The 138,271-nt window shown below is 53.1% G+C and overlaps 5 protein-coding genes and 1 pseudogene across 15 annotated transcripts; all 6 read left to right on the top strand.

The window, feature by feature from the left end:
• Positions 1-7,578: 7,578 nt before the first annotated feature.
• Positions 7,579-45,039, top strand: LOC311618095 (protein DDI1 homolog 2). Of its 4 annotated transcripts, none has more exons than XM_084875305.1 (9): positions 7,579-7,946; positions 17,212-17,341; positions 20,965-21,201; positions 23,062-23,188; positions 25,586-25,713; positions 29,505-29,633; positions 34,652-34,755; positions 36,536-36,728; positions 39,300-39,362. In XM_084875305.1, the coding sequence occupies exons 1-9, from the start codon at positions 7,809-7,811 to the stop codon at positions 39,314-39,316; spliced, it is 1,203 nt and encodes a 400-aa protein (XP_084731431.1). In that variant the 5' UTR covers positions 7,579-7,808; the 3' UTR covers positions 39,317-39,362. The 4 variants fall into 4 exon arrangements, with proteins under 4 accessions (XP_084731431.1, XP_084731428.1, XP_084731429.1 ...); XM_084875302.1 differs by lacking the exon at positions 39,300-39,362 and adding an exon at positions 41,961-45,039 and having other exon boundaries at positions 7,588-7,946; XM_084875303.1 differs by lacking the exons at positions 7,579-7,946; positions 17,212-17,341; positions 20,965-21,201; ... (2 more) ...; positions 29,505-29,633; positions 34,652-34,755 and adding an exon at positions 41,961-45,039 and having other exon boundaries at positions 36,652-36,728.
• Positions 13,653-14,295, top strand: LOC311618140 (ferritin light chain-like; annotated as a pseudogene). Its single transcript has one exon. The product of its transcript is annotated as a ferritin light chain-like (transcript).
• Positions 45,040-59,813: 14,774 nt separating the features above from the next.
• Positions 59,814-94,170, top strand: PLEKHM2 (pleckstrin homology and RUN domain containing M2). 6 transcript variants are annotated; one of them, XR_014794229.1, is made up of 21 exons: positions 59,814-60,072; positions 78,417-78,523; positions 78,868-78,977; positions 79,479-79,578; positions 80,129-80,216; positions 80,944-81,130; positions 82,401-82,460; positions 85,597-85,819; positions 86,166-86,348; positions 86,441-87,286; positions 87,738-87,807; positions 87,930-88,020; positions 88,375-88,439; positions 88,779-88,867; positions 89,364-89,496; positions 89,619-89,809; positions 90,203-90,268; positions 90,932-91,030; positions 92,033-92,212; positions 92,669-92,785; positions 93,183-94,170. XR_014794229.1 is itself a non-coding variant. In XM_084875298.1 (21 exons), the coding sequence occupies exons 2-21, from the start codon at positions 78,445-78,447 to the stop codon at positions 93,315-93,317; spliced, it is 3,186 nt and encodes a 1,061-aa protein (XP_084731424.1). In that variant the 5' UTR covers positions 59,816-60,072; positions 78,417-78,444; the 3' UTR covers positions 93,318-94,170. The 6 variants fall into 6 exon arrangements, 5 of the variants coding, with proteins under 5 accessions (XP_084731424.1, XP_084731423.1, XP_084731422.1 ...); XM_084875298.1 differs by having other exon boundaries at positions 59,816-60,072; positions 78,868-78,990; positions 90,871-91,030; XM_084875296.1 differs by having other exon boundaries at positions 59,817-60,072; positions 90,871-91,030.
• Positions 94,171-94,677: 507 nt separating this feature from the next.
• SLC25A34 (solute carrier family 25 member 34) lies at positions 94,678-100,214 on the top strand. The gene is made up of 5 exons (XM_084875372.1): positions 94,678-96,183; positions 97,295-97,360; positions 97,451-97,603; positions 97,903-98,037; positions 98,666-100,214. Exons 1-5 carry the CDS (start codon positions 95,764-95,766, stop codon positions 98,825-98,827), a joined length of 936 nt encoding a protein of 311 aa, XP_084731498.1. The 5' UTR covers positions 94,678-95,763; the 3' UTR covers positions 98,828-100,214.
• A 359-nt stretch (positions 100,215-100,573) lies between these two features.
• On the top strand, positions 100,574-105,742 carry TMEM82 (transmembrane protein 82). The gene is made up of 6 exons (XM_084875370.1): positions 100,574-101,088; positions 101,221-101,293; positions 101,497-101,671; positions 102,346-102,763; positions 104,739-104,926; positions 105,393-105,742. The coding sequence occupies exons 1-6, from the start codon at positions 100,998-101,000 to the stop codon at positions 105,480-105,482; spliced, it is 1,035 nt and encodes a 344-aa protein (XP_084731496.1). The 5' UTR covers positions 100,574-100,997; the 3' UTR covers positions 105,483-105,742.
• Positions 105,743-114,037: 8,295 nt separating this feature from the next.
• On the top strand, positions 114,038-137,999 carry FBLIM1 (filamin binding LIM protein 1). Of its 2 annotated transcripts, none has more exons than XM_084875362.1 (8): positions 114,038-114,120; positions 117,892-118,162; positions 125,083-125,264; positions 126,600-126,717; positions 128,241-128,410; positions 130,330-130,508; positions 132,412-132,529; positions 136,451-137,999. In XM_084875362.1, exons 2-8 carry the CDS (start codon positions 117,913-117,915, stop codon positions 136,562-136,564), a joined length of 1,131 nt encoding a protein of 376 aa, XP_084731488.1. In that variant the 5' UTR covers positions 114,038-114,120; positions 117,892-117,912; the 3' UTR covers positions 136,565-137,999. The 2 variants fall into 2 exon arrangements, with proteins under 2 accessions (XP_084731488.1, XP_084731489.1); XM_084875363.1 differs by lacking the exon at positions 114,038-114,120 and adding an exon at positions 114,315-114,420.
• Positions 138,000-138,271: the final 272 nt, after the last annotated feature.

Below are 138,271 nucleotides of genomic sequence, written 5' to 3'. Positions count from 1 at the left end.
GGTTGTTAAATTGTTGTCATTATACCTTGTTTCACTGACATCACAGTTTCCAAGAACCTATTGACAATGTTAAATGAGGACTTGCTGTACATGTGATCTCTTGCTCCAAATTTCTCAGTATGGCCTTAAACTTATAGCTATAATTACCTAAAATGTTTTGATAACCTAGTAGGTACAAGGTACATTGGAAATGAAAAGGAAGGGTTGACCCAGTGGGACTGAAAGGCTATCAGATGTTTGGAAAGATAAGCAGGAAAGGGAGGAGGCATTGCATTATACATATGCACCTGATCTTGGCCTAAGAAATAGGAAACCGAATGAAAAAGTGTTTGTGTTAAGGCGAAATGAGTAAAATGGAGCACTATCGGCTCTCAGTTGACAGGCCAGAAACAGTAAAGTGAGGTAGGCTTCTTTGAGCAACCCACAATGGATCATAAGCTAAAATATTAAAGACCAATCTATATATGCTTTTAAAAAAGTAACAGGTCACAAATATCACACAAGTACCTCAGTGTTTGTGGAAATTGGTTCTTAGTGTAGGAGTTTTTGTAATCAACAAGGGTTTACTGATTTGTTCTTTCTGGTGGAAAAGGATTAGGCAAGAACCTAGAGGTAGGCAAAAACTTTGCTGGTAGTGACCATTCAGTGATGAAAGTCAGGGTGTTGAAGTACAGCAAATGTACGAGCAGGGCATGTCTGCTCTAGTGAAGGGTAGGAAATAGATGTTTTCACTCAAAGTTTCTTCCAGTTTGGAGAATCTGCCACTGACTAAATGTATGAAGTTGGGCAAGTGTAAAACCCCCACATGTCAGTTTCCTTATCCATGAAATGAGAATAAAACAGTTCCCAGCCTGGCCAGCATGGCTCAGTGGTTGAGCATCAACCTATGAACCAGGAGGTCATGGTTCAATGCCCAGTCAGGGCACATGCCCCGATTGTAGCTTGGTCCCCAGTAGGGGGTGTGCAGGAGGCAGCCAATTAATGATTCTCTCTCATCATTGGTATTTCTCTCTCTCCCTCTCCCTTCCTCTCTGAAATAAATATATTTTTAAAAGTTCTCTCTTATATAAAGGAGTTTATTGGCTGTGCCTTTATTCATTGTACTGGTTATTGTTGCTTTGTAAAAAGCCACCCCAAGTACTCATTTTTGTGTGCTCACAGATCCTGTGGGTCAGGAATTCAAAAAGAGTACAGTGGAGACGGTTCTGTGATGTCTTGGGCATCAGCTCGGAAGACTCAAAGGCTAGAGATGCTCTGGGAAGGGAGGGCATGTATGGGGGGGGGGGGAAACAATGGTATATGTACAAAGATAATAATTTAATTAAAAATTAAAAAAAATAAATTAAAAGAAATAAAAACCTTAAAAAAAATGGCTAGAGATGACTCTAAAGCTGGGGTTGAAATCAACTGGAAGTATCTTCATTCATGTGCTTCATGGTTTTTCCTGATAATTGACTTTGACCACAGATGGTTTGCTGCCTGGTACATCTACACGTTTTCTCTCCATGTTGTCTCACTACCGGGGGTAGTTTGGGCTTCCTCACAGTATGGCTGTTGGATTCCAAGAGCAAGTGTTCCACATGAACCAGACAGCCAGGCTGCAGTGGCTCAGTGGTTGAGCATTGACCTATGAACCAGGAAGTCACGTTCGATTCCGGTTCAGGGCACATGCCCAGGTTGTGGGCTTAATCCCCAGTAGGAATCATGCAAGAGGCAGCCAATCAATGATTCTCATCAATGTTTCTATCCCTCCCTCCCTCTCTGAAGTCAATAATATATATACTAGAGGCCCGGTGCATGAAAATTCATGCACTCAGGGTGGTCCCTCAGCCCAGCCTATGCCCTCTCGCAGTCCAGGACCCCTGGGGGATATCCACCTGCCAGATTAGGCCCACTTCCCAGTGGATCAGGCCTACGCTGTCAGACATCACTCTGGCAGCCCGGGAGCCCTCGGGGGATGTCCAACTTCAGCTTAGGGGAGTGGGCCTCAGCCGCAGTGAGACATCTTGAGCGCTGCTGAGGAGGCAGGAGAGGCTTCCACCACCGCTGCTGTGCTAGCAGCTGTCAGCCTGGCTTGTGGCTGAGTGGAGCTCCCCCTGTGGGAGCACATTGACCACCAGGGGGCAGCTCCTGCATCGAGCATCTGCCCCTTGGTGGTCATGTATGTCATAGCAACCAGTCGTTCCGCCGTTAGGGTCAATTTGCATGTTACCCTTTTATTATATAGTAGATACACAGACACACACACACACACGCACGCACACACATATATACTAGCATAGATATATATAAAAAGAGGTAATATGCAAATTAGCCAGGATGCTGTAACAGTCATGACCAGCTCAGGAGGAGGCTGCGCACGCAGATGGGCCAGAAGGGACTGCGTGGGCAGTGAGGCAAGCCACCAATGACGCAGGCCCAGAGACAGGGGTCCTGCCCAAGTCGCTGAAGTGCAGCTGGAACAGGCCTGCCGCGGAGACAGAGATGGGGCTGGCCCAAGCTGCTGCAGTGTGGCTAGAGCAGGCCCGCAGCAGAGATGGGGGCCTGCCAGCAGTCGCGTGAGCTGCAGAGGAAACACCTTTTCTGACCGCTCATTGACTAAGCGCTCTGTACGCCACTCACAGTGTTCTTGGTAACTTGGGTAATAAGAATCCCAGAAGGTGACTAGGGTTTTTCCACCTCACTCCTGGAGGAAAAAACAAAGGTCCACTGCAGGAGGGGCTAAGAAATGTCATATCCTGCCCTAGCCGGTTTGGCTCAGTGGATAGAGTCTCAGCCTGTGGACTACAGGGTCCAGGTTTGATTCTGATCAAGGACATGTACCTAGGTTCAGGCTCCTCCCTGGCCGGGGTCCAGGTCAGGGCTCATGCAAGAGGCAACCAATCGAAGTGTCCCTCTCATATTGATGCTTCTCTCTCTTTCCCTCTCTCTTCCACACTCTCTAAAAATCAATGGGAACAGCCGAAGCCGGTTTGGCTCAGTGTTGGAGCGTCGGTCTGCAGACTGAAAGATTCCAGGTTCAATTCCGGTCAGGGGCATGTACATTGGTTTCGGGCACATCCCCGGTGGGGGGTGTGCAGGAGGCAGCTGGTCGATGTCTCTCTCTCATAGACATTTCTAGCTCTCCTATCTCTCTCCCTTCCTCTCTGTAAAAAAAATCAATAAAATATATTTTAAAAATCAATGGGAACATACCCTCAGGTGAGGATAAAAAAATAAAAAAAAAGAGCTGAAACCGGTTTGGCTCAGTGGATAGAGCATCGGTCTGCGGACTGAAAGGTCCTGGGTTTGATTCCGGTCAAGGGCATGTGCATTGGTTGCGGGCACATCCCCAGTGAGGGGTGTGCGAAAGGCAGCTGGTTGATGATTCTCTCTCATCACATTTCTAACTCTCTATCCCTCTCCCTTTCTCTCTGTAAAAAATCAATAAAATATAATTTTAAAAAAAGAAAAGAAAAATGTCATATTCTATGAAAGAGACATCTTAAAAGTGCCTAAGGAATGTTGTTTTTTCGTGGTGAAGGGACTGGAGTCCATGTTGATGAAAACATCTTGGTGGCTGCAGCAGCCGGCAGTGTCAGGAGCAGTGGGGTGATGAGGGTGGCACCTTCCCCTGATCGTTTGGTTGCTTCTCGCAGAGGGAGGCCAGACTGCCGCTTAGGACATCCTCTGAGGGCTCCCAGACTGTGAGAGGGGGCAGGTGGGCTGAGGGACACACCCCCTCCAGTGCACAAATTTCATGCACCAGGATATATATATATATATATCTATATCTATATATATATATCTCCAGGGAGAAGCTATATTGGCTTTTATGACCTATCCACAATGATACTTATGCCAGAATCTATCTGCCATGATTCAAATGGAGGGATATACACCCCATCTCTTAATGGGAGGAATGTCACAATATTGTGGAAAGATCATGTAAGATGAGAGATACTATCATGGCCATCTCTGGAAAATAAAACCTGTCACACCTGGACACCTGAGCACTACTAGAAAGAAAGAAAAAGTAACAAAAAGTAATTCATAATTCAAACTCCAACTGAATCCTTGATACTACCTGATAATCCTACATCATTTCTCTGCTGAACTTGCTTCAACTTGGCAATGGTTATTTCATACCTCTGTTATCTCATACCTCTGTTATTTCATACATAGTGCCTATTCATACATAATAGGCACTATGTAGGTCTCACCTAATACTCATTTCTCACCCCCTTTTCTCTCTCCCTGCCCTTTCCTAGCCTTTCTTGCATCTTTGTGACATAGTTCTGGTTAGTGAGAGGTAAACAGAAACCAACTGGGGCGCTTCTGGGAACGCTCTTGCCTTGAAAAAGAGCTGATGCATGGAGCGGAGGCAGCCAGCCATACTGTGACCCTCAGGGAAAGTCCCTCCCTCCCCACCCCCCCAACACACCTCCTCTATTCTCCACCGATGACCTTCTCTCCTCCTTTACAGAAAAAAAAAAAAAAAAAAATTCTTCGGCTGGTCATTCTCTTTCTTGTGTTAAGGAACATTCAAACCTGTAAAGAATTTTTGTGAGTGTATTTGAGCCAAACTGTTCATAATTGCCTGGAAGCATACATCTCAAGGTAAGTAGGTTACATGAACTCCTTCGGTGATCTATTGGGGAGAAAGCAAAGTGGGGAAACCTCTGGGATTGGATAAAAAGTAAAAGAATAGCCGAAACCAGTTTGGCTCAGTGGTAGAGCGTCGGTCTGCGGACTGAAAGGTCCCGGGTTCAATTCCGGTCAGGGGCATGTAAGTTGGTTGTGGGCACATCCCCAGTGGGGGGTGTGCAAGAGGCAGTGTAGAGGCTGAAAGAAATAATATAGAAAAATTCCCCTGCTAGCCCAGACTTCCCGTGAGAATGTGACCTTTAGAACTGCCCCAGGAAAAACAGGGTATGAGCCACACAGCACCAGACCACCAGACTCAGCCCCTAGAGGTAGTAAACTGGATGTAGTATCAACGTCCTGCGGCGGTTCCACCCTGTTCCTTGTGATAATGTCTATCCTCCCCTCAAGGAATTCCTGTCCCTCTTTCTAGAAGACCCCCTCCCCTGGTCCTTTGTTCTAACTTTGCGGTTTTTGCCTTTATAAGCCTGTAAGAAGTTCTGCTCGGGACTTGACTTGGCTGCTCCTGCGTGAGTAACAGGTCAAGTCCCAGCATGCTGGAAATTAAATCCTCTTGCTGTTTGCATCAAGTGCCGTCTCTTGCATTTGACTGGGTCGTCGCTGATCCTGGGTCAGGGCAGGGGTCTCCTTCGGGGGGTCCAACAGCAGCTGGTCAATGTTTCTCTCTCATCGACATTTCTAGCTCTCTGTCTCTCTCCCTTCCTCTCTGTAAAAATCAATAAAATATATATATATATTTTTAAAGTAAAAGAATAGACACATACTTCTTTTACATAGGTGGGCACAGGATAAATAATAGTCAACAAGATAACAATAACAATGGGGGAGTTTTTGTGCCCTGCACCCTGGCCCCCTGGTGCATTGCTTGTGCCCTTGAGGGGGTCTGGAAAAAAGGGACAAGTTACGCTGACATTCCACAGGTGTGTTATCTTAGATGCCAAAAGACAAGTAGGCTCAGTAAAGACCGAAGATACTGGGCTTAGACTTGACAACTCACTATAAACGTCTTTTTAATTAAAAGGTCTTAATTTCAGACCATCCTTTGTGGTTACTTTAGGTCTCTTAGTTTGCAAGGCCTCTACACAGGCCTTCCCTAAGTCAGGTTGTTAGCATGTGGTTCCTTGTCATCCACACTTGTCACCAAACCTACCTATTTACCTGCTTGCATGCCATCCCGTTTCCTCCTTCCCTCCCATTATAATAGAAGAGGGGTCTGTTAACGGAAAAAGAAAAACATTGAAACCTGTAAAGAATTTTTGTGAGTTTATTTGAGCCAAACATATGCCGGGAAGCAGAACCTCAAAGGATTGAGATAATGCTCAGAGGAATGGCAGGTTACATTTCTATATGCATTGTAATCAAAGGAGGGACATAGGTGGGTTACATTAAATTAATTGGTGATGGAGTAAGGAGGTGGGAGAAAGCAAAGAGATGGGAAACTCCTGGGATTGGATAAAAAGTAAAATGATGGACGTGTACTCAGGTGAGTGCAGGAACAATTAACATGATAATGAAGGAATTTGAGGCATCTGTCCTGGCGCCCACTACATTTGGTTGTGCCCCAGGGGCTCCAGAAAAAGGGAAGTTACAAGTCAGCCAGACATCTCATAGATATGTTATCTTAGAGGTATAAAGGCAGATAAGCTCAGTAAAGAAGATCCACGTGGATCTTTGTCTGGGAAAATACCGGCCCAGGAAATGACTACCCAACCATAACCTTTTTGTAGTTAAAATATTTAATTTTCATACCATCTTTGTGGTCACTTTAGGTCTCTGAGTTTGCAAGACTGCCACGCAGGCCTTCCCGAGCTGGTCAGGTTAGCATGTGGCTCTTTTCTTTCACAGGTCCCTACTCCATGGATGGGTGAGGAGGGAAAAAACAGGGAGATTCCAGGCTTGCATCCATTTTCTCTTTCTCTTTCTGTTTTGGTTTTCTGACTCATCTCATGTTCTGGGCCTCTATCACTCATCAGCTATGTGGCCTAAACAGGACATTGAAATAACAAATATTTTATCCAGTGGATTCTAAGCCCAACAAAGGCACCTCACTAGTTGTTGGGGCATGCCAGGGCTGGGGGAAAGAGACCGCCCAAGTAGAGGAAACTACAAGGCAGGGGAAGGAAGCCTTCCTCGGAGGCGCTGAATCACCATGTGGCCGGGAGAGCAGAGGGTAGAAAGGGCTCGGGAGGCAGGGCTGGAGGAGAAGATGGGCCAGAGGTAGCCACGTTCTATAGACCAGGCTAATGATTCTGGTTTTAACCCTAAACCATTGGGACAGGACGTGAATTAAGCCCTCTGGGCCTCAATCTTTACTTCGGAATATATGTCTTAGAACTATGCTCAGTTCTCAGTCTCCTATACTTGCTTCAGAGTTCCTTAAGGACTATATATATATATATATATATATATATATATATATATTTAAATATATATATATTATTGATTTTTTTCAGAGGTGGAAGAGAGAGGGATAGAAAGTTAGAAACATAGATGAGAAAGAATCATCGATCAGCTGCCTCTTGCACAGCCCCTCCTGGGGATGTCCCTACATGCCCTTGACTGGAAACGAACCTGGGACCTTTCAGTCCACAAGCCAATGCTCTAGCCACTGAGCCAAATAGGTTTCAGCTAAAAATATATATATTCTTGACGCATCTAATCAGGGAAATAAATGCCTGTTGGGTGAATAAATGATACTGTGGCGTCCTCCACAGACTTAAGTCATTAAATCAACCCACTGATACTCTTCCTCTTCCCTCTTCTCCCTCCTCCTCTCCCACAGCCCTTCCTATATTTTCCCGGCTTCCCGCCACCCTTCCCTTCCCGGTCCCGCCCCGCCCTTCCGCTGCGTCGCGAAGGTGGAGCGGGCCGGGCGTGCTTTACGGCAGCCGGTTTGCGGCGGAGCGCGGGGGCCGGCGCGCTTGGCGGCAGGCCGCGGGGGGAGGCGCGCAGGCCGGCAGGCGGCAGACGGAGTAGCAGGCGGTGGCGGCGCCTGTGCTCGCTCGTCGGGGCGGGAGGGAGGGATCGCCGAGCGTGTGTGAGGGAGGGAAGGAGCTCGCAGCCCGCGCCGCCGGCTCCCCGCAGCGCCAGCCAGGCCCCGCCGCCGCCCGCAGCCCCGCGCCGAGCCCGGGCCGCGCCGAGCCGAGCTGGATCAGGCCGGGGCCATGCTGCTCACCGTGTACTGTGTGCGGAGGGACCTCTCCGAGGTGACCTTTTCCCTCCAGGTCGACGCCGACTTCGAGCTGCACAACTTCCGCGCGCTGTGCGAGCTCGAGTCGGGCATCCCCGCGGCCGAGAGCCAGGTACGCCGGGCGGCGAGCGGGGCCTCCCCGGGGCGAGCCCTCCTCCCTCTCGGGGCCTCACGCCTTCCTCTGCTGCCGGGGAAGCCTTGGGGGCGGGGGAGCGGGATGGCCATTCCTCAGCTCGCCCCCGCAGCCGGAGGGAGCTGGGATCGGCGGCTGCCCCCACACACTCCTGGGGTGGGGTGGGATGGGATGGGGGTGGGGTGGGATGGGGTGGAGTGGGTGGAGTGGGGCGAGGTGAGGTGCTCGGGGAGGAAGTGGAGAACCTGACCTCCGACGCCCCTGCTGCAGCCCGAGGGGCGCGTGGACTGCCGTGCGGCCCGCCCTCCCTTCTGGCTCTTGGGGCCCATTCTCCCTCTAATGGCCCCGGTCTGGGGTGTCGTTGTGGATCTAGGTAGGAAGAAGCCCTGGGTTTGCACATGAGTTCATACATCCTGCTTCCCCAACCAGAAATACCAGTTTGGATCCGTGATAGATAGGTTCATCTGCATTGAGGAGAGGGTTCCTGCTTAAGTCAACGATATTTGCCCTTAAATATATACCGATGTGCACTCTTCAGCGAAGGGAAAAGTTTGGGACTGGCACTGCCTTGCCTTGAGGCCTTTAGAAATGCGTTTCCCTCTCCCCCTACCACATTGGTTTCCAGTTAAATTTCTTAAAAAACAAAAAACACAAAACAGTTAGTGCAGTTCAACCTGTTTGTGTGTCTGGTTTCTTCCCCGGGTGGCCAAAATCCCTCTTTCAGGTCACAACGGAGAGTTTGGGTCCGTTCGAAGCTCGGTGCTTTACGAGGATATTTGCTTTTAAAATGGCTTGTGTTTCTCTGTGATTTGCATGTCTCAATCTCCTACCCTGCTGGGTAGAAGTTCAGCTGCCCTTACATTTTAAATAAGCTAAAGCAATGTATTCCCAAAATGCTTTGGGGCTGCCACCGAACAGAATCGGGGACAGTAACACCGTGGCTTTCACGCTAACATTTAAATCTTGACTTGATAAGTGTAAATATTAAGGACATTGGAGAAGTTCTCCAAGGTTCCAGAAGGTAAATCTTGATTCCCTACTGCAGTTATGAAATAGTTACAAAATAAAACTATTGCCCAACTGCTGCTCTGTGGTATCATAAACACATGGGTTAATATTTTCTTGAGAAGTGAGTATGGTTTCTTTACACTGTGTGAATTTTAGAACTTTGGCAAAAAGCTGAAGATCAAAAAGAATTTATTTCGAGGCACAGTGTCACTCAAATAGGCATTCTGGCAAAAGCTACAAAGAAATTGGGATGAGGGATATTTTGTAACTTCTATAAGGACCCAGTTCCTGTCAATCAATCCCTCAAGTGCAGAATAGGAAAGGACAGTTTAAATAGGGAGGGAAATTTAACTCTTACATTTTTGGAGTTGGTTTTAAAGCCCCACTGTTCTCCTTCGGGCTGTTGTATTACCCTGGTTATAATCACCAGCTGGTAGGGGAAATAAAATTAAAGTTTAAATTGATTTTGTTGTCATTAGGGCTTGGGAGGAGACATATGTGACAAAGTTTAAATATAGAGGGCGCAGGCTGAAAAACCATTTTATGGTTAAAACAGGCACCGTTCTCTGCCAGCTTAGAATGTTAGGAATACCTTGCCAATTGAACAACTAGTCTTAACTCCAAATTCTTTCAGATCACCATTTGGCATTTACTTCTATCCTAAGCCACATTAGCATATGGAGCCTGGGCTCCAACCAGTGTTAAGCCTGTATTACAGAGCTGTAAACAACTCCTGTTTTTCAAGTCTGTTCTGTCGGCCTTACTGTAACCTAACACAGTATCTATTTTAAGATGTCTGGTGGTCGGTTGTCTTTCAGTCGCTTGCCCATCAGGCAGGAACGGAATCCACCCTAGGCACTTGAGTCATTTCCTTTTCACCAAATCATAATAGTATGGCTTTTGCCCACAAATAGCACATCTTGGCTCCCTCGAAGTAACCCCACCTTTACCTCCCAGGATTCTCCGCTGGCACTCATCTTCCCTTCCTCCCTCTCCTTGTTCCGGTCTCCACCTCGTTCTTCTTATTTACCTTCTCCATTCTCACCCTTCACTTAAAAGGAATATATATATATATATATATTTATGTTCCTGGCTATTCTTTCCTGTCACTGTGTGTCCAGACCACTGATCTCCATACTTTTTTTTTTTTTTTATCATGTATCCCTCTTGAGTAAAATGTTTTGAAACGTAATCTTTGTGATGTTTGTAAAACATAAAATAAGTTCTATACCCAAACTAATGTTATAAGTGCATGTATATTGTATATGTGATAGCTGTAAACATCAATTACATATACATGAAGTAATATCTTCTGTGCCTGTTTATAATGTACAGAATAGAATTTAAAGAAGGATACAAATGAAATGAAAATTCTAATATTTTTCTGTTTTCTTTCTACATCCAAGTATTATTATATCTTGCATTGAGGGTCACTGGTTTATAACTCAGTCTTTCACAACAGTATCAGCTGTGCTTAAGCAAACACTCAGAAAAGGTGTTAATACTATCTAGTAGTTATAATGTGATGATAACAAATTTAGGATAGAAATCATCTCTACTTTACATGTGACTGAAGCTTAATGCAAGTGTGGGCTTGGAAGCCAGTCGTGGCTCTGCTTGATGCTTTGATGCAGACCTGGCTGGGCGAGCTTCAAACAGTTATCTGAACTCAGCTTCCCTTTAATGTCTGTATTTTTGAAACACTGTTGTAATTTACCCCTGTAGGTGGCATGTGGTAAAGAGGATGTGAAATGTGTAAGTACTCTCAAGTGAAAGACATTTAAATGCCAAATAATAGCAATAACTGTATGATCCTGGAAACTAAGCTCTGCACACAGCATGAGTTGTGGTTTGTAAAATACTATTTTAAACCAGTGGAAACTGAAATTTTCTATTGTAGCTGGTTTGGGTATGTTTATTTTTGCAGTTAATTTTCATGTATTTTCCCCCTTGATAAATACTATATGGTCATTATAGAAAATTTGTAACAAAGAACACAATTAGTAATTACCTCTTAACTTTTAAGATAACTGCAGTTTACTTTTTTTTTTTTTTTAATATATTTTATTGATTTTTCACAGAGAGGAAGAGAGAGGGACAGAGTTAGAAACATCGATGAGAGAGAATCATCGATCAGCTGCCTCTTGCACACCCACCACTGGGGATGTGCCCGCAACCAAGGTACATGCCCTTGCCCGGAATCGAACCCGGGACCTTTCAGTCCGCAGGCCCGCTCTATCCACTGAGCCAAACCGGTCCCGGCTGCAGTTTACTTTTTAATGTATTTTTAAAAATAATATTTCCTTCCCTTTATATATTAAAAGTGTCTTTTTTAAACATGGCCTAAACTGTATAAACAATAGCTTCAGCCAACACTACATTGTCAGCATTTTCCCATATAGTATAAACTAGAGGACTGGTGCACGAAATTCGTGCACTGGGAGGGGGTGGGGGAGTCCCCAGGCTGGCCTGTGCCCTCCCACAGTGTGGGAGCCCCGCAATAGATCTCCCCAAAAGAGGTAGGCCCCGCCCACCCATCCAGGGCTCCTGGATGGATTGCCCCAAAGGGGTAGGTCGGAGCTGGGGGGGGGGAGGGGTGAGGCGTGTCTTTGGCCTCACCGCATGGAGGCAGAGCTGCCAGGACCCCTGGCCTTGCCGCGGCTAGACACAGCCCCGCCCACCCGTGTGCACACACAGCCTCCTGGTGATGAATTGTGACGGCATGAGGGTGTGATGACCATTCGTGTATTAGCTCTTTATTATTATTATATAGGATTCTTCAAACTCATCCCTGTAATGGCTAACTGATATGTCATCATATTGATGTACTACAATTTAATAGTTTCTCTATGTCTGCATATTGGAATTGGGAGAAATTGGAAGCAGTCATGGGTAACATTTCCATGGATATCTATATACTTAAGGCTTTCTCTTCATTTCTGATTATTTTCTCAGGATAAATTCTTGGAATTGTCAGGGCTTTTGAAAGGCTTTGGTAACCATCGCCAAGTTACCTTCCAGAGGCGTTGTAAGAGTCAAGCCACTCCTTGGAATAGTGTGTATAGATCACTCGGTATATAGTGGGTTTTCAGTTCATGGTAGGTACTATTATGAAGCCATTCAGATGCGATTCCAAGGGTTTTGTGGCCAGTTTGTGGTCCTTAATGCTAGAAATAGTGTTATGATTTCTGTTCAGAGATCATAAAACATTTTACATCATCTTTAAAGGTCTTGGAGTCGTATGAATTAGCTTATTGTTAAATATTGGTTAAGATTAGAATCCAATCTCGGGTACCTCCTGGAGTGAGCACCAGCAGTGTGCCTCTTCTGCAGATGAAAACCTGTAGCTGTAGGAATTGTATGCCCTCATAGCTGTCAAAACTTCCATTTTGAGCTTTGTACATTTTTTTTTTTTAACTATATTTTTATTGATTTCAGAGAGGAAGGAAGGAGAGAGAGAAATATCAGCTTAACAATAACCCACAACCTTCGGACCAACTGAGAGAGAAATATCAATGAAGAGAGAGAATCATTCATCGGCTGCGCCTCCCATGCCCCCTGCTGGGGATCAAGACTGCAACCTGGGCATGTGCCCTTGGCCAGAATCTAACCCAGAACCCTTCAGTCCACAAGCTGACTCTCTATCCATTGAGCCAAACCAGATAGGGCTAGTCTGGTATTTTTAGGGAGTTGGGCAGATAGCAATATCCCATTAGTGATTATCTGGGTCTTACCTGGTACATTTTTATTGTTAGATCAAGCTATCCTCCTTTAAAAAAGAAATTGTATGTCTTCTGAGGAAAGTCTATGCTAACTGAACGGTGGTGTGGTGTACAGTGTCTGAAATGGGTCCCCAAAGAGTGAGGACTTGGTAGTGTTCCTTGCCTGAGTTCAGGGCAGGGGATGCTTTGAACAGTGGACACTGCTTTGATCCTGCTGGTGAGCATAGGCCCTTAATGGTGGTAGATGGCTTAGTAGCTCCTGTTAAGGTCACCAGCTAATCTATATATATAAAAGCCTAAGTGACTGGCCGACCATTTGACTGTCAGACCGATAGCTTGACACACACTGACCACCAGGGGGAAGACGCTCAACGCAGGAGCTATCGAGCTGGTGATTTGGCAGCTGTGGTTCTCAGGTGACACACCTGGAACCAGAGAGAGGGAGCCTGATTCTGGGATGCGTCACCTGAGAACTGTCCTCTCACAATCCAGGACTTCTCGGGGGGTGTCAGAGAGTCAGTTTCAGCCCGATCCCCGCAGGCCAGGCCGAGGGACCCCACCAGTGCATGAGTCTATGCACCAGGCCTCTAGTTTACCAGAACACTTTGGACTTAGTGTGGGAAAGTTGTGTGTGGTTCTGAGAATTCCTGCGTGTGGACTTTAGAGTCAGACTGATGTGGTTCCACTCCCAGTTCTCCTTGATAGCTATGTAACCTCAGGTCACTCGTCTGTTTCCCTGTCCATAAAATGGGACAAATAGGCAGTGCCCTCGGCGGTCCTGGGCACTGAACCTCTTGCTTCAACAGGGTTTGGACGGACAGACCTAGGGACGCCCCTTCTTCCAGCCGCCAACCACTCTCTTGTGTCTTATCCAGTCACCACTTTCAGAAACACCTCCGGGACCAGCCAACACAACAGGGTTTTTTCTACCTTAACTCCTTATTGCTGAACAACTATGAGCTCCCAGATTCGTTAGAATTTTTCCACCAAAGTGGAGGCTGCGCTCAACACCCTGGCCAACCTGCATCTGCGGACCTCCTACACCTTCCTGTCTCTGGGCTACTGTTTCTACCAGGATGATGTGGCTCTCGAGGGTGTGGCCGATTCTTTCGCGAGTTGGCGGAGAAGAAGAGCGAGGGCACCGAGCATCTCTTAAAGTTGCAAAACAAGCATGGCGGCCGCATTCTCTTCCAGGACATGCTGAGGCCTTCCCAAGATGAGTGGGCAAAACTCAGGATGCCATGGAAGCCGCCCTGGCCTTGGAGAGGAACCTGAACCAGGCCTTGTGGAGCTGCAGGCCCTGGGTTCTACCCGTGCAGCCCCTCAGCTCTGTGACTTCCTGGAGAACCACTTCCGGGACGAGGAGGTGAAACTGATCAAGAAGATCGGTGACCACCGACTCACCTCCATAGGCTGGCTGGCCCCAGGCTGGGCTGGGCGACTGTGTCTTTGAAAGGCTCACCCTCAAGCACGACTAGGAGCCTTTGGAGCCTCTTCATCCCTCTGGTGTCTGGCCTTTGCCTGAGCCTCTCCCTGAAACTACTAGTCATTCTTTTAACCACCCTGGAGCCCACTCTCATTCATTGGACCAAATGAGAAAAAAAAAAGCTTTTTGCAGCAAAAAAAAAGGGGGGGGGGGTGAGGGGGAGGTGGCGGACAAATAATACCTGCTTCTTAGGATGATTATAAGATTCAAATGAGAGGATATGAGGATTATGTGGGCGACTAAGAACCTGGTACGACTCAGGCTCTTTGTGGAAGTTCTCGGTGGAAGCTGTCCATCTACTCTTTAATAAATAAGGCTTTCCATGTGTCACTTCCAGCCTGAAGAGAACTGTGGTCCTGTGGATGGGAGCATTCTGACTCCTGGTTTTGAGTCCTTGTAGATCACATGTGTCAAACACAAGGCCCGCGGGCCAAATCCAGCCTGCCAGGCCTTGCAATGTGGCCCGCACCGCGCTGTCATCACTGCACTCCGCTGTCAGTTTATGACATTGTCAGTTTATGACTATTCAGTAAACCATTCGGCCCGCGATTTAGGCTGGATTTTAGATTTTGGCCCCTTCTCTGATTGAGTTCGACACCCCTATTGTAGATAATTAAATGTTCTCTTATAAGTACAGTTAGAATATGTCGACTGTTGAACTTGTGAACCTGGAAAACTAAGAAGTAAGCCTTGGGCCCACTGGTGGCTTCACTGGTGGCTTCATAATGTTGGCGCCACCTCATGAGTGTCTGCCCGGCCTTACTCTTAGCACCCCCCTTCTGTCTGGCTGTGCACTTCATCCTGGGACACTGGTCACTTCAGGCTTATGGTGGTTTTTTCAAGCAATCCTACAAGTTACAGAATGTCTTGGGTTGTATTGCAAACAATCTGTGTTGATTTCAGTGTGCTTTTTATTGTGAGATACGCACTTAAATAAGGGCGTGTGACTAGGTTGATGGTGACAGTTGCAATCTGTTGTAACATGTTTTAAGTTAGCAGGTAAGGGGGACTAACGATACTTTTCTAGTTACCTATAAAACTTACAAAGTATGATTGGACTTACAAACACTGCAAATCCATTTTTTGCTCATCCCCAGAACTTTTTTATGTTGGAGGGAGCTACCTTCAGTTTCCTATTCTGTTCCTCATTTCAGTGTAAATTGTGAGAGCAAATAGGACAGATCACGTTTCTCCTGTGTAAATCCTGGGTGTTTCAGGTTCTGTGTCAGGCAGTCTTGGCTGTAAGAGTTGTGAGGACACGTGAGGAGACACTGTAAATGGGAGTGCAGCAGAGAGGCCCGGAAGAGACGGTTGTAATGATGATCCAGCCCCACTGCCTGCCAAACAGATGAGAAGTGAGGTGCCTGGACCAGCTGAGTGACGGCCCGGTCGGAGCCAGGACAGAACTGAAGGCTCTCTTTGCCTGTGGCCTGTGAAAAGGGAATTGTTAGGAAGAAAACCTTTCAAAGTCTGAATGTCCCTCTGGAGCAGTGATGCCGGGAGGTTTTATGTTCCTTCCCGGGAAACTTATAGCTTGCCCTCTGTGTTCCTGTTCTTCCCAGAGCACAGTGTCACCTGTTTTTATGCTCTTAAGCTTTCTCCAGTGTTTGCACATCATCAAAATAGATCTTCTTAATTTTATTTATTGGTTTTTAGATGGAGGGAGGAACATAGGGCGGTTGATTTGTTGTTCCGCTTATTTATGTATTCATTGGTTGATTCTTGTGTGTGCCCTGACTGGGAATTGAACCTGAAACCTTGATATATCTGGATGATGCTTTAACCAACTGTGCTACCTTGCCAAGTTCCATAAAAATATTTTTGTTAGTACATCCCTGTTCCTTTTTTCCACTCTGCTTAATTGTTCTTTCTGGAATGTCTTCTTTTATCGTCCACTCACAAACATGAGCGGTAAAACCTAGGGGATATTTTTTTTTAAAAGGAAGAAAGAATGCAGGAAGGTTGGTGTTTGGGACCCTTTTAGACTTGCTAGTGTGCAAGATCATTTTTAAAATGGACACATTGGGTCCTGGCTCAGTTGGTTGGAGCGTCTTGTAAACTGAAAGGTTGCGGGTTTGATCCCCAATCAGGGCATGTACGAGAGGCGACCAATTAATGTCTCTCTTTCCCTCCCTTCCTCTCTCTAAAATCAGTGAACATATGGTTGGGTGAGGATTAAAAAATAAATAAGTAATGGGTACATTGGGATGTAATGTTCAGTGTGGTAACTAAAGTTAATACTGTGTCATATATTTGAAAGTTACTAAGATTTTAAAAGTTCTCACAGGGAAGAAAATTTGTAGCTATGTGAGGTGATGGATGATGGTTAATTTATTGTGATCATTTCCCAAAATACACATATCAAGCCATGGTGTATATCTAAAAATAATGCCAGTTTTTAAGTCAGTTCTGTCTCACTAAAACTGGGGGAGGGGAGAAGCGCACTCATTATTTAATAGTATTTTAGTTTGCAAACCCAGAGTAAATCATTCCCGTTTCCCTCTCTGCTCAAAGTGAAACCTGAAGTTTGAATTTGGTTTCAAACTTCCTTAGACTCGTTCGTCCTTTAATTCACTGAATAGCTGGGCATTATTTATCTGACGGGTCCTGTTCTAGGCATTTGGGATTGGGCCAGCAAAGCAACGTCCTTGTCCTCGAGCAGTTTACATTGTAGTGGGGGCAGGAGGACAGTAAAGAAATATGTGCGTTAGGTGAAGGTGATTAAAAAAGAGGTAGTGTTTGATCAGAGACCTAAAAATGACAGGAAAGAACTTTCCTCGGGTGGAGAGAAGCAAGTGGAACGGCCTTGAGAGGAAGTCGTTACTTGAGAAACAGCAATCGAGGCGTGAGATCAGGTCAGAGGGAGCCAGGAGGTGGTGAGAAGGACTGGCTTTTATTCCGGGTGTGATGGGAGACCGGCGGAGGGCCGTGCGGGAAGTGACTATCTGATGAAGAGGAAACCTGGTCTGTCTGCTTTGCTCCTGGTACTTCTCAGTGCTTTGTACTGTGACATCTTTTCTGGTTGTAGATTGTCCATGCTGAAAGACCTCTCACAGACAACCACAGGTCTCTGGCTTCTTACGGCTTGAAAGATGGAGATGTCGTGATTTTACGACAGAAGGAGAATGTGGACCCTCGACCTTCAGCACAGTTTCCAAGTAAGACATCTCGGAATGGGTTAGCATCTCCTGACACAAGCATGACTAGATAGCATAGTGCGGTGGTGCAGAGTTTTGAATTAGCTTTTGATTCAGAATACTAGGGTGCAGATCCTGACTCTGCCCCCTTAACTCAACTCCTAGAATTGATGTGAGAATAATGCTTTAAAACCTTCAGCACACAGCAAGCCTCAATAAATGGTAGCTTCTGTTGTCACCGATGATAATTGTGTCCTGCAAGGACTTGAGAGGCTCCCCAGGCCTGATTGCTGACTGACATGCAACCTTGTGTCTGGGGTTCAGTAGCAGGTCTTTGCAGTCAGCCAGGTACTCACGTGATCTCCTAACTCGGATGTAAAGGAAGAGATTCCTCTTTACAATTTACTGTCATTAATAGATGAAACTCTGATTGATTGATTGATTGATTGATTGATTTAGAGGAAGAGGAGAGAATGGGGGAGAAACCTCTATCCGTTGTCTCCCAGATATCCCCTGACCGGGGATCAAACCCGCAACGTGGGTATGTGCCCTGACGGAATTAAACCCACCGCCTTTTGGTGCAGGAAAGATGTTCCAGCCACAATAGCCAGAGCTGAAACTTGGATTTTAAATTATGTCTTCCAAGTTACATAGCTAATAAGGAAGGCATAGGAATTATAACTTTGTGCTTTTCTATTATACTGAACTTTATGAACATTAAGCAGCTCAACCACTAGCTTCTGCTTCTTTCTCACCACCTTCGTTGGTCATGTAAAAAGAAGAAAGGGCCGAAACCGGTTTGGCTCAGTGGTAGAGCGTCGGTCTGCGGACTGAAAGGTCCCAGGTTCAATTCCGGTCAGGGGCATGTACATTGGTTGCGGGCACATCCCCGGTAGCGGGTGTGCAAGAGGCAGCTGGTCAATGTTTCTCTCTCATCGACGTTTCTAGCTCTCTATCTCTCTCCCTTCCTCTCTGTGAAAAAATCAATAAAAATATTAAAAAAAAAAAAAAAAGAAGAAGAAGAAGAAAGGACTCTTTATCTCAGGAGTCCCACCCAGAGTAGGTGCTTATAATTTTGAATCTGTGCGTTGGGTTTAAGAGGTTGCTGTGTCCCTGAAATAAAAGGCAGAATTGTGAGGGTGTGGGCGTTTGATGGGGACAGGGCTGGTAAGTTGCTTCAGGCACTCAAAGGGGTTTTTGATCTACCAAAGTTTATTACAAGGTTCTGATGTGGAACCACCCGATGGGCTGTATTAGTTTTTCTCCACTTCCTATAAGGTCCTGATAGGTTTCTTTAAACAGTGTTTGTTCTCTAGGTCACTTGGTTTTAAAATTGTTGGTAACAACTGATAGGCGTCGGGGTGATGCAGTCTGGAGCTTAGAGCACAGTGCTTCCATTCAGCCTGGAACTGGGCTAGAGGGGATCGCTGGCAGGGCTCCTCCCAGCCTGGGGTCACATTACTCCCTGGGGCTGCAGTTAAACTTCAGAAAGAGGAGTGGTTCCAAGATGCCAGTCAGAAAAAACCAAGTCTTCTTGGATTAAGCGGGTGAGATTGTTAGTTCTGGAAACATAGCTGTTTTTTTCTGGACTGCCCCATATGGACAAGAGAGCCACCAGGGGAGAGAGAGAGTGGGATCTGGTCTACAAGGTAAACAAGTTTTCAAATTTTTTCTAAAGTGAACAGATTCTCAAGATAATTATAACTGGGTTGGAGATAAAATTTCTCAACCCACAAAGAGGGCCCCCTATGTGTTTTGCTAATTGGTATAGTTTCCCTCAGAGATCATGCATTCCTTTCACCTTTTCATTGGTTGGAAGTTCACACACGTACACTGCTAACTGCCAGCTGAGTGACTAGTGGGACCCAGGCTAAGAGACAGAAACCTTATCCAGGGGTCCTCAAACTTTTTAAAGTGGGGGCCAGATCACGGTCCCTCAGAGAGCTGGAGGGCCGGACTATATGAACTACTAATTCCTACTGTAACACCTCGGCTGCGCTCACTGCCCAAAAAACCTGGTGGGCCGGATCAGACTCCTCTGCGGGCCTCAAGTGGCCCGTGGGCCGTAGTTTGAAGACCCCTGCCTTATGCCCAAGTTTAAGCATTCCCTCCTCCTCAAGGTCCAAAGGGCTTCAGGATAACCCAGGCTTGGGACAAGTGTGATTGGAGAAATGTGGATTAATTCAGTCCTGGCTCCTCATTCTGCTTCTCTTTTCTTCTTTTAAAAAGAAAACTTTTAAAGTAATAGTTTAAAGAGATCATTCACATACTACATCATTCTCTGATTTAGAGGATATAATTAGATGATTTTTAGTATATTGAGAGTTGTGCAACCATCACTACGATCAGTTATAGCACATTTCATCCCTTTTTTTTATATATATAATATATTTTGATTTTGTACAGAGAGGAAGAGAGAGGGATAGAGAGTTAGAAACATCGATGAGAGAGAATCATCGATCAGCTGCCTCTTACACACCCCCCACTGGGGGATATGCCCGCAACCAAGGTACATGCCCTTGACTGGAATCGAACCTGGGACCTTTCAGTCCGCAAGCTGACGCTCTATCCACTGAGCCAAACCGGTTTTGGCATGTAATTCTTCATCTTCCCTCAAGCCTCCTAGCCCTGGCAACCATTGGTCTACTAACTGTCTCTGTCTTTTCCTATTCTGGATATTTCATAGAAATAGATTCATACAGTATCCGGGTCCTTGGTGTAAGGCTCCCTTTTATTTTACTTTTAGTTTAGTAAGTCAGCTCAGCCTGGAGTGAGGGACCTGTCATGTCTGTTAGTGTACTCAGCACTGGGAACCTGAGCACATTATTTTTCTTCTGTTTTTCTCTCTTGTAAATGATTACACCTGCAAGGTCCCCGGGGCTATTGGAAGAGTTAGTGGTGATGCCCAGAGGGAAGTGTAAATTCACAGAACTATGTACAGCCCAGACTTGTAGAATTTAACATCGGTCATTTGTGCTGTGCACTTGATATATATAGTATTCCTTACCCAGACTGTCAGGGTCCTCAAAGCATATTGCAAAGCAGACCACGGTTTTTCTTAAGAACCTCATTGATTTTTGTAGTTACATTTGAGACCAGCTTTACTTTTTTTAAAAAGAAAAAGAAAAACATCTATTTTATGATATTTTATAAGCTAAAAATTTGAGGTTACTACCATAGTCTCCCCCTGCCACCTTCCTGGCATTTTTCCTACCTGTTCACTCTCAGGCTGCAGTCTTTATATTCAAAGCCAACATGAGAAACTCGAGCGAGGGAGAAGGCATTTGGCCCTGGCCGGTTTGGCTCAGTGGATAGAGCTTCGGCCTGTGGACTGAAGGGTCCCGGGTTTGATTCCGGCCAGGGGCACATGTCCGGGTTGTGGGCTCGATCCCCAGTTCGGGGTGTGCAGGAGGCAGCCAATCAATGATTCTCTCTTATCATTCATGTTTCTATCTCTCCCTCTTCCTTCCTCTCTGAAATCAATAAAGAAATATATTTCTTTTTTTTAAAAAAGGGAGGGGGCATTAGTATATCTGCAATCACCACTTACTACGTTACATACTATGTATGAGCACCTGTTCTGTTTCCTTCAGAGGCTTGTTTTCACGGACCATTTAAAGTAAACCATTACTTTTCCTCAACAGACATACCCCGAATAGACTTCCGTAGTATCTCTGTGCCCGGCACCTCGAGCTCCCGGCAGCGGCAGCCACCCGGGGTCCAGCAGTCCCGCTCGTCTCCCGGAGAACTGGCTGGATCTCCGCAGGGCTTGGACAATCCGGCCTTGCTCCGAGACATGTTGCTGTCCAACCCCCACGAGCTGTCCTTGCTGAAGGAACGCAACCCGCCGCTGGCAGACGCCCTGCTCAGTGGCGATCTTGGTAAGTTCATCTGAAAGGCTGTCAGGCTGACCTGAGGTGGAGTAGTGGATCATAGCAGGCGGGAGAATTGGAAGCCACTAGTGTGTTCAGCCCAGTGTGGCACATGAGTTATGCACACCCCCTCTGGTTGCCAGGGCTAGGAGGCTTGAGGAAAGATGAAGAATTACATGCTGAAACCGGTTTGGCTCAGTGGATAGAGAGTCAGCTTGCAGACTGAAAGGTCCCAGGTTCGATTCCAGTCAAGGGCATGTACCTTGGTTGCGGGCATATTCCCCAGTGGGGGGTGTGCAAGAGGCAGGGGGTGTGCATATCAGTTGGTCTGTGAGAGGTAAGTTAGCACTAATGTCGAAGGCTGAGTTAATGACAGTAGTGACAAAATTTTAGGGCTGCACAGAGTCCTGAAATCCAGCTAAACCAGCCCCTTCCATTTACTCTTTTTTTTTTTTCCTAATTATTTCGGCAGTACATAATCCAGGTACTGATACTTAAGCTGTTTAGTTAGACCTTCAATAAAGAGAGCACCGATGAGCCTATGGTGCTTGTTAGCTACAGGAAGCAGGTCTGAGGCCTTCAGCCTGTGTGACTGACTGAACCCCCTTACTCGCATCCACCCCAAGTTTAATGAAGGGCTGTTACCAGCAGTCTGTTCGGAGCTGTACTGGAGCCATTCTTTCCCTTCACAGAACATTTATTTTTAGTCTCTTTATGAGTCAGGCTTTCTCTGTAAATTTCTCCCATTTTACAAAAACTGTACTGATTAAATTTTAAAACATAACAGATACTTAATAACTCATATCTTAACCATTCTGTAAATTGAGGTAATATTTACCTACAGAGAAATTTGCAGATTTTACGTATACAGTTTGCGTTTTGGTTGACTCCTGCATCCACCACACCAATCGAGAACTAGAACATTTCTTTCAAGAAAGTTTCATTATGTTCTCTTTCAGTCAGTTTCCTCCTCTTATAGACTACCAAATATGATAATCATTTTAAATTAATTTTGCCTAGATTTGATCCTCATGTAAATGGAATCATGCAGTATGTTCTCTCGTGTCAGACTTCTTTCATTCAACTTAATGATTATAGATTCATCTATATTGTATTAGTTCGTCTGACCAGTATCTTGGTTCCTTTAATTTCTTATGCAGCATATTTAATTGTCAAAGACCATGATGATGGCACATTTAAATGCACCCGCATTTAAGAAATAGCAAAATAAAGGTGATTTTTGTAATGTATCTTATAGTAAGCAATCTTTCCTCTTTACTATATTCCTGTCTATTACCCATCAGGTAATGTAGATAGGCTAACGGTAGTTTGCATTTAATTTGTCGGCTTTAAGGCAATTATAAAGGAAATGAGTCTAGAAGAGGAAATGGGGTGGTAGCACTCTATTTTATTTCTAGCCAAAAGAATAACAAGGGCAGAAGGGAAGGGACAAGCGGGGTCCTTTACAGCATTTTCCAGATTTAAACCGAGAAGTTGTTATGTCTGAGTATAGTTAATGTGATGGATAACTTCTTACAAGACTAAATGATTTTCCCAAATATTTATTTACACTGAATTTAGGTGAAGAAATAGTCTAGCCTTGGAGAATATAAAGTAAATGTAGTGATTGCTTATTTATTTTTAGGCATCTTGTGGAATTCTGCACCTGAAACCTGTACAGTTTTGTTAACCAGTATCATCCCAATGCATTCATTGAAAAGGGGAAGAAAGGAGTAAGAAACAAAAAATAATTTTTTAGGCATCTTTTCTGCATCTCCTACAGTTATATTTTGAGAAGTTGTCTGATGTGGAAAAGTACTAGTAAGGAATGAAATCCGGTGGTACTTAAAGATTTTCCTCCTTTTGTAGAGAAATTCACTAGGGTGCTGGTGGAACAGCAGCAGGACCGAGCCCGGAGAGAGCAAGAAAGGATTCGTCTCTTTTCTGCTGATCCTTTTGATCTCGAAGCTCAGGCCAAAATAGAAGAAGATATAAGGTAATGATGCTGTCACCTACCCAGCAGGCATTAGCGAATGGAGACTCCCAAACTGCAGGCTGTCTGATATTGACGGGGCACCTGCTTTGACGTAGATTCCTTATTTCGCACCTAAGCTAGTAACTTCAGTCCTTGCCTCCATCCCCACTCTCATTTTCCTCACATTTTGATTCAGCATTACAAAGGTACCCCATACAAATGACTTTTCTCCTCTAAAATTTTAGTAAAGACTCCCTGGCTAGCCCAGTGTGTCATCAAAGCAGCTGCAGTAGATGACCCCAGGATTCAGTGATGTGGTTCCCACCTGAGGCTGCATTAAAATCTTGTTGGAATCTTTTAAAAATGCAGATGCTTGGGCTCCACTCCTAAAACAGGTACAATAATGCTAACGCCAGTCTTGGTTCTGTGACTAGCCACAAGCCAGATGATGTTCAAACTAACAGCTGCTACCCCCTCAGCACCACCACCCATGTCTCAGTTTTTGTGGCTTGTTGTAATGGTTTTAGTATAAATATGAAGACCCTAACTTTTACCAGTGCTACTTTTAGGGGTTTTGTCATCATCTTTGGTTATTTACATGAAGCCTAAGTGGTCATTATATTATACTGACAACTAGGAAGTTAAATAATGCTTTTCTTCTTTCTTATTTCTCTGACTGCATTTGAAATCAAAGAAATGTAAATTGTACACTAGAATCACGTGAAAGCCCTAAGAACATTTATTTATGTTCTTATTAAGTGTTCCCATTAATTATATCAGGAATTGTATCAGAATTCATGAACATCTTTGAAAAACGTCTCACTCGTTAAATCTACTCAGAGAAATAGGAAGATATTTGTGCGCTCAGAACGAGATTGCATTACAATTATAAGGGGACCTTATATAATTCTCGAGAATATGTTCAACCCAGGAAGCAGGAGGTGTGGGAGGGAGTGTGGTGAGGCATCGGAGCTAAACCATGGCGCTGAGCTGTTGGAAGAGCAGAAGTGAAATGAGGCCTATCCATGTGGCTCGTGTTTCTCCCCCGGGCGGGGTACAGGAAATGGGGGCGCACACATTCTTTCCCAGGAGAAAGCCTGGCGCCTGTAAAGTCTACATACAGAGCCCAGCATACCGAAGGAACTGGCATTGTTTTTGGAGTCACTGCAGTGTCAGGAGTGCATAGTGCACAGCGAATTTTAGGCTATTGCTAACTTTAATAATACGGCACACAAGAAAGCTGTAATTATTGAATGCCTGTTAAAGTTTATGTTTCGCCATTGATTGTACAGGGAATGTGTTCTCGAAGGTATAACAGCTTGCATGTTTGCCTAAGTTAAAGGAATGTGCCTTTGCTTTTACAAGAAGTTTAATATTCCAACAGAGAATGGCCGATAAAACCAGCAGTTCAGTTGAGCTAGAGTGTTTCTACAGATAGTTTAGAGCAGGGGTCAGCAGACTCTTCCCATTAAGGGCCAAATAGTAAATAGTTTAGGCTTTGCAGGCCACACTATCTCTATGGCTGGTGCTCAGTTCTGCCTGGGCGGTCAGATACAGCAGAGATAATGCCTGGTTTACAGTGTAACTTGTCCAAACCTTGGGCCTTGTTTTGTTACTGTCTCAGCCTTCAAGTAAGTGGCCTAGCTCCTGCCCTAGTTTCCATTAACGTTGGTCCTATTTGGTTATTTTTTTAAAAAGGAGATTGGGAATGGAGGAGATATGAGATGCTAGAGTAAGCTGGAACTCCCTTTTATGTGCTTTTCTCATGTAAGAATTAGAATGTTCAATTTTAGAGGAAATTATTTGATGACCAGGTGAACAATGATTTATATGTGTATATATTAGTAATTTCCTAAGTGATAGGTAGAGGGATCTTTTTTGAGTTTTTTGTTTTGTTTTTTTAACATCCTGTAATAGGAATGAACTATCCTCATTTTTGCAGATTAGAAAACCCAGTCTTAGTGATTAAGGAGCAGATGCAACAACAAGCAGTTAATACATAGGTATTGTATTTGCAAACAATTGTTAATGCCCTGGACCTAGGAAATGTACCCAGACACCCAGTAAGTCCTCAGTTAAAATTAGAGCACTCATGAAATTTTAACGTTCTAGAGGATAAAAAAGGTTGTGACCCTTACTCTCCAGAAGTTTCTTTTCCTGTTTCTGAGCCTGTAAAGGGAACAAACATAGTCATTTTACATGAGGGTAATTTGTATGCCTTTAATTTTCTGCTAACTGTGTATCTCACTGCCTCCTACTAAATCACAGACTGTAAAGGACCAATTTCCATTTCAGTGACTCAGCTGCTATAGCTGGGGCAAAAGATATGCACAGATCTGTTTTAATATCGTGACTTTGAAACAGATCTTTCTTCATGGAAGAAATGCTCTTAGTGTCCCTGGTTTTGGTTTGTTACAGGCAACAGAACATTGAGGAAAACATGACCATAGCTATGGAGGAGGCTCCGGAGAGTTTTGGCCAAGTAGTGATGCTTTATATTAACTGCAAAGTGAATGGACATCCTGTGAAAGCCTTTGTTGACTCAGGTGACGTCTCCGTCCTTCGTATCTTTGTCTCCAGCAAACGTTCTGACCTGACACCGGGAGAAGGAGAGACCCCGGGGTCCTTAAAGATGGCGTTCGTCCTCTGGACTGCTCACCAGCAAGCCTGGGGGCTGTTTCACTTCCCATCTCTTCTTGTTTGTGATAGGCTTATTTTTTAAATTATTTCTTCACCAGTTTTATATTTTCGGTGTCTCCTTTATCTTCCTGCTCCCCTTAGTTGGCATCCTGAATTCTAGGATACCTCTAAGGAATTGGGGAATCATTTGAATAAGTTTAGAATAAGAATCTAATAAAGAAGGAGCTGTGTAGTCCTAGCCAGTTTTGCTCACTGGATAGAGCGTGGGCCTGCGGACTGAAGGGTCCCAGGTTCGATTCCAGCCAAGGGCACATGCCCAGGTTGCAGGCTCGATCCCCAGTAGGGGGCGTGCAAGAGGCAGCTGATCAGTGTTTCTCTCATTGATATTTCTGTCTCTTCTCCCTTCCTCTCTGAAATCAATAAAGAAATATATGTTTTTAAAAAAGAAAGAGCTGTATAGTGTAGGTCAAACCCGTATTTCTGCCTCCTCTATGTGCCATCACTTGGCCAGGAGCAATGAGGAGTGTGAGATGCAGGGCGTGGTTCTTGCCCTGAAAGAAGAAAGAACGGCCAGGTAGGGGGGCAGGGAGTTTTGCACTGGAAGATTCAGAATATTCCTGTACTAACTGTCACCTTATCTCTTAGCTTTTTGAGTGACCACACACAGGCAGTATCATGTGGGGGTGACAGCGGCCTTGTGGGAATGACTTCCTAGAGTACTAAAAGCTCCTGCCCAAGTTAACTTTTCCTCCATTTGTTTTTTGTTGTTGTTGTAGTTTTTTGTAATATATATTTTTATTGATTTTAGAGAGGAAGGGAGAAAAGAGAGAGAGAGAAACATCAGTGATGAGAGAGAACCACCAATTGACTGCCTCCTGCCTGCCCCACACTGGAGATTGAGCCCGCAACCCGGGCATCTGCCCTGACTGGGAATTGAACCGTGGCCCCTTGGTTCACAGGTCAGTGCTCTACCACTGAGCCACACCAGCCGGGCACTTTTCCTCCCATTTGTTCATCCACAAGTACTTGAGCACATGCTAGGTTTCAACTATTGGAAATAGTTTATACTGAGATGCGTACAGTCCTGGGAGAAGTTAACTGCTGATTATTTAAGTTTTTAAAACTGTTGAATGCTGTATACAGGACCTTGTGCTGAGTGCTTGGGGGGGAGGTGGTAAGACTTACTAACTGGTGCTTCATGGGCTCCTGTTAGCAAGAGAGACAAATAACTATAGGAGTCCCTAATCTGACACTAGTATTTATTGAGCCCTTTCTGTATGGTAAGCACCATGCTAATTCATGCTAAGTTACCTAAGGTGCTTAATATGTATCAGTTGATTCACTTTCACTTAATTCTCAGCATGCCCCCCATGAACTGTGTTCTACTGTTACCCCTATTTTCTAGGGGAGGAAACTTAGACACAGAGAGGGGAAGTCATTCTCCCAGGTGTCCAGAGTTCACGAACTGCAGATCTTGGATTCAGCCCCTGGTCTGCTTGGTGCCAGAACTCAGGCACTGTGCAAAAATCCGGTGCATGTTGGATGAATATAGAAACTCCATTCTCACTGACCGGGATACTTCGCCTCAGGTGTGGTTCGAAAGAGGCCATTTAACCTGAGCTGTCTCCGTGGGCAGAGGAGTGGACTTGGAGCTGAGGCTTGAAAAGAGGCAGGAGCCAGTAAAAGGGACCCTTCCCGTCCTGGGGTTGCTTCCTGTACATCAGTAACTAGTTCTTGTGGAGTAAAATGGGGAGGGAGGAATATAAAAGAAAATCGCCTTCCAAAACTCTTTTTTTTTTTTCTTCATTATTTCTGGGCTTTCTTGACTATAGCCTTCAAATGCCAAGACCTTCCAGTGCCTGTGTAGTGTGAGAAGCCTTGATGAGCAACATGAACCGGAAGTGTTGGGATTGAGTTTGAGGAGACATCGTGGGGGAAGCAGTCAGTTGGTGGGGAGGTGGGCCTTGGACCGGGCCTAAAGCATCAGCACAATTAGAAAGTGAACGCAGGGGAGGGCACTCTCCCGGAGGGGCAGAGGGAACACACCCGAGCATTTGGAATACAAGTCTGGCGTCTGAGTCTGTTTGGGCTGCCATAACAGAATGCCATAAACTGGGTGGCTTATATCCAACACATTTATTTCCCAGTTCGGGAGGCTGGGAAGTCCAAGATCGAGGCTCTGGAAGGTTGGTGTCTGATTCCTAGTCCATAGAGGGCAGTCTTCTCCCGAGGTCCTCACGTGGTGGGAGCGGTGAGGGAGCTCTCTGGGCTCTCACAGGGGCGTGAATCCTACTCAAGAGAGCTCCGCTCCAGTGATCTAACCCCCTCCCTAAGGCCCTGCCGCTCTGCATCATTGCATCGGGGACTAGGTTTCAACATGAAGCGTTCCGTCTCTGCAGCTGGAAAAGGTTTGGCCTGGATGAGGGGGGTTCTGAGCCTGGATGTGGTTTGAAGTTGGTCTTATAAGGAATAGGAGCCAATGAGGATCTTCGAGCAGATGAATTAAGTGATCTGAAGAAGGTGATAAATAGCAAGACAGAGGCAGTGGGACAGATCTGGAGAATTCTGTGCCACTGAGAATTCTTTAATGTTATACATCCACAGAGAGGTTTGGAAAGCAGAGAGACGGCCCACTGGCAAGGGGGTGGAGTGTGAGCTAGCTCACTGCTGTGGTTGGAAGAAGATGCATCAGAAATAGCAGCAAGTGCACAGAACTTGTTAACAGGGTTGGACCAGAGTTTGAAAGTGGGGAAAGGCTAAAAGGAGTCAAAAGTGAACAATCCCACGTTTTTTTATTGCAAGAAAACGATTCAGTTGGCAGGAAGAGAAATCCAACGAGAATTATTTGGGGAGAAACAGTTTTATACCTGTTGGCTTTGAAATAGAAATGTCCGACACAGGAGTGGGAACTAGGGTCTGTGGGAGAAATGAGCACTGTGGGTAAAGATAAGAGTGTCTTCCCCAGGCCAGCTCCAGCTGGGCCGAGTACATGTCACTGCAGGAGAAAAGTCTCACTGCCCGCTTCCTGGGCGGGAAGAGGGTCTGACTGCTGGAGCAGACAATAGGGAGTTCACGTCCAGTCTTTTGAGAGACTGCATGGTGTACTTTTTAACTGGTAAATTAGAGTCCCAAAATCGGGAGTGACAAATACTGGGCGAGATGTCTAGAAGCTTTGTGGAACGCATCTGAATGTCAAGTAGGACTTGGTGAGCATTTCTGTGTGTATTCATTTTGACTCTTTGGAAATCCTTTTCACGTAGTTTTGCTTCCTGTTGGTAAAGTTTTTAAGTATCATTTAATAATTACATTTAAACAAAATATTCTTCCTCTCAATGGCAAGTTTCTACACTGTTTCAGATTCCACTGTGGAACTGAAACTTGAACTGAGCCCGGCAGGAAACCGCTAGGTAGGAACAATGTTGCACAGATAAGAGCCTTGGGGTAGCCCTGAAGGGCTGGTTCAGTTGCCCATCGGGCACATGTCCCTGTTGCAGGCTTGATCCCCAGAATGGGGAATGCTGAAGGCAGACATTGATGTTTCTCTTTTCCTCTCTCTAAAAAATCAACTAAAGAAATAGTTAAATAAGAGAAAAGGCCTGGGGTATACTTGCTTTGCCCTGTTCTTAGTGCTGCATTTTTAATCTTAACACAAATGTGGGTTTTGTCTTTATTATCTGATCTTTCCCTCCACCTCCAGGTGCCCAGATGACTATTATGAGTCAAGCTTGTGCGGAAAGGTGTAACATAATGAGGCTGGTGGATCGTCGGTGGGCGGGGATCGCCAAAGGAGTGGGCACCCAGAAGATCATTGGAAGGGTGCATCTAGGTGAGTGAAAGGCACTGGGAGGCTTGGCAGAGCAGTGGACTTAAACATTTTTCTCTTGGACAGGACATCTGATCCAGCGAGCCTCACAGAAATTTAAACTCTGTATTGCAGTTATATACATACGTGCATATTAGCAGGTGGCAAAAAGAACATCAGGCCCTATGTACTTCTCTCTTTTCTACTCAATTGAAAATAATTGCTTTATCTTTTCTTGGAATTAATAATTCTCTCTATATCTCTTTTTTTTCTTTTCTTTTTCTTTTTTGGTCATTTGTTTTTTGGTGTGTCATTCATCCCAAACGCTTCCCTGGTTGTGTAAATGCCCTTGCTGCAGTCCATCCCATTGATGAAACTTCTTCAGAACCTGGGGTACTTCATGCTGCTGTTTTGGAATTACCCTTGGCTGAGTCCCCAGGATTCCTTTTTCCGTGGGCTAATGTTGGGCTGCATGAATCCCATGTCGTCCCTCTTTTCATTTTGCTCCTCACTTTCTAAGAGCACATCTCCCAGTAACTTCCTGAGAAAAAGTGCATGGTAATAAATCGAGTCCTTGAAAATGAGAACATGTCTTTTCCCCCTACATTTCACCAGTCCCGCTAAGTTGGAAACCATTTTCTTTCACAATTTTTTATAGTATCGCTGTGGAAAAGCTGGCTGGTGTTCTGATCCTTGATCCTTTATGTGAAAGATTTCCTTTTCTGAAGGTTGTAGAATCTTATTTGACCTCCGTGTTTTGAGATTTCACAATGATGTACTTGGGTTTGGCCCTCTCCATTCATTGTGCTGAGTGCCTTTCAGTGTGAGAATGACTTCCCCCTCCAGGGTGTCTAATTCAGGGAGGACGGTCTCTGTCCTGGGCTTGTTCTGCAGTTTTCTGTTTCCTTTCCTTGTGCCCTGGGGGGCTTAGGTGAGATTTCCTCAGCTTTGCCCTCCAGCCTTTCTGTTAAGTTTTGTTTTTTTGTGGGGTTTTTGTTGTTGTTGTTTGTCTCTCATGTTAGATAGTTTTCTCAGATGTCTGGTGATCCTTGTCACCTGATCATATTGAAGAGTGGAACACCAAAAGGCTACTGGGAAGATTACGCGGGTGGGCAGCCATGGCGGTTGTGGGTCATCTAGAAGCTGAGTCTCAGTGAGCTTTCACTTAATCCCCTGGGTCTTCATTGGGTTCTTGTGTGGTGTCCCTGTCGTCCTCATGCCCATCTATTATGAGAGCCTCTGTTTCACCCTCATGAGAAAAACCCCGCAGGTCTGCTGTTGAGGTAGAGGGAGGTACTTAGCCACCTGGCTGAGCAGATGCAGGAGAGGACCCCAAGATCTAACAGTGCCTGCGTAGACCTTCAGCGAGTCTCTGCTCTGGACCTGCCTTCACCCCTGTTTTCAGAGGTGCTTGTTTCCACCAGCTCGTCAGCCTCTGGGGAGGTCTGGGGTGTTAATTGGGTTGCTTCTTAGTTTTCCTTCCTGTCATCTGCTTTCTAGTTCCAAAATTGTGTTTCACTTCTCTCTGTCATTATTTTTGACCTAGGTAATTTTATGCTGGCAGAGTATTTCAAAAATATAGAAATGTGAAAAGAAGCCAAAATATCTTAAATCCTTTTAGGTGAGAATCAGCCATTAATAGCACTTGGACATGCCTCTTTTTTATCATGTTTCCATGTGTTTTTTTCTTGTAAAGAATAATCATAGGATACGGCAAATAGAATTTTATCCTCTGCTTTTTTGTATATTTTATTGATTTTTTTTTTTTTTTTTTTTTTTTTTTTTTTAACAGGGAGGGAGAGGGATAGTTAGAAACATCAGAGAGAGAGAAACATTGATCAGCTGCCTCCTGCACACTCCCTCCTGGGTATGTGCCCACAACCAAGGTACATGCCCTTGACCGGAATCAAACCTGGGACCCTTCATTTCGCAGGCTGATGCTCTATCCACTGATCCAGACCGGTTAGAGCTATCCTCTGCTTTAAGAAAAATTAACAGTTGTACCATTTCTCAAATGTTACTATAAATTTCGTAAGTATCATTAAGTAAATGAGTAACAGTCATAGGTTTAGTGGTAAATTTTTGGGATATATTTTTATCCAATATTTTGTCATTGTAACATGGCATTGGATTTTTGTGTAGTACACTGGTGTTTTTCCTTAGTCAAGGTTCCTGACAGTACTGCATCAAAGGTTATCAATACTTTAAGACCCTTGTTAACTGGTACCAATCTGGTTTCCCCAGCCCTGAATGAATATTCACCTCAACTTTGCACAGGGGCAATATCATAGCCAATGAGGTTTATCCGAGGTGTGGTTATTGCTAATTGAATGAATAAGTGAATGTTCATCCAGTGTTCTTGTACAATCAAGTATTGTTAGTTTTAACTCCTTTAATTTGCAGATAAAGTGGTTTCTTATTATGTTACTTCTCTTTCATTGCAAGTCAAGTTTCTATTTTCTTTTTAAATATATGTCTATTTATTAGTCTTATCTCATTAATTTGTATAGGATTATTTAAATACCTTATACTTTCCTACACACAGAACATAAATAGAGGAGGAATATCACAAATTGGTTGCATCAGAGCCTGACGTCTCAGGTTTTTCATGATTTTAAGTGAGAGGATAAGAGATAATGTAATAATAAGGCCCCTGTGTCCTTCCTTGTGGGTGGACAAGTTGTACTGTTTCTTCATGTCTGATTGGCATGAAGAACTTAACAATAAAGAGAGATTTACTAACAAAAGCTTTGTTAATATATCTAAATCCCAGGAGGGTGTGTGTGTGTGTGTGTGTATGTGTGTGTGTGTGTGTGAGTGAGTGAGAGAGAGAGAGAGAGAGAGAGAGAGAGAGAGAGAGAGAGGGAGGATGTGCTAATTTTAGATTTTATATGGGCTTTTTATATCACACCCAAAAGTTAACTCGAAGTTGATTAAAGACTTCGATGTCCCGACCAGAGTGGCTCAGCTGGTTTAATTCCTGGTTAGGGCACATCCCTGGTTTCAGGTTAGATCCCCGGCCAGAGGGTCAGGGCACACACGGAAGGCAACCAATTGATGGTGTTTCTCTTTCCCTTCTCTCTCAGCATATCCGTGAGGAGTAAAAACAAAAGACCTACACTGTTTCAGATTCCACTGGAACTGAAAGTTGAACTAAGCATGGGAGGAAACTGCTAGATAAGAGCAATATTGCTCAGATAAAAGCTGTGGGTAGCCCTGGCCCCTGTAAGTCAGAGTCAAAGCTTTTGGAAGAAGGGGGGCATGGCTTGGGGGGGTCAGTTGTGGGAAAGGGAAACATATGTAAGACTTTAGACAATAAAAAAATCAATTAAAAAAAGCTTTTAGAAGAAAATGTAGGAGGATATCTTGCATAGGGAAGAGCTTCTTTCAAAGATAGGAAGAAAATTATTTGATAAATTCAGCCACATTAAGATTAAGAATCTTTAATCAAAAGACATAAAAAAGTGAACAAACACAAAGTAGGAAAGGATTTTAGTAATGCATATAATTAATAAAGAATGCATCTTCAGAATATACACATATTCTGTGTGTTTGTATATCCTCCAACTCCATAAGGAAGACAGTATTAAAAATCACATACATACTTTCAGAGGAAACCGATATGGTTAATAAGTGCTATATATGAAAAGTGGCTTACCCTCCTTTTAACCAGGGAAATTCAAAACTACTGCCACATTTAGCAAAATTTTCAGTCTAATCATACTGAATGTTGGTGAGAATGTGGAGCAATGAGAATTTTCATGCACTGCCGGAAACATTCTTAGAAATAATTCAGCATCACCATGCAAAGTTGAGCCTAGTAGAACCCTGTGATTCCACTTCTTAAACTGGACTTTAGAAGAACGTGTGGCACAGCAGAAAAGTACAAAAGTGTGCAAGTGGGCAGAAACAAAGCACCCCAGAAAGGCCCGTGGGAGTGGAGTGGGCACCTCAGTTCTGGAGTGTGAGACATTGCAGTACTCCAAGAAGTGATGTAAAACAAAAGACTTAGTCATGGGCACCTATGGGATCAAGTATCTAAAATTATTTTTTGAGTAAAAGAGCAGGTCATAGTTTAAAAACACAAAACTTTTAACAGTATGGCCGAAACCGGTTTGGTTCAGTGACTAGGTCGGCCTGCAGACTGGAAGGTCCCAGGTTCGATTCCGGTCAAGGGCATGTACGTTGGTTACGGGTACATCCCCAGTAGGGGGTGTGCAAGAGGCAGCTGATCGATGATTCTCACTCATCAATATTTCTAACTTTCTATCCCTCTCTCTTCCTCTCTGTAAAAAATCAATAAAATATATATATTTTAAAAAAACTTAACAGTATGTTGCTTAGAAATCATACAAAGCTGGTAAGAACTATAAGAAACGCTGGGAGTGATTAACACAAAGCCCAGGGTAGGTGGGAGGGTGGGAGGAAGCGAAGAATAAGCTGTGTCAGTAGGACATACGGAGACTTCGTAGTTTTCTATTTCTTACCTTGGGGGGGAGGTTTGTGGGTGTTAGTTTTATCAAGCGTTATGCTGTGCATATGTTTCATGCACTCCTATTTATAAGATACACTTACGAATAGCAAAGTACGCTTTTTAATGTTACATATTAAGTAAAGGAGAGATTGATGAGAGAGTCGAGGCAAACACAGGCCTTGGTGTTGTCTCTGGTTCGGCAAATAGGAACTTGATAATCACAGGCAGCAATAAACAGTTTACTCTTTGGAGGCTAATTTAAAGGGTTTAGAGTGTGCAGATTTATTTCCCTCTAGAAAACCTTTTGTAAGTGTATAGGAAGTGAGTGGTTTATTGGAGGGATTGGTCCCTTTTTTTAATCCTCTTTGCCATCTGGTGCCTTCATTGGCTTTTAAACTGCTTATTAGTCTTACAGGATTTTCTTTTTATACTCCCCCTCTTTGCATGCTTTGCCTTGGTTTTGGCTGGTTGGGAGATGCCAGGCACAGAATGAAAGTTACATTTCCAAAGTCTGAGTCGGGCTTCTGAATAAAAATCGGTAACATGGTCTTTCCTTCACGGGCTTTAGCTCAGGTGCAGATCGAGGGCGATTTCCTGCCGTGCTCCTTCTCCATCCTTGAGGAGCAGCCCATGGACATGCTTCTGGGACTGGACATGCTGAAGCGGCACCAGGTACTCAGAGCTCCGCCTGCTTCTGCATTGGCCTTTGTATGTTCCGTGGTTATTCCTGCTTCACTCCCTGGGGCCGTGTGCACTGGAAAACTCAGAAGCATGGCTCTTAGAAGCTGAAAACGTCTTTAATTGATGATAGTGTCATACAGGTTTGAAATGATGTGTAAGGAGGAATAGAGTCTTTTGTGAAATCTCTGAATCTAAAAAACGTTGCAAACCAGTAGTTCTATTGCTAGCTTTACCCAGTGGCCAGATAAGTTTCTGTTGAACAAATACAAAAAATGTTTTAAATAAATGTTGAAGGCACACTTTCAAATTAAATGCCCATTGTATTTTGAAGTTATTTATTACTTGTTCTTACAAGTTAATGTCTTTCTAAAGCATGATACTTTGTAAAACACTGTGTAATATGAAATGAGAATTCTCGTGATCCGTCCCCAGTGTGTTAAATCTTCCCATCTGTTTTGATATTAACATGGGCTTTCGTTCCCTTGTGTAATGTGTAGTTTCTGATTAGAGCCCAAGTAATTTTTGGATGGGTTTGTAGGGAAGTGTGAGTACCGCACGGTGATGGTTGTATGCCAGTGCGAGTTTAGCAAGTTCCTTAGTATCTGGTCGAACGATCCTTGGGAAGAAGAGCTTCGGGATTAAGGGAGAAGCTGTAGCTATTGGGAATGGAAATGTTTAGTACAGAGAGGGATTTGTCACTGTATTCATTCGCGGTGATATTTATATTTCTACTCCAAAGCCTAATCGTGTGTGTAAAGATAAATAGCTTTCAGTGAAAAAGCAATTAGTGTCCACTGGGTAGTAAAATTTTTCACAACAAGATTTTATATCTAGCCAGTATTTTTGTCACTATTTAAAATTCTTTTAATACTGAATTCAGTGTGCAGACTTTTAAGTAGAAGGAATGAGTGAATGCATGTATAAATAAAACCTATTTTATTGTCGCTGTTTTTTCTTATTTTTTTTAGTTATGGTATAGACCCGTGGTCGGCATACTATGGCTCGTGAGCCACATGCAGCTCTTTGGCCCCGTGAGTGTGGTTCTTCCACAAAATACCACGGCCTGGGCAAGTCTATTTTGAAGAAGTGGCGTTAGAAGAAGTTTAAGTTTTAAAAATTTGGCTCTCAAAAGAAATTTCAATCGTTGTCCTGTTGATACTTGGCTCTGTTGATGAATGAGTTTGCCGACCACTGGCATAGACCATGATATCTCCAATTACAGATATAAAGCATATATGTAATTGCCCTGTGTTAGTTAATTATAAAAATACACAAAGAATGGAATAAATTAGAGTTTTATATAGATTGCCTTTCTTTTAGATCACTTTTGAGACCATTAGTGCACAGTTTAAATATAAGCTGTATATGTAAAAAAAAAAAAAAAAGTAAAACTATAAACAATACGTCTCCGTTTTATTTTAAAAAGTCACATGTTTGTAAAAGTAAAAGGTGGGGCCATTGGTTATGCCTGGTATTTTCCCAAATTTGCACAATGAACATGTCTTACATTTAAATTGAGAAGTGAATATATTGTGTTAGACAAATAAGTGTCAACTGTATTCTGTAGAGATTATTCTGCTATAAACTTCATTAAACAAATCTAAATTAACTGTCACCTAGGTTAAAGCTTAAATGCTTTTAGGCAAAGTTGTTTGGAACCATCTCTCTCTGTCCATGTTGCTCTTTGTGAATGAGTTTTAAATTCAGGATCATGATTTTCCTGCATGGTGTTTTATCTGCTATCATCTGTCTTTGGTTTCTTCCTCCGAAGTGTTCCATTGACCTCAAGAAAAACGTCCTCGTGATCGGCACCACAGGCTCCCAGACCACCTTCCTCCCCGAGGCAGAGCTACCCGAGTGTGCCCGGCTGGCCTACGGGGCCGGGCGGGAGGAGGCGCTGCGGCCGGAGGAGATCGCAGACCGAGAGTTAGCAGAAGCCCTTCAGAAGTCCGTACAGGATGCAGGTATTGCAGTGCCGGGCTCGCTCTTGAATGCGTAACCTCTCACTGGCAGTTGAGCTTTAGAGGGTAGGGACCTTTCCAGGTCGTGACCGGTCTCATCGTCCTGCCAGGTGTGTTTCTGTCCTCTTACCACCTTCTGTCTCTCAGCTCAGCAGACAAAACGTGGCGTTTCCAGGGCCAAGAACAGCCGTCCACGGCTCTGTGGAAGCAGAGTGGGAGCTGGTGGCTTGGGCACGTTTTGGTAGGCTTCCTGAACAACCTTGTATTTTTTTCCTAAAGAAAACTGTAACAGTAAGCAGGCACTTCCTTTTGCATCCAATGGTATCTCCCTGAAGATTTCCTTTCCTTTTTGTAGGCCCGTTTTCGTAGGCATTATCTCTGTGACTAAGCAGCCAAACCTTTTTTTATCGACTAAACGTGCTGCCACCAAAGGAACCAACAATGAGAAGCATCATTGAGCGTCAGTCAGCATATAGGATTATGCCGTCAGTGAGTTCACAGTAGTGAGCCAGTTGGAACAGGATGTGAGCTATTGAAATGAAGTCACCTAATATGTGTGTTTTTTCTAAGTCTGAATTGTTGTAGTCCATTTCAACCTAAAGTCCAAGCCAAGTTTCTGGGTAAAATGGAGGGGCATGGTTTTGCTGAAACCCATGAATAATTGACTGGGGTGCATTTTCTAGAAGCTGAAGAGAATTAACTTTTAACTTTGGGTTATTTTAAAGTCTTGAGTTATAATTATTCATCAGTGACTAGTATAACGTGTTGCATTTTTCAATATGGTGAAGTATATTGGATCTACAAGTTCAAGGACTAGCTTTCTTCTAAAGACAAAAAAGTTAAGAGCTTTAAAAATAAGCAGGCAGATTTGTCTGTCACTGGAGAACACCCAGTGGGTCAGCCTTGAACCTCCCTCCAATGGACATGGGTAGCAGATGGAGACTTCCGAGCTGGCCTTGTTCACAGTCTACCTTATGGTTCAGATTTACATACAGACTACAGTTTTAAATGTGACTTAAGTATTTTGTAGGAAAGGGAGGATTTTGAGCAACCATACAGAGAAAAAATTGTTTTGTTTTTTTTATCCTCACCCAAGGAAATGTTTTTATTGATTTGAGAGAGAGAGAGAGAAATCAATGTGAAAGTAAAACATTGATCAGTTGCATTCCCTGTGCACCCCTGCCCGGGATTGAACCCGAGACCTGAGTATGGCCCTGACCCAGAATCAACCCATACAACCTTTGGTGTACAGGATGACACTAACCAACTAGGCCACTGGGCCATCCAGCCAGGGCAAATTCAATTTTAATCTTACCTGCAAGGCAAAATTGAAAGAGATTGACATACCTACTTAGAATGTTTCACATTTTCTTAGTTAACTTGTCAGCTTAGTCATAATACTCTGTATTAATAAACCAGAAGAGCCGAAACCGGTTTGGCTCAGTGGATAGAGCGTTGGCCTGCGGACTAAAAGGTCCTGGGTTCGATTCCTGTCAAGGGCATGTACATTGGTTGCGGGCACATCCCCAGTAGGGGGTATGCAAGAGGCAGCTGATAGATGATTCTCTCATCGATGTTTCTAACTCTATCCCTTTCTCTTTCTCTCTGTAAAAAATCAATAAAATATATATTTTTTAAAATAAACGAATATATTATCATTTTGTGAAATCTCTGTCTTTGTCCCCATGGTTTTGGTGCTTTTATTTAAGAAACACTAGCTGATGGTAGCAGTGCTATCTAAACTAATAACAGTTACCTTCTTTGGGTAATTACCTTTTATTGAAAAGCTTAGGAGATTAAAATAGAAACCACAGATGTTTTCAGATAGTGAAGATGTATCCACTTTAAATGATTAAATGGAAATGGCTCTTTACCCATGATCTTTTGTGGCTGATGCGTATTGGCTTGTGCTGTGTGTAATGTTGAAGTAATGAGGTAATTCTACAACATGAGGTTCTATTTGTTTGAGACATTGACTTCCTAGTATCATCAAAGTTAAAACTCTGGACATAAAAGGTGAAAATATTTTTGCTAAAAACTGCTTCCTTGGCGGCTTCTCATTATCAAAATATTTATCTTTTCTCTGAAAAAATAATTCAGGGTAAGAGCTGTATCTGATCTGTTTTCTACAAACTGGTTAAAAGATAAAGAAGTTAAGTCAAGCTAGATAATCATGTTTGGTTTGTATTTCTTCTAAAAATAAGTCTCAACTGAGAAAGGAATTTGGAAAGTGACGTCATGTGTGTTCACTTACCCTGTACTCCATAGAGGATGTCCATGTCACGTAATTCAGTGCATGGGCCTACCTCTCTCACCTGTCTGACGTGTTTGCCCATGAATTTTCTGTGTGTAAATTAATTCTTTCCAAGTTCTAGTAAAAATCTGTTGAAGTGGACGCATTACTTTATGTATTGTGGGAGAATTCTTCTGATGTCCAAACTACGGAAACATTCCCCAGCTTTGACTGCCAGTTCCTGAGGTTAAAGATGGCCGAGGAATGGAGACTATAACCCGCATGCTGTGTGGTTTGCATTGTTAACCCGAGTTTGCTTGTCTGTTTCCTAATTCAAACAGAGCGTCAGAAGCCATGATGCATGTAGTGTGTGTGTACTGCAGCTGGAGTGGGCCCCAGACCAGGTATTTATAGACCCTGCCTAAGCTTTCCATCAGTTGTCTGTGGTCTCTATCTGCAGCAGTTTTGGAATTTCGCGTCCGTCATTCACCATCTCACCTTGTTGAATCTGGTTACAACCAGCCTGTATGTGTTTGTATGTTAGCATACATACACATCTAAACATAATTTCTTATTTAAAATTTTATCAATTATTAGAACAGTCCATGGGGGAAATCCCAGAAAAGCCGTGTCCATCTGACTGACCATTGTGACTGTCAAATCAAGAATGTCAGCCTCCCAGCCTTTTGTTGGATAGCTAGTCTGTTAGGGATTTCGTGAAAAACTGGCAGTTCTTTTTGCACATGGCTGCACACAGCTGCCTGGAGCTGTGGAGCGGTAGAAATTTTCATTCTGTTGAAGAAGAGATGGAAACAGGCCAGATGACTTGTGCAGGGTTACAGTCAGTAATAAAGGTGGGACTGGCGTTTTACACTCCCAGCAATAAGAGCTGAGACCCTGCTTTTGCCTCTCCCTGGCCGGACCGATTTCCCCGCCCTCCCTCTATTTCCCTGCAGTGTGTACGTGGCCGTTGTCAGCCTGAGCACATTGGCGGATATATCAAGAGGAGGAAAATCGGTCTTTTAAACTATCAACCTCGGACTTGATAGGGATTCGCAGGCTGGTTGTAATGAGATACATGGGACTTAATTTCTTCTTTTTCTTGAAAGGCTGGGTTAAAAGCAGGCATGGTGTAATTACTCTTAATATCCATTGTCCTCATCATCTTCTCCTATCTGATGGTTCTGACCCATCCTCCCCTGCATTTAGGACTTAGGCCAATGGAACTGACCCTCTCAGCTACAGGCGGACTGTATGCTGCTTTCATAGTGAGTACAAAATACACTCAGGCTCTGTTCACCTTGACCTCACCCGGTTGTTAAAATTGTTATCAGTTGCCCGAAGACCATTGTCATTCTGCCCCAGCCATGCTGTTGGCATGGATATTTCACTACAATGCGTCTTTCCTGTTCACAGTAACTCAACATTGAATCTTTTCAGAGTCAGCCTTAGAGATCGACAAGTAAAACTAATAACTGGTTTCAGACTCTAAGGGATATGGCTTGCACTGAGATAAATGCTGTTTTCCTGTTTGCCCCTAAACTATAAGAAAGACTGTTTCATTAGAAGCCTGTCACTCCCTGGCATAGTGCTTCATCGTCTCGTGCTGTTAACCAGTGTTGTGTCAGAATGATCTAGAGCCATTTGAACTGGAACCGCATTGCTTCATGACTTCTTAAGTCAAGATCAAGCCCCCACTTTGGACACTAACGATGAGCATGAAGCAACTGAGTTGCATCTGCCCTAATAGATTGTGTTGTGCAGTCATTTTGTTACCAGCCTTTGACTTTTGAAGATTGTGTGGTAACTGCATAGAAGACAGTTTTTAACTGATCAGTGGCAAAAAGAGAGCTGGAACCTATGTTTCATGACAGCATGTTCACACTGAGGTAATGTTGAACCCTGCCGCCTTGTGAGACTTGGTCAGAGCTACAATGGGTCTATCGTCATTGCCTATTGAAAACTCTCCCTCCAACTACCTCCACCCCTACTCCCTTGCCCTTAACATACTTAAATGTTCTTACTTAGTTCTACTATGTTCCTGTGATAAAAGTAACTGATAATCTTTTTATTTGGTAAGATAATTGGGACTTACATCTGTTTGGTCTCTAGCTTTACTTTTGTTCTCCCAATTAATGCTCACATAGTTTTATTATTTTGGGGAAGTTTGGATAAAAATAAATAAAATGTTTACCTTTCTGTCTTCTGGAGGTCCCCAAGCATTACATTCTTCTTTCTCTCTATAATTCCTGCTCTGACCCAGATGATATGCCTGGTTTAGACTTCTCATTTACAATCTCACTGAAAGTAGTTGGCATGAGAATTATTCTACTCGGAGAGCTTCAGAATTTGTAATGTGCTTAAGAATTACTGGAGGAGCTCATTGGAAATGCAAGTTCCTATGGTTTACTCCCAAGAAAGTGTCCCAGAGTCTGCGTGCTTAACAAACACCCCAGTGATTTTAGGACAAGTGGTGGAGAACGCACTGGGGAAAGAACTCACTAAGAGTAAAGGTACTGAAATGGCCTTCAGTCTTGAGCACAAACCAGCCATCATGTGTATGTTTATTAATGATACTTGAAATACTGGTTGCAGTATGCATCTCTTATTAGGAACATTCCTGCTCTTATTTTCATGCTGTGATGTTAAATTGTCTACCACAGTGGGAATGGTTCTTGTGCAAGTTTGTGAATATCCAGGGGTCTTCAAACTACGGCCCGCGAGCCACATGCAGCCCCCAGGGGAGTCTGATCCTGCCCGCCAGGTTTTTTGGGCAGTGAGCGCAGCCAAGGTGTTACAGTAGGAATTAGTAGTTCATATAGTCCGGCCCTCCAGCTCTCTGAGGGACCGTGATCTGGCCCCCACTTTAAAAAGTTTGAGGACCCCTGAAGCAAACCCAAGTTTAAGGACCTGTCCTATCGTGTTTAGATTTGTGTCCTCTGGTAATTTAGTGGCCTTCATAACCTGCTGATCTCTTTTCCTTTCCCTTTTGTTCCGTATAGAGAAAAGTGGTGAAGAAACTACCTCACTGGGAATGTCATCGTTACCAACTTCAGATGGATTTAACCATCCAACCCGTCCTTCAGGACAGAGTCCTGAGATTGGTAATCCCGCGGGTCTCGCTCACTCTGTCTCTGCTTCAGTCTGCCCCATCAAGCCCAGTGACCCAGACAGCATCGCACCGAACGCTGTGAAGGCCTCGAAGGCTACCACTGAATTCCAGATACCCTCTGAAAAAAAAGAGCATCTTCCTCTACAGGATCTCTCTGGTCCTGCTTCTCCAGCGGACTGGAGTCCGGCTATGCCCTGGCAGAATTCACCCGAGGAAGCCACTGCCGCAGATGATCTGGAGCCATCTCCTGCCGAAAGAAGCACCCAGAGCCTCAACTCCCCTCTCCACCCAACACAGGAAGAGTCTGTCACAGCGACTAGGATGCAAGAACCGCAGAGGTTTCTAGGTGAAAAGGGTTGGCATCCAGAATGTCAGACTCTGAGTCCGGTGAATGGCCTTCCGCAGCAGGAAGAACCAGGGGATGGACAGCATGAGGTTGTACAACAGAATGTGCCACGTGACCGAGAACATCTTTGTAACAAGGGGGACCTTGAACTTCTTGGAGAAAGGCAACAGAATCAACCAAAAAGTGTGGATATGGAAGCTGCGATGAAAGGAGACAGGCTGCGGCAGGATGTGGACCTCCCAGCTGTACAGAACAGTCTACCCTCGGGGTGCTCTGACTGCTCCAATTCAGAGACACTTATGGAAGTAGATGTAGTTGAACAGCCCCCACTCCCTGTGCTTAGTTCAGCAGGCGATCAGAATGCCATTGTCAAGAGCGTCAGTGCATCTGATCTCACCTTCGATAATCCCTTGATGGAAATGGAAACATCAAAATGCAACCCTTCGTCTGAAATCTTGAGTAGTTCCATTTCCGCTCAGAATTTACCGCGCCCAGAAAGCAATGTGGAAATGTCCGGAACAAATGAAGGCTGCGGGGATTGCTCCCCCGCCGCAGGTCTCTGTGGCAGTTGTCAGCCCTCTGTGGAGTCGGCAGAGGAATCTTGCTCCTCCATCACAGCAGCCTTGAAGGAACTTCAAGGACTTCTGGTCACTAGTAGCAAACCAGCTTCAGAAATCACATCTGAAGAAGTTATCTGTCAATCAGAAACAGTGACCGAGGGCCAAACAAGTCTGGGGGTCCTTTCTGAAGGATGGATCCAGAGTGAACAGTGTTCACAGGTCTCCTTTCATCAGGCCACATCTGTTTCCGTAAAGACAGAGAAATTAGTAGACACTTCAGCTGGCACCGGAATGGAAGATGTAGAAGATGCTAACTTCAGGGGTCCAGCTGATGGCCTAGCGGCTGACTCGGAAGGTGCCCCCCAGTCTGCAGAATCAGTAAATGAGAGCAGTTCTGTCATTCTAGCCTCAGCTAAAACGTCTAATCAATTACACTGCACCTTAGGTGTAGAAATTTCACCAAAACTTCTAGCAGGTGAGGAGGAGACACTCAAGCAGACTTCGGAGCAAACGAAGTCCTTGTCATCGGAGTTCATGTTGGTTAAAGATTTGGGTCCGGACACACAGAACCCGGTGACAGGTGGGCCTGAGACCAGAGAAGATGTCTGTCCTGAAGCTGAATTGGAGCCGCCTACCAGCTATCCGTCATCGGGTCCCTCCATCTTCCCACCGTTACTTTTCCCTGCGGCGGACATTGACCGGATTCTCCATGCCGGTTTTACCTTGCAGGAAGCTCTCGGGGCTTTGCAACAAGTTGGTGGAAACGCAGACCTTGCACTTCTTATTTTGCTAGCAAAGAACATTGTAGTTCCTACGTAACCATGGAAAAAGTGGGCTAGACCATACTCCATTCCCTTGGGGGGGAAAAAAAAAAGCTATTATACACACATACACACACTCACCACATATACAGCATATGTACTAGTAGTAACCTGCAAGCAGAATGTTGAGCCAGATTTTTTTTTTTTAAGATTTTCTTTTTCAGCCAAAGTAATTTATGATCTCTTGTCTGATGAATTTGTCTATTTGTTAAAATTTGGGCCTTTTTAAGTGTAATGTCAGTCTATGTATACAAAAGCGTTTTATTCTCATTAAGATGATGTATTCTGGAATAAAATCGATGGCTTTGTGTTTAGCATACCATTGTAGAATGAGAGTGAGTCTTTGAGAAGCAGAAGCCCTGAGAAATCCCACCACCCGTGCAGCTGAGAGCAGCTCGAGTCCACAGGCAAGGTGTGGCTTGTTGGTCCCGTTGTCCACTTACAGACTTTTGATCACATAGTTTGGGCATTCGGAATTCTATCCGTGCTCCGTGTATTATGACTCATCAGCTATAAAAGGGAAATGGAAGAATAATTGAATAATATTGCCTGGCGTGGTTTGTGGTTGGATTTGACATTGTAAAGGGATGAATCAGGAGGGTTTAAAATCTGAGTTACTTTGTACATCATAGGCTGCTGCATGGATCGCCACCTTGGATGGGGTATTGTAGGGGAATGGACAGAGTGGAACATGGTGCTACTCAGATTAAAAAAAAAAAAAAAAAAAAAAACAATCTGGAATTCCACTTGCATTGTCTTGGTGATGTTTCAAGAACTGTGAGTGAAAAATAGTGACCTGAACAGTGGGATTTACTAGCAATTGGGTTTGCTAGCACCTCACTGATCACACTTGAGCCCTCAATGACAAACTATGGTCTCGAGCTCAGCTAATGGGCTGATGGTCAGCAGTGTATTTCCTTTCTAAGTTCACCTTCTACTAGGAAGTTCTAAAGCTCAGTCTGAGCTGGGATCTGAGGGAACTAGTGAAGTGTGAACCATGCCGCTGGTTGGTCGTGGTGCTTGGAATGTTCTGTTGGGCGAGTGTGCTTCGTGGCGATAGAAATAAATAGTAATGGCAGTTTGTGACTCAAGTGGCCTCTTACTAGATGGTTGGTAGTGTATTCCATCCCCTTCTTTTCTCAGGAGTTTCTTTTATCAAACAAGATTCATCACATTGTGTTTTACCATGTCAGGTTCGAGTGGGGCGTAGTGTTTGTGGCCTTTTACTAGAAGAGGACTAGCCCTTGGAAGTCCCTGTCCTGTGGGCCCCCCTGTGCAGTAATCCTACTGGGTGGACACCTGCTCTCTTCTGTACCCAGAAGGAATCGGAAATCCTGTTTTATCGGAAAGAATTTTGAGCATGATAATTCCCAGTTCCAGGTTACAGTTTGCCATGTGTTTGAAACAGAACCTTTGAAATGGTGATTTGTGAACTTAGTGTTAAGTGATTTTGTCTAAAGTCTGACTCTCTTTAAAAGCTTGTTCTTTCCATCAAAATTCAATCAAAATGGAGGCTCATATCTCAGGAGTTTTTGAAATTTTAATTTGTGGCTACTTCAGGCATTTCTCTTATACCCTATTCCATCTTCTCTTGGCACGCTCTACCACTGAGCCAAACCGGTTTCAGCTAGGCTGTGCTGTGTTTTAGAAGACTTTAGTGATGGGACATCACCTAGATCCGTCACGATCCTCTGAAGCCAGAGTTGTGACAAGTTGTAGTTAACCAACCGTTTTTCAAGAGGGCGCGCAAAACAACAGGCAAGCCAGATTGTCTTCAAAATGTCCTTCAGACAGTCACGTGCCACAGACCCTTTCGCCCGCCCTACACCAAAGATGTGAGATGCTCTGGGAAACTGCTTGTAGGGTTTCTGCCAGCCACCTCCGAGAGCTGTGACCAATGGAGTGGTCAGCGCTGTGATTGGGGCAGATCGGTGGCAGTGCAAAGGGTTCCTTATATTTGCTTTGTGGGTGGTGATTGGGAATGTATTCAGAGTTTATAAATCTTTAGGGCCACAGAGTGGTGGGTGGGGTGGAGGAACTTCGAAATGACCAGAAGCCTGTGTGAGTGAAGATGGGCCTCATGTTCTGTGAGCAGGTGGCAGGCACCGCCCAGAGGCGTGGCCACTGTCTTCACTGTGTGGAGACGGGAATCAGTCCCAAAGGTGGAATATGGGAACTCAGTCCGGAAAAAGTTTCCTTGCAATAGCATTTAAGTGTGTGTGTTTATTATTAGGCCTGTAGGTGTCCATGTATTCTTGTTAGGAATACTTTGAGGGAACTTAACCCAAATATCCTTGTCCTTTTCCATCATTTATTTTCCAATGTACAGTTGCCTTTTATTTCTAAGATCTTATTTCCTGTCCATCGTGTGTTTTGTTTTGTTTTTAGGGAAGTTAAGTGGTTGATATTGTGAGGGTTCTGAGTCATTTGTGAGTTCAGAAGTTCTAGAGTGCGACACTAGTGAACCATCACTGGCAGTTTTTATTCTTTATCTAAAAATCAAATAAAACTGGAACTCCTCTGGTTGCCAGCAGAACTGGTGAGGGCCAGCCCGCCCTGTAATGGACTCTTTATCGGTGGCTCCTTCATTACCAGTCGTGGACAGTGGTCTGGTTCATGGTCACCTCCAGGGCTGGTCTGTTTATTCACCAGAGAGGAGGCGATTATTATGTATATAACTTCCGCATTTCTCCTTAAGCTGATTCCTGTGTGTAAGAATGTGTTTGGTGCTGAAACCGGTTTGGCTCAGTGGATAGAGCATCAGCCTGTGGACTGAAAGGTCCCGAGTTCGATTCCGGTCAAGGGCATGTATACCTTGGTTGCGGGCGCATCCCCAGTAGGGGGTGTGCAAGAGGCAGCTGATCGATGATTCTCTCTCATTGATGTTTCTAACTCTCTATCCCTCTCCCTCTCTGTAAAAAAAATCAATAAAATATTTTTAAAAATTAAAAAAAAAAAAAGATTGTGTTTGGTAACCAGATACCTATATTGACATTATAGATTCTGCCCATTGAAGGTGATAGTAATTATTTCCACTTGTCCCTGGTTAGGCCCCAGGCCAGTAGCCTTCATCCCAGAGTTTGGGCTTTAGCCATAAACGTAAAGATTACCAATTGCTTGAGAAGGGAACTGGATAGATGGTGAGTGTGTGTTAAGGCTATTTTGCCTTGCAGCCTATCCCACGTGTTTGTCCTCCAGCAAGAGGGTCGCATGAAAATGGAAAGATACATGAGGCTTCATGTCACTGGTTTCATTATAACCATTTCAAGTGGAATCTTGATTAGCACTTCTGTCTCTAGTAAAAACCATAAAAATGTTGGTTTACCCGCCAGCTCTTGTGTGTGCTTGACAAATATCCTATGGTTAACTTGACATAAATTAAAAAGCAAACAGTTTTCATATCTACAGATACAGTCTTCACCTATGGCTTTTACCCCCCCCCCCCCCCCCTGTATATAAAAAACAGCCTTGCAACTAAGTGGCAGGAATTGCAGTATTTTCTGATTTCTTTGTCTTACCTGTTTGACACATGCCCTGAGGGTAAACAGGATACTTGAACTGTCAAATATTCTAAAGTTGTTATGGCTGGTAACATCGGAAGAGAAGCTGAGCACAAATTCCAAAAAAATGTTTCTCCTTTGAATAAGGTGACTTAGTGTACTCTGTGGCTTTACTAGGAAAAACATTTCCCATTCCCATTCTAGAAGATGGCTGTTCCCTTTCGTGTTAGGAGTTCCAAAAAGTAAGGTGACCAGATCTTTCCAATCTTTCCAAAAATCGAGACTGTCCCGCCAAAAGCGGGACACCTTACCATAAAGTAAAAAGAGCTTTTCCTCTGAAAGAATTTCAATGCCAGTTCCTCTTAACAAAATAGGCCGAAAACATGTCCTTGAGGACGGGAAAGGTAAAACGAGTCCCGGTCCTCGGGGGGCCTCAGGAGGTGTCACTAGGCGTTCATTGCATAAACTGAAGAACCTCAGGTGAGCCTTTGATGTGCTTGATCCTCTCTTGAGCCTTAGTTTCTCCAAATGGCAGAGGCATCTCATTTTGGTGGGGACTGACAAGTATGGGGGCTCTATTGAGGGGCCTCCTGAAGATAAGGGCACACATGGGGTGGCCTGAGGCTCACCGTTCGTGTTCATTCAGAATCATCCTGCACCAGGTCATTTGGTGGAACTAACTGGAGAGAGAAGGTCTTCAGAAATCAGTTCATGCTGGAGCCAGGGGTGGGGGGAGTACAAGTAAATGGAAGATGTCCCTTGCATGCAGGGTAGAGAGATGATGGAGTGTGCTGTAGCATCCACCCCAGTCCCCCGAGCGTGGCTGCTCAGAACACGGACCATCGGGGCCAGCAGGATTAGAGGGCCCTGCAGGGCCTGCTGCTCTAAAGGAGCTGAGGGCAATGTGTGAACATGGGGGCCTAGGGCAGGACATGTAGCAGGCAAGGGTGTGGGGCCGGTGATAGGCAGAGTTTATAAGAGGATTCAAGGCTCTAGCAAACCTTTCTACAGGACAGCTCCATCAAAAGGACACTCTCAAACCCGTTTAAATGTCACCGCATGTGATCCTGCAGCATCCAGGGAGGATTTCTGGACTTTTTACTGCTAGTGATTCGGGTTTGCAGCGAGTTATGCGTTGGTGATCGGTAACCTAAACCCTCTGGGGGCTCCAAGGTGAGAGGCTGTAGCTGATACGTTTTAGGACACAATCTCAGAATTAAATCTGCAGAGAATGGTTCAAGGGTGTAGGAGTTAGAAAATATTTTTTGCCTAAAACTAAGCAAACTATGGAAGACCTGGAATGGAGGCATGTGAAATATAAACTTAGGGTAATGCTTATAGAAATATATCCCTTTAAATATGTACTATATGGTTTCATTAGCTGACTTGAGGAGGGGGCATCATGGGATTTTTTTTTCCTGGGAAATTCACGTCTAATGGGAAATATGCTGTTTACCAGGAGTTTGTTTTACACACAACCTTGAATGAATGTGTCTGTGGCTTAAAGTCAGGCAGGCCCTTACTGGTTTCCTGCTGGAGGCAGTCAGATTGGTTTATTTCTAAATTCCTCTGGTCTGAGATTACCTGATGCTGACCAGACTTCTCTATCCTTCCCCGAAGGCTCCCAGCTGATTTAATGCCACCATCTGTGACCTTGCCCTCTGAGTGATTGTATTTCCATTCTTTCTTCTTTTTATCATTCTTTTGAGATAGTTCTGGTGATAAACTCAGGGCAATTCAGCATACAAATTGCATTTGCCTTTTTCACTGCACCTCTGATGGAAGTTAATTTGCTCATTTTAATTCTAAATCTCATCTTCATGGCAAGTTGGGCCAGTGGCCTTTGCACTCCAGTTTTGTTTACCAGTTTCGTAGCCACATTTGGCAAATCTGAGCAAATAGAAATGGCTCTTTTCCCCCTTATTCGTTCTCGCTATTGCTCATGCTTTCCTGACTTTTCTTTACACTTGGAGACGACTGCATCTTACAGGAACTGGGCTGGTTGGCAAAATAGGCTTGCCAATAGCTCAGTCCCTCCCATAATGCTTTGGTTTTGAGAGTTGGGAAACTCTGAGGACTTAAGGGAACCAAACTCAGGAATCCCACAGTTGGCTGCGTTGTGCCATAGGGGCTGGGCATAGGACCAGTCTGTAGCTGAGCGAAGTAGATGCGTCTGGGTTTGAGTTGTGTCACGTAATGAAATGTAAGTCAGCCCTAAATAATCCAAACACTTTTTTCTTTTCTTTTTTTAATAGGAACTTTCTGAAGAAAAGTGGTGTGTAAAACATTTGATATTTAAGACAATAAAGTTTTTATCATAAAACTCTGGTTTGATCAATTCCTTTTCCATTGAGATGGTTACTTAATTTGAACCCCTGTCTTCTTATCTCCCTGTCCCTTTAAATAACTTCTACCCAGGCTCTGTGACTTGTCACGTGCCTGAAACCCAGAAGAAAGGGCATCTCCAGGCCATTAAAGTAACGTGCAGACAACCGCTGCAGGAGGGGCTGTTGTGTTCACAAGGTGTGCGCTGTGGCTCCACGTGGGTGGTTGATGCAAAGTAATAGAAACACGCGATGGGGTACTGTGGTTCGGGGCTGTCTCCAGAGCCGGGCTGCTTGGGTTTGAATTTCGGCTTTGCTACTTACTAGCTGTGTATCTGGGTAAGTAACCTAACCTTTCTGTGCCTCGGTTTCCTCTTCTGTAAAATAGGGACAATTGGAGGTCACAGGGATGAAACAATATGTATAAAGTCCTTAGAAAATTACTGGCACATTGTAAAGTGCTCATTAGGTATTAACTAGTATCCATTGCATCACGCGAGATTTGAGGATGCTAAAGGAAATTTCCGGAAGTCGGGCAACTCCAGGAGCCATGTGTGGGGAGGGAGGGCTCAATCACTAAGGGCCCTAGGCAACCAGGGTTCTGCCCTTTTCAGCTGTGTGGCTTCCAAGATGACTTTATACGCCCGGATGTAGCTGACCTACCAGGAAAAGAATGAGTTCACAGGCTGGAACTTGGTCGCATGGCCATGCCACATTGTACAGACTGGCCTTAGTTCTTCATCCACTATCTTCCTAAAACAGGCTGTGAGGGCTGATTGACTTGTGTGCTCGAGAAGATGAGTACAGTGTGGTCAGCCAGCAGTCCACCTTCACCTCAGCATGGACCACACAGCCTTTCTCCCAAGTGGAGTGTCCCATACCCCATCCCAGCATGCCACTGACCTCCGTCTAGAACAGAGGTTCCCAAACTTGTTTGTGCCGTAGACCCCTTGCCATGTTTTTCGGTTTTGGGTAGACCCCCTACTTACCTGATATTGATTTTTTTGTAAATTTCTAACTAGTGAAGTTTAGTGTTAAAATTTAATAAAAAATAATGTACCTACTTTTCTCCGGCATTCTCAAACAAAATAACACTGATTCACTATAATTTGTATGATAAACTACCAGTTTATATTTTCTTAAATATTTTCTCAGCACTTCCCTATTCAAGATTCAGGAAACGAATGAACGTATTTTTCTCACATTCATATTTATAGAGTGACGAATTGAACAAGTCGGTGCAAGTTCACGAAGCTTTGAGACAAAAATTGGCAAGAATGTTTACTGCGTGTATGCTTGTAACAAGATGATACTGGTATATCATTATGTGCAGGTTTTATCCTACAACTTACACAATTTTATAAACATATATAATAAATTTTTTACTTCATAGGTACTTTTATAAATAATTTATATGTTTTTATATTATAAGATAATATGATGTAAGTAAATAGGTACTATCAGTGTATGTTGAGATCCACTATCGTGGACCCCCATTTTCATTTCATGGACCCCCAAATTTTTTTTTCGCTGACGTAGACCCCTTGCAGGTTGTCATAGACCCCTGGGGGTCGATATAGACCACTTTGGGAATCACTGGTCTAGAATCTTCTGCGATGCCCTGTTCTCTTCCTTGAGGTCTCACTTGTGGCTTTTTAAGGTCTGACAAACAGCTGGAGATACCTTAACTGCCCCTACCCATATATAAGTGTTGGCATTGGGACAGACAGCTGCAGTAGAGATTCATAAAAGTGCTCAGTTATCAGCTTATACTGCATCCCTGCTCAGAGCTGGTGTGGGAATGGGACTAAGCTAGTATATCAATCCTTATCTGTGGCTTTTGTCCTTTAAAAACTTAGAGCTGGAGTGGGTTGGTTCCTCTTCTGCCTCAGGAATCTGAAGTGCCCCAAGCCCCAAATCCTCCACCCCCAACTGCTCCTCTCACCGTCCTCCCCGGAGAAGTGGCAGCTTCATCCTTCCGGTTGCTCACTCTTGACTACCTGCGCACCCTTCATCCAATCACCCTAAGTCTGTTGGCTCCACTTCAAAGTCTGTTCAAAATCTGATCCTTTCTAGAGCCCTGGTCCCAGGCAGACACCTCTCAGCGGGTTACTGCAGGAGGTCCCCCTGCTCTGCCCTTGTCTGCCTGTATTCCCTTAGGGCAGCTGCCAGCATGAGCTGGGACCTTCCAGAGAGTCCCTCTCAGAGTGAAAGCCACAGTCCTCCGTGCCTTTACCTCCTGCTTCCCTCCCTGTGCCTGAGCTTGACCTCACCATGACCTCACCGGCTCTCTCGGCCTCAGGACCTCTGTATTTGTCCCTTGTCTGGAATGCTCTTTACTCAGGCACCTCTTGCTTCCTTCAGGTCTTAACTCAAATGTCACCTCAGTAACGTCTTCTCTGGCTACTTTTTCTATAATTGTAGCCACCCACTCCTCTTTCTATGTCACTCCCCTTACTTTCCTCAGCAGTGACCCCACTACCCAACACCCTCTGCATGTCATTTCTGTACCTAGTTTATTGTCTCCCTCCCCCATTAAAACAAGGTCTGTGAGGGTAGGGATTTACATCTGTCCTTTCCACTGCTATATATATATCCCCAGTGCCTGATTTGTTTTGAATGAACAAATCCATGAACACCATTACACTGCCTCAGTTTCTCAGCTCAAAGGCCCTAAGGGTTGTACCATAAGTACAAAGGGGTTGTACAGTTCAGTTTGCAGGTTTTAGGGATTCCAGACTAGGATGACTGTTGAGTTTGAGTAATACAGGTGTGGTTTTTTTTTTTTTTTTTAATGTTTTTTTATTGATTTTAGAGAAGGGAGAGGAAGAGAGAAACAACAATGATGAGAAATATTGATCCAGCCCACAACCTGGACACATGCCCTGACCAGGAATTGAACCAGTGACCTCTTGGTTCCTGGGTCAATGCTCAATTGCTGAGCCACACCCCATTGGGCTAATGGATGATTTTTGTTTTGTTTTTAATATATTTTATTGATTTTTTACAGAGAGGAAGAGAGAGAAACATTGATGAGAGAGAAGCACCGATCAGCTGCCTCCTGCACACCTCCTACTGGGGATGTGCCCAAAATCAAGGTACATGCCCCTGACCGGAATCGAACCTGGGACCTTCCAGTCCGCAGACCAATGCTCTATCCACTGAGCCAAACTGGTTTCAGCTAATGTAGGTTTTAAAAGACATGACATTCTGAGGTAAGTTTGCAGGCATCTATGTGAAGTAGTACTTTATATTACATCCAAATATAAGACTAATTTGAAATATTAACAAACTCCACTTCTCTGCTAATGATTGTACAGACTGACTAGTTCTTCATCCACTCTCTTCCTAAAACAGAAAGGCCCAAATCAGGTACAAGGAGAAGCAGCCTTCTATTGGTTCCTGTTTTTTTATGGTCTTTTAATTCTGTAGATGGCTAAAAAAAATAAATAAATAAATAAATAAAAGTCTGCATCCCTTTGAGTTAAATAATTCATCAGAAGATATTAATTCAATAAACATTGAATCGTGTGCCAGATTGCAGGAACTGAGCAAAGATGCATATTCCCATGGACCTTACATGACAACGGTCTCTTTGAAGAATGATGACAAAAAAAATGCCAAGTAATAAATTCTATGATGAAAATTGAGTAGATTGGTTCGATGGAAGGAGCTAGGGACTACTTAATGTTGAGTAATCAATGAGAAGGTCTTCTGGGAAACTAACCTTTAACATTTGATTGCCAAGTGAGGATGTGGGATATTTACGTTAGGCTAGGCTGAGGGGAACAAAGAGACCTAACATTTCCAAAATTTATAACCACAAAAGTTTTGATCTTGCCTATGACAGTCCAAGACAAGTGTTCCTGATTGAGGGGCAGCTCTCCTCCACACAGTGATTCAGGGAACCAGGCTCTTCACATCCTATAAGTCCAACATCCTCTTTGCTTCATCCTACCTGGTAGGTAGAAGAAGAAACAGCATGGAGAAGCCCATTCTAGAAGTGGATCACTATTTCTGTTCATGCTGTGCTGGGGAGAACTTGATGGTAGAGTCTTGCTTACTGCTAAGGAGGCTGGGAATGTAGTCTAACACTACCTGACTACAGTACCATTGCTGTGGAGAGAGCAGATTTGGGTGAACAGCAAGAGGCCTCTTCAAAGGCCCTCAGATGTGTACACACTGGCATGTTTGAGAAACAAGGTTGGTGTGGACACCTATAGAAATTAGGACATGAGTCAGGGAGGGAGGGAGGCATCAGCTATGGCCTCAGAGGCCAGAGAGAAGCTTATGGATATCAGTCCAGATGCTATGACGAGAAGCTGTTGGAGGCTTTTAAGCCAGGAGGTTGGGTGATAGCCCAATGTTCACCAACCCCATCTTGCTGACTGGACAGTAATGAGGAAGGGACTGATGTTCATCCTATCTAATAAAAGAGTAATATGCAAATTGACTATCATTCCAACACACAAGATGGCTGTCCCCATGTGGACACAAGATGGCCAGAGGAGGGAATTTGGGGGGGCCCCAGGCCTGCAGAGGAGAGCAGTTGGGGGGGGACCAGGCCTGCAGGGGAGGGCAGTTAGGGGTGACCAGGCCTGCAGGGGAGGGCAGTTAGGGGCAAACAGTTAGGCATCAGACTGGCAGGGAATGGTTAAAGGGTGGCCAGGCTGGCAGGCAGAAGCAGTTAGGAGCAATCAGGAAGGCAGGCAGGCGAGCAGTTGGGAGTCAGCAGTCCTAGATTGTGAGAGGGATATACGACGACTACCTGAATCAGGCCTGAACGGGCAGTTGTACTTCCCTCGAGGGGTCCCAGATTGGAGAGGGTGCAGGCTGGGCTGAGAGACACGCCCCCATGCATAAATTTCATTCACTGAGCATCTAGTTTTTAAATAAAATCACCTGCCCTAGCTGGTTTGGCTCAGTGGACAGAGCGTCGGCCTGTGGACTCAAGGGTCCCAGGTTGATTCTGGTCCCAGGCATGTACCATGGTTGCAGGCACACATCCAGTGGGGAACGTGCAGGAGTCAGCTGATTGATGTTTCTCTCATTGATGTATCTGGCTCTCTATCCCTCTCCCTTCCTCCCTGTAAAAAAAGCAAAATATATTTTTAAATAAATAAAATAAAACCACCTAAAGTCCGGCAAACAAGGCTCAGTGGTTGAGCATCAACCTATGAACTAGGAGGTCAGGGTTCAATTCCAGGTCAGGGCATATGCTCAGATTGTGAGCTCAATCCCTAGTGTGGACGTGCAGGAAGCAGCTGATCAGTGATTCTCTCTCATCAATGATATTTCTATCTCTCCTCCCTTCCCCTTTCCCTTCCTCTCTGAAACCAATAAAAATATATTCTTTAAAAATAAAATCACCTAGCCGAGACCTGTTTGGCTCAGTGTATAGAGTGTCGGTCTGTGGACTGAAAGGTCCCGGGTTCGATTCCGGTCAATTGCATGTACATTGGTTGCAGGCACATCCACGGTGGGGGATGTGTAGGAGGCAGCTGGTCAATGTTTCTCTCTCATCGATGTTTCTAGCTCTCTATCCCTCTTCCTTCCTCTCTGTGGAAAATCAATAAAATATATATTTTTAAAAATAAATAAAATCACCTAGATTAAAGCTGTCTTGTTTGGGTTTACTCAGTCATAGAGCTGTAGATTGCACTTGCAGAACCACTGCTGTTAACGTACAACCAGCCCCTCCTACCTCCCTCTCTCAGGTGGTATCAGCTTCACAAGCCTGTTGGACAGGAAATATAGGGTGTCCCCAAAAAATGTATACCAACATTTGAATAATTATAGAGATGGTGTTTATTAAAATACATTTCAGCGCTAGTTGGTTTGGCTCAGTGGCTAGAACATCAGCCTGCGGACTGAAAGGTCCTGGGTTCGATTCTGGCCAAGGGCACATGCCTGGATTGCAGACTCTATCCCCAGTAGGAGCATGCAAGAGGCAGCCAATCAATGACTCTCTGTCATTTATGTTTCTAATCTCCCTCTCCCTTCCTCTCTGAAATCAAAAAAATATTTAAAAAAAAAATACATTTCATTGCCAAAACCGGTTTGGCTCAGTGGATAGAGCATCAGCCTACAGACTGAAGGGTCCCAGGTTCGATTTTGGTCAAGGGCATGTACCTTGGTTGTGGGCACATCCCCAGTAGGGAGTGTACAAGAGGCAGCTGATTAATGATTCTCATCGATGTTTCTAACTCTATCCCTCTCCCTTACTCTCTGTAAAAAATCAATAAAATATATATATTTAGCCAAAACCGGTTTGGCTCAGAGGTAGAGCGTCGGTCTGTGGACTTAAAGGTCCCGGGTTCGATTCCGGTCAAGGACATGTACGTTGGTTGTGGGCACATCCCCGGTGGGGTGTGTGCAGGAGGCGGCTGGTCGATGTTTCTCTCTCATCAATGTTTCTGGCTCTCTATCTCTCTCCCTTCCTCTCTGTAAAAAATCAATAAAATATATTAAAAAAAAAAAAAAAAATATATATATATATATATATATATATATATATATATATATATATATATTTAAAAAAAAAAAAAAAGAAAGAAAGAAAAAGAAAAGAGAGGAATTAGTCCCTTAAACCATCCTGCACTTTTTTTTATAGTCCTGTCCAATGACCTTTAAGGATGTGATAGGATGAAGGAGCCAGATAATTTTCTGTTTCCTCTGAGGCGTAACAAATCGTTGGAAAGAAGAGTAAAGGAGACCTGTGGGCCAGGGCTATGGTCTCTAGGATCTTGCCTTTCTTCCCAACCTCTTCCTTCAGCTGATGGAGTTTAGCAGTAGGAGGCTTAGGTGAGGACAAAACGAAATGGAGGAGGAAGAGGAAGAGGAGAAGAGGAACAACAACAACAGAAATCATTTTCCCTGTGTCACCCGCTGATTTGGAAACGAAGGCGGTGATTTGCTCGAGGCCCTCGCATGAGTCAGTCGGAGCTTCTGATTCCGATGCCTCAGAGTCTCGTGCCCTTCACATGTGATCAGCAAAGGGTTGTGCAATAAATGACTGGGCTTCAATTTTGAGTGCAAATGACTCCCAATAACAGGATTGACAGGCGTCCAGTTGTGGGTGTTTGTTTGTTTCTGAATCGCCTTGCTTTTGACGATTCCACGTTTAAGTTCTCGGCATGGGACATTTATCTGCAGATGAACACCCACACGGGGGCCCTCCCCTTTCCTGCAAAAGGTCTTGTGAGATCCAGACTTCCTTCTCCCACCCACTCTCATACCCATGCAAACCTTGGGGATGGATAGGCCTGGAGACTGTTGTAAACAGTTGATTGTGGCCAGACCCAGAGGAAAGCCATCACCTTCTCACACAGGATGCAGCCAAGCGAAGGTGTCAAGTGTCCGAGCACCTGACAGGAAGGTGGCGCCCCAAGGGGGCTTGCTTCCTAACAGTGGGATTACAGAGCTAGTTGGCACCACTCTGGGTTAATGGCTTCTCAGGAGCTGGGGCTGCATGCCACAGGTTGGGGCCTGTAGGCGCCCTAACACGGGCGGAGCAGGAAGGCGTGCACCCAAGCTATGAGACTGGTCATTCAAGCCGGCTTGCCTCTTCCTCTTCTTCCTCCTCCCCACAAACACTTCAGACGCCTGGCTTTTTCTTTCCTCCTCCTAAGTAACGTGGCCTCTGCTCTCCGCCTCTGTCCACCTGTTCAGGAGCTGCAGCCTCAGTCCCCCTGTCATTCTGCCCCTGCCCAACTCCACGGAGGCTATTTTTCTAAAGTCAGTACTAACGAGAAAATGCCCTGGGTTCAGGGATCTTACTTCTTCCCCTAAAGGGTTAGACCAAAGGGTTGCCTCCTAGAATAATAGGAAGAAGTAAAAGGGGATCTTTAGCTCAGAAAAGGATACCAATGGCTGCTGGGCTGTTTCAGGCAAATTACCCCACCCGTCCACGTCATCCGTACAGGAATGCGGTGAGGATCCGTGAGACAAACGTAAGGCACTTGGTTCAGCGTGTGGGACACATCAGCATCCAACACATCCTCAGCGTCATCATGGTTCCCGTGAGCAGCTCTCACACAGAAGGCAGCAGGCCCAGTTTCCTGAGTAGTTAGCTGTTCTCTCCCTTTTCCTGACACACACTTGTCCCCTATTCAGTCACATCAAAACAAAGCAACTGCCACCATCTTGGGTGTCCCCTGAGAAACGGAGGGATGGGGAGGGGTCTTTGGTGTGTATGGGGTGAGGCCCAGCTAGGACAGGGATGGGAATGCCGGAGGGAGGAGGGTGTTTGGAGGTGGGGAGGGCCACCAAGGTCCCGGGGCTGTGTAAGGGCAGAGAAATCACTGGGTCTGGCCCTGCCAAGGGAACTGCAGGCAGAACTCGAAATTCAGTAAATCTAGGAGCTTTTTTTCATAGCAACATCAATTCCATATTAAGTGAATTATGTTACGTGAATGATGTTATAAATATCCAAATGGCCCTTGGCAGAAAAAAGGTTCCCCACCCATGACCAAAATAAGCTGTTTCACGTAGGTGCTAGGGTAACTAAGTGTGGGAGGCTGCAGGAGGGGTAACCTGAGCAGAGAAGAGGAAAAACGGGAGCTGGAGTGAGAAATGGGGTGTCTTAAGCATAAATGGGGGGATGATGGTTTTGCAATATTTACCTATCTTGAATCGTGTTGCATACCTGAAACCAATGTTATGTCAGCTATATTTAAATTTTTGGGAAGTGAAAAAATAAGTATATGTTGACATTTGAATAAAGAATAAAAAGGAGAGGCTAAAGAAATGTATTTATTTGGGTCCAAAGGAGTGAAGAGAGACAGATAGGAGAGTGTGTGAGGGGTAGGGAGGCGCCCTCAGGGTGTGTGACCGTGAAGCAGTGGGGTGGGACGGGTGAAAGGAGAAGGGCGCTGGGGCTGCAGATGGCGGAGAGGGTGTTTGGAGGTTCAGAGGGTCAGCAAGGACCTGAATGGCCTGAAAGTGTCGGACTGAGCGTCAGGGTAAGGAACTGAGCACTGGAGGGCCGGGTGGCCAGTGAGGGTCAGAGGGCTGGGGCTGGGGCAGGTCAAGATGGGGGTGCTGGGGTCTCTAGGCTCCTCAGTGCCTGGGGCCTAGACCTGTGCACTATGGGGGTCTGGAGATCCCAGCATGGCAGCCTCTCTGGGGCCCTGGAAAGTGGAGTCAGTGGTTAGAGCACAGGCCTGCACTCCCGCTCGGAAGGGTTCAATTCCCAGTCTAGGGCAGGCACCAGGGTTGCGAGTGGATCCCTACCCCCGTCCCCCAGTTGGGGGCACCTGCAGGGGGCAGCCATTGATGTGGCTTTCTCCCTGTGGGATTGATGTCTCCTTCCTTTTACTCTTCCTAAAAATCAGTGGGGAAAATATCCCTGGGTGAGGATTTAAAAAAATAAATAAATAAAAAATCAGTCGAAACCGGTTTGGCTCAGTGGATAGGGCGTTGGTCTGCAGACTGAAAGGTCCCAGGTTTGATTCCGGTCAAGGGCCTGTACCTTGGTTGTGGGCAAATCCCCAGTAGGGGGTGTGCAGGAGGCAGCTGATCAATGTTTCTCTCTCATCAATGTTTTTAACTCTCTATCCCTCTTCCTTCCTCTCTGTAAAAAAATCAATAAAATATATTTAAAAAAATAAGTGGAACAACAAATAGACGTTTCTCTCTAAAATCAATTAATAAATAAAAATGTTACAAAATAAATTAGAAGAGAAGGAAGGGGAGGGTGCTTGCGGGGGTGGCGGTCTGCGGGCTGAAGGAGGAGTCTTCAGCTGGGGGGGGGGGGGGGGGGGACGGATAATGTGAGGGTCTCCGGGGTCAAGGGGTCTGCACGCCGAAGGGAGCCTCGGGGTCCCCGGGGTCAGTGGAGTGAGCGGGGTGTCGGGGTCCCAGGATGTCGGGGTCAGTGGGGCCCCGGGGTCCCGGGATCCCGGGGTGTCGGGGTCAGTGGGGTCCCGGGGTCCCAGGGTCCCGGGGTCCCGGGGTGTCGGGTCAGTGGGGTCCCGGGGTCAGTGGGGTCCCGGGGTCAGTGGGGTCCCGGGGTGTCGGGGTCAGTGGGATCCCGGGGTCAGTGGGGTCCCGGGGTCAGTGGGGTCCCGGGATGTCGGGGTCCGTGGGGTCTAGGGGTCCCGGTCCGGCGCCGCTGGGAGCCCCGCAGCCCCGGCCCGGACGCCCCGCCCCCGGCGCCGCCCCGCTGACGTCAGTTCCGCCGCCGCCGCCCGCGGCCTCCTTCCCGGCGCGGAGCCCGGGCGGCGGAGCCGGGGCCGGAGCCGGGGCGGCTGAGCGAGGGGAGGCGAGGCCGGGCCGGGGGCGGGCGCCGGGCCCGCGCCGGCACCACGGAGCCCCCGCACGGCCGGCCGCGGCGGTTGGCGGCGCCGGGCCCGCGGCGGGGGAGGCGGCGGCGGGGCGGCGGCGGCGACATGGAGCCGCGGGAGGTGAAGGACCGGATCCTGGAGAACATCTCGCTGTCGGTGAAGAAGGTGAGCGCGGCCTTGGCCCCCGGGCCGCCCCCGCCGGGCCGCTCCGGCCCCCTGTTCCCCCGCCCGGGGTCTCCCCCCCCGCCGGCCGCGGGCCCAGCTGGCCGGCGCGGGGCTCACGTGAGGCGGCCTCGGCTGTTCTACCGGAGAGCGAGGTCCGCATCCCCGCCGCCCGGGACCCGCGTCCCGCATCCCGCATCCCGCGCCGCCGGCGTCGGGCCCGGGGGCTGGGTCTGCGGACGGTGCCGCCGGCCCGGGACGCCGTTTGCAGGGGCTGCTCGGAGCTTTGGGCCGGAGCACCGGGGTGCATGCTGTTCGGTGACTCCGGGGCGCTGTGAGGGGCGCCCCGCAGGCCAGACCGGTGCCCCACTTGCAGGTGGAAGAGAACATCGCCCATTGCGGTGTTCGCGGGGAAGTCCGCTTCTTTGGAAAAGGGCCCCGTTCTCGGAGGCAGAATGCACAGTCGCCTAAAACCAGACGAGAACTAACTGACAAGCACGTCAGGATGTCGTTGGGTTTTATTTCCCCCTCCCCCCGACTTGAATTCCTCGATCACCTGTCTCAGCAACTGGGGGTGGGGTGGGGTGACTTGTGGGGGAGGGCTGATCCCAATATTTTGTCACTTCAACAAACCAAAGGAAGAAAGTTACTTAAGTCAACCGTTATATTGAAATAACTTTTCCCCATTTAAATGCCTCAAAAGTAACATAGCCACGCCGTTTTGCCCTTCCTAAAGGTCCGTGTGGCTTCAAAAAGAAGATTCGAAAGGTTCTTACCAAAATACTCCTCTAAAGAGCACAACGAAAAGTTACATTGCAAGCACCCAGCAAAGTTCCATTTGTCTCATTCCCCCGGCTTCGCTAGTGCAATTGGGGTGTAGGTTTTGCTTACCCGGGGAATGCAGAATGAGCCAATACTCGGTTAAAAGACGGCAATCCGTTTTTCGTAATGGAAGGGAGAGATTGCTGACTCGGCTCCTCTGATCTGGGCTGGCGATGGCTTCAGGTAGGCCAGGCTGGTGTCTCTGGATTTCCAACAGACAAGCGGGGAAGCCTGGGGTATCGAGGCGGTGGACATGGGCCCTTTGTCATCGGCGTAAACGTGGGTTTGTGTGAAGGCAGAGACACGCTCTGCAAATCAGAGTAGATGATGGAGTCGTTCGAGTTCCTATCGTTGTGTGGGCTTGGACAGGCACCTTGTATTGAGCTGTAACGAACGCCACACGATGCAAGTTGCACACCGGAAACCCAAGGGAAGGCCTGGCTGACGGGCATCGTGGTGGAGGGCATGGGTTCTGGGATGTAGCCGCGTGGCTGATCCCCTGCCCTGCCCGTTAACAACCCTGTGATCTTGGGTAGGTTGTCAGCCTCTCCACCCCTCAGTGTGTTCACCTGTAAGGCGGGGATGAGATTAGGATTGCTTTGAGGAGTGAAGGAGAGTGTGTGTGTAGAGTGTTCGGCACCCGAAGCTTGACCCAGGCTCAATAAGTAAGTTGTCTTAGGCCAGTGGTCAGCAAACTCATTAGTCAACAGAGCCAAACATCAATAGTACAACGATTGAAATTTCTTTGGAGAGCCACATTTTTTTTTTTTTAAATATATTTTATTGATTTTGTACAGAGAGGAAGGGAGAGAGATAGAGAGTCAGGAACATCGAAGAGAGAGAGTCATCGACCAGCTGCCTCTTGCACACCCCCTACCGGGGATATGCCCGCAACCAAGGTACATGCCCTTGACCGGAATCGAACCGGGACCCTTCAGTCCCCAAGCCGACGCTCTATCCATTGAGCCAAACTGGTCTCGGCGAGAGCCACATTTTTTAAACTTAAACTTCTAATGCCACTTCTTCAACATAGACTCGCCCAGGCCGTGGTATTTTGTGGAAGAGTCACACTCACGGGGCCAAAGAGCCGCATGTGGCTTGAGAGCCACAGTTTGCCGACCACGGTAGTCTGTTTGGGCTGCTATAAAACAACACGCACTTATAGGTCACAGTGTCGTCGTCCCCCCCCTGCTGGGGGAGGGGGCGTGGTGACCCCCCTGGGTTTCTCTGGGAACCGCATGACCTAGCACCTCCCGGAGGCCCGGCTCCTAATCCCACCCCATTGGGGGTCAGGATTCAGCCTCTGAATCCGGGGGACACATGTCTGTAGCTAAGTGGTCATTACTTCTGTCTGTTTGTCATGGAGTCAGTAATTCCTTACTTTGATAAGATCTGGAGACGGCCAAGTGCCTCGCCACCTCAAGGTTGTTATAAACAGCCTCCGGACCTGTCGCCTGCGTCCTCTGTGTGCCTGGAGCTTGTCTCCGAGAACTGTGTTACAGTTCTTGCACCATGAGGTGCATTGGCTTCCTGAGGATCGTAGGATCGGTTGGTTCAGTTGCAGCAGGGGGCGGGGCGGGCTGGCGGTCCTGGGGCAGATGTGCCTGGAACTCCGGTGTCACTGAAACTTGTTCTCCAGCCCGTGAGAGCGGCTCCACCTCCCTCTCCCATCCACCACCGGCAAATTGGTCTACGGGTCCTTGTTGCATAAAGAAAACGGGGTGTGGCCCCGCTGGTGTGGCTCAGTCTGCAACATCTAGGAATTAGAAGGTCACAGTTCGATTCCTGGTTAGGGCACATGCCCAGGTTGCAGGCTCCATCCCCAGTGTGGGGCGTGCAGGAGGCAGCTGATCAATGATTCTCTTTCATCTTCCTCTTGAAATTCATAAAAATATATAGTTGTTAAAAAAATTTTAAAGAAAAAATGAGATGTGTATTTCTGCAAAAAAAATTTAAGGATCCACTGTGTAGTACTATGTTTGGAGAGGGTGGTTTTGGACTTTTTATTGAAGTGGAATACATACATCCTGTATACCTGGGTGCGTTCTCACAGCGTGAAAACATTCACATATGCAGCACCTAGATCAAGAAACATAACATAGCTGTCACCCAGAAGCCCCCCTCTCCGGTTCCGGGTTCCCCTCCCAGCCACTTCACCCCCAAGTGCGTGTAGCCCCTCTCCCCAAGCGCTGCTGTCGAGTTCAGCTGTTTCCCCCCCTCGGTGCTGTGAGGTGAGCAGGCCCGTAGCACCGGAGGTGAACAGCTTTACCCACCGGGATCCCAGGGAACCTGTGTTGCGGAGGCAGGATTCCCGGGGCGGGAGTGGATAGGGGGCTGGTTAGAGAGAGACCAGGTGAATGAAAATGGTCACCGTGAGGCACGTTCCACGTGTTCCCAAAAGGGAGGGTAGCAGGAACACCCCAGCGCAGAGAACAGAGCTGTGGTTGCTGATTTGTTCCTAGTTTAAGAGAAACGTCCAAATCAAAGACCTTTTGCACCTGCATGTGGTGCTAACTAAATAGCATCGCTCCAGGGGGAAAGGCAGTGGTTTCTAGCACAGTTTTTTTTGTTTTGTTTTGTTTTTTAATGATTTCTTACTGAGAGGAAGGGAGAGGGATAGAGAGCTAGAAACATCGATGAGAGAGAAACATCGATCAGCTGCCTCCTGCACACTCCCCACTGGGGCTGTGCCCGCAACCAAGGTACATGCCCTGGGACCTTTCAGTCCGCAGGCTGACACTCTACCCACTGAGCCACACCGGCTAGGGCCCCTCGCACTTTTGTTTGTTGTGTTGAGGACGCGCCTGCTGCTGCAGGTGCCGTGTGAGGAAAGGGGCTGTGAGAGGCCGCCTCTGTCCCGCCCCCCGATAGTTCGCGCATTGGTTGGAGGGAGAATTTTAAAAATCACTGGGGCAAGGAGAAGCCTCAGAGGAGGACTTAACTGAGTCTTGACAAATTGGTGGAATTGAGAGAAAGAGAAGAAGCTGGCGTTCAAGATAGAAGGAGCAGCCTAAGTATCCCCAGGGAAGTGGGGGTGTCTGGTGACGAGGAGACAGACCCGTGTCCGAGGGTGCGGCTCGCTGTGCTGGAAAGTGCTCTCCCTGGAAGCTCTACAGACAGTGGGTACAAACCAGGCGACAGAGGGCACAGGCCTGGAGCTGGGTGTCACTGACCATGCTGACCCTGGCCAGTGGACCTCAGTTGGCCCCAGCAGTCACCACTCACTCGTGGTGTCATAATGAGAATGAAATTGCTGGAGAGGGCACACCGATCGCATTCAGCAAAAGCCTAGCAAACAGGGCCTGAGTGAAACGCAGCTGCCATCCGCACCTGCGGGTGTCTGTGTGGACTCTGCATGCCCTCTCATGCAGTTTTCAGGAAAACCCTTTAAAAAAAAAAATGTGTTTAATGAGTTGAGAGAGAGAGGAAGGGAGGGGGGAGAGAGAGAAACATCAGTGTGAGAATGAAACATTGATCCGTTTCCTTCCCTCTGCACCCTGACTGGAGACCAGACCCACAACCCGGGCACATGCCCAGCCGGAAATTGAACTGGTGACCTTTCGGTGCCCAGGACAACGCTCAACCAACTGAGCCGCACCAGCTGGGCAGGCAGAGTCGTAACACTACACTTTTCCATTTTTTGCAAGCTCAGAGTTTGCCAAACTTCTTAAAAGCCCAGATGGTAAATACCATCAGCACATACGATTGTTGGTGCAACCACTCAGGTCTGCCCCTGGTAGGAAGAAAAGCAGCCTCAGACAGCCATTCATGTCTGCGTTCCAGCAAACCTTCGTTACGGCTCAGGGCAGCAGGCTTGTATGTGTACATGTGTGTTCACAGGGAAAAGGCCAGAGACTGGTGCGACACGTCCAGTGAATCAAACCTCTGTGGTGACTGTTGGAGCACCTTCTGTGAGGCTCGTGGGATGAATGTGGACATTGGTCAATCCCATCATACATCCATGTATTCAGTTTTCAAAAAGACATGCTGATCACTCCCGTATGTCCCCGCTGTCCTGGGCCCTAGGAGGGAGGGTGGTAGCGAGCGAGGCAGGTGAGATCCCTGGCCTCACGGAGTGGGTATTCCAGGAGGAGGAGAAATGAGTAGACAAACCTCTGCAAAGATGGGTCCAGCCTGGCCGGCGTGGCTCAGTGGTTGAGCATCAGCCTTTGAACCAGGAGGTCACGGTTCTATTCCCGTCAGGACACATGCCGGGTTTCAGGCTCTGTGTGGGCCATGTGGGAGGCAGCCAATCATTGATGTTTCTCTCTCTCCTCCCCCAACAAACCCCCGCTGCCCCCGCCACGCCCATCCTCTCTGAAATAATTTTTTTTTAAATGATAGTTTCAGACCATGACATGTCTTTAGCAGGAGAATGTGATCAGTAACTGGCCAGGGAGTTTGCTGTGGATGAGTTGTCAGCTAAGACCTGCCTGAGGAGGTGGCATTGCATCCAGCAAGGGGCACCGCCTAGGACCAGAGGAGGAGCAGCTGTTTTGAAAAGCACGCAAGGAGCTTGGAAGTGTATAAAAGGAAGAGTAAGCGGCCCCTGTCCTCCGTCTCCTCGGGGTAAATAGATGAATTTTGGTAAAGTCGCCACCCTTCCGGGCATGCTGCTGGGCTGTGCCGGCCTTCCCTCGCCCAGGGCACCCAGTGTCCGGCCCGCCTCAGTGACTGCCCCACCCGCCCAGAGCGGGGTTGTTTCTGACCAGGCCCCGCCTTCGTGGGGCAGGGGGTCTGGGTGAATGAGCAGCCTGTGAGTGCAGTGTGTGGGGGGGGGGGGGCTTTCCCCGTTCCCATCTTTCCACTCCAGACAGCTTCGGTCTGCCAGAAATTAACAATTAGTCAGGGCACTCATTCCTAGACAAGGCCTGGTAGTCAGATAAATGTGGGAATTATATTGACCATTTGGTTTCAGTCAATAGTTTTGTGCTCTCTGGTTTCATGGAAAAACTCTTAAGGTTTTAAGAATCTTGAAAAGTCACTGGGCAAAGCACTAAAGAAAACAATATCCACACACACGTTTTATAAACTGGAGGCCAAGGGCCGGCTTCTCCTCGCTTCCTCTCCCTGCCTGCGCCCTGGCTTTGGCAGCACTGCTTCTCCATGCCTGTCCTCTCGCTGCATAGAGCCTGTCTACTGAGGGGTGCGAGGGGCCAGAGACCTCCGACCGGCAGCGCAGGCGTGTGCACCTGGCCCCATGGTGACCCCGCCCAGGCCTGGCGCTAGATGCCAGGGAGGAGTGTGAACGGCCCTGCCCGTCCCATTTTAGGATGGTTCTCCTTTTACTAAACGCTTCTCTAACACTAGGTTTCTGTTTGAAGCCTTGTGACTGTGGTCCTCCCTCTTTCTTCCTTCCTTTCTTTTTTTTAGATATATTTTTATTGATTTCAAAGAGGAAGAGAGAGGGAAAGAGATAGAAACATCATTCATGAGAGAATCATTGATTGGCTGCCTTCTGCAGGCTCCCTCCTGGGGACCAAGCCCACAACCCAGGCATGTGTCCTTGATCAGAACTGAACCCAGGATCCTTCAGTCTGCAGGCCAGTTTTCTGTCCCCTGAGCCAAACCAGCCAGGGCTCTTTCTTTCTTTTTTTAATATATTGTATTTCTATTGATTTCAGAGAGGAAGGGAGAGGGAGAAAGAGATAGAAAGATCAACAGTGAGAGAGTTATTAATCAACTGCTTCCTGCACACTCCTACTGGGGATTGAGCCCACAACATGGTCATGTGCCTTTGATCAGAATCAAAGCTGGGACCCTTCAGTCTGCAGGCCGACGTTCTACCCACTGAGCCAAACAGGCCAGGGTGGTCCTCCCTCTTTCTCTGTTTCCTGGCTCTAGCGTGAGGCCCTTCCAGATGATTGGGGGCCTGGCAGAAACTCACCTGCTCTTAGGGGTGGACATAGACAGGTGGCCCCTGTCAGTCAGGGTGGGCTATAGCTGTCTCTATAGTCACAGTTACCACTCGGAGTTCCAGGTGGAGCAGTGGCGAGTCTCACAGACCCACACCCCCAAAAAGAAAACCAAACTCACCCAGGTGCAGCCCATCCTATATAATAAAAGCCTAATATGCTACGTGTCCAGTAAACTGGTTGGCCCTTCAACCAATCAAAGCATACTATGCTAATGATATGCTAAGGCTGCTCAACTGCTTGCTATGATGTGCACTGACCACCAGGGGGTAGATGCTCTGACCAGTAAGTTAGCTTGCTGCTGGGGTCTGGCTGATTGGGACTGAGCAAGACGGGCTGGACACGCCCTTGAGCCCTCCCACAATCCTTCCCCGGCTAGCCAACCTCTCCTATCGCTCCCTGGCCCTGATTGTGCACCGGTGTGGTGTCTCTGTCTGGCCTGTGCCCTCTCATAATCCGGGACCTCTCGAGGGATGTTGGAAAGCCAGTTTTGGCCCATCCTACAGGCCAGGCTGAGGGACCCCACGTGCACCAGGCTTCTAGTTATGAAAATAAATTCCCAGCAGAATTGGAAATCTGTTGCTGGTGGACAAAAATGTTAGGCCTGGAAACCAATGTTGAGTAAGGGGTGCGGTGGCAAAGTCTGTTTTTACGTGGACAGAAAGGAGCTGGTATGGGGAGTGAGCACTGTGGGAAGAAGGAGGCTGGCATTTCTAGTCACTGTGGGCTCCTGGGTGGGTCATTCTTCCCCCTCCAGTCTGTGGTGCCCCTCTCAGGCGTGCAGACTTCCCAACTTGGCAGTAGAACGGTGCCATTGCAGCTGGCGGTGCCTTTACGTTTGAGGGAGTCAGTGGGTCTCTGCCCCTCCCTTTGGATAAAAAGCTCTCCTGGTGGCCTTGCTGCTGCCAAAGCCAGTGTATCACTTGGGGCTCCAGGTGACACACCACTGGGCCCAGGGCTCTCGTCCTTGGTTTGGGTGGACTTTCCTTCCCAGCCCCATTCTCCTCCTCCTCCTCCTCCTGCTGCTGCTCACTGCTGGTGCGAGCGGCCTAGAACGTCCTAGAATGTCCTAGCACTGTGAGAGGAGAGCACGGACAGCTTCTGGGCGAGTCCATTTGGCTGGAGCTGAAAGGTCGGTCGTCCATCTGTCAGTTATAACCACCCGGGGTCCTGGGAGCCCCTCTCCCCCTGGCTCAGTGGCTGGCCAGGCCACACGGACGTTCTCCCCGTGTTATGTATTTGCCACTTATCTTTCCCCCCGTTGCTTTGAAGTGCTGACAACATTGTAGAAATACACAAGGAAGAAAGTGTCCATTTCCTATAATCTCCCTTTCTCCCTGGGTCATTGTGATTGGAACTGAGATTCTGAGAAACCCGGTAATGTTTGAGAACAAGGAAAAGACTATTGTAGAGTTGAAATCCACAGAAATCTCAAACCTTAATTTTTGTAAGGTGTCTACCTCCATTTACACTTTCATCCTCAGTTCTTTATTTTTGGTCTTAAACTACCATTGGAGGCATGAAGTGTCCAACACGCTGAGAGTAATAATGCCAGAGCACCCTTCACGTTAACTCCTGTTTATACACCTGCTGTTCATACCCATTTCTTCCATCGGGCTCCCGGCACGCTTCCCGATGAGTCATGGTCCCTGTTTAATACTGAGGGAGAGGAGCTTCGGAGCAGTAACCTGCCCAAGGTCATGGCCTTCGTGAGGGCAGAGCTGGGCTTGAACCATGTTTCTGGCTCTTGCCCTTTCGTGTCTCTGACCCTTTTCCATCTCCATGATGTTTGTCTTGAAATGATAACCACAGGCCCATCTTGTAGGTAGGCCTCCATATTCAGTGAACAGAAACTTTGTTGAGTGATTGTGCTGTGCTGAGCTCTCTTCTATTCCCAGGGATCAGCAGCGAACAGAACCCACCACGGCCGAAACTGGTTTGGCTCAGTGGATAGAGCGTCGGTCTGAGGACTGAAAGGTCCCAGGTTCGATTCCGGTCAAGGGCATGTACCTTGTTTGTGGGCACATATCCGGTAGGGGGTGTGCAGGAGGCAGCAGGTCGATGATTCTCTCATCGAGGTTTCTAGCTATCCCTCTCCCTTCCTCTCTGTGAAAAATCAATAAAATATTTAAAAAAACAAAAAACAAAACCTACCACATCCCTGCCTCCTTGGGGCTCACACTCTGGAAGGAGAGACTGACCTTGAACAGATCACAGTGTCTTCGGGCCTCCTCGTGTCCCGTAAGGACCGCCATGGCCTGGTAACCCCGGGGGTGTCGTGTGCTTCCTGACTCTGTTTACATTTTCAACCTCTGAAGCCTCGGGCTGCATCGCACAGGCCTCGATGGAATGGAGGCCGGGGTCCCTGTGTCCATGGAGTAGCTCTGACCGCACCCACCTAATCTTGTGACTTAGAGACTGGGTGGCCATTTTCCTGAGCAGCAGAGCGCTGTCTGGGAGGGGAAGCAGAGGGTCATGCAGTAGGTGCAGCGGGGAAGGGGGAAGTGAAAGATGAACACAGAACCAGCCAAGGCGCCAGGCCTCGAAAGGCTGATTAAAATGAGGCTTCCCTCCCCCAATGCTAAGAGTACACCAAACGTGGAGCACCCAGAAAGCACTCGGAAAGCCCACAGGGTTTCCGCCAGCCCCTGCTCCCACCCCAGCAGCAAAGCACGGAGTAGAACCGGAACAGAGCCGCGAGTGTGTGTTCTTTCAGGCCGGGGGTGGGTTGGCGCTGGCCCCGGTGTTTGCCCCTTGGCCCAGCCTCCTGCATCCCCTCCCCGCTCTGAAGGGAGTCCTGGCTCCTGCACAGGAGGTCAAGGCCCTTGCGGGGCTCAGAGGCAGAGCAACCCTAGAACCTGGGGCTGGACACGCCCCTTCCAGGAAGGAGAAGCACTCGTCTGCTTTTGGACTCCAAGTTCCGTCACATGACCCAGAGGTCTGTGCCCAGCCAGCCAGCCAGCCCCCTTCTGCTGTGATTGTCCCAACGCCCCGAAGGAGGCACAGAAAACCGAAATCCCAGCACCTGCTCTTCCCCTGCATGTCTTTCCACAGAGCTGCCAATAACAGCCTGCAGCTCCCGGGCCAAGGCTCATGCGCAGTGACCGGGGAGGTGGGGGAGAAAGTGGACACAGGGGTATGTATGAGTGGCGAAGGAATGGTTAGGAAGCATTGATTTCACCCGACTTTGGCCCATATGGTAAACAACAGCACATGCTTCGCGACGACTCCACGTGTGGGGGTGCCAGCCCGCCCAGGAAGTCACCCAGCCTGGGCAGGGGCATTGGCCGGAGGGCAGTGTTTTCTTGCCTGGGACCTCTGATTGGCTCTCCTGCAGGGGTGGTTTCTGAGTTCTCTGGTTCTAATCTGCTGTAATTGATTGTCCCTGGGCGTGAAGTATCTTCCAGGCCAACGTGGGGTGGGCTCTCAGGGAACTTTGTAAAATGAGGACAGTAAGTCAGGAGCACTGTGGTTGCCTGGGTGGGTGGGGCAGTGGGCACCCAGCGGCCAGAGCCTCTGACGCTCACGTGTTGTCCAGGAAGGAAGTGATCAGGACGCCCTGGCATTGCCCCTCGCCCCCAGCTCCCATTTCACAGAGTCCTGGGCACGGCCCACGGCCCCCTGCCCTGCCCTGCCCTCCGGACGGTGTGGGAGGGAGGAGCCCTCTGCAGGTGGTTCCCGCAGGTGCCCAGGGGGATGGAAGCAGAGAAGCTCCCACTGGCGTCTGCGCACACCTGGCCAAGGCTGCAGTGACACAGAAGGAAGGCCCAGGGGCCAAGCCAGGAGCTCTGAGAGGTCGCTTCACCGCCCTGGTCCCGATCTCCCGCCTGCAACATGCGGGTCTGGCCAAGCCGTCCTCAGCACTCGCCGAAGTCAGCGTTTCATTCCCTGACGGCCCAGCCCGTCTCGGGCTCACCCCTGCGGCCCAGGGCGTCCTCACTGAGTCCCCTCGGAAACCGCTTAGCAGCTCAGTGGTTTCTCCGGGCTCTTTTGCTCTTAGGTCCTGAAGTCCTTCAGCCCGGCCAGCACCGGCCTTGTCTTAGATCCCAGTGGAGAATCTTCACCGAAACGCTGTTGGCATTGGCCTTCCAGCCCTCGGGTCATGGGAAAGAGGCATTATTGAAGGAAGGGCGGGCTCGATCCCAGGTAGGGGCCGTGCAGGAGGCAGCTGATCAATAATTATCATCATCTATGTTTTTTTTTTAAATATATATTTTTATTGATTTCAGAGAGGGAGGGAGAGAGAGATAGAAACATCAATGATAAGAGAGAAGCATTGATCAGCTCCTCCTCGTGCCCCGACTGGGCATTGAGCCCACAACCACCAGTCATTTGCCCTGACTGGGAATTGAACCGCGACCTCCTGGTTCATAGGTTGATGCTCAACCACTGAGCCATGCCAGCCAGTCCATTTATGTTTCTATATCTACCCCCTTCCTCTCTGAAATCAATTAAGTGTGTATGTGTGTGGGTATGTGTAATGTGTGTGTGTGTGTGTAATATATGTATGTGTATATATTTTTTTTATTTTTTAAAGAGCTGATTTCTGCCCAAGTGGCAGCCCACCCTTCCTTCATTTGGGGTCTTTTCTGCTCTTGGATTTCCACCACCTAGACTTGGCTTGCTGCGGCTGTTCTAGACTTCCTGTTGTTTAAATGCACCCGATGGCATGGAGCCACCAGGGAGGCTGCTGCTCCTGGCGATGCCTCCCCGGCAGCATCGAGGGGTCCGAGCCCCCTGAGGACTGAGCCGGATGGGGGAGGCCCACCCAGCGCTGCCCCGCGCAGTGGTCAGCAGGTCCGCACAGGCGCCTTTGCAGCCCTCGTCTCTCCAGCCACGCAGACTCTCCTGTTCTTGGGGACGGAGCTGAACCTGTTCTGTGAGTGAGGAGGACACCCCAAGCGCAGCCGCCGAGTAGGCAGCAGTTAGGTTCCAGGTCTCCCGTCTGGAATCTCACTGGGCAGCCCCACAGCCTCTGTGTCTTACCTGAGAGGAGAGGGGAAGTAGGGCCCCTGAAGTGCCTTATTTTCATGTGGCCACTTCCACTCTCTCGCCGCTGCCTTGGAGTGATCTGTTAGGGACGGGTTCTGGAAGGATTTCTCAGTACCAGCCGAGGCCCAGAAATAGGTTTGTGCTTGTGTCTGTAAGAAAGAGACCGGAGGACCTCGAGGGCCGGGCGGTGGCAGCTCAGAGCAGAGTGGGACTCGCCCTGATTTACATGCTCTGAGTCAGGCTGTCCTGGCTGGCTGGAGCTGCCACCCACATTTCCCCGCAGCCACGGGGTCTGGCACAGTCCTGCCGGCCAGTCCTCCCAGCATGCCGGGCAGGGAGCACCGTCCTCCTGGCTCTGAGGGTCAGGTGGGCTGGGCCAGCTCCCCGCTTGGTGCCCAGCGCACCCAGAGCATCAGGGGCGGGAGAGAGGAGTGCTGGGCCGGCCCAGGGTGTGGTCTGAGAACAGGCCTGGGCTGGGGGAACCACAGCTCCTTTTTTGTTATCACTTTGCATCTTAATCCTTCTTCTCATCCTCGGCTGACCTTGCTTATTTTATTTATTTTTTAAAATACATTTCTATTGATTTCAGAGAGGAAGGGAGAGGAGGAAGAGAGGGAGATAGAACCATCAATGATGAGAGATAATCATTGATCGGCTGCCTCCTGCACGCCCCCTTCTGGGGATCTAGTCCACAACCCGTGCATGTGCCCTTGACCAGAATGGAACCTGGGACCCTTCAGTTCGCAGACGGACGCTCTATCCACTGAGGCAAGTCGGCTAAGGCAGACGCTCTATCCACGGAGGCAGACGGACGCTCTATCCACTGAGGCAAGCCGTGCTTATTTTTAGATTCTCCTCCGCTGAGAGCCTTTTCATGCTCCCACCTCCAAGCGCACCAGCCCCGTCTGGGCTCGCATGGGGGCCGTCCTGTTCCCGCCCAAGGCTTGACTTTTTTCCTCCACCCCCATTTTCTTGCCATCTTTTTGGCAAAACCGCTCAGAGGGTCGTCTCCTCTTCTTCCCTCCTCCCTTCTTCATCTCTGCCCCCTCCCCTAACCCAATAGGCAGTGCTTGATAATTTACGGAGGTCCCACTGGCAGCTCCTCTCCTCTCTGGGACCCTCTTGTGTCTGCTAAACCCTTCCCTTCGCTGTTTCGAAGCAGAGGCACCAGAACACCTTCAGTCAGCACTGCTCAGAGTGCATCCTCCCCACACCCAGCCCCGCAATCACACCTTGAACACTTGAATACTACTCTTTCCTCGATGCCATCCAATATCTACTAAGTTTTCAACTTCCAATTGCCTCATGGATCTCCCTTTAAAAATACCTCCTGTGCCAAAACTGGTTTGGCTCAGTGGATAGTGTCGGCCTGCGGACTGAAAGGTCCCGGGTTCGATTCCGGTCAAGGGCATGTACCTTGGTTGCTGGCACATCCTCAGTAGGGGGTGTGCAGGAGGCAGCTGATCAATGATTCTCTCTCATTGATGTTTCTAACTCTCTATCCCTCTCTCTTTCTTTCTGTAAAAAAATCAATAAAATATATTTTAAAAATAAATAAATAAATAAAAATAAAAATACCTCCTGTGCTGGAAGCAGGATCCGAGTAAGCTCCGCCCCTTCCTGACAGCCCCTCAAGCTTTCCTCTCTACCCTTAGCTCACGTGCTTCGCCAGGGTTCCCAGGCCCTCCTCCTGTCACCTCCCTTTGTGACCTCCCTTTCCGTGGGAATGTGACCCCGATGGGCTGATGTCCCCCCTTTGGGACCATTCTTCCCCTGTAAAGGCCAGGGAGTCCACACGCTAGTTCTTCAGGCCACACAGGACCTGCTGCATCTGCTCCACTCGCTGGCACGGCTCGAAAGCAGCTGAAGAAAATATACAACCACTGGGCGTGCCTGTTTTCTAATAAAACTTTATTTACAAACATCGGTGGACCCCCTGGCCACAGTTTGCCGACCCCTGCTCTGAAATTCTTCGGGCGGGAAGGAAACACTCCAAACTACTTGGCAGTCTGAGCAGCGGATGAACTTCTTCCTGGAAGCGAGGGAGCTCCTCCCGGCCATGGCGGCTTGCATTAGCCAGACCGCACACACCCGCCTGGGAAGGGGCCCGCGGGGGCCAGAGGAGGGAGTGGGTAATGGGAAAGCTGTCTTTAAAAATGTATGTGTATTTTTAGTTTGCTTTGAGGGCAAGGGAGAGGGAGAGAGAGATAGAAACATCAATGATGAGAGAGAATCATTGATCAGCGGCCTCCTGCACACCCTACACTGGGGATCGAGCCCAAAACCTGGGCGTGTGCCCTGACTATGAACCTTGACCTCCTGGTTCATAGGTCGATGCCCAACCGCTGAGCCACGCCAATAGGGCCAAGTTGCCTTCTTAAAGAGGCCACGCTGGCTTTTCTCCTTGTTCCGTCTTCCAAGAAGCAGAGCTGCAGGACAGTGGGCTCATCCACCTGGGACTGAGAGAGGGGGCTGCTCTCCCTCTACCGCACACAGAGCAGACCATAACGCTTTATATTTATTATTCATTTAGGGGGTCTTTGGCCTGGCATAGCTGGAAACAGTTTAAAATCAGGCTCTGCCACCTACTCGCTCTGTGACCTGCTTTGTGGGGTGCTGTGATGATTACAGTAAATAGTCTTCGTAAAGTGAGTCATCATGGCTGCTACGTTTATGAAGTGTTTGCAAGGTGCCATGCACTTCGCTGTGCTATAAGGAGTGTCTGAACCCTCACAGCTCTCTAGGGAAGGGTCCTGTCACTAAGCCCATCATGGTACAGAGGAGGGAACCGAGTTCGGAGAGGTTAGCTCACTTGCCCAAGGTCACACAGTGGTGAGTAGCAGAGCCACATTCAAATCCAAGGTGTCTCACCCCGGAATCCATGCTCCTACCATCTGCCTCCTGCCTGGTGCATCTAAAAAGCACTCAGGAGGCAGTGGCGGTAATTCTAGCCGGTCTCGGCTCTGCCAGGAGGCGGTGTGGTAACCGCAGAGTAATTTGGAATAGAGCTGGTCATTGTACTTCCAGGCGGAGCCGTGTTCGTTCTCCTCATTCCATTCCTCCTGTTGCTCAGGAGCCCTCATTCATTCCATCCTGCTCTCCTCCCACGCCTGGCTCTCTCACAGCCTGCTGGTCTGACTGGTGCAGTGAGTGGCCACCTGCTGAATGCCTCTGAATGCCTCCTGCTTCGCTGACCAGCTCCCCAAGCAGCGCTCGGGCTGCTGACGCTGATCCGTAGATGTCCCCCTTCTTCGTCCTGCTCCTCTAGGACTCTGCTGAGCTGCAGCGGTGATTCAGACCCTCCTCGTCCCCTGGGATCGTGGGAAATCCTTATCCGCCTGCGGGGAGAGGGTGGAAGGACAGGCCTTGGGGCCGCCTGCTCGTGAGGAGAGCAGATGAGTCCTGAGAGCAGAGGCGCCATCCTGTCTTCTCACCTGAGCTTATGTTTGGCCAAGTGCTGTCTTAAGAGTGTGACGGAGACTGGGGGTTCACTCTTCCTCACGATCTTGGCTCCTGTCTGTTGAGCACTGGCTGATGCCGGGACCTGCGCTGAGCCTTTTCCACACTTTGTACCGTTCGCTCCCCCACACAGCTGTGCAGTGCTCTCTGCCGCGATGGACGTCTGTGTCCGCTCCGTCCAGCGGAGCACCCGCCAGCCACACGTGGTCTCAGAGCATGTGAAACGTGGATAGTGCAACTGGAGAACTGAGCTTTCTTTTTCTTTAATTTTAATTAATTTAAAAGTTACATGTAACTAGTGTGGAGAGATTCTTTTAACCCGTTTTACAGGAGAGTGGGGAGAGGGTTAACCCATTTTAAAATGAGGGTTAGAGCCCAGCCAGCCTGGCTCGATGGTTGAGCATTGACCTGTGAACCAGGAGGTCACAGTTCGATTCCCGGTCAGAGCACATGCCCGGGTTGTGGGCTCGATCTCCAGTGGGAGCAGGAAGGGGGCAGCCGATCAATGATTCTCTCTCTTCATTGAGTGGGTTTCTATCCCCCTCTCCCTCTCCCTTCCTCCCTGAAATCAATAAAAATATATTTTAAAACTAAATTAATTAATTAAATGAGGGGTAGAGAGTTCGGTAATTTGCTGCAGGTACTCGACTAGCGCAGAGCCGGCTGTGGGCCCAGGATTCCTGCCCAGAGCCCCGCTCCTCACCACCATGTCACACCCCCTTCTGTTAGACTTTTTGCAGAAATTGTTTTCTGGTTACAGACTGTTCCCTAATTCATAAGATTCTGGAAATAAATGTGCACGACCTATTAAAGGAAGCTGCCAGACTTACCGAAGGGTAGGGAGGGAACCTGCATAAGGGGGGAAATTTCACGTTCTTGGGTAGGAAGACTCGGTATTGCAAAAGAACCATTTCTCTCACAAACAACTTCTGGATTCAGTGTAATTCTACTCCATATTCAAAGGGAACTGTAATGAAATGTGATTCTAAAGAATGTGCCAGAATAGTGTAAACAGTTGAAAATGAGTAATTGGGGGAGGGGTGGGCTTGTTCTGTTCACGTCAAAATACTGAGTGACGTGGAAATAATTAAAAGCAGGAATTGCCATACAGGAGGAGACCATGGACCAGTTAAGCAAAACAGCCTAGAAAGCTGGCGTATTAAATCACAAATCAGTCCTAACCGGTTTGGCTCAGTGGATAGAGCATCGTCCTGTGGACTGAGAGGATCCCGGGTTCGATTCCTGTCAAGGGCATGTACCTTGGTTTTGGGCGCATCCCCAGTGGGGAGTGTGCAGGAGGCAGTTGATCAATGTTTCTCTCTCATCGATGTTTCTGGCTCTCTATCCCTCTCTCTTCCTCTCTGTAAAAAAAAGCCACAGCCACGGGTATTGGCGGTGTGGTTCTCGGTGGTCAGGTGCACAGGAGACTTGGGGCCGTTGCTGCCAGGGAGTTGTGTGGTTTTCACGGGCTCGCTGCTCTCTGTCCCTTCTGGAAACCTCTCCTCTCGGGCTCAGAGCAGACCGGGGACTGAGCCTCCCGGCCAGCAGGGCTGGGGTGCACTCAGGGCCACGGAGAAGAGTTTCTGGGGTGCGGCTGGCTGGCGGCCTCCCGCCAGGAGCGCGTGCCTGCTGGTGTGGGTGACGCGTCTCGCCTGCGCTGCCTCCCCTGCGGCTCAGAAACACTTGAGAGCTCGTTTGTCCGACGCCAAGAGCTTGAACCTGAGCTGAGCCAACGGGGTGGCGCTCTCCCCTCGTGTCCTTCCCGCCGTGGCAAGGGCAAAGGCAGACAGGATGGCTGAAGGGAAGGTGCAAGACGGCTCCCGGGCTTTACTTGAAAGGGCTCCTGCCTCCTAGCTGTGGCAGAGAACTCAGTCCAAATATCCGGGCTTTCACCGGCTGGTGTGGCTCAGTGGTTGAGCGTCAGCCTGTGAACCAAGAGGTTGATTCCTGGTCAGGGCACATGCCCAGGTTGCAGACTCAACCCCCAGTTAGGGGGCATGCAGAGGCATCTGATGAGTGATGTTTCTATCTCTCCCTCTCCCTTTCTCTCTCAAGATCAATAAAGACGTTGTTTTTAAACATACAAATTAAATAAATAAATCACCCCCACAAATATCTGGGCTTTCTTCCCCTTAACTAAGCGGGTGGAGCTGCCCTTACCTTGGCCCGCCGGGTGGCGTTAGCTCGGAGCTGCACTTCATCCCGCCCGCTGTCCACGTCTGTGGGTCCACCTGAGGACAGTGCCCTTCTGGGTTTAGGGCTTGCATGAGCCTGGCATGTTCCCGGGTCCATGTCCAGCCTTGTCAGGCTCCTCAGGCAGATCCTTGCCAGAAGCTGGCACGGAGACCGTGGCAGCCGGTGCCCCAGCCCATCAGCCTGAGTTTCTCCAGAGGAGCAGCTTGGAGCAAGGCCTCTGGGTGGCACAACCCAAGGGCACGGGGTTCCTTTAAGTGGATGGTAGCATCCTAGGTAGCAACCCTGGTGCTGTGCAGCTCAGTGACCCAGGCGTGGACCTGGTGCCACCTGAGACCTCCGCAAGGACATGACAACCTCGCCTGCTGTCATTGTGCAAAGCCCCTGTAGTGCCTGTGGGGCCTGAGCTGCAGGGACACAGCCTTGGTCTCCGGGCCCCGCAGGCAGGATGGCAGCAGTGCAGACAGATTGAGGCGGGCCCCTCTCTCCGTCACCATGGAGAGCCATTCGACTGGTTTTCTCAGCAGCCGGGCCGGTCCCGAACCTCTGGGCCCTCTGTGCCATCTCCGGTCTAAGGCGGTTGTACCAGCAGCCGGGCCGGTCCCGGACCTCTGGGCCCTCTGTGCCATCTCCAGTCTAAGGGCCCCTCTGTGCCGTCTCCGGTCTAAGGCGGTTGTACCAGCAGTCAGGCCGGTCCCGGACCTCTGGGTCCTCTGTGCCATCTCCAGTCTAAGGGCCCCTCTGTGCCGTCTCCGGTCTAAGGCGGTTGTACCAGCAGTCAGGCCGGTCCCGGACCTCTGGGCCCTCTGTGCCATCTCCAGTCTAAGGGCCCCTCTGTGCCATCTCCGGTCTAAGGCGGTTGTACCAGCAGCCGGGCCAGTCCCGGACCTCTGGGCCCTCTGTGCCATCTCCGGTCTAAGGGCCCCTCTGTGCCGTCTCCGGTCTAAGACGGTTGTCCCCCTTCAGTTGCAGAGCTACTTCGCTGCGTGTGAGGATGAGACGCCTGCCATCCGGAACCACGACAAGGTGCTGCAGCGCCTGTGTGAGCACCTGGACCACGCCCTGCTGTACGGGTGAGCCGGGCCCTTCTGGGAGGCGGTGGGCACCACGGGGCACGGCCTCCGAGACAAGTCCCCGGCCTCGTCCGCCTTCTGAGGCTCCTCTCCCTGGGCGGGGAGAAGTTGGTCCGGCTCGGGTGGGCCGCAGGCGGTCTGCGTTATCGGGCAGGTTGTCTCTGAGCGGACACACGCAGGGGGAGAGAAGGAGTAGGTGAAACGGGAAGGCACGGTGCCTGTGGGTCTCGCTGGGAAGCCATTGCTCTTGGCCTTGAGCTCAGGACTGATGCAGCTGGTGGGCCCGCTGACGGCACCTTCTGGGAGCCCTGCCCGGGTCCAGCAGCGCCTGTCCTGTCCCTCAGGCTGCAGGACCTCTCCTCCGGCTACTGGGTGCTGGTGGTGCACTTCACCCGGAGGGAGGCCGTCAAGCAGATCGAGGTGCTGCAGCACGTGGCCACCAACCTGGGGCGCAGTGAGTAGTGCAGGTGGATGCTGGGAAGGGCCAGCTCCGCTCTCCCTGTGGGTGGCTCGGGGCTAAGGGGCGGAGCCAATCATCATGTGATATCCAGAGGCAGAGGGGCCCCCAATGCCAGTGCCCTCCAGAGGCCCCTCCTGCGAATGGCAGTCTGTGGGAGCGCGGAGGGCGGTGAAGGGGAGTGGGATACGGGAGAGCACCCCAGCCGAGCACACGATGGTCTCGCTCCCCTCCTCGGTGAGGGTCAGTGTTAGCCTGCAGGGTCGTGCAGGATCCTTGCATTTGTCAACCCCCTTGAGGTTAAAATCTGCCCTCTGTCCAGCTTCCCGGGCAGCCACAAGCTGGGGGCTCCCCGGAGAATAAAGATTTCGGGGTCGTGGCCCTCCAGGAGGCCGGCTGTTGGCATGCACAGTACCCTCCCTCGCTCTGTCTCTCCTTCCTGCCCCTGCCTGCGCCCTGACAGACCTTCCTCCCAGTGACTCCTGCCCTTGTCTGCAGGCCGGGCCTGGCTGTACCTGGCCCTCAACGAGAACTCCCTGGAGAGCTACCTGCGGCTGTTCCAGGAGAACCTGGGCCTGCTGCACAAGTACTACGTCAAGTGAGTGTGCGGTCTGTGCCCATGGCCCCCGAGCTGCCCTGGCGCCTCGTCCCACTGGCGCTTTTCACACGCAGACACCGTGATCTGCACCTCAGAGGCCCGGCCTGGCACTGCCCGCGGAGGACATGTCCGTGACGGCCACGGGGCGCTCCGAGCCCGGCCTGGGCGGCTTTGCCAGAGCGCTGGGCTCCAGCTGGGCTCCTGTGCTTGGTGCTCTGCCTCCGCTGGTCCCTCCCCGGGCCTCAGACCGGACTAGAATGCGCAGCCTTTGCTGGGTGACTGCGGGATCGGAGTATTTATAGCAGCTGCTGCGAGCCAGGCGGGCCTCCTGCCACAGGCCCGTGTCTGAGACACTGGCGGGAGCTTGCCATGTGGCCCAAACCCAGGAGGAGAGGCTGGGAAGGGCTGGATAGCTGCCTCCTGCCAGGCGCCCTCAGTGAGAGGGCTGTCACATGTCGCATTTCAACACCGGGGCTTGTTGGCGAGGGAGGGCCGAGCTGGACACAAACCAGCCCCACCGCCGTCCCTCCGTCCCCTCCGTGTCCCACAGGAATGCCCTGGTCTGCAGCCACGATCACCTGACTCTCTTCCTGACCTTGGTGTCTGGGCTGGAGTTCATTCGCTTCGACCTGGACCTGGTGAGACCCCATGGCGCTCCCGGCTTGGGGAGTGGGTGGGTGGGCACGAGGTGTCCATGTTCAGGCCCCTCCGGGAGTCTCAGGTTTGACCCGGCCTGCGCAGGTGAGGGCCGGATCAGGGTCTGCCGTGGGAGTGGGGGTGGGTGTGATTCTCTTGGCCTGAGGCCAGATCTGGTTCAACTGACTCCTTCCGATCTCTGTCCCGCCTGGGAGAAGAGCCCGCTGCCTGGGTGTGTGGGACATGAGTGTTTGAGGGGGACATGGCCGACTCATCCCTGTGCCTCCTGGGGTCTTGGAATTGGCTCCGACTCTGGCCTCTCTCCTACATTCACACACTGGAGACCTTCAGTGCCGGCCCAGATTGAGCCGAAGGGGCCCACGGTGCCTCAGATGCCGAATCCAAACCCCTTCCTGGGTCCCTGCCCAGTCGGCACAGACTGAAGAGGCAGAGGAATTGGGGGGAAAGAGCAATTTGAATAGTGAGAGGTCAGAGACAGGCTGGAAGGCCTCACTGGTTCCGGTCCTCTGTGGGCCTCAGGCCCAGCTCTCAGCGCCACACCCATCACATTACTCCTCAGCAGCTGGTTTCTGCATTTAGTGCCTTCAGCCCATTGGTTTCCCAAGGAAAAGCTGGCACGGGGGAGGGTGTGACAGGCAGGCCCGTGGCTCCCGACCCTGCCCCCAGCGGCGGCCACCACCCAGACCCGCCTCTCTCCTCTCGCCTCAGGACGCCCCCTACTTAGACCTGGCCCCCTACATGCCCGACTACTACAAGCCTCAGCACCTGCTGGACTTCGAGGACCGCCTTCCCAGCTCGGCCCACGGCTCCGACAGCCTGTCCCTCAACTCCTTCAACTCCGTCACCTCCACCAACCTGGAGTGGGACGACAGCGCCATCGCGCCGTCCAGCGAGGGTAGGTGGCCGGCGGGCAGGAGCCAGGCCCGCGCCAAAACCGACTCCGGAGCCACTGGCGCCTGGCGGGGCGGCATCTCTCTCGGCTCCGCTGGTCCCTCGTCCTGGTCCCGTGGCTGAAGTGAAGGTCTGACAGGGTCAGCCGTCTCTCAGATCCTCTGTCTCCAAGTCCCTGTGCAGGCTAAGAAACTAACGCTGGGGGAAAAGGAAGCCAACTATGGAGACAAAAAGTCAAACAATCGTGGGACAGATCTTGGGGAGGTTGGACCCTTTTCTAGAAGGCAGTTTCCGAGTGAGGAGGGATTAGGTGTGACCAGACTTCCTCTCATCGCTGGGTGAGGCCGCCGCCCAGGTTTTAGGCAGAAAGAGGCTAAGGAGCCACTGGAAGGAGGAGAAAGCCGGTGGATGGGACGTTGAGGGGAAAACCTGCCAGCATCTCTCCGGAGTCCCTCCCGCAGAGTCTGAAAAAGGTCACCTCAACCGGAGGTCATTGTGTTGTCTTATCCAAAAGCTTACCCAAACAGCCTGGCTGCATTATTTATATTTTTACTGATTTCAGAGAGGAAGGGATAGAGAGAGAGAGAAACAACAACGATGAGAGAGACTCGTTGCCCCTCACTGGGGATCGAACCCGCAGTCCAGGCATGTGCCTTAATCGTGGATTGAACCGTGACCGCCTGGTTCATAGGTCGATGCTCAACCACTGAGCCACTCTGGGTGGCTGGGCTGTGTTCCTTTATAAAACTGTCTGTTTCCTCGCCTCCAGGGAGGGGATCCGAGGCCTGGGACTCCCCAGAATTGCATCAGCATTGAGGCCTTGACCTTCTCTTTATTTCTAATTGTGCCATGAGCCATGCATGGCCAGGGAGAGGGCAGTTACTGTCAGACTTGCTGTTAGCATTGCTCCTTTACAAGTGGACGGAAGGTCGGACTCAGGGGCTGCCTCAGAGAAGGCGGAGGGGCGCCCCGAAGGAGCCGCCCCCCTTGTCTCGGCCGCTGGTGCGGAGGGAAGGCAGGCTCGGGATAGAAAAGCCGGTCAGGAGCAGGTGGGCCCACCTTCTCTGCCGGAACCAGGTCCCCAGCCCCCGACGTCTTCCCAGCCCGTCAGAGGCCACTGGGGCCCGAGCAAGTCCCTGAGGTTGGCTGTTAGATAAAACGTGGAAAGTTTAACTTTTCCTCGTGTCTTCGCCCATGTCCCTGCCCTGTTGCCCCCTCCCACCCTGTCCTCCCACTTCCTGTTTCTAATGGTCAGTTTTGTCCCGTTTTTGTAGATTATGATTTTGGAGATGTGTTTCCGGCAGTGCCATCGGTACCCAGCACAGACTGGGAAGGTGGGCAAAGTCCGTTCTTACTCTCGTTTCCTGTTATTGCCACGTTTCCATGCCAAGCTTGCTGCATGATCAAAATCAGCTCAATACTTATAATCATGTCACTGATCGTACTAAAGCCCAGCCTGGTGTCCCGACAGATGGAATTCTGCAGGAGGAGCTCCGCCTCCAGCCCCAGGCCCCCCTCCAGCCCCAGGCCCCCCTCCAGCCCCGGGCCCCCCTCCAGCCCTAGGCTCCCCTCCAGCCCCAGGCCCCCCTCCAGCCCCGGGCAGCTTGGGCAGCTCCCATCGGCCACCAGGACAGGACCCCTGCCTGTGCTGACAGACGCAGTGGCTTGTGGAGTCACCTCATGGCTCCGCAGGGACACACACATCTCCCTTCCTGCCTCTGGCGCCACGCCACTCACTGGACGTGCGTGGGGAACTGCCGGCCGTGGGCACTCACTGGGGGCAGACTTGTTCTAGAAAGAGATGCCTTTGAACGTGTGGGCTGTACATTCCAGTAGGTCAGAAGCATCAAGTACAGCCCACACATTCCTGTGTCAGAAGCATCAAGAAGCCAAGGCAGAGGGCTTGATTCCTTCAGTCCGTTCTTGGTGGCTTCCTCTGGGACATTTTTTAATGAGATTGAGGGAAATTGCCCACATACAGATGAAACTTCCTATGGAGAGAGTCTCTTCGATTTCAAGGCAGATTAAAATACTCAGCCCACCTCCCACCGTGTCCACTAGGTGGCAGTAATGCTCAGGCATTTTCCTGCTTGTAGGGGTGCCCACTTCTGGGCTTGTGAACATTTGTGACGCTATTCTCTACATTCCCCTGATTGCTCAGAGCACAGGGCACGTCCCTGACGCTAACGCGTCCTCTTTAAGTCTGAGGCCACAACCAGGCCCCGTGTTAAAGACCCTCATCTGCCAAGAGCATAGCATCAGGGTCCCGCTCCCAGAGTAGTGTCTAGTTCAGAATTCCATCCTGACAGCACCTGTCCTCTCAGCCTCTCTTCCTGCCGCAGGCGCGCTGGGCACCGGCAGTCCCTCTGGTTCTAACAGCTAACCCTCCCCGCCGCTCCTTGTTGCCTGTTGCACTGCTTGCCCAGCAGGGCCCTGTGGGCCCTGGTGGGGATTGGGCGGCTGTCCCGGGGTCCGTGGCTCATGTACAGGATTGGCAGGTACCTCAGCCTTGACACCCACAGTGTCCATGGTCTGCTCGCTCTCCTCTCGGGCTCCTCGGAGCAGCTGCAGATCTCCAGGGCCTGGGACAAGGCGCAGGGCTCTGCAGGAACCTTCTCTGAGACCGAAGGGCAAGGTTCTCTGCATCGAGAACCAGGGCGCTGTGGTCCCAGGACATCGGGAGAAAGTCTCATCTATTGCTGGTGGTTTGGGGTTTTTTAAATATGTTTTATTGATTTCATGGGTGGGGAGAGAAACATCAATGATGAGAGAGAACCATTGATCAGCTGCCTCCTGCACACCCCATACTGGGGATCGAACCTGCAACCCAGGCCTGTGCCCTGACCATGAATCCAACCGTGACCTCCTGGTTCATGGGTCGATGTTCAACCAGTGAGCCACACCTGCCAGGCTGTTGTGGGTTTTTTTCTGGCACGGCTGGCATGCTTTTAGCTGCCTCCTTTGCCCTTATATTAAAAAACAATGTACTTTTTGAAAAATATGGATGGCGTGCTGTGTCAGCAGGCAGCGGCCAGCAGTCTCCGAGATCCAACTGGAAGCTGGCGGCAGCCAGGCCCTTCGGGTGAGGCTGAGGGTGGGCAGCATGCTTGCCCGTCTCCGGGCAGATAATGGCCAGGAAGATGTGTACAAAGTGGCTAATGGAGCATGAACGGCCTGCCTCCCCTGCCATTAATCTCTACCGGCCGGCCTCGGTCTCTGCTCGGGCAGCCATCTGCCACCAGATGAATTCCCGTGTGCTTTCCTCGCCATGTCCTGTCTGGTGACCGGGGCGGAAGGGTGGGGTAGACCAGGTCCGCTCTGGGGGGCGGCAGCCCCCCACCGTCCTCTCCCGGGGCCGGAGGCTGGGTGACAGTGGACCATATGCACGCTGAGGCTTGAGTGAAATCGAGTTCTCAGCACCCCTTACAGGGGCCTGGTGCTGCCCCTGGAGCATGCGGGTCGTCAGGGAGAGAAGCAGCCACTGAAGGGCCCACGAGGCATCTGCGGGGGCAGCCACTCGGCACACCCTTCTCGTCCCCTTCACATCTCTCCTGGGCTCTGACGCCTTCTCTCCGCCCTTCCCCCTGCTCCTCACCCCCAGCCTTGGCCCTTCACTCTGCACCCCACCTTTTCTCTGGTCTCTGTTCTCTCTTTTGTTCCTTCTTACCTGCCTCTGGGGGACCCTCAGAGGACTTTGGGTATCTCAGCCCTGCCAGGGCCTTGTGGTGCTAAAGAGGATGCGGGCACCCCTCTGACCTCCTCTGGTGGAGGGTCAAACTGAGGCGAGCAGCCCGTTCCTCTGCAGGCACCGAGGTCTCCATCCTCCAGGGACTTCAGCTTGGAGCTCCTACCTCCAATTTGGCCACATGCCGTGGCTCTCAGGGGCTCCTGCTGGTGGTGGTGGTGGTGGTGGTGGATGGTGATGGTGGTGACGGTGGTGACGGTGGTGGTGGTGGTGGTGGTGGTGGTGGTGGTGATGGAGGTGGTGGTGGTGGTGGAGGATGGTGATGGTGGTGGTGGTGGAGGATGGTGATGGTGGTGGTGGTGGATGGTGATGGTGATGGTGGTGGTGGTGATGGTGGTGGTGGTGGATGGTGATGGTGGTGGTGGTGATGGAGGAGGTGGTGGTGGTGGTGGTGGTGGATGGTGATGGTGGTGGTGGTGGTGGTGGTGATGGAGGTGGTGGTGGTGATGGAGGTGGTGGTGGTGGTGGATGGTGATGGTGGTGACGGTGGTGGTGACGGTGGTGATGGTGGTGGTGATGGTGGTGGTGGTGGTGGTGTGTAAGTTGCTCTAAAAGCACAGATCCCATGTTCTGCTGGGTCTGGGCTTCTATACTCAGAACAGGGCCACCCCAATCAGACTTCCCTGGGGGGGGACTTACCCGCCCTCCGCATGAGGAAAGGCATGCTTTGGGGGCCCCGAGGGTCTTACGGGCTGTGTCCTGTTTCCCGTTCCTCCTCCTCGCAGACGGGGACCTCACAGACACTGTCAGTGGCCCCCGCTCCACTGCCTCCGACCTGACCAGCAGCAAAGCGTCCACCAAGAGCCCCACCCAGCGCCACAACCCCTTCAACGAGGAGCAGGCGGAGGCCGTGTCCTCCTCCGACACCACCCCGGTGCACACCTCCTCCCAGGGCACGGAGCACCCCCCGGAGCTGCTGGACGCCGGCACGGAGCTCGAGGTCATCAGGTCAGCGGGGCGGGGGGAGCACCCCTCTTAGTCCAGGCAGGCAGTTGGGCATCTTCCTGGAGATGAAGTACCCTCTTCCCGTGGTGGCGCTTCCAGCAGGAGGAATAGCAGGCCCGGAAGACAAGAGGCACTGGCTTGTCTGGGGTCCCCTAGCCAGGCCCGCTGCAGCCAACGTGGCACCAAGAGTGGGTGCCAGGAGTGTGAGCCCAGAGACTTTGAGTGCATTTCTGGTTGAATTGTCCATGATGGGAAGTGAGGTCAGCGCAGGGCCCGTTGCCCACATCCTAAGGGAAGGGCTGAGGAGAGGGACCCTTGGCCTGACCAACCGTGGCCTGTTGTTCCCTAGAGCACAGCTAGCTGCGCTGCAGGACCTGCTCAGGGGCCTCTGGCTGCTGCCATCTGTGCCTCCTCGGGCTGGCCCCTGCCTCTGCCAGCCATGGGGGAGACCACAGGGGCCGAGCCGCCGCTGCCCCCAGCCAGGACCCTGCACCCAGCACTGCCCGGGACCACTGAAGCTCTGCCCTCAGAGGTCACACACCCAGGATCGCCTCTTTGGCCCCACCCATCATGTCCCTCAGAGCCCGGTGCGTGATGCTGATGTCTCCCTCACCTCTCTCCCAGGGTCACCAAGAAGAAGAAAACTGGCAAGAAGAAGAAGACCAGAGCAGATGAGGAAGCCAGTCCACTGCGCCCGGCCTCTGCCCAGCACGCTGGTGCCAGGAGGGGGGATGGCGACAGCCGGGTCAGCAGCCCAGGCCTCGGGCGGGGCTCCCCAGACGCCACCGTGGCTTGCCCCCAGGAGAAGGGAGAGGGGCCCAGCAGCGCCGCTGAGAGCAGCGAGCGCGCGGAGCCCGGCCAGATGAGCCTGCTCATCCCCGCGATGAAGGACACCTCCATGGAGCGCCTGGGGCAGCCCCTGAGCAAAGTCATGGACCAGCTCCACGGGCAGCTGGACCCTCGCACCTGGGGCTCCCGCGCCGAGCCCCCCGACCAGCCCTTTCGGACCGGCTCTCCGGGGGACGCCCCGGAGAGACCGCCGTTTAGTGACTTTAGTGAGGGGCTTCCGGCCCCAATGGACTTCTACCGCTTTACCGTCGAGAGTCCAAGCACTGTTACAGCAGGTGGCGGCGACCATGACCCTGCAGGGCCTGGCCAACCGCTGCATGTTCCTGGTGGCCCTGCGGCTGCTGGCCAAGAAGAAGAGGGAGGAGGAGGAGGAGAGGGACAGGCGCCTCCGCCCCTAGGGGCCGCCCTGGGGGAGGCTCAGGACCCAGAGGCCCGGGCACCAGAGACCCAGGTGCCCCCCGTCGGGGAGGGGCCCGGGCCTGAGCCAGAGTCCGGGACCCAGCAGGCTCTTTGCCAGCTCAAGCGGGACCAGCCCAGCCCGTGCCTGAGCAGCGCGGAGGACTCGGGGGTGGAGGAGGGGCAGGGGAGCCCCTCTGAGATGTCCCACGCGGCGGAGTTCAGGTGAGCAGGGCTGTGCGCTGGGGAGACTCCGGTGCTGGGAGCAGGGGCTGTGCGCTGGGGAGACTCCGGTGCTGGGAGCAGGGGCCCGGGGTCTGCCCTCCCAATCCCTGATGGCTCCTGAGGACCCAACCGGCTGGGAGGCAGGAGGGGTGTGGTCCTCCCTCCTTCATGTGGCGCCTGGGAGGGGGCAGAGTTGCCACAGCTGCACAGCTCTGAGGGCACTGCCTCTGGGTGCCCGTATGCCCTCTGGGTGCCTATATGCCTTCTAGGTGCCTGTACCCCCTCTGGGTGCCTATACCACCCTGGGTGCCTCTATGCCCTCTGGGTGCCCGCACACCCTCTGGGTGCCTGTACCCCCTCTCTGTACATGCATCTCCTCTCTGTGCCTGTCTCACCTCCCCTGCCCCCGCCCCAGCCTGACACCGTGCCCTCCCACACTGTCCTCTCACAGAGTCGACAACAACCACTTACTCCTGCTGATGATCCACGTGTTTCGAGAAAACGAAGAGCAGCTCTTCAAAGTGAGTCCCAGCGCAGCCGGGCGGGCGGGGGGTGGCCGCCGGGCCGTCCGGAGGGGAAGCGTGCCGCCCGGGGCCGGCGGGCGGGAGCCACGGTGCCTGAGCGGTTTCTGCTTCGCCCGCAGATGATCCGGATGAGCACAGGGCACATGGAGGGCACCCTGCAGCTGCTGTACGTGCTGCTCACAGACTGCTATGTCTACCTGCTCCGGAAAGGTGCCCGCCGCCTCCTGCCCCAGGCCCCCTGCACCCCGGGGTCCCTCAGCTGCCTGGTGTGCCGCCCCCTGCACCCTGGGGTCCCTCAGCTGCCTGGTGTGCCGCCCCCTTCCCCAGCTCTCCACACCCCCGGGGTCCCATCGCCTGGCGTGTGGCGATGAAAATACACTCCACGGAGGGTGTTGCCAGCAGGCAGCGGCCCCAAGACATGAGCCCGGGCCTCCTCTCCATCCTCCATCCTTTCAGATCCCGGACCCAGGCGCGTCTCCTGGGGGGAGGGGCCAGGGCTTAGAAGGCGGGCAGGGAGGGAAGAGAGGCCAGGTGGGTAATGAGCATCGGCATTTCCTCTCTCAGGGGCCACGGAGAAGCCATACCTGGTGGAAGAGGCCGTTTCGTACAATGAGCTTGACTATGTGTCGGTGAGTCCAGGCTCTGCAGCTGCTGTTTGCTGTCGGCCCAGCCACACGCAGAGCGGAGCAGCCCCTGCCTCCCCTGCTCAGCCTGGGGTTGGGCGCCTGCTCCTCTCAGAGCAGCTTCTGTCCCTGGTGCTGGGGATGGGAGCTGAGCTGGAGGTGCCTCCGTCTATCCCTCCCTAATCGGCCAGGGTCCCGGGCCTCTGGAGCTTTGCCTCGTGGTGACCCCAGGGGCGCTTCCTGCCCGCCCCCCTGCTCCACCTCCCCCGGCTGGCCCTCAGTCCGGCTGGGCTGCCTCTCCTGCAGCGGCCAGGCCCAGGTGCATGGAGGTGTGGTCTCTGGCAGGTGGGCCTGGACCAGCAGGCGGTGAGGCTGGTGTGCACCAACCGCAGGAAGCAGTTTCTGCTGGACACGGCCGACGCGGCTCTGGCTGAGTGAGTGACACCGCCTTCCTTCCGCTGAGCCGGAGGGTCAGCCTCGGCCGCTGGGTGGCTGTGCCCTGGGCTCCCGCCTTCGGGGGGAGGGTAGGAAGTGGGGACAGGTGCATTCCCTCTGGGCCCTGGCTGATTCATGGTCAACCCAGGCGACTGCAGAGAGGAAGGGCATGAGCTTAGCAGGAAGAGAGCATAGCCTGGCTGCTGACCGCAGCGTGCCCCCAGGCCTCCTCACGGAGCCTGTGTGTGACCACGGGCACTGGTGTTCGAGTCCCCCTGCAGCCCCTTGCCGTCTCCCTCAGTCAGAACCCGGCCCCTTGGCCACTGGGGACGGGTGGGCCTCTTCTAAGTCGCCACTAGGTGACTGGCCTGCTGTCCCGTCACTGCCCGCCCGCCGCCCTGAGCTCTGGTTCCAGCCAGTCCCTCCCCCAAGTGTCTGGGAGCCCGGAAGGTGGGGGGCACGTGCCTCTGATGGCAAACCCCACTCCCTGGGCAGGTTCTTCTTGGCTTCTTTGAAGTCGGCCATGATCAAAGGCTGTCGGGAACCCCCGTACCCCAGCATCCTGACCGACGCCACCATGGAGAAGCTGGCACTGGCCAAGTTCGTGGCCCAGGAATCTAAGTGTGAGGTGAGAAGCTGGGGAGGCAGGGGCAGGGGGAGGGCCTGGGCCTGGGGCGGGTCCTGGCTCTCAGTGGGCCCTGGTGCTGGCTGGGACCTCATCGCTCTGTCTACCCCCCCCTCCGCCCCCAGGCAGCCGCTGTGACCGTGCGCTTCTATGGGCTCGTGCACTGGGAGGACCCCACTGACGAGTCCCTGGGCCCTGTCCCCTGCCACTGCTCACCCCCCGAGGGCACCATCACCAAAGAAGGCATGCTGCACTACAAGGCGGGCACCTCCTACCTGGGCAAGGAGCTCTGGAAGACGTGCTTCGTGGTGCTCAGGTGGGAGCCCGCGGCTGGTCAGGCTCGCCCTGAGGGGGTGGGTTCACAGGCTGTGAGCGCTTTGCAGCACGTCACAGGCGGGAACCGAGGGGAACTCCCTCCCCACGGGGCTTAGGGGCACAGACCCAGGGCAGTAGAGCTTCTCTATGAAGCAGCCTCCTTAGGGGCCACCCCTAAGAAGCCCCCTGGAATGCTGCAGGCAGAGACCCGGGCAGGGCTGCACCGAGCTCCCCGGTTGTGTCCCTCTGCAGTCCTTCCTTCACCCTCCCTGCCACAGAAGACAGCCCCCCGCTTGGCCTCTGGGTCAGGGCTCCAGCCTGGGGAGTCCCTGGGGTCTGGGCTCCACTGGTCCTGCTGGGACAGGCCTCAGCCCCGCCATGTGTGTCCCTGCAGCAACGGGATCCTCTACCAGTACCCCGACCGCACCGATGTCATCCCCCTGCTCTCAGTGAACATGGGGTGAGTGTCCTGGTGAACATGGGGGGAGGTGGGGCCCGCGCTCCTCTTCTCCCTGAGACCGCTCCTGGCTCTCCCTCTTGTCAGCTCCGCCTGCCCCTCACCCCACTGCGCCCAGCAGCCCTGACCCCGTGCCCCGAGTCCTGCGGAGCTCAGGACCGCAGGGACCCAGGCGGGGAGAAGGGAGAGCTCCTGAGGGGGCAGTCCCCCGCCTGCTAGGGCCCTCTCTTCCCGGGAAGCGCCTGCCCTGAGGGGAAGATGGGTGTACACAGACTGGGGGGAGCGTCAGGCTGACAGGGAACATGAGGATGTGCACGGATTCTGAAGGCCGGAGCTACGAGCTGATTCTCACCCCTCACGTGGCCGTGTTTAGGCTCTAGAAGGATCTTGGTGAATCTGGACATAAAAGGGGTTACACAGGATGGAGTGGGGCTGCCCAGCAGCTTTAAGCCTCTCCTGAGAACTGAGGGGTCTGGACAACTCCCGGTGTCCTCCGCCCGGGGACTGGCGGGCCCTGTGCCCACAGACTGGAGCCACACCCAGGGCTCCCACCCCAGCCAGCCCTGCCTCCTCGCTCCCGTTTCACCCCTCCTCCTCTGGCCCAGGGGGGAGCAGTGCGGTGGCTGTCGGAGGTCCAACACCACGGATCGGCCCCACGCCTTCCAGGTCATCCTTGCCGACCGGCCGTGCCTGGAGCTGAGCGCCGAGAGCGAGGCTGAGATGGCCGACTGGATGCAACACCTCTGCCAGGCCGTGTCCAAAGGGGTGCGCTGCTCCCGCCTCCACATTCACCTGGCCTCTGTCCCCGCTGTGTCCCTCCCCTAAACCCACATTCCCTCCGCATTCACCTGGCCTCCGTCCCCGCTGTGTCCCTCCCCTAAACCCACATTCCCTCCGCATTCACCTGGCCTCCGTCCCCGCCGTGTCCCTCCCTAAACCCACATTCCCTCCGCATTCACCTGGCCTCCGTCCCCGCTGTGTCCCTCCCTAAACCCACATTCCCTCCGCATTCACCTGGCCTCCGTCCCCACTGTGTCCCTCCCCTAAACCCACATTCCCTCCGCATTCACCTGGCCTCCGTCCCCACTGTGTCCCTCCCCTAAACCCACATTCCCTCCGCATTCACCTGGCCTCCGTCCCCGCTGTGTCCCTCCCCTAAACCCACATTCCCTCCGCATTCACCTGGCCTCCGTCCCCACTGTGTCCCTCCCTAAACCCACATTCCCTCCGCATTCACCTGGCCTCCGTCCCCGCTGTGTCCCTCCCTAAACCCACATTTCCTCCGCATTCACCTGGCCTCCGTCCCCACTGTGTCCCTCCCCTAAACCCACATTCCCTCCACATTCACCTGGCCTCTGTCCCCGCTGTGTCCCTCCCCTAAACCCACATTCCCTCCGCATTCACCTGGCCTCCGTCCCCACTGTGTCCCTCCCTAAACCCACATTCCCTCCACATTCACCTGGCCTCTGTCCCTGCTGTGTCCCTCCCTAAACCCACATTCCCTCCACATTCACCTGGCCTCCGTCCCCGCCGTGTCCCTCCCTAAACCCACCCAGTCATGGAGCAGCCCGTGGGGACCAGACGGTTCCTCCAGGGACAGCCCAGGAGCAGGCCTGGTACTCTCCTGGCCACCCCACCCCCAGCTGTAGCCCTGAGTGGGCGGGGCCTGCCTTCTGGAGGCGGGGCTAAGGGCTGGCTGGGCCCTGGGTGGGGAGACCAGCCGCAGGAGCTCCAGCTCGCTTCCTGCCCCTCTGTCAACGCCTTCAGGTCATCCCCCAGGGCGTACCTCCCAGCCCCTGCATCCCCTGCTGCCTGGTGATCACCGACGACCGCCTGTTCACCTGCCACGAGGACTGCCAGACCAGCTTCTTCCGCTCTCTGGGCACAGCCGCGCTGGCCGACATCAGCGCCGTCTCCACGGAGCCCGGCCGGGAGTACTGTGTCTTGGTGAGTCCGGTGGGGGGTGAACCGGGCCGGGAGTACTGTGTCTTGGTGAGTCGGGTGTGTGTGTGTGTGTGTGTGTGTGTGTGAACCGGGCAGGGGGTACTGTGTCTTGGTGAGTCTGGTGGGGAATGAACCGGGCAGGGGGTACTGTGTCTTGGTGAGTCTGGTGGGGAGTGAACCGGGCAGGGGGTACTGGGTCTTGGTGAGTCTGGTGGGGAGTGAACCGGGCAGGGGGTACTGTGTCTTGGTGTGTCCGGTGGGGAGTGAACCGGGCAGGGGGTACTGTGTCTTGGTGAGTCCGGTGGGGAGTGAACCGGGCAGGGGGTACTGGGTCTTGGTGAGTCTGGTGGGGAGTGAACCGGGCAGGGGGTACTGTGTCTTGGTGAGTCGGGTGGGGGTGCTTGAGGAAGGCCGGCAGAAGGAGCCCTGTGTCTACTGACGGGGTCCCGCTCTCCCCAGGAGTTCTCCCGGGACGGCCAGCAGCCCCTCCCGCCCTGGGTCATCTACCTGAGCTGCACGTCTGAGCTGGACCGATTCCTGTCTGCACTGAGCTCCGGGTGGAGGACCATCTACCAGGTACCCAGCTGCCCGGGCCTGCGGAGCGAGCCGTGCCCCGGAGGAGCCTGCGTGGCACCGACCGAGGCGGGGGGGGGGGGGGGGGGGGGGGCGCCCGGCACAGCGCCGGCCTGTAGCTCTGGGAGCGACACGAACTTTAGGACCAGAGGCAACCCTGCTCCGGGGTCTGGGACTTAGCACATCCCTGGCTTCCTGGTTCCAGTAAAACAGCACAGATTGAGTGCTGACAGTGGGGCTGCGGCCGAGCTGTCCCAGGCAAGCAGGACACTCGGGTGCACAGCCACCCCACAGCGTCACCTGGTCTCGGCTCAGCCCCTCCCTGAAGGGCACAGTGTAGCTGGGCGGACAGGCTGCCCGGGTGTGGCTCCGTGGCTCACGCCCCTGCCGCCCGGCACAGGTGGACCTCCCGCACAAGGCCATCCAGGAAGCCTCCACCAAGAAGTTCGAGGACGCCCTGAGCCTCATCCACAGCGCGTGGCAGCGCAGCGACAGCCTGTGCCGCGGCCGAGCCTCCCGGGACCCCTGGTGCTGAGGCGGAGCTGGCGTGTCCTGGGGGCAGAGCAGGAGGCGCACGGGGCACAGGCTCGGTCACCACGGTGGCAGTGCACTGCTCGGGGCCGGGCCTCCGCCCGTTCCACAGCCCACTCCACCCCGCGGGCAGAACCGGCGGGCGGGGCCTGAGACAGAGTCTGTCCCTCCCTGTGGTCAGAGTGGGTGCGCACACCCCGGGCACCTGCCCAGCAGCGGGCGCTGGACATGCCAGGGGCAGCGGTCTGAGCCCTATGGGCTCTGTAGTTGCACAGCCTCCTCCCAGGGCCACGGCTCGGCCCCCGCCGTCACTTTAGGGTGGCGATGGAATATCTCCCTGAGGGAGCGGAAGGATGGGGACGGGAGGGTCCCCTCTCCTGTCCGGCCCGGCAGAGGCTCAGGCGCCCTGGGGGCCCGAGTGTCTGGTCATCCTGTTCACTTTTGAACGTATTCCTGGCCGAGCAGGGAAGCAGAACACGGAATCCTTAGTGCATGTCATCTCCTCACTAACCCGTCCCACGCGCACTGCTGCCTGCCTTGCGGGGCGGGGCCGGCGGACTGGCCCTCCCGGCTGCCAGGAGGCCCTGCATGTCCGCGGGCCCCTGCCCTCGCCTCTCCCTGAGCCTGGCAGTGCCTTGGGCCAGGAATCGGGCTGAGTCTGCACCGGGAGCAGAGGGCGGGGAGGCGGGCGTGGAGTGGGGCAGAGCCCACCAGCCTGGCGTCCACGTTGGAGCCTCCTGACTGCCCTGCTTGGCCAGAGCCAGGCCCTTCCCGAGAGCCTGTCAAGGGCCCTCTCGGGGAAAGAGTTGGGTCTGGGTTTTGTTTTTTAAAATAAAATAGATATGTTATATTGCCAAGACTTGTCGCTGGCCCTTTTGTCCAGGATGGAGGTGGGGACCCCCAATCCCTCTGCCCAGGCCCCTCGTTCTCCATTCCACAGTGTCCCATCAGCCGCCGGTGCCAACACTGGGAACCAGACCCCCTGCGGCCCTGGGCACTCCAGTCTGGAGGAGCCCAGGCCTGGGAGTTTCACGGCCTGACCTTTGCCCTCTCTCCTGTGTCCTGCAGGGGCCAGGGGTGGGGTGGCCCGAGTCCTGGAAAAGTCTCCATAACCGGCGGGCGAGGCCTGCCCCCCGGCCTCCCAGCCCAGGGGGTAGGTGCCAGGCACTCCGGGTAAACCCGGGAGAGTTCACGCTGTTCCCGAGGCCTCTTGCCGAGCTGCTGCCCCAGGGGCTGCCTGGAGGATGCCAAGTCTGTTAGGCCGGGAGCCATTCACACTGCCACCTGCAGGGCCACACACACACACACACACACACACACACACACAGGGAGGAGAGGGGAAGCTCGGGAGGGAGTGGGTGTGGCGGCCACCGAGGCCTGGTTCCAGGCAGGGCGCCTCTGCCTCCGGTTTTGACACTGACATCAGCACCCAGGGCGATGCAGGGTGGCCCTGGCAGGAGAGCTGCTCCGAGGGCAAAGGTCAAGGCGAGCAGCCTGGCGCCTGGCAGCGGTGCGGGTGGGGTGGGGAGTCCCTTCTCACCTGCACAAAGGGCCATATCCTGCAGGGCCTCCTCCAGAAGCCACAACCGGGAGGGGCTCCAAGGGGAGGAGGGGGGGCTGAGGGACAAGTCCCTACCAGGGAAGCGGCCACGCCACTGTCACTCCTGTGGTCCCCTCCCCGGCAGGGCCCCCCGCAGGGCCATGGGACCACCTTTGGTGGGTGCTTTTCACACATCGCTGACCCTCCAGAGAAGCCCTGCGGGGGATGGGTGCCCCCCTTTACAAACGGAGAGTGAAGCTCCGAGGGCAGTGATTTGCCAGGTCACGTTCTAGCACAGCTGGGAGTCCGGTCTGTCCCCTCCGCGCTCACTGACCGCGGGACCGCGGACTGCGGGAGCCAGACCAGAAGGCTGAGGCCGGAAAGGGCACCTCACAGGGCAGGGGCAGCAGTGGGGCTGTTGCTGAGTTGCCCAGGCAGGGTGTGGCCAGGAGCCCCCGGGCAGTTCCCATGCCCAGGGCTCTGCTGCGGCAGGACTGGCTGAGCCGGAGGTGGGCGGCAGCACCAGCCCTTTGCCCCGGGGACCACAGGGAGGCTGGAGGACAAGGGGCAGGGGAAGGAGTTTCCGCTGATTGGCACCTTCTCCCCGCCCCCAGTCTCTCTGATCCAGCTGACCTTCGCCCCAGATCCCAGAGTCTAGGGCCGCCCAGCCGGGAGGTGTGGAGAACAGAGGCCGCTGGGATTGGGCAGAGCCCAGCAGGGGTGTGTCCTAGGCGCCCACAGCCCGGGTGCCGAGCGGAGCAGGTGGACTCCCCGGATAGATCAGCCACGGCCTGGCAGCTGCAGGCCTGTCCCTGCCCTCCAGACATGGCCCCAGGGCCCCTCGATCCCTAGCCCTGTGACCCTCCAGGGGTACAGGCAGCCTGAGCGCCACCACCCCAGGGTCTGTGCCATGCCCCTGACCCGGGCAGAGCCGGCTGCTGGCACAGAGGACACGAGAGCGGTGTCCCCGGCTGTGGACCTGGTGCTGGGCGCCTCGGCCTGTTGCCTGGCCTGCGTCTTCACCAACCCCCTGGAGGTGGTGAAGACTCGGCTGCAGCTGCAGGGGGAGCTGCAGGCCCCGGGCACCTACCCTCAGCCCTACCGGGGCTTTGTGGCCTCCATAGCCGCCGTGGCCCGAGCAGATGGGCTGAGCGGCCTGCAGAAGGGGCTGGCCGCCAGCCTGCTCTACCAGGGCCTCATGAACAGCGTCCGCTTCTATTGCTACAGCCTGGCCTGCCAGGCCGGCCTCACGCAGCAGCCAGGGGGCACCGTGATCGCAGGAGCGGTGGCTGGGGCCCTGGGAGCCTTCGTGGGGAGCCCTGCTTACCTGGTGAGTGCCCGTCTCCGTCCTCCACCACCCGGGACCCAACTCCATCCTCCACCACCAGAGACCGACTCCCGCCCAGGCTCTGAAGCTTCCCGGGCTGCCTCCGTGGGTGGGGCAGGCTGGGTGGGCCTGCTCCCTGGAACATCCCTTCCCAGGACTGAAATCCGCCCCAGGACCCTGCCCCGTCCATCCTCTGTCCCCAGGAGCCCCCACCCGCAGGTCCTGAGCCAGGCAGGGGCGGGGGGTAGCGGGTGGGCTGGAGGTAAGCAGGAGGTGTGCACTTAGGTCAAGAATAAAGCTTCCAGCCCTGTCAGTGTGGCTTAGTGGTCAAGTATCCATCCATGAACCAAGAGGTCCTGGGTTCGATCCCCAGTCAGGGCACACACCCGGGCTGCAGGCTTGACCTCCAGTGGGGGACATGCAGAAGGCAGCCTTTCGATGTTTCTCATCTCTCTATCCCTCTCCCTCCCTTCCCCCCCTCTCTCTTAAAAAAGTCAATAAAAAATAAAGAAGAATAAAGCTCCCATGCCTGTCTGGTATAGCTCAGTGGTTGAGCATCAACCAGGAACTAAGAGGTCACCTGTTCTATTTCTGGAGAGGACACGTGCCCAGGTTGTGGGCTCCATCCCATCAGGGGCGGGAAGGAAGCAGCTGATCGATGATGTTTCTCTCTCATCCATGTTTCTCTCTCTCCCCCTCCCTTTCTCTCTCTTTAATAATCAATTAAAAAAAAAAAACATTTAAAAATAAAAAATGAATAAGTACTCTCTCTATTAAAAAAAATGTAAAAAAAGAATGAAGCTTCCGGGAGCCAAGGCCGGCACTGTCTCCTCCACCCCTTCCCCCACCTCTGCCCTCAGAACCGCTTTCCAGAGGTAAGCAGACACAGGAGGTGGTGCAGACCCAGGCCAATCTGGAGGCTCGCCCAACCCTGTCTCACACGCCCCCAAGCTGCAGGCGTGGGCTCCTGAGGTCCAGGAGGGACTGCTCCCTGGAACATCGCTGCCGGGCCTGCACTCTGCCCCGGCAACCAGGAAAGGGTGCCCTCCGCCCACACAGCTCAGCCGGGCTCCAAGGCCGCGCCCTGAGCCCTCCATCACCTCTGCTCTCACAGGTCAAAACGCAGCTGCAGGCCCAGACGGTGGCCGAGATGGCCGTGGGGCACCAGCACCACCACCAGGTGGGACTGCCACTCCCCAGAGCTTCCTGGGCTGGGTGGGCTCCTGGGCGGGCAGGGGCTGCCCAGTGACCCTGTGCCCTCTCCCCACAGAGCCTCCTGGGCGCCATGGAGACCATCTGGCGGCAGCAGGGCCTGGCAGGTCTGTGGCGGGGTGTGGGCGGGGCTGTGCCCCGAGTCATGGTTGGCTCCGCTGCCCAGCTGGCCACCTTCGCCTCCGCCAAGGCCTGGGTGCAGGAGCGACAGGTGAGGGGCCAGGGACACAGACACCCAGGGGTGAGGAGGCCGCCTGCCTCCTTTCTCCCTCTCTGCCTGGGCCCAGGTCACACCTCAGGGAATGCCCGCGGGCGGTGACAGACGGGGCCCCGTAGGACCCCTGGGCACAGGAATGGGGAGCCAGCAGTGAGCCCTGAAGGTGGGAGGGGCCTTGTGGGGGAGATGTGGGTGGGGAATGGCTGGAGGGGCCTGTCTTCTCCCGTCCCCCCGGGTGGAAGGAGGCTGGTGGGCACAGCAGCGGGTGTCAGCAGCCTGTGCCATCCCCACAGTGGCTCCCGGAGGACAGCTGGCTGGTGGCGCTGGCCGGAGGCATGATCAGCAGTGTGGCGGTGGTGGCCGTCATGACCCCCTTCGATGTGGTCAGCACTCGGCTGTACAATCAGCCCGTGGATGGAGCTGGCAGGGTGAGCAAGGGACCAGGTGGTGAGGATGTGGGGAGCTGGAGAGCACCTTTCCCAACACACACACACACACACACACACACACAGATGTGACATACGTGCAAACGCATTCTTTCGGCTTGTATGTGGAGTGCCTAGGACCTAGGCACGTGCTAAGCAGTCACATTTGGATTTTGTTCCATCCTCACACCCACCTTCATTTTCCTGATGGGGAAACTGAGGCTCAGAGCTATCAGGTGACTTTGCCTGAAGTCACTCAGCTGGCATGTGGAGGACCCTGCACTGGAACCCAGGCCCAACCCTCAGCCTCACAGACAGGTGCCCGCCACCGTGTACACTGGCACAGCTGTGCCCAACACACAGGTGCCCTCCACAGGCTGAGTCAGGGACGAAACCCACCTCTGTGCCACTCGCCAAACGGAGCCCCTGGCTGGGGCTGGGCTGGGGCTGCCTGAGGGAAGAGACTCCTTTTAAAATGTTGCCACCCAAAGGTCCTTCATTCCGTAATTTCCCTAGTTTGGGGGTGAGAGGGTGCCTTTTCTGAGGTGCTGCAGAAGCCCTCACACACAGACACACCTGAGTACCAGCCAGGGCCCCAGGCCCCTGTATGACACCCCCTGTGTCTCCCCAGGGCCTGCTGTACCGGGGCCTGGCGGACTGCCTGGTGAAGATCTGGCGGCAGGAGGGACCCCCGGCGCTCTACAAGGGCCTGGGCCCCGCCTACCTGCGCCTGGGCCCCCACACCATCCTCAGCATGCTCTTCTGGGACGAGCTCCGGAAGCTGGCCCGATAGGGGGGCCCGGGCACCCGGGGCGTCCCTCACCCCACATCCCGACACAGCCCGTCACCCCGCTCCGGCTGGGCATGGCCCTCTCTCACCAGCCACAGGCCCAGGCTCTGCCCCAGGACTGGGGAGAGTGGACAGCCGGTCCGCCCGGCCCCGGGACCCACCAGCCTGCAGCGAACCACCACCTCTGCTCTCCGGAAGTCCTCTTCCCTTCCTTCTCTGCCTGGGGGGCCTTGTCCCAGGGCCGTCCTCACCATGATCATGACTGCCCCGAGCGAGGGCAACCAGGAGCTGGGTCCCGGACCTGCACCTGCTGGTCCCACCGGAAACCACAGGGGGAGTGACAGACCTCTCACCAAGGAGCAAGCCGAGGCTCAGAGGGTGGAGAGCTTAGATCGAAGCCACACAACAGCGCTGAGATGGCAGAGCCGGGACTGGAGCCACCCTGCCCAGCCCAGAGCTGTGCCCTTGGCAAGTTCCAGCACGCGGGCGGAGTGTCCCCACGGGATCACTGCACACGGGAAGAGACCCTGGCTGCCCGGAGGCGTGTCATCTCTGTGGCAGTCGGCCCGGGCTGCGGGAACAAACCAGGCGGCTGTTTCTCCCAGTCCTGGAGGCCGGAAGTCCAAGACCCAGGGGTCAGCAGGGCTGGTGTCTTCTCAGGCCTCTCTCCTTGGCTTGAGACGGCTGACTTCTCTGCGTCCTTCCTTCTGTGCGTGGCTGTGCCCCAGTCTCACCTTATAGGGCCAGTCATAGGGGACTAGGGCTACTCTAGTGACTGCATGTCAACTTCATCACCTCTGTAAAAACCCTTCTCCAACTGCAGCCACACTCTGAGGTCCTGGGGCGGGGGGTAGGACTTCATTATAGTGAATTGGGGTGCAGGGGGGACACAATTCAGTCTGCCACATCAACTAGTTGGTTGACCAGCTGGCTCTACTGAGGCCCTCCCAGGGCCCAGCCCTGCGGGCATTTGCACAGGTCCTCATGGCGACCCTGGAAAGGAACCACAGCCCGTGGTTCGATGAGGAGACTGAGGCCAGGCTGGGGGAGTGACTAGCCCAAGGGGAGTAGCAGAGCCAGAGGCCAGGCTGGGGGAGTGACTGGCCCAAGGGGAGTAGCAGAGCCAGAGGCCAGGCTGGGGGAGTGACTGGCCCAAGGGGAGTAGCAGAGCCAGGCGTCCTCCTCCGGCACTTCCCCCCGAGCTGCAGCCACTCCCCGCGTGACCTCTGTCTGCGGAGGTGGACACCAGGCCCCTGGAGGGGGAGCCCGGCCCAGGCCCAGCAGCCTGAACTGCCTTCCCTGCCAACACCCGCGTCGTGGGAAAGCTGCTCCGGGGGGCACGCCTACCAACACTCCAAACCAATAAAGTTTTCTATTTTCTTTACGTCAATGAGTCTCCTCTGCCGGCAGCCTCAGTCTCCCCCTCCCCGGAGCCCCCCTCCGGCTCTCCAGAGCAGACCTGGCCCAGTCTCCCCCTCCCCGGAGCCCCCCTCCGGCTCTCCAGAGCAGACCTGGCCCAGTCTCCCCCTCCCCGGAGCCCCCCTCCGGCTCTCCAGAGCAGACCTGGCCCAGTCTCCCCCACCCCTGAACCCCTTTCCTTAGCTACTTCAGTCTGGGAAAGGAGGATCCAAAAGCCTTGGGCCATCCAGCCCCACCCCGTCTGGCCCCGGGGAAGCCTGCCACCTAGTGGACACAGGATAGTCAAGGCGGCTGCCAGTGGCTGAGGGGGTGGGCCCAGAGGGGGATCCCAACCTCAGGCCTGAGGGGGTATATATGCCCCCCCTCCAGACTTCGGGCTGAGAGTAGAGCCTGACCTCAGGAGTGTAGGGGAATAGATGCCCCTTCCAGATTCTGGGCTGAGAGGACAGAGCCATAAGGCGGGGACAACGGGTGACAGGACAGAGGCCTGGGCTTCAGGAAGCCACCGTGTGGCAAGCCCCAAGGGTGAGGGAGGACAGCGGGCACCAGACTTGAGCAGAGACAGAGACCAGCCCCAGAGAGGCCCCTTCCTTCACCTGGTGGTCCCGTTGCCCCTTAACCCTCCCGCTCCCCTCCCTGCCCTCCAGCCCCGGCCTTTGACCCCTCCCCCCTTCCTCTCCGCCGGCACCTTTGCCCTGTGACGTCAGCCTCTCCGGGGCAGACCTGGCCCCAGGCTGGGCTGGATCCGGCTGCCATGTTCTCCCTGCTGGCCCTCCCCTCCTGGCTCCCGGGCCTCTCCTCCCTCGAGTGGGGCTCCGGCCTCCTCCTCGACTCTGTCCTGAAAGGTGAGCGCCCCCTCCTGCCCCCTCCAGGGCCTGCTCCCTCCGGGCACCCACCCACAGGTCTCCCAGCCCTGGCGGCCCCTCCTCTAACCCTGCGAGCACGCCCACTCTCCCTCCCTCCCTCCCTCCCCTCAGGCCTCATCGGGGCCTGCGGCGTCTCAGTCCTGAGCAGCCTCCTGAAGGTCTACTTCTTCGTGGGCTGTGCCAAGTGAGTGCCCACTGCCCGGCCCACCCCCAGGCCCTTTCAGCACCCCCCCCCCGGGCCCCCAGCTGTGACTCTGGTCTCTGAGGGAGGACTGGGGGCCAGAGACCTTCCGGCTGGCCAGGGAGTGTGGCCGGGGACCGGGGACCCCCTCCAGGGCCCAGGCTGGTGGTTCTGCCACTCTGCCTACACCCCCTCCGCCCCCACAGCAACCCCGAATGGCGGCCGGAGAAGGAGCGGCTGCAGGCCCGGTGGGCCTTGCTGGAGACGGCGCACCTGCCCGGGCTGGCCCTCATCCTGACCCTCGTGGGGCCCCGGGTGGCCGCCCTGGTGGTGCTGGAGTTCTCTCTCCGGGCTGTGTCCACGCTGCTGTCCCTGGGCAAGGTGAGGCCAGGGGAGGGTGGGCCCGCGCTGCTGGCCCGCATGCCAGACCGTCTGAGGGCACCCTCCCATGAGCCTCCCAGCCAGGGGGACGGCCTGGGGGAGCCCCATGGCCCAGGTGGGGACACGAAGGCTCAGAGGGGTGACCCACAGGAAGGGGCGTCTCCAAGGCTCCCGGCCACCACCGCTTCCGGGGCACGTGGGTCCCAGGTAACAACCAGGATGGGAATTAAGCTGGAAGAAATGACCCATTAGGCCGAAGCCAGTTTGGCTCAGTGGATAGAGCGTCGGCCTGCAGACTGAGGGGTCCCAGGTTCGATTCCGGTCAGAGGCATGTGCCTTGGTTTGCGGGCACATCCCCAGTGGGGGTGTGCAGGAGGCAGCTGGTCGATGTTTCTCTCTCATCGATGTTTCTAACTCTCTATCCCTCTCTCTTCCTCTCTGTGAAAAATCAATAAAATATATTTTTAAAAAAAGAAAGAAAGAAAGAAAGAAAGAGAAAGAAAGAAAGAAACGGCCCATTAGGGCTTGACTCCAGTATTCCCTCTTGGGGAATGATCCCAGGGTTGCTTTGGGGCCCAGCCTCCCGTAGACGGAAGCATCTGTGCCCTGCCAGCCCTCGGTGTCCCGGGGTGAGGGGACCCACCAACACGGCCCCTCTCTGCCCCTCCCGCCAGGGCTCCGGGAGCACCGAGCGGCTGCAGCTGTGCCTGCTGGGCCAGTACTCGCTGGGCTGCGGGCTGACCTGCGGCCTGAGCTTCCTGCAGGAGGGCGCCCCACACCGCACGCTCAATCTGCTGCTGGGCCTGGGGCTGGCCGCGCTGCTGAGCTCGCAGGCCCAGCGCCTCCTGCGCCATGTCTGCCGCCTCTACGAGCTGCACAGCAGCCAGCACTACTGCGGGGTCTGCCTGGGCCTGCTGGCCCGGGCCTGTGACCTGCCCCGCCTGCTGGGCCGTGCCCTGGTCGTGGCGTTCGCCGTGGGCGACCTGGCGGCCGTGGCCCTCATCAACCAGGACTTCCTGACCACCTCGGAGGCCGTGCGCTTCTGGACGCCGCTCACCATCTGCTACACCCTGCTGGTCATCTACATGCAAGGTGAGGCCTGGGGGTGCCCCCTGCTGGTCATCTACATGCAAGGTGAGGGCTGCGGGGTGCCCCCTGCTGGTCATCTACATGCAAGGTGAGGGCTGGGGGTGCCCCCTGCTGGTCATCTACATGCAAGGTGAGGGCTGCGGGGTGCCCCCTGCTGGTCATCTACATGCAAGGTGAGGGCTGGGGGTGCCCCCTGCTGGTCATCTACATGCAAGGTGAGGGCTGCGGGGTGCCCCCTGCTGGTCATCTACATGCAAGGTGAGGGCTGCGGGGACCCGGGCACCGCTGGGCACGCACATCCCGCTGAGTGACGGCCCAGCACTGTCCTGGATCCCAGGAGCCTGACAAGCTAGCCCCCGCCCCCACCCCCCCAGGGTGCCTAGCCTGTGGCAGAGGCCACGTGGTGGGGCAGCTCAGCGAGGGCTGCAGCGTGCCCTGAGGAGACGGTGCTGGAATTGGACCTTGAAGGGTAGACAGAACCCCTGAGAGAGGTGGGGGGGACATGGCCTTGTGTGCCAAGGCTCAGAGGTGAGAGGGCACGGCAGCCTCAAACCACGGGAAGAAGCTGAGTGTGGCTGTCACCGAGAGGGGCTGAGGCTGACGAGGTTCCCTGGGGTCTGATGGAGAGCCCTCTGGGGCCAGCCCGGGCAGGGTTTGGAGAGCGGGAGAGTAGGAAGGGGATCTGGTCAGATCTGGGCTCTAGGAAGAGGCTCCTGGCTGCAGAGTGGGATGGGCTGGACAGAGTGAGGGTGGCCGGAAAAGGAAGGGCGGTCAGGCCGAGGGCAGCCGGTGCAAAGGCCCTGGGGTGGGAGAGAGCCTGGCGCGCTCGCTGCACAGCAGAGAAACGCAGGTGCTGCGGGTTTGAGAGAAGGGGAGAGTCAGGGGTGAGGTGAGGTTGGTGCGGGCACCGGTCACACCCAGCGGGGCCTCAGACAAGGCGAGGCGCGTGAGCTTCTTCCAAGCGCCGAGGGAAGTGCTGGAGGGCTGCATGCAGAGGGAGGGCTTCCTCTCTCGGACGCCTTTGGAAGGTGGTGAGCTGTTGAGTAGACGCTTGAATTGTAGGGTCAAGAACATAAACCAAGCCCTAACCGGTGTGGCTCAGTGGATAGAGCGTCAGCCTGCGGACTCAAGGGTCCCGGGTTCTATTCCAGTCAGGGGTATGTACATTGGTTGCGGGCATATCCCCAGTAGGAGGTGTGCAGGAGGCAGCTGATCGATGTTTCTCTCTCATCGATGTTTCTAACTCTTTCTCCCTCTCCCTTCCTCTCTGTAAAAAATCAATAAAATATATTAAAAAAAAAAAAAAAAAAAAAAAGAACACAAGCTGAAACCGGTTTGGCTCAGTGGATAGAGCAGCGGTCTGTGGACTGAAAGGTCCCAGGTTCGATTCTGGTTAAGGGCATGTACATTGGTTGGGGGCACACCCCCAGTAGGGTGTGTGCAGGAGGCAGCTGGTCGATGTTTCTCTCTCAGCGATGTTTCTAGCTCTCTATCCCTCTCCCTTCCTCTCTGTAAAAAAATCAATAAAATATCTTATTAAAAAAATAATAATAAAAATAAAGAACACAAGCCAGGGAGGAGACTGCTTGGAGAGACAAGGTGGCCGGGACTGGGTGGGCAGTGGAGTGGCGAGGTGCCTTGGGTGGGGATCTGCCTGGCAGAGGGGACAGGCTCCTGAGGGGTGAGGCATAGACGTGCAGGAGAGGAGCTGGGCTGCAGGCTGGCGCGCTCTGTCCTGAGCACGGGAGGGGCACAGCCGCGGGAGACGCAGGCGAGCGGCAAGGCCCGGGAGGCCGAGGACCTGGTGCTTTGGGGGCTCCAAGCATGGGGGTGCGGCCAGCAAGGGAGAGGGGCTGCAGGGGGGGGCGGGGAAGGCTCACCCTGGGAGGGGGGCGGGAGGTGCACCGATCCAGCCGGGCCTGTGTGGGTGCCGGCCGCGGCAGGCGTGGGTGACGGCGGTGTGTCCGTGTGTCCGCAGAGGAGCAGCGGCAGCGCCCGGGCCTGCAGAGCCAGGTGCAGACGGTGCTGGTGCGCATGGGCGGCCTCTTCGTGCTGCTGCTGACGGTGGGCCGCTGGCTGGACCTCCTGGGCGTCCTGGTCTCCCTGCTGGGCGAGCTCTGGTGCCTGGCGGGCGTCCGCGCCCTGCTCGACCTCTGCCAGATCCAGGTGGGCAGCACCCTGGGCTCCCCCCGCAGGGGCGCCCTGCCCTGCCCCGGACCGCCGGGGCCTCCCGGGCCCAGGTTCAAGAAGAGCCGGGCCCTCGCTGGTTTGCTCGGTGCTTAGCATGTCGGCCCGTGGACTGGAGGGTCTTGGGTTCGATTCCAGCCAGGGGCACGAACCTCAGCCGCAGGCTTGATCCCCTGTCCCGGGCGAGGCACGTGCGGGAGGCAACCAACCAATCTCTGTGTCTCTCTCACTTGGATGTTTTTTTCTCTCTCTGTCTCCCCCCTCCCTTCTACTCTCTAAAAATCGATGGAAAAAATATTCCTTTGTGCGAGCTGGGGAAACCTCTTGGGGATCCCCTCTCTCACCTGGCGTTAACCTTTGACCTGTGCCCCAGAGGCCCGGAATAGGAGGGAGGGGACGGGCATGGGTGGGGTATCCTCCATCCTCCCCACTCTCCTTCCCTCAGGAGTTTTCGCCCCAGAGGCCTTCCGTGTCAGCTCCGAGCCAGGCCCAGCCCTCAGCACCGGCCCAGACCCAGGACACGGCCCCCTCCTGACCTGCCCGCAGAGGACTCTGCACCCAGGCTCACTGGCGGCCGCACAGCACGGCGCCTGGCGGCTGGGGGCAGGGTGGCCCCACCTGGACTCGCACTGGGACCCCTGAGAGGGAGGGGAGGGTTTGGGTGAGGAGGGGCACCCGGGGTTAATCCTTTTCGCCGGGTGGGCAGTGGGCACACAGCCCTGAGCCCTGCCCCAGGGGCTTCCCTCACCGGCTCCCGTCCTCTCCTCAGACAATAAAGACGGTTCCTCACCTGTGGCCGGAGTCCTGAGCATGCAGCCGGGCAAGCTTCTCCCTCCACAGCTTCCTGGCCGGGCGGCTCCCGGGACGTGTGTCAGGAGGTGGCTGAGGAGGTGGCTGAGGAGGCGGTGGGTGCGGCGGATGGACGCGCACTAGCCCCCCGTGCATCTTGGGTGGACGGTGCCGTCCTGTCCCGTCCCAGGCTGAGGCACAGCTGGAGGGAACGCAGTGCTGAGAAGCCCTCGGGTCCCCCCGCCCCTGGCTTGTCTAAGGCCATGAGGAGGCTTCCCGCCTCAGCTCCGTCCGCCTCGTGGCCCCTGTTTTTCTAGCAGGTACAGAAGACGTCTCTGCTGGCCTGCTGTGTACCCTTGGGTAGGCTGCTGCCCCCCTCTGAGCCTGTTAGAGCAACTACCATGGGTTGTGCTTTTTTTAGTAACCTGATTTTGTTCTGACATCAGCCCCAAGAGGTTGATACTGTTATTCCTCTTTTTTTTTTTTTTTTTTTTAATATATTTCTTTATTGGTTTCAGGGAGGAAGAGGGGAGAGGAGAGAGAGAGAGAGAGAAAGAGAGAGAGAGAGAGAGAGAGAGAGAGAGAGAGAGAGAGAGAGAGAGAGAGAGAGAGAAACATCGATGATGAGAGAGAATCATTGATCCACTGTCTCCCGCGCATCCCCCATTGGGGATCAAGCTGCAACCCAGGCATGTGTCCTTGGCTAGAATCGAACCTGGGACCCTTCAGTCGGCAGGCTGAAGCTCTATCGATTGAGCCAAGTCAACTAGGGCATGTTATTCCTTTTTACAGATTCAGAAACTGAGGCTCAGAGAGGTTAAATAACATCCTCAAGGGCACACAGCCAGGGAGCGGCAAAGACAGGGTTTGAATCCAGGGGCTTACCCCCAGAGCCCAAGAGCTTTGCACGCTTCCTGCTTCCTCTTCTTGTTGACGCATCGGAGCCAGAAACACTAACAGGTGGGCCTGGAAAATATGGCAGGTCCATTCTTGGCAGCTTCTGGCCACCTTTTGTCATGGTGGCTGAGGCTCCATCACAGTCCCGTTCTCCGGCCCAGACACCCAGCCCCGCGGGGCCGCTTGTTCCCTGGGGACCGAGCTGGGGCTCTTGCCCAGCAGGGGCCTCATGGGGCAAAGGAGACGGCCAGCCCGGCTGCCAAGGGGTGGAGAGGCAGCTCTGGGGCAGCTGGGATAGAGGCTGGAGAAGGTTCTTGGAGGAGTCCAGGCTCCGACTGGTCTGGCTTCTCAGCAAAGGCCGCCACGGTCACCAAAGGCTGCACTGGAGCGGACAGTCCAGCCTAGGACTTTTCACTCTCCCCCTGGGGCACCCCTGGCACACAGGGCAGGCTGGCCCAGGCTGGATGGGGGGTGCCAGCTAGCTCCTCCAGGAGTGGCCACCCAACTCACAGCTTGAGCCCCACCTCTGACCCCTTGCTTTGTCCCGCCCCAAGGAGAGGCCTTCCGGCCCCAGAGTAGCTGAGGTGGGGACAGGCCTAAGGGTTCCTCCACCGCCAACATGGGACCCAGCCCCCTCGGCCTGGGAGGGCACCCCAGTCCCTCTGGGCAGGAAGCTTGCCCCAGTCTAGGAGGAAATGGCCCCGTTAGGCAGGCACAGGGCCAGCCCCTTGCTGGACCCAGACTGGGCACCAGGTTCCAACTGTTCTGACGTTTTTTGCTGGAAGGTTCCTGACCTTCTGGCCCCATACAGCCTAGCACCCAGAGGGGACAGGCTGGGAGAGATTGGACTCGAGGTCCTTTCCTTTTTATGGGCACAGGGACCATTTTCCAAACAAAACCTGGGCCACGTGGGCTGGAGTGGGATTCTTTTCTTATCTGCTCAATTATTTTTGTGAAAAGTCCAACCAGGGTATAAACATTAGATCACTCTGAGAGAGGCATTTAGCAAATCTACATTCCAAACACAGAGAAATAGGGCCGAAGTCTCGAGGGCAGCGGAGAGGCAAAAGGGGTGGCCTGGAGCAGGGGCATGGCTCTGGGACTTGATCCCACGGAGACCCCGAGACCCCAGACCTGGGCCTGACCAGCACCCTAAGGAGGAGGAGGTGGGAGACCAGAGTGCCCACTCCCTGCTCCGTAGACATGATGGTAACCCCTGGGGCAGCTGGGATCGGGAGGAACCAGCCACTTCTCTCCTAAGCCGCCTCACACACACTCACACACACACACACACACACACACACACACACTTTTCTGGCTTTTCTAAGCGATAGCATTGTCCCTCAGGGTGTCCCGCATCCCTTTCTCTATTTATTCATTCACAAGTAATTACTGAACATCTGGTAAGGGGATGGAGTGATGGGAGGCTACAGGGCTAGGGAGGATATTTTGTTATTTACAGTTGCACCACAAATGACCCCAAAACCAAGCAGCTAAAAATAACAGAAATGTATTGTCTCGCTTTCTGTGTGTGTTGGGAACCTGGGTGCAGCTTGACTGGGTCCTCTGGCTTAGGGTCTCTCACAGGCCACAGTCAAGATGTTGGGGGGGCTGTGATGTCATCCTAAGGCTCGACTGGGGAAGGACCCAATCCCAACCTCACTCCCATGGTTGTTGGCAGGATTCACTTTTTCCTGGGCTCCTGGGCCTCGGTTTCCCCTGTGGCTGTTGGGCAGGGGGATCCTCAGTTCTTGCCACATGGGCCTCTCTATAGGGCAGCTCACCACCTGATGGCTGGCTTCCCTCCAGCAACCAAGCACGTGAGGGGGAGAGAGAAGAACAGCAGGACGAGTCACCATCTTTCTGTAACCCAGTGTGAAAAGCAGCCTCCCACTGTTGTTGCTGTGCTCCATTGGGTTAGAAGCAAGTCACCCTTGAGAGGAGGGGGTTATACAGGGTTTGGCAGAAGGTGGGGATCCCCGGGAGCCACCCTAGAAGCTGCCTTCTACAGAGGGCTTCACTGAGCAGGCCTGAATGGACCGAGGGAGCCAGCCAAGCAAAATCTATTGCCGAGGCTATCGCTGTGGCTGAGGTAGGCCCCCTGGGGTTTCTGAACATTTCTCTATAACTTGACCTGGGTTTGAACGAAGCTCACTAACGGACGTGACCTTGAGCAAGTTACCCTCTGTGCCTAGGTTTCCCCGTTTGTTGAGAGGACTGAGCAAGAAGATGGAGGTAGGGCACTTAACCCAAAGCCTGTCCGTGGCCTCTGGTGCCCCTCCCCGCAGGAGGGACTGGAACTCCGCCTCAACCACACCTTTCTGATTTGAGTAAGGAGACAGGGACAGAGAGGCAGTGGCTCCGCGATGGAGCAGGAACCCCTCGGGGGAGGAGGCAGGTTCCCAGGCAGAGAAAGATGAGCACATTTGCATTTCACTTGCAGAGAGCTGTCAATAGGCAACTCTCCTTGAGGAGTGACAACCCCCTTGCGTGCTGCGCATTTTTCTTTTTTTTAAAATATATTTTATTGATTTATATATTTTTTTTTTACAGAGAGAAAGAGAGAAGGATAGAGAGTTAGAAACATCGATGAGAGCCGGGACCGGTTTGGCTCAGTGGATAGAGCGTCGGCCTGCGGCCTGAAAGGTCCCGGGTTCGATTCTGGTCAAGGGCATGTACCTTGGTTGCAGGCACATCCCCGGTAGGGGGTGTGCAAGAGGCAGCTGATCGATGATTCTCTCTCATCGATGTTTCTAACTCTCTATCTCTCTCTTCCTCTCTGTGAAAAATCAATAAAATATATTAAAAAAAAAAAGAAAAAAAAAAGAAAAGAAACATTGATGAGAGAGAATCATTGATCAGCTGCCTCCTGCACACCCCCTACTGAGGATGTGCCCACAACCAAGGTACATGCCCTTGACTGGAATCAAACCCAGGACCTTTTAGTCCGCAGGCCGACCCTCTATCCACTGAGCCAAACCGATTTCAGCTGCGCATTTTTCTTGCATTATCTAAACCCCTAACCACCCCACCCCCACCCCCAGCCTTCAGAACAACCTTGTGAGGAGTTGATTATTCTTTTCTCCCCAACAGGAAGCTCAAGGTTCGGAGAGATTAGTGACTTGCTCAAGGTCACAGCGCTAATACAGGAGGGAGCCAAGCTGGGAGGCCTGGGGAGGGGCTGTTTGCTAGCGAGTGGGTGACCCCCACCCGACCTGGATGTCCAGCTTCCTGCGGCTGTACACCCGGCCGCGACAGGCTGGGCCTGAAAGTCTGCTCTGAGCCGGCCCGGCGGAGCCCGAGGGGAAGGGCAGCTGTTCAGATGCTTCCCTTCCTCAGCCTCTGGCCCCAGGATTGAAGCTCAGGGAACCCCGTCCCTGTCCTGGGGTCTAGCTGCAGGGCCCCTGGACCACGTGCACCGGGAGCTCAGAGACCAGGCGAGGTGATGGGAGGAAGCCAGTGCTGCATGCATGGAGCCGACTCCCACCACGGGCGAGGCCTCTGTGCCCGGAGGTTCTGCCAAGTCCTTGGAGTGGCAAGGACTTGGCCAAGGTCACAGCCAGCACCAGAGAGCTGGGAGCGAAGCCTAAGTCTAAGGTGACCCGACGTCCCGGGACAAATTGTTAAAAATCGGGACCGTCCCGCCAAAAGCAGGATGTCTGGTCACCTTACCTAAGTCTGAGCTCAAAGCCCAGGATTTCCCTATTGCCTCCCCTTCCCCCATCTTCTCCTGACTCCTCCTCATCTGGGCTTAAAGGTCAGCTGCCCCCTCCCCGCCGAGGCCTGCCCCCCCCTCACCTGCACCTTGTTCCCTCCCTCCGAGCACACCTCTCCCTGGTAATTACACGATGGGGATGATGGGCTGATGCCCCCGCCTCTCTGTAAGCTCCTGGGGACAAGGATGGATTGTGTCTGACCTGATTCCCTCGAGCTCCTCGCCTCCTGCCCAGCTCCTAGCCGGTGCCCATCGGTGCTGGTTGGATCAGAGCCCTCCTCCCACTGTGGGCAGCAGGTGGGTGCCCCCCGCAGGCTGGACAGTGGCCAGGGTCCCCCTGCGTTGGGTCTGGCCCCCACACCTCCCTCCTACCCTGCCCTGCCCTCCAGGGTCCCTGCTGCCTGAGCCTCTTCGTCAGCTGCCTGGGAGAAAACTGGTCCGAGGCAGGCCGGCCAGGAGGAGGGGAGCGGGCCTCTGAGCGCGGACAAAGGGCGTGTGTTCTCTCCGCACTTCCTGGGTTTCCATTGCAGGAGCCTGGCACCTGCCGAGGTGACACTGACACCCGGGCGGGGCGGGGCGGGGACCCTGGGCCAGGGCGCCCCTCCTCCGCCTGGCAGCAGCAGCAGCGGCGGCGGCAGAGGTGGGACAGGTGGCCGGGGTGCTGGGTGGCAGGTAAGTGGTGGCAGCTGGACCCCCACGTTCCCCTTTGACCTTTCCTCAAGGTGAGGGTGCTGGGGCCCAGCGTCTGTGTGACCTTGGACAAGGCCCCCCATCAATCCTTTGGTGCCTCATGGTCCCCCCACGGGTGCAGCGAGGGGGCTTGGGGATAGCATGGAGATGGAGGAGGGCAGCTGCACTTTCTGTTTTAAAAGCTTTTGGGGTAACAGAGCACTTGGAAAGGGGGTTCTACACCCTAAAGTGTCTGAACACCCCTGGGTGTCACCTTCCTCCCAGGGTCATTCCCGTCTCCGGTGCCTGGGAGGGAAGCTGTTTTCTTGTTTGTGTGTTTGTTTGTTTGTTTGTTTGTTTAATTCTCACGGGAGGATATTTTTCCATTGGTTTTTAGCTTGGAGGGAGGGGGAGAGACAGAGAGAGAGACGCACCAATGTGAGAGAGAGACATCGACCATTTGCCTCCCACATGCTCCCTGACCAGGGCTAGGGACCGAGCCTGTAATCCAGGCCTGTGCCCTTGGCTGGGAGCAAACCTAAGAGCCTTCGGTGTGCGGGCCGGCACTCGAGGGTCTTGGGGACCCTAACCATTGGAAAAACCAGCCCGGCAGGGACTCTTACTCCAGAGCAGGAGGCATCCTTGCTCAGCCAGGAAGGAGCCGGCCGGGGGCTCAGGCTCCTGAGGTCTGACTCTCCCTCCGCGTCCAGAGCTCTCTGGCCGCCTGTCCAGGCCTCCGCTCCCATCTGAAGGTGGCAGCCTCCAGCCCTGGGCCCAGCAAAGCCGGGCACCGGGGCTACCGGCCTGGATTCCAATCCAGCTCTGCCACTCACCCCTTGTGCAGCCCGGAGCCTCTCTGAGCCTCGGTTTCCCCGTCTCCGGCCACCGCACAGGGCTTTCCCGGGGACCTACGGAAAGGAGGCCTGGAGGCCGGCACCGGCTGGTGGGAGCCCCACACAGGGCAGCTGCTGCTTCTGCTCGGGGATCGCAGTGGCTCTGTTCCCGGAACCCCCGTGTTTCCCCTCGAGCAGGCCTGCCTGCCCGCACTGGGCTGGCCCAGAGAAACACAAGGGCGGGCGTTTGCAGTCTAGAAAGAAAAACAGTTAATACTGAGTCGGCCAAGGCGGAGACGGGAGCTTAAGCTTTAATAAACGGACTCCCCAGTGGTGGGTAGGTTCCAGGCTATACATCACAAGACCCTGCGGGCTGCGGTTTCAGGAGCGTGCTGGGCGCTGGTGGGTGGGTTCCTTCAGGTCTTTTTTTTTTTTTTTTAATATATTTTATTGACTTTTTTACAAGGAGGATGAGAGAGGGATAGAGTTAAAAACATCGATGAGAGAGAATCATCGATCAGCTGCCTCTTGCACATCCCCCACTGGGGATGTGCCCGCAACCAAGGTACATGCCCTTGACCAGAATCGAACCCGGGACCTTTCAGTCCGCAGGCTGACGCTCTATCCACTGAGCCAAACCGGTTTCGGCCCTTCAGGTCTTGAGGACAGTTCCCAGATCTTTCTCTGTGTTTCTCCATCTCGTGGGAAAGTGGCTGGAGGGGTCGGTCCCCCAGGGCTCAGGAGCTGGGACATAACGTTAGCCTGTGTCCTGGCCCTGTGAGCGGCAGTCAGGTCCCGGCTGGGGGGGAGGGTGGCTGGTTGTGAGGGGGTGAGGAAGGGGGGCTAGGTCTCTGAGCCCCGTGAGATTTGTAGAGCTAGGGCTTAAAGCTAACTGTCATCCAAGTCTAAGGTGACCAGATATCCCGATCTTTAACGATTTGTCCCTCTGCGTTTTAAAAAACTTTTTTTTTTTTTTAATCGGGACTTTTTTTAAAACGCCGAGGGACGTGGGACAAATGGTTAAAGTTCGGGACTGTCCCGCCAAAAGCCGGACGTCTGGTCACCTTATCCAAGTCATAGGGACCTTCGGTCTCAGCTGGGAAGATCAAATGAAAAAAGGATGACAGAAAGCGGGTGAGGGGTTCAGGGAGTGGAGAGCATGGGACAGTGTTATGGGCACCCCCTCTCCAACCCCTGTGAGCGTGAGCCCCTCAGGAGCAGCCCCAGAGGGTTGCTGGAGCCCCAGGCCGCCCAGGAGAGCCAGCCCCGCCTGGCCTCCCCCAAGATGGCCTGGGTCCGGCGCGCTGGCCCCAGCCGCTGCGGCTGTAATCAAAAGAACAATCTGTTTGCCTCTGAATCAGACCCAGATCCCCTTTCCCAGCAAAGCTCCCGGGGCCTCCAGGGACCCAGGCAGCCCATCCCGGCTCCATCTCCGGCCCCAGGGCCAGGCTCAGCTTCCCTTCCCCGCTGCATTATCTGCCCGCTCCGGTCTTGGGGGAGGCGTGCAGGAGGCGGGAGGGATGCGGTGCCAACTGGGCCTTCCTGCCGGGCCTCCTGGAGGGGCCTGCCCCCGGGGGCATTGGGCCCACCTGCTGAAGGGTCCCTACAGGTGGTGCCAGCTCAGGACAGCACGTTCGGGTGCCCACCCGGGGGCACCCTGTAAAGAAGCCCAGGCCCCCATGCACGCCCCCAGCATGAGTGCCCCCTCTGAGTTCTCCTCACTGCCACGGGCACCTTGGTCCTCAGCCTGACCCTGAGAGACAGGCAGCCGTACCCCGGCTTTACAGACAAAGAAACTGAGGCTCAGGAAGATGGGGTGACCGCCCAGGCCACCCCGGGGTGTAAGCACCCCTCCACCTCACTGGGCAGGTAGGGCCACCGGCCCAAGGGATCCAGGGAGGGGGAGGGGGAAGGGCAGGGGAGAGACCACTCGGGGTGCACACGGGACACGGGGTGGGCAGAAGGGGGTGCCCCGCCCCCTCCAGGCCCGGGCCCCGGGGAAGGAGGAGGGGTCCGGGAACAAAGGGAAGGGGAGAGGGCGGCGCGGGGCGAGGCCAGCCAGGTGGGGGGGCAGGTGGGGGGCTGCTTCCGCCCTGCGGCGCCCCGGCCCCCGCCCCCAAGCCTCACCTTTTATGGTCAGGCGGCCGGGCCGGGGCGGAGGGAGCCGGGGGGCGGGGAGGGCGGAGGGCGGGAGGCCCGGCGGCTGCGGGCTCGGCGGTGGCTGGGGCATCGGGTCGGATCGGAGCCGGCGGGAGGGAGCGGCGGCCCAGGTAAGCCGGGCGGGGCTGGGGGTCCCGCCCGCCGTCCTCCCGCCCCGGCTGCGCTGCGCCCCGGTGACAGCGGCAGCCCGGCCGGGGCGCACCCCGCCCCCGCCGGGACCCCGGACCCCGGACCCCGGCCCCAGCCCCGCTCCTGGGGGCCTGCGGGCGGGGGGGGGGGCTGTCCCTCCCTCCCGGGCCCTGGGTCACCTCCCGGTGGGGAGGGCTGTGCCCCGCGGGAGCCGGGCCGGCGGCGGGGGCGGCGGAAGCTCCGCACAAAGGAGCGCCCGTCCCGCACATGGAGCCTTAGAGGTTAGGGCGCCGGTGCCCGCTGCCCGCCCGGCGCCCGCGGGACGGCGTCGGTGTCCGGGCTCCGGGCGCCGGGCCGGGCAGGGAGGGAGGGCGCGGGCTGCCCCTCCCGGGGCCTTGGTCCTCGCCCCCCTCCCCCCCCCAGGCAGGGAAGGGCGATCCCGGGCCCCCCCAAGGTGTGTGCATGTGGGCCTGGGTCGCCCCCCCCCCCCAGCCCCCATGCGAGGGCCCCGGGAAGAGCTGGGCAGTGCCTGGATCCGGGCTCTTCGTAAACTGGGAGCTAAGTCCTGGCCCCCCACCCCCCATCAGGAGCCCAGCCCCGGGGCCCTCCCCCTCCCGGCTGAATAGCCAGCCGTCCTCTGGCCGGCCCTCAGGACCGGGGACCGGGTCTGGAGCGCCTCCCTCTTACCCACTCGGTCGGCCACCCGTTAGGGCACACCTCACTCATTAGTCCCACATTGGGAAACCCGGGCCCAGAGAGGTTCGGTGACCTGCTCAGCGTCACCCAGCAGGAAGGAGGGGGGCCTGGTGAGCCCGGCGCTGGGTGCGTCCTCCCCTTTCTTGGGGTGGTAGGGAGGGAGGGGGACCCCTATCCAGGCTGCTGGGACCCCTGCAGGGCTGAGGGGTGCGGTGCCTCCCCACCGCCAGCTGAGTGTAATGCTGAACCAAGCGCAGAACAAAGCTCAGAGGGGGTTCCGGAGTTTGGGGAGGGGGTGCGCAGGAGGACACAGGAGGGGGCACTACCTGGAGGCCCTGCCCCCGCCCCGGGCTGCAGCCTCGCCCAGGCTGGGAGGCTGGGAGGCTGGCTGGCTGGATCTCAGCCTCCTTCCTTCCTCTTGACAGGAAATGACTTTCCTTCCCTTTGTTCCCACTTTCTCCGCTTACCCAACTGGATCTCTGCCGAGAGGGAGGGTGGGGTGGAGGGTCTCTGGGCAGCTGGCTGGGACGCTGCCCACAGGGAGCTTTCACACAGGTACCCCCCCCCCCCCCCCGCTCCTCCCCCGCCCCGCCAAGGGCGAGGGGGGGGGCCGAGGGACTGGAGCTGAGGGAGCCTTCTACTGGGGCCTGGCTGGCCCCGCTGCCCTGGCTTTGCAATTCCCCAGCTGGGCCCCCTCCCCTGGGGCCTGGAGTCCCTGCAGAAACCGCAGAGTGTGTGTGTGTGGGGGGGGGTGGGGGGGAGTGCCCAGCTGTGAACATCTGGCCTCGGGAGGACGTAAGCCTTAGATGATTTCTGAGAAACCAGCAGATCCAGCTTCCTGGGGTGGAGTGGGGGTCAGCGGAGGGTGGGAAGGAGGCAGAGGGCGGCCTCAGCGGGCTCTGGGACAGCCCAGAAGGCACTGGCCTCAAGACAGTTGGTCCGGGTTGGGCCATTCTGGGCTGAGAACGGGCCTGAGAGTTTGGGGGCCCCGTGACGTCCAGGAAAGAAAAGGGCGTGTCAGGCCCATCTGCACAGCGGGGGGCGGACGGACAGACGGGGTGGATGTGTGAGAACTGGGGAGTTGAGGCACAGGGCACTGGGCACAGGGGCTGGCACACAGCGGGCACTTTATCCGCCGGCGCCCTGTTGTCATTTCTTGGGTGGAAATCTCAGATGCCCTCTGGAAGTTGTTTATAAACATAGACAGTGGGTTTGTAGAAAAGTATAAAAGCGAAGACCCTGACAGCCACTGTAAGCATATACACTCCCCAGCAGCCCATACAGAGCAAGAAGCAAAAGAGAAGCACTTGAAAGAAGTTGAAGGTTTCTTCACGTTCTGGTTTACTTTTTGGGACAGATGTGTTATTATCAGGCTGATCGATACATTTTAACCAAACACGTAAACCAGTTTACGAGCATATGGTATTGTTTTCGTTATGTCAGGCACCAGGATGGCCCACAGTGACCAGCTGGATTTATGCTGAGGGAGGCCTTTGGGTGGCCACTTGGGCTCCGTGGCCGCCATTAGGGCCCCTCGATGCCCATGCCCTGCCCACCCAGCCCCACTTCCCACTTCTCTTCTCGAAGTTTGCTCTCTGGGTCCCCGTTTTCTCTCCTCCCCATGAACCTGTGGGCTGGGCTTTGAGGCCTTGTCAGGGTGACCCAGCTGGAGAGAGAGAGAGAGAGAGAGAAAGGGCACGTTCCCCCATGGTGCCAAGTGCAGCCCCAGAGCTGGGTGTGGTTGATTTGCCAGCCTAGAGCCTCAGCTCAGCCCTGGCCCCGGAGGCCACTGTCTGCAGAAACCCCCTGAGAAATGAAACTCGGGCTCCCCCGGTCGGGTGCCGCCTGCTCCCAGGTCCCAGGTCCGTGCTTTGGTGCCTATGCCGGGCGCGGACTCGGCTGATGGCACTGCGGTCACGTAGGGACGGGACGGGGCGGGGAGGGAGGGGCGTGGTGACAGGGAGCCAGCGGCCGGTGATGGGCTGTCGGCCCTGTGGGAGCAGACGGCTGCCCGGGGGAGCGGAGGTTTGAGCGGGGCCTCTGAGGAAAGCGGGAATCACCTTGTGGCGGGGACACTGCCAGGCGGGGAAGGAGAGAGTCGAGGAGGGGGAGTGGCCCAGGTGGTCAAAAAGAGGTTGAGGCCAGGGGGAGCGGGGGCTTTGTCTCCAAGGTGGCAGGGAGCCACGGAAGGCTTTTGGGTGGAGGAGAAACAGCCTCAGACGCTGGAGAGGTGACTCCAGGGGCACCTGCGTGTTGGGAGTGGGACAGGGCGCTGTGAGTCCAGCGGCAGAATCAGGCTTTGACCGAATACGGGGCCTGCAGGTGGGGAAGAGGGTCCTGGCTTGTGGGTTGGACGGGAGAGGGCAGCGGAGCCAAGTGGCCAAGAACATGGGCTCTGGGTTCAAGTCCCGGTTCTGCCGCTGCAGCCCCTGAACAGGTGACTCTTCACCTCCAGGTGGAAGGCAGGGCTCCTCCCCCGTGAGGTGGGGCTCCAGCAGTGCCCCTCCCCCAGCAGCCGGGGGGGATTGATGAGTGAATGGGCAGAAGCGCTTAAGGCACAGAGTGGGTCTCGGTCTGATGGTTCTGTCCCTGCCCTCTGGGGACCAGCCCTGATGCTCTGAGCAGGTCAGGCTGGCTCCCTCCCCCAGAGGAGCTGGCCTGGGCCTTGGGGACCCCCCGGGAAGGGCGGTAACCTGGGGGGTGGCCCGGGGCTGGGAGGCAGTCAGCCTGAGGAGCTGCTGCCTCCTCACTCCTCATTGGAGGAAAGTGAGTCATCCTGAGTGAGCAGGGCCGGGCTGCCCTTTGCCCCCCAGATGTGTAGGTTCCGGGGAGGGGCAGTGGAGACTTGGGTCCCACCCTGTAGCGGAGTCACTGGTGAGCACCTGCCCTCCCCCAAGGACATCCCGGCCCCTCCTTAGCCGGCTGGGCTGCCTGGTGCCTGGGCTGCCTGGTGCGCCGGGGTGGCCGGCCATCTTGCTGGGGGAGGAAGGCCCCAGGGAGGGGTCGTGTCCAGGTGGAGGTGCCTGTGCCCTGAGCCCACGTTCCGTTCCCCCCAGCCCTGCCCCCGGAGCCAGGCGATGGCCTCCCAGCCCGAGAAGCGGGTCGCCTCGTCCGTCTTCATCACCCTGGCCCCCCCACGTCGCGGTGAGGCCGTGGCTGAGGACGTGAGGCGGGCGGCCTGCGAGGCCCGGCCCGGCCGCCCCTGGGAGCCGCCTGCCGCCACGAAGGCCCCCGGAGCCAGCCCGGCGGGGAGGCCCGGCCCCTGGACACCGGCCGGCAGGGCCGCCGCCTCGGTGCCAGCTGCCCCCGCTCCGCTGTCCAACGGAGGTAAGACCGGAGGCTGGGCGGGAGGGGACCCGGTCACAGGTGCACTGACGTGGGGGAGAGGGCAGGCTCTGAGATCATTCATTCATTCATCGAGCACCTGCTATGTGCCAGGCAGACTCCGAAACCCATCGGCCTGGGTTTGAATCCTGGCTCCTCCACTGCTTGGGATGTGAAGTCAGCAAGCCACTGAATCTCTCTTCCCCAGCTCCCTGCCTGTGACACAGGGATGTGACAGCACCGCCCTCACAGGCTTGTGGTGAGGACTAGCTGAGCTGATACATACGTGTAGCCCGTCACCTGTCACAGAGAAAGTGTCAGATACTAAAAGAGCGTTAGCCGTTGTTACTATTCTGGGCCAGACACTTGGGGACATGAATAAAGAGACCAAGCTGTCAGCAGGCATGAAACTCTTTATGTCCTAGTGGGGAACACGGATCATAAAAACGCAAGTGCTATAAAGGAATAAAATGCGTGAAGAGGTGAGGAGGTGTAGCTTTTTACGGGGCGGTCAGAATGGAGTCTCCGAGGAGGTGGTATTCAGCTAAGGCTTAAGTGACAGGGTGGAGTGGGGGTTGGGGGCGGGGGGCGCGGGGAGAGGAGAGCTTGAAGGACAGTGGGGACAGCAAGTGCAAAGGCCCTGAGCAGGGATGGGTTTGGCAGGCAGGAGGATCTGAAAGGTGAGGATGTTCTCTGGGCCTCTGCTGTTCTCTCTCGCTCTCTCTCTCTCTCTCTCTAAATATATTTTATTGATTTTTTTACAGAGAGGAAGGGAGTGAGATAGAGAGTTAGAAATATCGACGAGAGAGAAACATCCATCAGCTGCCTTCTACACACCCCTCACTGGAGATGTGCCCACAACCAAGGAACATGCCCTTGACCGGAATCGAACCTGGGACTCTTGAGTTCACAGGCCGACGCTCTATCCACTGAGCCAAACCGGTTAGGGCTCTGCTGTTCTCCTGCTGCGTGATCTTAGACAAGCTGTCTCCCCCTTGGTGTCCTTCTCTGGAAATGAAAACGTGGTCGTGTGTGTGACGCGTCCATCGCAGAGCGGGTGCTTGGTCAAGGACCGTCTTTTTCCCCCGGGCCCGGTCTGAGCTGCCCTGGCAGCAGCGATGAAGGATGACAAGCCGGGGCCCGAGGCAGGGGGCGGCTCCTTCGCGGTCAGGGCACCAGCTGGAACAAGGAGGAGTCATTTCCATTTCCCAGGGGCCAGCTGAGCCCCTCAGGATCCCCAGTGCCTGGCCAGGCATCCTGGGCAGCCATCACCATGGAAACCACGCGGAGACCAATAGGAGGTGCCAATTACAGGAGGCCAGAAAGGGGCAGAGAAGGGGCCACACGAGTACACACGGGAGTACGTGGACATCCATGTATTGTAGCATGTGTCTTCACTGGGATGCAGCCTCCTGCACTGATCTTTCCATCCCAACCACACAGCCTAACCACACATTCTTGGTCTCCTATTAGCAGAACCAGGACTGTGGTGACCCAGATGCACGCATCAGGACATGTGATCCAATGGGGAAAATATATATATATATCCCTTATGAGTAGGAGAGGGAGCTCAAGAAATATAATTTAGCCGAAACCGGTTTGGCTCAGTGGATAGAGCATCGGTCTGTGGACTAAAAGGTCCCAGGTTCTATTCCGGTCAAGGGCATGTACCTTGGTTGCGGGCACATCCCCAGTGGGGGGTGTGCAGGGGGCGACTGGTCGATGTTTCTCTCTCATCGATGTTTCTAACTCTCTCTCTCTCTAACTCTTCCTCTCTGTAAAAAATCAATAAAATATATATTTTAAAAAAAGAAAGAAATATAATTTATAGTTTTGGCCTGCAGACTGAAGGGTCCTGGGTTTGATTCCAGTCAAGGGCACGCACCTCGCTCGCAGGCTCGATCCCCAGCCCTGGTCAGGGCACGTGTGGGAAGCCCCCGCTCGATGTGTCTCTCTCACATCAATGTTTCTCTCTGTCTCTCCCCCTCCCTTCCACTCTCTCTAAAAAATCAGTGGGAAGATATTCTCGGGTGAGGATTAAGAAAGACAGAAATATCCCTTAGATGCCACATTTTCCTGAACATTCCCATGGGTTATGGGGATTACAGGGAGAAGATCCGGGAGTGTGAGGACAAAACCAGGCCTTCCCCAGGAAGGGAGGAGTTGGTAGCAGGGAAGAAGGAAGTGGGTGCGGGGCAGGGGGAGGGGGGTTCCCAGGGACTGCTCAGCCACCGTGTTTGCTGTTTGGGTGGCCTTGGGGTTCAGCCTGGCAGGTGTGAGGGAAGTTCTAAGGAAGTTCTAAGTTGGTCATGAGTTGGGTCTGACTACGGCTGCTTCCAGCCACGTCCACAGGCAGTCATCTGGTGTCCCCGCAGGAATCCGCCCGCATTTCTGCAGCCCTTTCATCCTGACAAGCCCCACCCTCCCTCCTTCCTCCCCTCCTCAGACTCCTATTCCTGAGTCCGTTTTCCTCTGGGCTTCTCTTAGGAAGGCTGCTGCCCCTCCTCCTGCTCTCTGCCCCCTTCCTGCACTCCTGCGTTGGGCCTCGGGCCTCTCCTGCATTCCTGCCCCTCCAGGACTGTCCACTTCCTGGCCTGTTGTCTGGACCCTGAGGCAGGTCCTGGGAGGGGCTTCGGCATTCCTACTGGGTCTCCCATCCAGCTCCCGCTGCTGACTCACCTGGGGTCAGCTCACCAGCTCACGTCAGGCCCGCTCAAGGCTCTCACACTTTAGCAACCTCAGCCTCTCCGGGGCCTGTTCCAGCAGCCGCCGGGCCCCACCCGGGTGGCTCTGACTCAGCAGGTGGGTGGCTCTGACTCAGCAGGTCTGCCGTGGGGCCCAGGAATTTACGTTTCTGACGCGTTTCCAGGTAATGCTGAGCTCTGGTCAGGGGCCGCACTTGGAGAACTGTGGTTTGAAGAAGAGCAGTTCTGAGTGTGGCCTCTGAACCGGCAGCCTGGGGAGCTCTGCAGGATGTAAATTCTGGGAGCGGACCCCTCACCTGCTGGGTCAGGAGCTCCGGGGTGACGCCCAGCCCCCTGCAGTGGAACAAGCCCCCCTGAGCCGAAACCGGTTTGGCTCAGTGGATAGAGCGTTGGCCTGCGGACTGAAAGGTCCCAGGTTCGATTCTGGTCAAGGGCATGTACCTTGGTTGCGGGCCCATCCCCAGTAGGAGGTGTGCAAGAGGCAGCTGATCGATGATTCTTTCTCATCGATGTTTCTAACTCTCTCCCTCTCTCCTCCTCTCTGCAAAAAATCAATAAAATATATTTTTAAAAAAACACAAAAAAAAAGAACAAGTCCCCCTGAGTCTAGTGGGGTACTCACGGGGCTGGAACAAGCTTCCCCTCTGTCCAGTCCCCTCAGCTCTTGGGACAATTGGATACAGACACATTACCTGCATCCAGTGGATGGAAACCCGGAGCCGGGAGGGGAGCCAGTGAATCGGCAGAGAATGGACCGAGCCCAGGTCTTTACGGGCAGGCAGCGCCCTGGGTGCTTTCCCTCTTTTCCATGAGTGTCTCAGGCAGGGCACAGGGCGGCCCGCCTCGCTGGGGTTGGTCTGCCTTGTGCCTCTGAGACGGGAAGTGGGTGGAGTGCCTCCAAGTCCCTTCTCCCAGGACTTTTTTAATATATATTTTTTATCGATTTCAGAGAGGGAGAGCAAGAGAAACATTAATGATGAGAATAATTGATCAGCTGCCTCCTGCACGCCCCCTACTGGGGAGTCAAGCGCACAACATGGTCATGTGCCCTTAACTGGAATGGAACCCAGGATGCTTCAGTCTGCAGGCTGATGCTCTATCCACTGAGCCAAACCAGCTCGGGCAGTGGTCAGCAAACTGTGGCCCATGAGCCACATGCAGCTCTCGAGCTGCGGTTTACTGCTCTGTGGACTAATGAGTTTGCCAACCATTGGACTAGACTGAATGTTACCGTGTAGTTGGAAGCTGTGAGGATTAGGCAATTGTGGCATACTATGTGCAAAGAAGGTAAAGGGTAGTATATGACAGTGGTTGGCAAACTCATTAGTCAACAGAGCAGCAAACCGCGGCTTGCAAGCCACATGTGGCTCCAGAGCTGCAGTTTGCCAACCACGGAGCTAGGGCATTAAAAAATATTTTTATTGATTTTGGAGAGGAAGGGGGAGAGAGAAACATCAATGATGAGAGAGAATCACTGATCAGCTGCTTCCTACACATCCCCATTGGGGATCAAGCCACAACCCAGGCATGTGCCCTTGGCCAGAATCAAAGCCGGGACCCTTCAGTCTGCAGGCCAATGCTCTATCCACTGAGCCAAACCAGCTAGGGCCACTTTTTTTTTTTTTTTTAGAAAAGAAGAGAGACAGACAGAGAGAAAGATGGATCGGTTGCCTTTGCACCCCGACTGGGGATTGAACAGCAGCCTGGGTGTGTGCCCTGACCCTGAATTGAACCTGCCACTTTTCGGTGTGTGAGATGGATGATGCTCCGATCAGCTGAGCTGCACCGTCAGGGCCGGGACACTTCCTAGTTCTCACCCTGTAGGGCAGTGGCAGGATCTTCATGGGCATGTCCAGCGGCCCCACACCACAGCTTCCCTCCTGGGCCGGTCCCCTCTTCAGGGTGGCCTGGAGGGTGGGAGTTCCTGGGAGTCGGGATTGCCAGATCAGGAGGGCCTGGGGCTGAGACGGGAGCTCCGTGATCTGCCAGCCCCTCCTCCCTCCCTGCCAGGAGCCCGGGAAAGGCTGTGCCATGGACAGGACCACGCCCCCATGCCACTCCTGTCCCGTGTGTCCGTGTGTTTGCTGTTGGTTAGGGTGTGCGTGTGTGTTTAATGAGACTTTCAAACATGCACAGAGGTGGAGAGAGCAGTACAAGGAACCCTGTGCACTCCACGTCCTGTTTCAACAAGAGCTAAGACTTTGCCATTTTTGCGGTATCGGTCCCTTTCTTTCCTTTTCCGAAGTATTTTAGAGGAAACTCCAGTGAGCGGGTCATTTCAGCCCCCACTCTTCAGGATGCAGCCTTTATTTATTTATTTATTTATTTATTTTTCCATAATCAGGAAGCCAAACAAAATCGGCCAGAATGCCTCTGATTACCTAGCACACCATCCATCATTAATTTGCCCGGATTGTCATAAAATGCCCTTTCGCTGTGGGACTGCAGTGGAATGAAGGCGTTACACGGGGTCTTTTGAGCTGTATCATGTAGTGGGATTTTTAGCTTTTCCTCGCCTGCAAAATGAGAATTAAATGAGAGTTCATGCTCTGCATCAGGACCCAACAAGGTCTGTGCAAATGCTGTCCCGTAAAAATAACGTGTGCCCGGCCGGTGTGGCTCAGGGAATGAGCTTCGACCTGTGAACCTGGAGGTCACGGTTTCATTCCTGGTCGGGGCACATGTCCCGGTTGTGGGTTCACTGCCCAGTGTAGGGCGTGCAGGAGGCAGCCAATCAATAACTCTCTCATCACTGATGTTTCCATCTCTCCCTCTTCTTTCCTCTGTGAAATCAATAAAAATATTTTTTTCTTTCTCTTTAAATTTTTTAAAAAATATATTTTATTGATTTTGTACAGAGAAGAAGGGAGAGAGATAGAGAGCTAGAAACATCGATGAGAGAGAGTCATTGATCAGCTGCCTCCTGCACACCCCCTACTGGGGATATGCCCGCAACCAAGGTACATGCCCTTGACCGGAATCGAACCCGGGACCCTTCAGTCCCCAAGCCAACGCTCTATCCATTGAGCCAAACCGGTCTCGGCTCTCTTTAAATTTTTTTAAATAAAAATATTTTTTAAAATACATAGACTAATATATTGTGAATTACAAATGTAAGCATCAGATGTAATTTAAAATTTTCTAGGATCCACGTTGAAAAAAAAATAGAAGAATTAAGTGATATTACTTTTCATAATAGATATTATGCAACTCAATATACAAAGATTGTCATTTCAGCTTGGGATCATCGTGAAGGTGATGAGGTAGTTTACATTCTGTCCTGAGTCCCCCAGCCCATCGGCCCCTGTGGCTGGAGGCAACCTCATAGGACAGGACAAGTGTACACACTATGTGGTCCTTTCCTCTAGAATCTCTTAATTCTAAAGCTCTCTCCCTCTTTCTCCTCGCCCCCACCCCCACTGGGGGTCAGGAGGGAAGCTACGGTGTGGGTGTGAGCCTCGCTGCCCCAGGTGCTGCTGGTCCAGGAGCCAGTGTGAGAACCACAGCCTTTGGGGCTGGTGTTGCTTGTATCCCCACAAGGGCCTTCTCACAGGGATTTGGGGCACACTGGCACCCAGGTTGCGGGGGAGGGGGAGGGGGAGCGCTGCTTTGACAGCTGCTGTTCTCAGCCTGTGCCACGTGCCAAGCCCTTGCCTGCATCAGCTCATCGTTTTCATAACCACCTGGGCAGCTGATACCCATTTCCCAGCTGAGCAAACTGAGACCCGGAGAGACTAGTCTTCTGCCGGAGGACACATCGCATCCAGCCAGTGGCAGAGTCAGAGATGGACCCCAGGCCAGGGTGCCCTGGACCTGAGCCCTCAGCCAGCCCTGGACCTGAGCCCTCAGTTTGCACGCCCCCAGGCCGCTGTGCCCTGGACCTGAGCCCTCAGCTTGCACACCCCCAGGCCGCGGTGCCCTGGACCTGAGCCCTCAGCCTGCACACCCCCAGGCCGGGGTGCCCCTGGACCTGAGCCCTCAGCCTGCACGCCCCCAGGCCGTGGTGCCCCTGGACCTGAGCCCTCAGCCAGCCCTGGACCTGAGCCCTCAGCCTGCACGCCCCCAGGCCGCGGTGCCCTGGACCTGAGCCCTCAGCTTGCACGCCCCCAGGCCGGGGTGCCCTGGACCTGAGCCCTCAGCCTGCACGCCCCCAGGCCGGGGTGCCCCTGGACTTGAGCCCTCAGCCTGCACGCTGTAAGACTCCCCCTCCGCTTGCAGGCCGCTCTCTCCCGCCGCCTCCTCGGGACAGCGAGGATACTCTCCCGGACCTGGACCTGCTCCCGCCGCCGCCCCCACCAGCATACCCGCCGCCCCCTGACGAGGAGCCGCCAGCCCCGGGGGCTGAGCTCATCTCTGACTTCGAGCAGCTACACCTGCCCCCACCCCCACCCCCATCACAGGTAGGCCGACCCCTGATCGCCGGCGGAGCCCCTCGGGCCAGGGAGGGAGGGTCTGAGCTTTCTGGGCCTCTAGGGCTTTTAAGCCTGGAGATCGATCCGTTCTCCTGTTTGAGGACAGTCCCTCTCTGAAGCTGTTTGAGGCTGTAAAGCTGATTGTGCACCCCTTTTCCCCTCCAGCTCCCCCTTCAGCTCTGAGACGTTCCCCTGGGTCTAACCCACATCATCCCTTATGCTAGATATGAAGCCCATTTTATATATATATATATACATATACATATACATATACATATACATATACATATACATACACATACACATACACACACATATATATATATATATATATATATATATATATATATATATATATATATATATGTGTGCCGAAACCGGTTTGGCTCAGTGGATAGAGCATCGGTCCTCGGACTGAAAAGTCCCAGGTTCGATTCCGGTCAAGGGCATGTACCTTGGTTGCGGGCACATCCCCAGTAGGGGGTGTGCAGGGGGCAGCTGGTCGATGTTTTCTCATAGATGTTTCTAATTCTCTATCCCTTTCCCTTCCTCTCTGTAAGAAATAAAAAAATATATATTAAAAAATAATTAAATATATATATATATATGAATAATTTCAGAGAGGAAGGGAGGAGCGAGGTAGAAACATCAATGAGGAGTGATAGTCATTGACTGGCTGCCTCCTGCACACCCCCACTGGGGACTGAGCCTACAACCTAGGCATACGCCCCAACTGGGAATCGAACTGGTGACCTGATTCCTGGGTGGACGCTCACTGCTGAGCCACACCTGGCTGGGCTGAAGCCCACTTTCATTTTTTGTATAATTCTTTATTGTTGAAAGTATTACATATGTGTCCACCGCCCGCTGACCCCTCCAGCCCGCTCCCGTCCCCCTGGCCTTCAGCACCTGCTGTCTGTCCGTGGGCCGTGCACATGTGCTCACAGGCCTTTGGCTGATCACCTTCCTCCCTCCCCGCCTCCCTGAGGCTCCGCACTCCGGTCCAGGTGAAACCCGTTTTCAATCCTCCGCCTTCCACAGAAGTGGGAGGGGCTCCGGGCAGGGAAAACCCTGCTTCCAGGAGCTTCCTTAGGAGGAGGAGGAGGTGGCTTCACTGGTCAGGGGCCCTGGGCTCCCGCCGCCACTGCAGCCTTCCTGCTGAGCGGCCTGAGCAGGGTCACAGCTCCTCTGGGCCTCGCTTCCTCCTCTGCTCCATGGGGCTCCTGGTGCCGGAGCCGCCCGACCAGGAGCGAAACTGAGAGGGCGTGTGGGGTCCCCCCTGGGTGACTTCTCTCCGGCCCCCCACCCCCTGTGTCCCCACAGGTCCCGGCAGAGGGGCCTCCGTCCCAGCCCAGGCCCAGTCGACTCAGGCCCGCCCAGGAGGAGCTGCCGCCGCCCCCAGAGGAGCCGGTTGGCTTCCCGGAGAGAGAGGCGTCCACCGGTAAGGGCACAGGGCTGGGGGGTTCTGGGGGGCCCTCAGGGGCTGGCCTGGGCTTCCATGTGGGAACTAGGACAGCAGGGACCACGGGTGTCTTCCCCAGCTCACGGTTCACTAAGGGCCTTATAGTTTCTTTATTGCCTGAACTGATTCTCCTTTAGCACTGAAACCCGCTTAACACGGATCACCAGGTTTGCTCTGAGAGCAGAAACACCTTGAATTTTTTTCGCTCTTTAATTGTTTGAGTACAGAACACCCTCCCCTCGGACAAAATAGAAAGCACCAAGGGGACACAGTGCACTCTTCCCTCGGCCCCATCCCCGCATCACCCTGTTTCCTTCCCGACAGCCTCTGGGGTTAACATCGTCCCCAGCTGTCTTTTATGTGTATGTGAGCAAACACAGATATGTATCCACTCCTCTCCCCGCCCCCCCCAATTTTCCCACAAATGGGAGCAAACTCCACGCTGCTCTGCATGTTCTTTCCTTCGGGCATCTTCGAGCTCATTCCATATCAGAACATAGCGTGGCTCCTTGCTCTTTTTCTCAGCTGCATAGTATTCCTCGGTGTGGCCCTACTGTGTGCATTGACCCAGTTGCCAATGAGCAGGCGCCGAGGTGGCTTCTTGCTGTGAAAAATTAGGCCGAGATGCATTGTCCTGCACATGGGTCATTTTGCCTGTGTGCACATTTGTGAAATCAATTCCTGGAAGAGAGAGTTCTGTGGCCAGAGGGGGGTGCATTTGTAACTTGGATATTTTTGTCAAATTGCCCTTTATGGTCGGGCTGGTCTACGCTCGCCGGCAGGTCTGCATGACCGCGTGCCTGCAGCCTCTCCGGCACCATGTGGAGCTCATTCTATAAACAGTGTTCAGTGCTTACCGCGTACCAAAAGGCCTTCGCCACACCAAGGTCCTACACCACTTCTCCTCTGGTTTCCTTCTAATGTTCTTGGTCTCGTTTTCCACCCCCTCCACACATCTGGAATGATCTGGGTGTGAGGTGTCGTGAGGGAGGCCTCCCCACACGTTAATTTTTTTGCCGATGATAACCCAGCTGTCCTGACACTGCATCTCTCTCCAAAGGCCCTTCATGTTGCTTTCTTTCTTTTTCTTTTTCTTTCTTTCGTTCTTTCTTTCTTTTTTTTTTTAATACATTTTATTGATTTTTTACAGAGAGGAAGGGAGAGGGATAGAGAGCTAGAAACATCAATGAGAGAGAAACATCGATCAGTTGCCTCCTGCACATCCCCTACTGGGGATGTGCCCACAACCAAGGTACATGCCCTTGACCGGAATTGAACCTGGGACCTTTCAGTCCGCAGGCTGACGCTCTATCCACTGAGCCAAACTGATTTTGGCCGTATTGCTTTCTGTTGATCCTCATGACCCTCCCCAGGAAACCAGGTCACACTAGGGCCCCCGGGGGCTGGAGGCAGAAACCGGGCACTCTGGGCATGTGCTGGGTGGTGACGGGCACAGTGCCCCCAGGCTGGGCATGTCATGGCCTGTGTCTCTCCCACCCCAGACGTCTGTGCCTTCTGCCACAAGACCGTGTCCCCCCGAGAGCTGGCTGTGGAGGCCATGAAGAGGCAGTACCACGCCCAGTGCTTCACGTGCCGCACCTGCCGCCGCCAGCTGGCCGGGCAGAGCTTCTACCAGAAGGATGGGAGGCCCCTCTGTGAACCCTGCTACCAGGTAACCTCCTTCTCCTCCCCGCCTCCCCCCACACACACAGCAGCTCCCCAGGTGCCAGGCACTGAGCCAGGCGCTCGGGAGATGTTACACTGAGTGGCTAGATTATTATGATCTCTGGTTGCTCAATGTATATCCTATATAATAAAAGGCTAATATGTAAATTGTTCCCTCTACCAGGAGTTCGGCCAGCAGGTAGGCCGGTCAACTGCCTATGTCCCCTTCCCCTGGCCAGGATGGCTGGACCCCACCCATGCATGAATTCATGCACCAGGCCTCTAATTAATATATATCTCCTACCTAATAAAATAGTAATATGCAAATTGACCCACACACCCACTATGCCCAAATCACACCCACCAGCCAATCAGGGTGAGTATGCAAATTAACCCACCCAAGATGGTGCTTAATTTGCATATCAAGACAGCATAGAAAGAAGCCAGGCGCTGCAGTAAGGAGTGAAGCTGCAGAGAAGCAAGCAGGCGGGGTGGGGAGACCGCAGCAGGAAGCCCTATTGCAGGAATCTTCCTGCCACAGGCTACTAGTATACATACACACACACACACACACACACACACACACAGAGTGGCCAGATGATTGTGCATTCAGAGATCATCATAATCTGCCACTCAGTGTATATTATTTCATTCACAACAACCCTGGGCGGTAGGCACTACTGACTCATTTCACAGATGGGGAAGCTGAGGCTCGGAGAGGGGGGAGGAGCCGAGGCGTATTACTTTCCTGTGACTCATGTCACATCACCACGAACTTGGTGACGCCAAACAGCACACATGTACCCTGTTCCCGTTCCAGAGGTCAGAAGTCCACAACCCGTTTTACTGAGTCAGAACCAAAGTGTTGAGCTCTACCCCGACACCCACCCAAAACTCGAGGGGAGAATCCATTTCCTGGCCCTTTCCAGCCTCGTCTAACTCTGCATTCCTGGCATTCCTCGGTTCCTCTGTCCACTTTCAAAGTCAGTAGGGAGGCATCTTGCTTCAGTATCCTATTTCCTGTGTCAGATCTCCCTCGGGCTCCGCTCACAGGGACTTCATAGCTTTTAGGGTCCATCTGGATGACGCCGATGCTCTCCCCGTCTCGGGGGCCTCCCCTCGGTCACACTGCCTCAAGGTAGTCACAGGTTCCGGGTGAAGACCTGGCTGTCTTTGGGGTCATCACTCACCTCTCGCACCGGGTCACACTCCCGACGCTGGTGGAGCTGGGGTTCTACCCCAGGCCCATCTGGTCCTGGGGCCCGCTTGTGGTCTTGCTGCTCTTACCTAGAGCCATGGGGTGGGTTCTGATGCAGATGTAAAGACCAGATACAGTCTGGGAGCCCTGGTTTGGGAGCCAAGGTATTGGAATTGCTGGCTCCGCGGTGGGGTGTGGGGTGCACACCACGCACAGACGCCTCACCTGGATATCCGGAGGCCTTCCTTGTCCTCCTGAATTGGCAGCACCCGGTGACCTGCATATATGCATAAAAGACCCCAACAGCTGTTCCTAAAAGTGGAGCATGGGATTTGACCGAGCTTCCGGGTGGCCAAAGGGAAAAGGGAAAGTGTTTCAAGGTTCATGTCACCCGTTTCTCTCGGCACTCCTTTCCCTGACTCTGAGGTTGGAGAGAAGTTTCTCCTGTGGGTCCTCGTGGACACTGGTCTCGGCATTTCCTAACAGCAACACACGCCGCCCTCGCCTCATGGCAGGATTCCTCTCTGGAAGCCAGGCACCAGGCCAGGCGCGGTCCATTTCAGGGAGCAGTGGAGGTGTGGGGCAGTAGTGAGGTCACTCGCATGGATCTGAGCTTCCTCTCCCGTACCCCCGGCCTCCTGGGTCAGCCTCAGAGCGGGCGCGAAGCCCCTGTGGCGTTCAGTGGGCACGCGGGTGGCATGGCTCTGAGGCCGGGCCCTCTGCCCCAGGACACCCTGGAGAAGTGCGGCAGGTGCGGCGAGGTGGTCCGCGAACACATCATCCGGGCCCTGGGCCGGGCCTTCCACCCGGCCTGCTTCACCTGCGTGGCCTGCGCCCGGTGCATCGGGGATGAGAACTTCGCGCTGGACAGCCAGAACGAGGTGTACTGCCTGGACGACTTCTACCGGTGCGTGCGAGGGGGCTCTGGGCTCTGGGTGGGCGGGGAAGACAGGGTGGGACTCGGGCAGAACCGCAGAGCTGAGCCTGAGTCCTGGGTTTCCTGCAGAAACCAGGTCTGCCTGGTCCACACCCTCTATCTAGCCAGGTACCTGATGGCAGCTACCTTTTATTTTTTATATTTTATTGATTTTTTACAGAGAAGAGGGGAGAGAGAGAGAGAGCCAGAAACATCGATCAGCTGCCTCCTGCACACCCCCCCACTGGCGATGTGCCCGCAACCAAGGTACATGCCCCTGACCGGAATCGAACCCGGGACCCTTCAGTCCACAGGCTGACGCTCTATCCACTGAGCCAAACCGGTTTCGGCTGATTGCAGCTACTTTTTATAAAAATATATTTTTATTGATTTTAGGAAGGGAGAGGGAAAGAGAGAGAGAGAAAGATCATTGATGAGAGAGAACCATCGATAAACTGCCTCCTGCACACCCCCCACTGGAGATAGAGCTCACAATCCTCTGACCGGAATCGAACCCGGGACCCTTCAGTCCGCAGGCCGACGCTCTATTCACTCAGCCACACCAGCCAGGGCTGCAGCTACCTTTTTGAGCACCTACACTGTGCCGGGCACTGCACTTGGGTTAGGCCAGGGGTCGGCGAACTGCGGCTCACGAGCCACATGCGGCTCTTTGGCCCCTTGAGTGTAGCCAAATCTTCCACAAAATACCACGTGCTGGCGCACACATACAGTGCGATTGAGACTTCGTGGCCCAGGCGCAGAAGTCGGTTTTCGGCCTGGGCGAGTCTATTTTGAAGAAGTGGCGTTAGAACACTCAAGGGGCCAAAGAGCCGCGTGTGGCTGGTGAGCCGCAGTTTGCCGACCATTGGGTTAGGCCGTTTCATCCTCAAAGCTAATATAGTAGTAAATTAAGAAAGCTTAATTGAGTCAGGCCACGAAGTACACTTACATCCCTTCCTGTGGGGCAGGTACTATTAGGGTTCCTTTTCACCGCATGTGGAAACTGAGGCACGCCGCAGTGCCCAAGGCCTCCCAGCGGGGGAGTATGGGAGCTGCTGCAAACTCCTGTCAACCTGAATTTGGGGCCTTGCCCTCCACCTCCAGGTCACAGCGCCTCCCTCAGAGCTGGAGCCCTAAGAAGCAGCGGCGTGGCTCAGTGGTTGAGTGTCAATCTATAAACCAGGAGGTCAGGGTTCGATTCCCAGTCAGGGAACATGCTGGGCCTGCGGGCTCCATCCCCAGTAGGGGGCGTGCAAGAGGCAACCGATGAGTGATTCTCATCATTGATGTTTCTATCTCTCCCTGTTCTCTCTGAAATCCATAATAACATTAATTTGGCTCGGTGAATGGAGCGTAGACCTGCGGACTGAAGGGTCCCAGGTTCGATTCCGGTCAAGGGCATGTACCTTGGTTGTGGGCACATTCCCCAGTAGAGGGTGTGCAGGAGGCAGCTGGCCGATGTTTCTGACTCTATCACTCTCCCTTCCTCTCTGTAAAAAAAAATCAATAAAATATATTAAATAAGTAAGTAAACAAATAGAAGAAAGAAAGGAGAGAAGAAAAAGTAGCGTCCTATAATACAAGACAGATGAAATGGGCCCCCGCCCGCCCCCCACCCACACCCCCACCTCACGTGAGAAGTCTGCTTTCTCCAACGCTGCCGTTCCCAGTCACTTCCTTGCCTCGGCTAATTACACCCTGGGAAGCCGGGCTAATTGCGTCTCTCCGCCCGCTCCCGCCGGGAGAAACAGGCATTGCGGTTGCACTCCAGGTGCAGTCACATAGCAACAGGTCTGAAATAGCACCGGGAGCGGAGTGAGAGCCAGCCCCGTCCTGGCGGCTAATTTCTGTGGTTGGCGCCAGCTCCTCCCAGCGCGGGCTCCTCTCCCTCCAGGAAATTCGCCCCTGTGTGCAGCATCTGTGAGAATCCCATCATCCCCCGGGACGGGAAGGACGCCTTCAAGATCGAGTGCATGGGAAGGAACTTCCATGAGAACTGCTACAGGTGCGAGGTGAGTAGAGCCGTGACTGAATGATGCTGCGGGTCCCGGTCGCCACCGCCCGGGCCCTGGGCTGGGACAGGCCAGGGTCCCGCTCGGCTCTCCAATGGCCTCCTGCCCAATAGCAGAAATAAGTAAGGATGGAAATAAGCGCTAGCTGGTTTGGCTCAGTGAGTAGAGTGTTGGCCTGCGGACTAAAGGGTCCCCGGTTTGATTCCAGCCTGGATTGTGGACTCAATCCCCAGTAAGGGGTGTGGAGAAGGAAGCCGACCAATGATTCTCTCTCATCATTGATGTTTCTTACTCTCTCCCTTCCTCTCTGAAATCAATCTCTCTCTCTCTCTCTCTCTCTCTCTCTCTCTCTCTCTATATATATATATATATATATATATATATATATATATATATATATATATATATATTTTTTTTTTTTTTTCTTTTTTTTTTTTTTTTAAAGAATGGAAGTAGTTACAAATAGGGTCTATTAATCAAAACTCTTTGGATTAATGATAGAAACTAAACCTGCTTTCCACAAGAAAGGGGACTATGGGCCCAGCTGTGGTGGCTCAGTGGTTGAGTTTTGACCCATGAACCAAGAGGTCATAGGTTCAATTCCTGGTCAGGGCGCATGCCCGGGTTACAGGCTTGATCCCCAAAAGGGGGCCCGTAAGAGGCTGCCAACTAATGTTTCTCTCTCACAAATGTTTCTGTCTCTCTATCTCCCATCCCCTCTCCCTAAAATCAATAAAAACCCAACCAGTGTTGCTCAGTGGTTGAGCTTTGACCCATGAACTAAGGTCACTAGTTTGATTCCTGGGTTGTGGGCTGGATCCCCACTAGGGGTTGTGCAGGAGGCAGCCAATCAATGATTCTCTCTCATCATTGATGTTTCTATCGATCTCTTCCTCTCCCTTCCTCTCTGAAATAAATAAAAATGTATTAAAAAAATTAAACACACATAAATAAATAAATTAGAGCGGGGACTATAAAGGCAGCGACGGAGTCTAACCAGGGTGGTGGCAGCAGAGGTGCAGCGTACGGCGGGTCTTGCGGGATAAGCGTCTGTCAGCTATTCAGAGAAAAGGACGCCCAGAAAGAGGCCAGGCCTGTGGACACCCACTTTGGCATGAACAGGCCTGAAGGATCCAGCAAGTGGGAGTTGCGGGCTGCGTCTGGCGTGCTGCGTGTGGGAGGTGTGGTCAGGGGGCAGGACAGGACCCGCGCTCCAGGCTGAGGAGGCTGGGTCTCGGGCTGCAGGCAGGGAGGGGGCTGAGGCGGAAGGCTGGCTGGAAGCTGGTGCAGGCGTCCCGGCGAGACGTGCCCCCACTCAGAAACGCTGAAGCTCTGCCGATCCCATCGTGACGTCTTCATGTCTGAACACGGGTGTAAATTTTCATCCCCCTCCCCCCGGGCCCTGCAGATTATATAGTCCGTCCTGTTGGGAGTCTCTAGGAGTCCTCCCTACCTCCCACGGTCACCTCCACGTCCCTGAGGGGTCTGTCGTCTCTGGGGATGGCGAAGACGGTAGCAGCTTCTATGGGTGTCACCTGAGTGGGCGCTCCCCGGGCACACCTCTCCTCAGCCAGTGAGGAATTCTGATTCATGCAGATAAAGGGACCGAGAGGCTGTGTGCACGGAGTGTGACCAGGGAGCTTGGTCCGGAAGTTGACGGGTTGCTTCATCATCGTGTTGTCTCTGCTGCTTAGAGTCCAAAGTCCCACTGATAACGCATCTTGAAGGAAGGATGAGGAAAGTCGAGAGCTGTTATCGCCCCCACAGCCCTCCTAAGGTCCAGGGTGGATTCGCATTTCCCGGTTAGTGAGCACACAGCCCCTCCCTGCATGGCCTTGGTCAGCGTGGCAGAGGCTGCAGGGTGTCCCGGCTGCTGCAAAACCTCAGTGTGGACTCGAGCAGTTGCGTTTCCGATGGGAAGGCTCAGACCATGGCGGCCTGGAGCTGACCGGGGTGCGATTTCTCTGTTCCCATTCCTTTCTTTTTTTTTTTTTTTTAAATATATTTTTATTGATTTTGTACAGAGAGGAAGGGAGAGAGATAGAGAGTTAGAAACATCGATGAGAGAGAGTCATCGATCAGCTGCCTCTTGCACACCCCCTACTGGGGATGTGTCTGCAACCAAGGTACATGCCCTTGACCGGAATCGAACCCGGGACCCTTCAGTCCCCAAGCCGACGCTCTATCCATTGAGCCAAACCGGTCTCGGCTGTTCCCATTCCTTTCGTCAGCCCTGTCCAATGTGGTCCCGTTGCTTATTTCCATTGCTGGGAGGGGAACAATACTTTTGTGCCTAGGTCATATTTCTTTTTCTTTTTAAAAAAATATATTTTATTGATTTTTTTACAGAGAGGAAGAGAGAGGGATAGAGAGTTAGAAACATCAATGAGAGAGAAATACCGATCAGCTGCCTCCTGCACAACCCCTACTGGGGATGTGCCCACAACCAAGGTACATGCCCTTGACCGGAATCGAACCTGGGACCTTTTAGTCCACAGGCCGACGCTCTATCCACTGAGCCAAACCGGTTTCGGCTGGGCCATATTTTTTCATTCATAAAGTGTTTTTGTGGACATCGCCTTATTTAATCAGCTATGACGATCCTGCGAGATGGGAGTTATTGTCTCTATTTAGGAGGCTGAGAAAAGTTCCAATCCAGCCCGCTGTCTGCCGCCCCACAGCTCCTTCCCGGGCCGTGTGACTCGGTCCCAGAGGAGATGTTTCCTCACCGGATTCTAATTTAGAAGAGGTCACATGTGCCCCTTTGGCACTGATGCTCTCAGAACGCCACGCCAGCGGCAGGCGGGAATAGCCAGGCTCCGGCATTGAATAGTCCTTGGGAGGCGCCAGGTGCAGTGGCAGAAAAGAGACGCACGAGGGCGCCCTCTGCTGGCCTTGCTGGGTCCGAATGGCACCCTGTGCCCACAGTTGTCTCTGTGGAGACCAACGGATAATGCAGCTTCCAGAGGAAGCCAGCCATGCCCTGACCGAGGCCGCGGGCATTCCTCGTCCCCAGTATTGCTCCCAGCATGTGCCCTGGGGCAGCTCGGATGAGGTCGGGGCTTGCGAGAGGGGTGGACTGAGCAGGCTGGGCTCCAAACGCCCATCTTCCTGGTCTGGCATCCTTTGGTGATTTAAAAAATTGGGATTTTATTTATTTTTTTAATTATATTTTACTGATTTTTTACAGAGAAGAAGGGAGAGGGATATAGAGCTAGAAACATCAATGAGAAAGAATCATCAACCAGCTGCCTCCTGCACACCCCCTACTGGGGATGTGCCCACAACCAACGTACATGCCCTTGACTGGAATCGAACCTGGGACCTTTCAGCCTGCAGGCCGACGCTCTATCCACTGAGCCAAACCAGTTTCGGCAAAAATTGGGATTTTAACGTGTGTGCCAGTGCTGAAGCTGTGCAGGAGGTGGAGCGGTGAAAAGCCCTCTGGACCCTGAGTCTGGGACCTGAGGCAAGCCCCACCCTCCCTGGGCCTCAGTTTCCCCACCTGTGAGGTGAAGGCCGGGACTGGGTGTACTCACTCACTCAGAGCTGTTTATGGTGAGCGCTCGGTGCGCCAGGCTCTGGTCCGGGCGGGATCCAGCAGGAAGTAGGATCACTACCTCGTAGAGGTTACATCCTAAAGGGCTGCTGGGTAGTGCCTAAGCCCCTTCCAGCTCTTTTCGTAACCCCTCAAGGGACGTCTCCCTGTGTCCTCAGCTGTCGCCTCGGTTGATGCTGCTCCCATCACTCACAGCCCCTTGTCCTCCCTGACGGAGACCCGGCAGCCCAGGCGTGCTGGGGGACAGGAAGGAGGAGCTGTCACTCAGTGCATCTCCCGGGCAGGGGCGGGGTGAGTGCTCCCTGGGGAGGCCCCGGGCCGCCTCCGGCCTGGGCCCACCCGCCGGTCTCTCGCCCCCACAGGACTGCAGGATCCTCTTGTCCGTGGAGCCCACGGACCAAGGCTGCTACCCGCTGAACAACCGTCTCTTCTGCAAGCCGTGCCACGTGAAGCGGAGCGCTGCGGGGTGCTGCTGAGAGCACCCACTGCGAGCCCGGGTCAGGGTCCCTTCCCCGACTCAGTTTCCCTTCCTGGCCTGCTCTTGCACAGTTTCCTCCCGAGCCCCTCCAGGGACCGGCCCGTCGCGTCTGGGATGCAGGGCTGGGCCGCCTGCCCCGGCCCCGCCTCCTCCCGGCTCGGCGGTGGGTGGCTGCACACGGTGCCCCTCGGACTCTCACTCTTCCTTCCATCCTCTGGGCGCAGGGCGAATACACCATGAGCATCGCACCGGGTACTTGCGCCCGAGGCTCTGGTTGCTCTTGTGTGCCGGCCTTGACCTCCCCGTTTCCAGGAGTGAGTTGGGGCCAGTTTCAGGCGGCACCCTGGGTCCCTCAGCAATGACACTTTAGATGTCCCTGAAGGGGGCAGTTGCAGAAAAGAGACGCACGAGGGCGCCCTCTGCTGGCCGTGTGAGTAAAACTCTAAGGTTCCTTAAAAAGCGCTTTTTAAAAAATTTAAATGATGGGAAACATTCTTTGGATTTTTTTTGGGGGGGTGGCGGGGTGTTATATCTTAACAGGAAATGTCTCCCATTTGTTCATAAATGTACGAGGATGGGACCCGGCGGTGTGTGGCCGTGGACTTCCCCGCCGGGGGACACAGGGCCCAGGCCCAGCCGTGAACTAGGACAGGGGCAGGAGGAGAGGCTGACATGTGCTGACACCCAAGGACGTTGACCACGCCCCACCCTGCCGCCTGGGGTTCCTGTGGGCGAGACAGCTGACGCTGACTGGGCACCTGTTTGCCAGGGAACAGGGTGCAGGTGCTCTGGGTGTCCCTCCTGCAGCCTTGACTGGGGCTGTGCACCCCACACACCCACACTCCTCAGGACAGTGCCGGGCGGGGGGTGCCCCTGCAGCCCCTTGGTTATCTCCCCAAGTCCCCCTGGGACCCTGCCTCCAGGCTGCCCTGTGACCACTGCCTCTTCGAGGCCACTCCCAGAAGATCCTGCTTCCCTTTCAGGGACAATCACTTCTGTTGCTTTGTAACGCAGAGGCGTTTTGTAGGACGTGAGCAGGTTAAGATGTTGCTTTGCTCTGTGGAGTCTGGATGCACCACAGGCTCCTGTGAGGCCGCCCCGGCTCCTGGCTCCCGGCTCCCGGCTCCCAGCTCCCAGCACTTGTCTGTGAGCCTCTTGGGGGCTTCAGAGCTGTGCCAGCTTCCTGCATGAAGCCTGGAGGAGGGGGTCCCAGACTCCAGGGCTGCACACACCACCTCCTCACGGTCATGATCAGAGACCTCGTATCCTCTCCTGTCCTTAATATTCTCTTCAAATCAACATACTACTTTTTTATTTTTTACTCCCAGCTTTAGTCTTGTGCTAAACAATATATCCACGCAGTCACCTGTTGATGTGCTAGTTCTGTGTTTTTCCTATTCTACATGGAAATAAATGCATAACTGTTAGAAGTCCGTCCGTGTTCCGTCTAAGGTCTCGCCCAGCTGGACACAAACCCTGGGACAGTGGAAGTAGCCCTGGGACAGTGCTCACTGGGGGACAGTGCTTGCGGGGGCGCGCGGGTAAGTTCGTCCTTCCCCGCAGAGTGGGGCTCGGCTCAGCAGGTCGGGGGGCTCACGCCCGGCAAGGGAGACACGCACCAGGCAACTCCCGGCGTGTTGCTCCCGGACACGGGCTGCCTGAGGGGGGGAGGAGGGGCCTGGCTGCAGGGTGTCCAGGGTGGAGC

Source organism: Pipistrellus hanaki (genome assembly GCF_964339955.1).
Source record: "Pipistrellus hanaki genome assembly, chromosome: 2".
Taxonomy (NCBI): Eukaryota; Metazoa; Chordata; class Mammalia; order Chiroptera; family Vespertilionidae; genus Pipistrellus; species Pipistrellus hanaki.
Note: the sequence above shows the minus strand (reverse complement) of the source record. Positions and strands in the feature narration are given on the sequence as shown.

Bases quoted from the DNA above. Each gene is read 5' to 3' on its own strand.
- LOC311618095 (XM_084875302.1), top strand. From the start codon at position 7,809: ATGCTGCTCACCGTGTACTGTGTGCGGAGGGACCTCTCCGAGGTGACC. The intron at 21,202-23,061 runs GTAAGTTCATCT...CTCCTTTTGTAG, and splicing joins CCTGCTCAGTGGCGATCTTG to AGAAATTCACTAGGGTGCTG. The intron at 23,189-25,585 runs GTAATGATGCTG...GGTTTGTTACAG, and splicing joins AAAATAGAAGAAGATATAAG to GCAACAGAACATTGAGGAAA.
- PLEKHM2 (XM_084875296.1), top strand. From the start codon at position 60,013: ATGGAGCCGCGGGAGGTGAAGGACCGGATCCTGGAGAACATCTCGCTG. The intron at 88,868-89,363 runs GTGAGTGACACC...CTCCCTGGGCAG, and splicing joins GCCGACGCGGCTCTGGCTGA to GTTCTTCTTGGCTTCTTTGA. The intron at 90,269-90,870 runs GTGAGTGTCCTG...CCTCTGGCCCAG, and splicing joins CTGCTCTCAGTGAACATGGG to GGGGGAGCAGTGCGGTGGCT.
- SLC25A34 (XM_084875372.1), top strand. From the start codon at position 95,764: ATGCCCCTGACCCGGGCAGAGCCGGCTGCTGGCACAGAGGACACGAGA. The intron at 96,184-97,294 runs GTGAGTGCCCGT...CTGCTCTCACAG, and splicing joins TGGGGAGCCCTGCTTACCTG to GTCAAAACGCAGCTGCAGGC. The intron at 98,038-98,665 runs GTGAGCAAGGGA...GTGTCTCCCCAG, and splicing joins CCGTGGATGGAGCTGGCAGG to GGCCTGCTGTACCGGGGCCT.
- TMEM82 (XM_084875370.1), top strand. From the start codon at position 100,998: ATGTTCTCCCTGCTGGCCCTCCCCTCCTGGCTCCCGGGCCTCTCCTCC. The intron at 101,089-101,220 runs GTGAGCGCCCCC...CCCTCCCCTCAG, and splicing joins CCTCGACTCTGTCCTGAAAG to GCCTCATCGGGGCCTGCGGC. The intron at 101,672-102,345 runs GTGAGGCCAGGG...CCCTCCCGCCAG, and splicing joins CGCTGCTGTCCCTGGGCAAG to GGCTCCGGGAGCACCGAGCG.
- FBLIM1 (XM_084875362.1), top strand. From the start codon at position 117,913: ATGGCCTCCCAGCCCGAGAAGCGGGTCGCCTCGTCCGTCTTCATCACC. The intron at 118,163-125,082 runs GTAAGACCGGAG...CTCCGCTTGCAG, and splicing joins CGCTCCGCTGTCCAACGGAG to GCCGCTCTCTCCCGCCGCCT. The intron at 125,265-126,599 runs GTAGGCCGACCC...GTGTCCCCACAG, and splicing joins CACCCCCACCCCCATCACAG to GTCCCGGCAGAGGGGCCTCC.